Raw genomic sequence first — 116,779 nt, forward strand, 5'->3', positions numbered from 1 at the left:
AAACTACAGCCCGCAGACTGTGACATGGTGTCACCGTTCACACGACAACAAATGAACCAGGCCCAGCAAATATTAACATAATGCAAGGTTCTAATTGTGGAAGCATGTGTTTTTCATGAAATAGTTGTTTTAGGGTTTTATTCAGTTCAGCTGTCAAACAATTCAGCCGTGTTTTGAAATATAACTGTAGAGGCCAAAAGAGATTCAAAACCAAACCAAAACATTGCAGCAATCCTGGTTTCTAATGTTTCTAATTTGTTAAAATATGCTGAGTGAATGACAAAAGCAGGCGTCCGACTGGCCAAGAAAAACACATCGGAGGCATGGCCATGTGGAAATACAGTCTTTTTAGCAACATGATCAATGTAACCTTTGTTACAGGAAGGTTAGGGGGGCGGGGGGAAGGACAGTGGGAGGCAAGGAGGCTACATGCAGGGACAGTAGTTTCATATTTGTGCACATGTACTAAAAAAGCAGAGGAATTCAAATAGACAGTCTCAGTGTACTCTTGTATGCTCCATAAACTGTTGTACATTGTTAGTTGAGATATTCTGATGTGGTGGGAATAAGTTACATATGTACATATGTTATTTTTGCACACACCCATAAAACGCCGTAAGAAGAAGAGAGATTTAATCATTTGCAGATGAAGTGTATTTCTTTCCAGTTTTCCTTTATGCTCCTGCTCTGGCCAGAAGAGCGTGTAAAACCTCCACCACCCCATCACACACGTTTCTAACCCAAAACTAACAGACAGTGGGCTGATGAAGGGATGTGTGTGGATGTGTTTTTGGTGCTGGGGAGAACTAAATTCATATAGTTGCAGAGTGCTTTCCCCTCTGCTGCACTGTGCTGCCTCTCTTTCCCCCCACCACATCCCTCCTCACATATCTGTTTCTCCAAAAAATAACATACAAACCCTCTGTGAAAGGATTCATGGTTTATTAAACCGGAGGTCCTTTTCCTGTTTCAACACCAAAGAGAAAAAATAAATACCACTGACTGTTTTCTCTCCCTCGAACTTAGTACTCCATCTATCACTTCATCTGTTTTCATTAAATATCCCCCTCAAACCATTTTGTAATCATGCAGCTTTTTAAAAAAAAAAATCTGTCAATCTTTAAATTTCAATATTTCCTCCACTTTCCGTGCTCACACAGTCTGTCTGCTTCACCATCATTATAATCACAACACCAATCAACTCCACAGCCCATTAAAATAGTGTGTGACTGCCGAATGGGCCCCGCTACTTTGTGTGAGTGCGTATATGTTAGGAAGAGGGCAGACTGGGATAACTCATGGTAATGTATCGTCCTGGGCGCTCACCCTGACAGTTCCCCCTGCTGGTGCCTGGTCATTCATTACTGCTAATTTGACATGTTTACGGACCCCCCTCCTAACATTACATACTTAAGGCGATCGACTGACCTTAAATGGAAACACCTTCAGAGGTGCAGGGTGTCAATACCAGATGAGGGTTGTTGTGTCTGTGTGTATGTGTGTGCGATGTGCGCAGTTACCTGTGAAGCATCAATACTGAGTTAGTGGTTAATCTGGAGAAGCAGGTGAGTTATGCCTGTGGACACGCTTAGCAGCATTATTTGGCAAAGTGCGGCTAAGAGGTGACCAACATGCATGTGTATGTGTGTGTGTGTGTGTGTGTGTGCATGTTTGAGAGAGAGATAAGACCCCTAAGAGCCCATATCTGTTCAGATTTTGATCACAACCTCTTTAATTTCCATCTCCTATCTCTGTTTGTATTTTTACAGATTCAGCACTTAAATACAGCGTTGTGTCATTAAACGGCCAATCTTGCATTGTCCCGCGCTGACACACAACATTAATCACCAATTAGCTTGTCCTGCGACTGGCCACCTCTCTCATTAGAATATGATAGAATCTAATGGTACTTAATGATGCTTAGGAAACATAATTAAATGAGCGAGCTGTAGAACATGTGGAAGAACCATGCTGCATCAATCAAAGGGGACCCTGTCAATCCAGCGCTCGTCAAGTGCACGCAAAGTGAAAAGAGTAAAAAGCAGGGTGTGTGTGTAAGTGTATGTGTGTGTCGAAAATCATTGGCCTCTATCGTGACCTCATTAGGGAGAAATGAAGGGTGGACGTGTCCGCATCACCAGATACCATAGGCGCTTCAAAGTGTGAATGACATTAATATGTCTCTGCCTCTGTATAAATGTCTGTCGGACTATCTGGCTGCGATGGAACAGATGAGGGGTGAAAAAAAGCCATCCCTCTGAAGTATCTCCTTCCATCTCTAATTAGCATTTGAATAAATTGAATAAATAAGCTATATATTATTTATGGAATTACTTTTTTTTCATGAATCAACATAACAAAAAGCCTGTCTCATATGCTCAGTGCAGCGGCCATTGTACTGTCAGCTGAACTAGTGTGTGTGTGGACAAATAGCTTATCTTTCCCCCCCCCCCATTTAAGTAGAACAATAAGGATAAGTGTTGAACATGCTTGTTTAACACACAGAGTTCACTTGCCTCCTCCACTTCACTTTTTTCCTTGCCGGCAGTGGTGAAATCCATCTTTCTCTCGCTATCTCACTAACATCCATTACACACCTCAGCCCCTCACCTCCCTACTCATTAGGGCAACACACTGTAAATTAGCAGCAGCAATTACAGGAAATATAAAGCACAGGCTCTGCCGGGCTCCCTGTGACAGGTACCACACAGATCACAGGCAGACAGCCGCAGTCATCGGGATAATTACTGTGGGAAACGACCGTGCGCTCTTGTAAGCACCAAATCCAAATGTGACAGTGCACTCATTCCGGGTTCGTCTGCGCTCAAATATGCTGTTTCTTACCCGTGCAGTCATTTAAAGAAGGCAGCTCATTTGCACCTGCAGAGACAGTACACAACTTCTTCCCATTGCCTCCCTTCTGTGATGTCCATTGTGACTATTTTCCAACATAGGATATTATTAATATTCATTCCTCCTCTCCTTGTCTTTGGCTCACAGTCTGCCTCCATCCTGAAAACCCTCCTCCTCTCCCCACACTTCCATCCTCTCTCCTTTCCATTTCTTTCCTTTCTTTATGCGGGATCCCCATGGGGACCCCTGTTTTTCTTTCAAATACGCCTCTCCGCTTTCTCCCTTCATGTGTCCAGGCAGGGAGGAGAATGGGAACGAAGAGGAGGAGGAGAGCGCGGCGTGGAGGAATATGTGCATTAATATATTTCATTAAGACACTGGTAGCACAGGGGCTCATGAACCGCACCTGTCTTGATGTGTGAAGGCTCCGCCGGTGGGTTTCCGAGGAGCAGTTCTCCAGAAATAGCGTCCTTTAATATTCCATCTCTGGAGGTCTGCTGGCTGCCCTATTGTCCTCCTCCCACACTGACCACTCTTTTTGGGCCTTAATGGCTGCTGAAAATAAAGAGCAAAATGCTTCACCTATTGTATGCGTGTATTCATGATTTATGAGTGTTCGAATGTGTATGTGCGTGCAGGGAAAGCGGTATCCCTGGAGCCACGGTGTGCAACGTGGCATCAGTGCTTGGATTGCTAATCAAAACTCATTCTCATTTTCTTTAGCACTGAGTGTGTAACCTCCATAATTCAATATCCCACCTCTTACCGCTGCATCGTGCGCCGCACAACCCACTTTAGTGCTTGTCAGCAAAGTATCAACTCTGTTATTAGATGTATCGGAGAAAAAGCCCTGCGTAGTTGCAACACCCCGAGCAATTAGGGAGGCAAACATACAGAAAAGGCACGCTGTGTTTATGAGTGCTTAATTCAACAGTACTTCCAGATCATCTGCTGTTCCCCCTTGGCATTACGGAAGCCTTCATTTACCGTCGAGACCCTTGGACACGTTGAGGTCAGCAGAATCTTAGGATCCGCTGTTTTTACAAGCTAATCCAATCGTAGCCACCTAAATTAGATATGCAAAAATAAAAAAGAAATTCATTTTCTGCTGATGACCGGGTATGCAAATGATGACTCAATTATGGTGGGCTGGTGCGCTTGCAATTAATAACCTTGGAATCATCATTAACTAATATGTTTAGGAGGAAACTTGTCAGGCTAACCATGTTCACCATACCATCAGTAATGCATTAATGAATTAGATTCATTAGAGAATGGGAAAGGGAGCGGAGGAGGGGGGTTGCAGGCCTGTTCCTGACCTGTGGAATTAGCAGCGTGTTCTAATTCTTACTGCCAGTCAGCTATTTGGTGATATTTCTCATACAAAATGAGACATCTCAATAAAGCATGTTAGTCCATAATGGCTTCTGAGTTATATGAAAGGGAGCACATGTTTAAAAATGACAAATGACCGACATCACAGACAGGAGGTAACTTTAATTTAACATTGTGAGAGTCCAAAAATTATCTTACAGCTCAGTTTTCATCAAAAACAATAACAATCTATACAGTAGATGTTTTTTTTCTTCTCTTATATCATGGAGCTGTTCAGTGTATTTGCAGTCAGAGACAAAACAGAGGAAAAATAGACACCAGCTATTTGGTTTGCATCTTTTTTTTGTTTGTTACCTAAATACAAAACTTTGTCACCCTTTATCAATATTCATAGTCAGGATGGGACTTACAAAGAAGCCATTGTATGACAACAGACCTCTGTAGCTCATTTGAAACAGATATGGTGCAGCCCCTCCCAACCCCCCGGCCCGACCAGCACAGGCACACATGTGCCTGAAAAATACTCGTCTGTCAGCAGGCACCTCTGCTAAAATGTCCTTTCTACCCACTTAACAAAACCAGACTCTAGAAAAGAAAAGTGGAGAGAAAAGCCCTATTCTCTGTCCAGCAACAGTTTGAAGACACACGGCAGACACAAAGGAAAGACTACAGAAATGGTCTGAGAGGCCAAGAGGCTCCGCTTCATGCTTCCTCCCTGGTTCCTGCTCTATTTTGCCTGTATTGACGCTGTATTGTTCGAATGTGAGGAGGGAAGAACTCGGGGGCGGGTGGATTGTGACTTCATGTGTGAGATTAGAATTGTGCTGTGACTTGTCTTTACTGTGCACACCTTGTACTACAATTACAGCTCCTTGTTGTGATCCTGTGACCGAGAGGCATTACTGTCATGCGGATGAAGTGATTTCATTCACTGGAATAAAAACAAAGCTACATAATCGCTACAAAAAAGTGTTTCTCCTGACACTAAAGTGCTATGAGCACAGTTAAGACAGGCCTGTCAGCGTCGACTGTCCCTCAGAGTGTGCCGCTGCTGCAGTATTATAGTACATCGCATTGTGTGTTATGTTGTTGACATATGGCTCTTTTTTATTCTAGTCTGTCTTCACCATGAAACAAAGTGGGATTGTGCTTTGTCCCCAAGTTCCCATGAATTCCTCTGTGGCAGCGGACAATTGCGGTGAGGCTAAAAAACTGTACATGTGATTGAATGAAGAATGGGTTTGCATTGTTAAGGCATTTAGACTGCTGGTAAAGATTACAGTGACGGAAAAACAAAAAGAGTATATAGATACAGTATGTAAGCAGGCAATAAAAAAAGACATAGGAAAGAAAGAACGGAGGGGGAAAGAGAAACACAAAGAAAGAAAATTACAGAGCAGTTTCTTGGTTCTCTTGATGTTCCACGCACAAAAAAAAGAAAAAAGTGTCACTCAAGAGAAGAACCCATGCATATTATCATTCAAGAACAGTTTCAATCTGAAAGCCTCAAAGAGTTCAAACAAAAGGATATAGATTTACAGTATATATTAATGTGTGTATATATTCTTAAAAAAATCTACCTCAACCAAATACTCTGAATAAGTTGCTACTTTTTTGCCATACAATAAACATTTTCATAAGGAAAAAAAAAGTTTTTTTATTAACTTACAAATAATAGAAAAATAGACAATGGCATGTTTCTGGTTCAACAAATGAAAGCATGGTTTACCAATGCAAACAGTCAACATACAAAACAAACATTAAAGATAAAAAAGTTACATTTAAATAGTGAGAGACGACAGTAAATAACGAAACGAACACTGTAAAATATGTTCACTTACTGTATTAAACTTACACAATACAACTAAACAGGTGAGAGGCAATGTACAAATACAATGGATAAATACATTATTTATAGGATATTTTACAGGAATCCCCATTTGTATCCAAATCCATGTTTCTCATGTTTATAGGAAGAGATATTGACAACACACAGTAAATCTATATCGTGTACTGAGAAGCTGCCTTAAGACATTTAATGTTTACATTTCAAACTATAGCTATCGCCAAAAGAAAGGTAACGCCAAATGAAAAAGTCAACAACGTTTTTTTTTATGTACAAAAATATATCACACGTATCACACATTTATTCTAATTTGATATCCGCTAGGCTCCGTCATTACAGTGCTGAGTGAACACGCACGTCTTCTGGCTTTTTCAAGTCAATTTTGGCTGCGTCATCGCCTTTTTCTTCACGTGACAAGCAGAAAAGCATATTGCAAACAGCTCAATCCTCACAGTTTTCTTCAAAATTCAAAGAAGCAAACAAACCAAAATGACAGAAAGCAAAAAAAGGCATATTTTCTCATGTTTATAGATGGTTGTTTTGTTATACCACATTTGGGTTTATCTGATAATTAGCAGCAAAACTGGTGAATTTCATTTTGTTCTGTAATTCCTTGTTCTTTGATTTGTTGACCTTACTTCCACTTGGCGAGTGTGTTGTTATGTGGTTTTAGTGAGCAGGCAGAGCGAGGGAAAGCATCTCCTATTGTGTCCAAGGTCACGTAAACCTTCGCGGCCACACTGACACTTCACTGTTGTTTGTGCAAGTTGCGGCATGGGGCCTCCAGTAATCAAACCCAAACCTTACAGGCATAAACATAAAGATAAATAAATGCTCTTTTCATGAGGTCAGTGTCACACTCTGGGTAAACTATCAATCTCTATACACTCCATCATTGAATGTGGTGTCAGAGAAGCTACACTAATTCAACCAAGAGGGAAATAACATCAGAAAGGTTCATATTTTCACGTTCCTTCCTTCGCCCCATCCCTTCAGATGAAATCCCATTGGAAAGGCCTGAGTTTAACAGAGTCAGGTGTCTTATCTTGACCATAACGTAGACTTGCCAGACTCTGCTACTGTGTCTTTTCCTCTCAACATTCTCCGATCGGCAGCTACCCCGGATCCTCTACATGGGTGGAACGATCATCCCGGGAATCGCTGCTTTGTGGGAAAAGTGGGGGAGGAGGATGGGGGTGGGTAAAGATAGAGAGAGGGAGAGAGGTCAGTGATGTGATTGCTGGGTTTCATCTGTCATCACAACAGTCACATAACAGAAATGTGCTCCAGCATCTGGTGAACAAAGCGTACTCTCTCATTATCTGCTCATTCTGAGGCCCCAAAATCAAAACATTTCTCTCCGTTGTGCTGCTAACTCAGCACACGCCAACATTGCCCAAAGTTTTTTCCCTTCTTCTTTTAGCAGTCCTGTTAAATAACTGACTATTGCTGTTAATTGCTAACATTAACAATATGTAAGCATAAGTGAGGTGTGGTAGAGTAAGATGACAGAGGCAATGATTTTATGCATGACACATGAACATATAAATGGAGTCCATGGGGTTTTACACACATTTTTAACTACTTAAATCATACTCTGCCGTCCCCCTCACTCCCAACCCCCTCGCCATATCTTTTTATGGCCATCACTTGGAGGAATTTTTCATGTAACATATTGGCTCCCCATTGATTCTCTTTTCTTTTCAATTCGCTAATTCCCTAGTTATTTCCTAAGTGTCTCCTGCTCTGTGTGTGTGTGTGTGTGTGTGTGTGTGTGTGTGTGAGCATGATCATTGCACAGTGGCCAATGGCATCTAGGTCACCATGGTCAGTACTCATCAACGCCGCCGGAGGAAGTGAGGAAGTGCTTAGCTCGGGGCTCTGATAAAGTTTCTCATCCATCATTTCTCTCTCTCAGGATCTCAACACCATGCAACATCCTGCCTAGACGATCCGACCCTACCCAGGACTGGATGGAAACGGGAGGACAGAATGACCTGTGGTGACATAACATCCCCTCCCACCATCACCACCACCAACCAGCACAGAGAACAGACAGGAAGCAGGAGGTGGAAACAGGAAATGGAACACATATGGTGTGACACACTGTCTCTGACAAGTCAGCAGTGACATATAAAAACAGAAACAAAAAATCAGAAGGAAGGGTACTGCAGGATGAGCTGAGGGTGCACATGAGCCGTGTGGGATAAAATGAAAAATGGTGAAAAAGAAACTGAAAGAAGCATTAACATACTTCAGGAGAAGGCCAGGCCCTGCAGTGCGTTGGCCGATGAGTACTTGCTAGAGTCCACAAAAGACTGATCTATAGTGAGGAAGTAGTTTGGAGGGGTTCAAAAGGGAGTGAGGAGAAGGAAAAGTAAATTGGAGAAAGAAGTGGGAGTAAAAGTGAAAAACTGTTATCATAAGAGGAGCAGGATTAAAGCTTGATGAAGACCTTGTATTACCGTTTAAACAAATAAACCAAAAAAGAACATGGGCTTCAATTTACTATCTCTATCTGAGGTCTTTCACATTGTATTATGACTCCCCCTCCCCCCCGCTTACCTTGCAGGCTGTTAGTATTAGTGCTGGTGCAGGTGGGCGGAGGGGAGTTCTGGGGTCGCACAACGGGGGCAAAGGCGCTCTTCTGCTTGACGGCCGCAGACACCATGTTAGCTGGAGAGAAGGAGAAGATGCCGGAGGAGCTGCTGCAGTTGGAGGGCAAGCTGGTCGATGAGGCCATGGTGGGGCTCGATGGAACAACTGAGAGGAGAGAGATGGGCAGGAAATAGGCAGGAGGGTTTAAGGGAGTTGTGGGGGGATGTCAGGGTTGAATGACAGGGAGGAAAGATGAAGATGGAAAGGGGAGAGCCGAGGTTAGAGAGAAGGCCGAGGACAGAGGACGGGCAGACGGGACGAACAGAAAGGGACTGGTCAATGGGCGATGACAGGAGGGATAATATTTTGGACTCAGATTTCTTTCGGTGCTTTTCACAATGTTTTTAGTAACAAACTAAAAATTGCAAAAGGAAACATTTCTATGGAAACATTACAACTTCAAGCGTTTCTTCTGTGCTTATTCATCAATAAATCAAATGATTCTTTTGTGTCCAAGACTGCTGAAAATTTCTATATGTTAACAAGGAAGAACAACATAAAATAAGAAACAAAATCTGATACCATTATTTATTACCGGCTGATTGTCATTGCACTGCTTGCTGTACTATTTTATAAGCTTTTTTGTATATTTATAGCTTGCACTGTCTATTTTTACATATTGTATTGTTTTTATTCCATTTTACTTTTTTTAATCTCATTTTATTGAGCACATTTTAAATGCTGTACTGTCTTTTAAAACATGTCTTTGAAGATGAGAAACAGTAACTGGTTTATGTATTTCCATAAAAAAGACAATAAATCTACTCTGATTCAGGATGTCATCTTCATTCCAGCTCTGGATTCATCTTGAATTTGCACAAAAGGCATTACTTTGTATTCTTTGATAAAACTCCAAAGTGCTTGATGCAAATAACTATTAAATTGAAAAGTGGTCACCTGCTGTAAACTCTGAGACACAAAAGCGTAAAATAAGTCATGTCCCTCCACCATTCTCTCCAGCCACCTCTGCTGGGTTATTCTTTTGTCTGTTAATACACTAAGAGCATTTTCCTCCTCAGTGATTTTACAATCAACCAAGTCGTATTTCACCTGCCCTCTGATATCTGCTCCTGCCTTTATTGTTGTTATTATCCAACACTTAGCTTTTATGGGTCTTCCTGACAAATCCTTGCAATAAAGTCATAATCCATTTATGAAGGGGACTAACTAATCAATTAATGAAAATTGGACCTACAAAGGGAAGCCGAGGGGCCATTGATTGAAAGTGTCTGTGTGGGGCCGATGAGCCTGTTAAAATACTTGTTAACACCCAGGAATCAAAGCGCTGAAATGGAATTGCTTCTCTAGCAATTAGTTTATTGATTTAATCAAGGGTCTTTAATGTAGAAGCAGAGGTGGTGGGGTGTATGCATCGAGGTGGGGGTGGCAAGGTGATCTGCTCCTCTGACCAATAAAGTGGGGATTTGCTTTTGACTCTTTTAAAAAAAAAGAGATGAGCTAGCTGAACTGCATGACTTTTTCCATGTGTGCCACTCTTTATTTCCACCTCTTGCCCTCAGTTAAAAGACTCGGTGAGTCACTCATCAGTTTTCATTTTGCATGCTCTGATTACTGACACTGATACTCACTAGCATAGGGCGAATTGCCTGCAGATCCATTGAGGAAATTGGGCGATGTGCCCAAGGTTGCCATGCCAGAGTTAGCGTAGCCATTCATGCTAGTGGAGACAGAGCTGTAGCTACTCTGTTGGGGTGTGGAGCTGGGGACATAACCGTGAGGTGACACACTGCTTGTGCTCCTACTGAAACCTAAGGACAGGGAAACAGAGGGAGACAGGGCAAAAGAATAAGTGTTAGGGGTATAGCAGATGCAGACAAAAACCAACACAGAAAGCCTACATGCAGTGAAATCCAGTGCTCTTATCCTTACTCAACTAATGAGCTAAGAAACAGAAGCCAAAAGTATTACTTTTTAAAATCCATATAGCATATGGCAGGGCAAGAAAGAAAAAATAATGTTAGAAAGAGTTTTCTGCAATTCATCCAGTAAAACAAGAGCCCTTTAACCTTGCTGGTTCCTCTCCAAATTTAGAGGCATTGATGAGGCAATTAGTACGGCAGCTCTGCCGCTCTCCTGTAATTTATAAAGGATGAAACCAGTGTTTCAGACAAGGTTTTTCTCTCCTTTAGGAGGCATAAAGGATGAAAAGATTAACTATACATTTCGGGTTCAACATCTTTAAAAAAGGGAAAAAGAACAACAGCTGGATGTGAACGTCAGGAATTTCAAATCTCTAGGTGAGAGAACTCGGGCTCTGCAGGAGCCTCCTCTCTGATAATTAGGTACCACCAATCCCCCATGCTCATCTGTTATGGGCTGGAAACTGCAGGCCAGGAGTCACTCTGCTGGTATCTGTTGTTTTCCTCACATCTGAACATGTTTCCAGATGAAGATGAAGGAGAGAGGCAATGGCAAAAGGAAGCTCGCTGGAAGTATTGAGACGTATCTAAAGGCCGGTCCATCCACTTCCTGCAGCTTCCCCTGATAGAGGTGATGGATCACCACCAAGCGAGCCCACATCTCTCTCTGTCAGACAAGGGCTGACCCCAGTCTAATATACACACCCCTAGGACCCACTCATATTTCTCCATCCCACTCCATCCACGGCTCCCTTTTTTCCCCATTCTTCACTCTCATGTCTTGAGACCTCGTCTCAAGTTTTTTCTGCTTCCCATTGCCACCTTTACTCCACCTCTTCATCCTGTTCTCTTTTTGTATCGCATCGATTTAAGAGTTGATATTTATTCCTTGTCCTTCATGTCTTGTACATCTTTCCTTCCATTGAGTGTATGTGTGTGTGTGTGTATGTGTGTGTGTGTGTGTGTGCGTGCGTGTGTGTGTGTGTGTGTGTGTGTGTGTGTGTGTTTGTTTGCTCACCCTGATTGGCCGATTGTGCCACCTCTGACCCAGCGAATGAGTTTACAGCCATCATGCCAGCATGGACGGATCCACTGCCAAGACTGGCGAGCTGATTGTGCCCTCGTGGCACTGTCGTGTAGAGGGCCTCTGCGATGTCTGCCGCTCTTTTCAGAATCATTTCCTAGAAATAGAAATAAGACAATAAGAGAACAGAATTTATGAAGGTCACAGAGAAATTGTATTCCAGTTTTACTGTTTTATTGGTTGATTAGCTTTTATTCATACATATGTTCAGAAATTGATTTATTTCTCTCGCTGTGTCTCAATATAGTTTGTCTTATATCTCTCAATACAGACTGCACTGTGGTAGATTATTCAGATATTGATTGTATTCTTTTTATATCCATAGAAGTCTTAATGAATTGATAGCTTTTTGCTGTGTTTGCTCTACGTAACCTAACAGAGACTTTTTCTCCTGCACTACAACAAGAGGCCAATTAAAGCTTTAAATCCTGAATGTAAATGCACACTTTGTTGCATTCCATCACTGGCCCCACTCCAGACGTGTAAATGTAGTTGGCTACTGCAGCAGTAGAAGGAGGAATGCCTTATTAACAGGCTCATCAAATCATCCTTCCAGCTTCTTTGGTCCATTACTATTCCAGTGGTCCAAACTCCAACTCTGCTTTAACTTTATGTAAGACTGTATCAAACAATTGCAAAGGAAATTAAAAGCTAGGTCTAAATCCTAGTCATATATTGCAAATTACGCATATATGAGCAAGGGCAACAATCACAAAATGCATAAAAAAAAGGAAAAAAAGGATCTTTATTAATAACCCGTTTGCTTCTAAAGTTATTTGACACATGCTCTGCCATCGGTGTACCCTGTGGTTGTAGTACATTCTGGGATTTAAAGTTTCACTATGTGACCCAATGTTGTCGTAACTGTCATTATGTATCTGCACATGCCCTAATCCCCCAGCCATCTTGTTGGTGAGTGGCTGAGACATGGTTTGCCGTGTGTTGGTGCATCCCCTGTCCTCCATAGTGTTTTTTGATGTTTATGACCCCTGTGTTGTGTCCAGAGACCAGGCTTTTTCGAGACAAAAATGCAATTGTGACGAACCCATTTCAGGCCAGTGAAGATCAAAATATATTTTCAGCTCCAGCTCCAGCTCACCCCCACCCCCCACATTGTTTATTGATGAAATTGTTATGTAGTAAATTTTCACGACATGCACGGTCTGAGTGAAGAAATGCCTGTCTGTGTAATTCCTTACCTGGTTATTATGAGGCATCCCGTACAAAGCCTCTACCAAGTCTGCTGCTCTTTTTAGGATCACCTCCTACAATCACACACAGAAACAAGAAAAAAGGGCTTGATCATGAGCGTGACGGTTGGAAGACTTCAGTCACTTTTATTACATTTCACGTCTTGCATTATGCTGTGAATGCAGAACAGTGAGTGCAAAAGGATGTGAGCGGAAGAGAAATGGGCCTGTCCCGGCACTTTGTTACTAGCCAGGCAGTTTGGGAGTAGCTGAAGTAAGATACTGTTATCTGTGAATAAAACATGAGCCTATATCTCTTTTATCAGTCAACCATCATCTACGTCTTCTCTCCAATGTCGGCGCCGGATCATGAATCTACAGCACGTGATCGTGCATCAATCTCATTTAACACAACATATCATCAGGTTGGCGGCTACACAACTGCACTCCTCAGCTGGGATGCACCTGTCTCCCTGTCTGCATTAACCCTGGTAATGATCCAAGTGAATAGCCACTGCATCCACTTTGTGTGATAAATGTAGGACATCATTGCTCAGGTGAAAACTGCCGGGTGGAATTTCCCACATCAAACATTTATCCTTCCTTAGTGTTGCCATTTTTCCTCGCTCATTTTCCCCCCGCTTACCCTCCTTTCTCTTCTTACTCGTCTCTATTCTTTCCCCTTCCCGAGTGTATGAGTGTGTGACTCCAGGCAGTCTTTATATGTGTGTGAGCGTGTTGTGATGTAGACACCTACAGCCCTACGAAACCCTTTTTAAAAGTTAATGTGCCGGGGCCAGGATATATGCTGGAGGCGCGACAACCAGAAAATTGCAGCCCCCCCTGCTCCTCCTTCCCACTTCGTTTCTTTCTCTCCCTCCTTCTCTTCACATGCTGTGTGCTATACCATCCTGAGTGTATCCCTCGCTGTGAACAAGCCCTGGAGCATGTGTGCTCTCTGTTCCGTGACACACCGCCTTTCAATCAGACCTCATATCACACACACACGCTTGCCAAAGCAAAAAACGCACACACAGCCATGTGCATGTGGAGGCTGTCGATCACGCCCAGGACATGACGAGAGGGTCAGCAAAGCAATAAAGATTGTAGAGCGCTGTCCATGGTGCTAAATTCACTCAATAATGGGAGTGCTGCCTCTGTGTTAACCTCCCATTACTACCACTATCGGGGGGAAGCGGAGAGGGAGGTTGGGAGGAAACGGGAAAGAGGGGAGACCAGAGAGGAGACCTGCTGTAGGTGATTGAGAGATGTAAAGGCCCTGGGAAGGTAAGTGGTTCTTTAGTATGTATGTGCCGCTCCTCGCTTTCCTCTCGCTGCTTTTCCTCGACTCCCCTGTGCCTCCCAGGGATTGCGAGATAGATAGATGGATGGATGACGGGAGGGAGGAGGGGAAATGAGGGAAGTGCAAGGTATTAGGATGCAAAGAGATCAGCAGCTGGGGTGTGACGGTGTTCAGAGAGGACACATGAAACCTCATTCATACTGTCTGATGTCCACCTGTGTCTCCAAAATAGTTTCTCTTGTCTCCCTTCTCTCCTTCTTATTAATCACTCGCTCATGGTTCTGTGCCCTGTCTGTACCTATCAGGCTCTCGTTAGCAAAGGGCTGTGTCCAGAAGCTAAACACGATTAGGCGCTCCAGAGTCGTTCTGATAAACAGATAAATGTGGTTAGCGCTGTGCTGCCTCCCCAGCTCTGCTCCTGTAAGGGGAGACCATTTCCTGGGCGCAGGGTCTCTTCCCGTAAAACTCAAACCAGCAGAGACGTCAACAGGAAGGGGAACCTGATCCAGAACAGAGCCTGGCCCCCGCCTGGCAGGGTGGTCACTCATTAGCTGGATACAGAACCCCCCCCCCCCACCTAGTTCTAGCTAAACACTCTGCACTTTGACTGTGCAGGTGCTATCAGCTCTATGGCCGCGCTGTTTGTGGCTGGACTTTGAATCATTACAATGAAAACATGGAACATTCATTAGCAGATGTCGTAAAAATCTCATACGTGTCATATTTATGGACTACATTATATTCTCAAACCCCGATCATAACAATGCCAAACAATTAAATACCAAATACCACACATGGCTGTTTGCTCCATTGGAAGCAAGGTGTAAGTGTACCATATGCCACTTTATGGTTAAACAAATACACGCAGTGGAGTTCACATGAAATCGTTAAAAAAAATATGTAAATAGTTGTGGTTTTCCTCTCATGAATTGCAGGTGCTGAAAGAGTTGAGGGCAGAAAGAGTTTTTCAAAGCTTTACATAGAGATACATTTTATGTTTTGAAGGAGAGCAGGGCCTCCACACTCCATCCTGTTTTTTTTAACTGAACCTTATAAATGAGGGGTTCTCTTAAATTTTAACGTCATTTTGAAAAATGCACTCATTTCCAAACAAAAGTCCAAAACTATAGTAATCAATTTTCTATTTAGTTTTTTGTAGGACACGCAACAGCAGAGGGGCATATGTTCCCAATCTGTCACATTAAACACTAAATAATGAAGACCTGCCAAGGTAGGTTTCATGAATGAACATACTGAAGCCCAAGAAGTTACTCCTCTCCTTCTTGATTGAGGCCAACAGTCGAGATAAGTGTGGTCAACAAACTGTTATTACCTCAATAAAGGCACAAATCAATAGAGCTGAAATGAACAACTGGGTCTGCCAGCTTCTGCTGTTCATTTAGAAGAGGAGACACCAAAGAGTCGGTGAAGAAGAAGAAGAGAGGTGAGGAATGGATATAAAGATATTTAGAGCGATACGGGGGGTTGATGGGGTAAAGACCAAGACTCACTGGGACAAGTCTTGTAACCTGCAGACATGACATGCGGTGAGGACAAGTGATTTCTCTGTCTTCCTTCTACATCTACCTGCACTCTCCATCTTTGCCTGATGGTGACGTATCTGTGTGTGTGTGTGTGTGTGTGTGTGTGTGTGTGTGTGTGTGTGTGTGTCTGTGTGTGAGTGCTGGAAGTAATAAAGTCCACCCGGGGTTGACTTCGATCCACTGACCCAGCAGGAGGTAAGACTGGACAGCTATGATGGATCACCTAACCTGCCTCTGCTTTTCTCCTCCCCTCAACCTTCTCGCCTTTTCCTCCTCTCTCCCATTCTTTCTTTTGCTCCCTTCCTCCATCCATCCCTCTCTTCTCCCCCACTGCCAGGCTAAACGAGTACAGCTGTTTATCTGCCATGCAAATAATATTTGGGGCAGAGAATGAGCCTGAATAATAAAATGGTTATGTGCGCAATGTGTGGTATCAAGTGTGGCAACTAGCAACCATTATTGTGAGGTCATGTTGCCCTTGTGCCTTGTATATCCATATATGCTATGAAACACAAGACTTTGTCAATATCTCGCTGTAGCCGTGTTACAGAAACATATTCGGACTACATGATTGCATGTGGCAACAGTTATGAGCACAGAAACTTGAGATGAGTGGAGGCTCTTTACCTTGGGTAATCTCTCTTGGTCTCCGGGATGTCTGGGGATGACCTTCTGTAACCTCTGGAAGCCGTAATCTATGGTTGGTTCATTCAGGGCTGAAGGTAGGAAAAAAAAGGAAAAAGTTTTGTGACTGATAATTAAAACACCTCCTGTTCAACAGCATCTCAGAGTGGGAGAAGGGAGCGATACTCCACTACAGTAAAAATGACTGAATTAAGCAGTTTTACATGAATATTTCAACATTTAACTAAACAGGCAGCTGAAAATGTGGGTGTTCTCTATTAGGTCTGGTGTGTGTCTTTGTTTGCCTGTGATGCTATGAATCTCTGCCTGTCTCCTGCTTTGGTGTTAATAAAAAGACTGTCAGGAATCAGGCAATGTGCATATTGCCTGTGTGCGTGCGTGTGTGTATGTGTGTGTGTATGTGTGTGTTGGGCGGATTTGTGCACGTGTGTATCCTGTGGTCTTGCGTTGATCAGCGACTAATATAAGCAATTACAGAGCCTGGTTCCAATATAACAAAGGCTTGATCGCTCCGGGGAACAAGCTAAACACACACACGCACACACACACACAGAAGGACAGAGAGCGAGAGAGAGAGAGACAGAGTTACATACACTCACTTGCACAGACAAACACACACATTGAGTCAGATCATGCAGGCAGCAGGGAGAGAGTACTTTCTCGGTATGCTGTGGTTGTGCTACGGTAATTGAATATGAGAAGATTTACCATGAATATTTAAACATTAGAATAAATACAATGAAGATCTGAGGCTTAAAGTACAAACACTTCAGAGCAGGGTTGTTGGATAAGTGCTCTCTCTCCACATAATTCATTCCTAATGTACTGTCTCTCTCTTTCACCTCTCTGTCTTTTAGTCTCCTCCTCCACGTGTCTCTTTGACTACTTTTCTGGCCTGTTAGTAGATGTTTCTGAGCTGAATTTGTGTCAAGCTCACATTTTCCTTGCAACACGCGTGTCATTGTATTTGTGTTTGTGTTTAAAATGAATGAGAGGGCGTTGTATGCATTTGGGCCCTCCGTCTGTTTCCCCCATGGGTCACAGCTTGGACGTTTCCTGGGGGCTGATACCCTGCTCTCCTCACATCTGAGCAGCCAGGCTGACTAGGCGGCCCCCAGAAAAAAAAAGGCCCCTAGAGGCTATGGGTACAAGCTGTCCTGCTGGACCTCTAGTAACTTTGGCTCCTGGTGAGACGAGCAAACCAAAAGTATGCAACAGCGATGCTCTGTTTTGGCACCACAAACGTATTTGGACAGCGTTCCCAAAGGACTGTTCCAGTAATCCATAAGAGTGAAAGAAAGGAAAGGTGAATAGCTGGAAGCAATGACACAGTGAGGGGGGGTGGGGGGTTGAAAGAGAGAGCAAAAGTACGCGCTGGAGGTGCCAAAGGCAGGCTCAACTTCTGAAGAATGACACACATTCAGGCCAGCTGGTTCACTGATAATATAAGCCAAAACAATGAGATGATCACATGCAACAAATAAACTATGAATTATTTCTGAGGACAAATATTTGACATTACTTCTCAATTCTCTGATCTCTCTCTAAAGCCTTAAGGAGGATTTGCCCCGGATTAGGCCTGCAGTCTGAGGATGGGGATTGCTCCAACAACATCCTCTCTTTCGTCTCAAAGGCTTTTGTTTTTATGATGAATTTTTTATCAGCACTCCACAATGTGCCAAATGAGCCTCGAGTGAACAATAGAATAAAAACCCCAAGACATACAAAGACAGCCCCTATTACAAATAAAGAGACAATTTTGGTAATTGGGAGAGGAAGTGATATTGTCTCTGATCGTTTTCAAGGACCATAAAGCAAAAGAGGAATATGTATGGGGACAAAACACACCGCTGACTACCTGCCTGTGTCTCTTTGGGGATTATTTGGGTGTTTTATTCTCTCATATTTAGGCTCAATATCTAAGGAATTAGGAGGAATCAACCTAGACAGTAAACTGATGCATCGTTACACTCCGAGATTCAAAGCACACTCTCGAATGCAGGTATATTTATAATCCCTGGCTGTCGCTCTCCAGAAGAGCAAATCAACGCCAGTAAAACATAACTGCCATAAATAAATGAATAGATGAGCAACAGCCCAGGACTGGTGGGATTCACCTAGCAATCACCCACATCAGATCAGATCAATGCTCATGGAAATTTCATGAAGCCTAGAATCCACATCGCTTCATATTTCACTATAATAACCCACAGAGCCGCAGGGGGAGGGTGTATGAAGGGGTGACGAGGTAAAAGAGGAGTGGAGGGGTGCTGGGGGCTGGAGCTTTAGGGGAGGAATATGAAAGGGGGAGGTGGTTGGGCCCCAAAGTGGAGGTGGTGGTGGAGGGAGTGAGGGATAATTGAGAGGTCAGCACAGTGGAGTTGTCTACAAGGGGAGGAGGGGAAACTACAGTAAGTGTCCAGAAGCTACAGCACACTGCATCTGTGTGTGTGTGCATGTATGTGTGTGTTGTAGGTGCAAGGTTAGATAATTGGCTCCGAGGCTTGATGTTAACACCTTAACAGGCCCTCAGACAGTAGACAAGGAGCTGATCATATCTATTTCTCTCGCTACTCCTCTGTCTCCCCCTTCACCTCCAAACACCCCTCCCTGATTCTTTTTCTCCTCCTTTCCCTCTGTTCCTCCCCTCCGCAGTCTCCAGTGCTCAGGTGTGATCTCATAAGCGCTGCCTGGCGATCGATGCCACCAGTGGCAGGGGGTTCAATAGCCCTGAATTACGGCTTCATTTCTCCCCCTCACACAGATGAGAGCTGTAACCCCCCCCCACCAACACACCCTTCCACACACACCCACACACACACGCACAATAATACCCCCACTGACTACTCGCGATTCAGATCAATACCTTACAATCTAATTTTTATCCATTTTTCCATAAACCCAGAGATTGCGTTTATTTGCAGAATCCGACAAGCTAAATAAAGCATCGCTTGAACATGTCAGGGAGACTAATGCATCCCTGGCTGGAAATTCATACACAGAAAACACATGAGTAGAGCTTTTTGCTCCTGGGGGGATGTGAGGAGGAACTTGGGCAGAGGGCTGAGAGATTCTGCAAATCAATGGAGGTGTGGATGCTACAACAAGCTAAGCTCTAATTATGTGTTGCTAAAAAAAAAGCGACAGTTAACAATTCCTGACAGCACAACTCCTCACCGGGCAAAAATGCAAATCATGAAAAACGCGGAGGAAAAGTATGTGTTTGAATTAAGATATAAGTAAACAACAAAAATCATTCCCTAGGCGAGCAGCGTTCATTTCAGTGGGCCATAAAATAATCTACGTTCAAAATTCATTTACATCATCATCATGGACCAGATGCTCCTGGAATGAGAGCGGAGCATGCTAAAGAGGGAAGACAAGCCACATGGTGCAGAAAATTAATCTCAATCTCAAATCGAGGTGTGAATTTCCTCGCTGTTAAGGCTGTGTGTGGTAAATGCGAGTGTGTGCAGCTATCTCAGCTGGCCCTGATTCCAGCTGGAGACCAGCCGTTTTAATCAACAGCAGGCCTGCACCCAAGCTCAATAAAAGACGGCATTCACAAATAGCAGCGAGTCAAGTAATTGACCAGCTCATGGTCACGCCCCACTTTTATTGCCAGATGACTACATGCTGAATCGGTGTATCTGCAATCAGTAAATGGGCTGAGGATGTTCCATATGAAGAATACACCTGTATGTGTAAAAAATGAGATTTTCTTGCTGCAAATAGTCTTCACGTCATGATGTCAAGATTACCATCAGGTGGGGTGATCTAGTGTCATATTGATGAGCATGGTGGAGTGAACATTTTGGAAATCACATTATCTAATTACTATAAGTGTTGTCCTTTACTGGTTTTAAAGGTTGAGGCACAATTACTGTTGATGACTTGTTACAAAGTCTGCCTTCATCACGTTCACTTATTTATTCATGGATTCATTAAACCCATACCTATTATGAAAAATCTACATGTGGCAAAGCACTCATGTCAAAGAATAGGGTCCAAAATATTGTGCTATTTGATTTTATTGCGCAGTCCTTGCATTTATGAAGAGCTTCATCATAATAAGGCCTGAAATAAATTGTGATATTAATTTAAGCCCATATTGCCCAGCCCCAGCCGCAGCTATATTATTACTTTGAAGTGCTTCTGTGCAAAGCTTAATTAGAAGTTAATAAATAAAATATTCATGGACTGATTCATGCTTGGAACAGTTTCCATGTCTCCTTCCTGTGTCTGCTGTGCGTAAAATGACAGACAACCTCCAGTCTTCCTTCCACTCCTGAAACTCATTTGAAGCACAGAAAAAGGCAAGGACACACAGGGAGAAATGTCACCCCCCCTCCCCCAGCGGTTTAAATTCTCTTCTTGACTTTTGTCTTTTCCTTTGCCATTCACTTCAACTGAGTAATGCTTCCTACACACCTAATCTGCACCCAGTGCTGAAAAACTACCCCTAATGTTTGTGTGTATGTGCATAGATGTGTACCAGCGCGCCTGGTGCCGGCCTTAATGTGAGCCAGCAGAGCCTTTTAATATCAGCAGAAGATGTAGAGGAAGCACTAAGCAGACAGGGCTGCATACTGAGGAGGGAGGGATTGCCTTTTGAACGACAAGGATAATTCATCAACGCTGCCAATCTATGACCATCAACCCCATGTCAACCGCGCACACAACAACACGGTTGGGGTTCCTCCAGGCAGAAAATTATCACTCTATATTATGTGGAGAAAAGAAAAGGAGCAACATCTCTGATGAATGCTGGAAAGCCTGCAATCTGGTTAAAGGTGACACACAACCAAACAGGGAGACACATTGGTACAGGGGAAGGGGAGACAGGGGGTTGGTCATGACCTGATAATGTGAGACAGAGAAAGAGAGAAGTGCGAGATTAGGGAATGCTCTCTGCCCCAGAGGTGGGTAAGGCTGAGGGCATAGAGAGGAACATAAAGAGGATAAAGGGATGAAAAAAGACAGAGGGAAGAGCAAAGACTGAAGGGGGGGAAACATTCTTTTATTCTTATCTGTGGAGAGCTTAATTGCCTTTGATGAGTCTAATTGGAGCTTTCTCAAGTCTAATGGCAGAGGAGTCCTCAGAGACAACAGAGGACGTATTACAGTAATAGCATCTCTCTGAATCGCCTCAACACCAAAGGTCGCCTTCTTGTTCTGGCCATCCTCAAATAAGGTGGATATTTTTCCATTCTGCAGCAGGCAGTTGTGCAATGATCATGCGGAGATGGAGGGTGGGGGTAAACCTATAGAGAGGTTATGCGTATGTGCGGGTCTGCAAAGTAGCAGAAGCAGCAGTATTGGGTACACGGTGACTTAATTAGGTCTGGGAGTTGCTCGCTTTCCTCTCCTCCGCTGAAGTTGATTAGCAACGCCAGCTGTCCCCAATGTAATTCAACATGCACACATGTGCGTGCATGAGCAGTATATGAGTGCACGTCTGTGAGTGTGGTGCTGTGTTTATGTGTGCTAGTTGCCAGCTGCCACGCAGTGATGCCAATCCTCCATGATTAGTACCCACTGGCAACTGGGCTCAAACTGGTGCCAAACAGACCCAGGAGGGCAACATGGCCCATGGTAATCCTCTCTCTCTCTCCCTCTCTCTCTCTCTCTCTCTTTCTCTCTCTAGCCGTTATTCTCTCTTCCGTTTCTCATCTACAATTCTCGAGACATATTTTTGTTTTGCTCTAAATGGTCGGCTCACAGTCTCTCATTCAAGCAGGTTCCTCTTGCAGCCTGCTGACAGCGCTGTGAACTGTGAGAGGTATAAATTCCCACAGAGGGTGCAGAGCGGTGGCTGAATTCAAGAGCAGAGCTGGGATTTGTGCCTCTAAACTGTCGAACGTATCACACTGTGTATGTTCAGTTTCTACTGGATGACCCTGTGAAGCTCCCACCTGTTGAGACTCTTCTTTGAGCCCAAACAGAAGCCACAGTGGAAGAGGCAGAGGATGAGTTCATCCAGAAAAACCCAGTTTTGAATTAGTGAAAGTGACAAGGTGAAGCTGCAGGACTTGAGAAGGATAGTGTGTTTATGCAGACAGCCGCGGAGCATTAAATGGCTGCACACACCTACACACAATTACGAGCACACCGCTCTATGGTCTTGGCAGAGTTTGAGCGGTTGGACAGCTTTGGCATGGCAAAGGCTACCCACCCATCTGCCCTCTGTCTTAGTAATGTAGTTACTCCTCAATGTGCATGTGCATGCTTGGAGAACATTCACACATAGGTATAAAACACAGGCTGGCCTTTTTATGTGCACACAAACACAGAATCATAATTACGACCCCCGGAGATGGATTCTGTCCATGCACAGTAATTAGGACACACATGAGATACACTGAATACACAACGGTGACCTGACAAACTCTCTCTCTCTCTCTCTCTCTCTCTCTCTTTCTGTCTGTCACTCACTCTCTGTTGTGATTTTGTCAAATACTGGCAATTCTAGCCAAAGCTTATGGCCCAAGTCTATCAGTGGTTGAGATTATGGACAGATTTATGTGATTCACAATCTCTCTTGGGACTCATGGCATCACATTGGTTAATCACAGCTTCAGCTTCACTTTCTCTGCTTTTTCATAGAGTACATGGTTATAACTGGGCAACAATATGCAGAGTGTTAACACAGACACTATTTAAAAACCTCTCCTCACAGCTCTTTGTGAATCACACCTTTGACAGGGTCAAATCTCAGAAATCCCACTAATCAAAAGGTTAAACCTCCCCCGTGACCTTCACTTGCTTTATAAAGAAGGGCAACCACATTTCCTCTTCGCATCATGAGGCTTTTTTCAAGGATTTATTGAGTGGTGTTATTGGATTTTTAAATTGTTGACCATGCACATTCTTTAGTCAGAAATTGCGCAGACAAAATAACACAAGCGTTTAAACTGGCAGATTTATATACATTCCGAATAACATTTAAATCCTTTATAAAACCAATTGTAACTGCAATTATCAGAATGAGAAAGTTGGTGTGCGTGTGTGAACTGCATAATAACTGAAAACTAATTAAAGTGGTTCTAGTCTAGGTATTATAATACCTGTGTAGATGAAGCGTCCAGGTGTTCCTTTGCAAAACTGTTTGGATTTGTAGGACAGCGTGACCTCCACCACGCCAGGGATGTGTCTGGGGGGTGTTTGGACCCGAATGGCATGGGGGGTGATGAGCTACGGAGAACCAGAGAAAGCTAGAAGATCAGTGCAATGAAACATCAAATCCAAGCTGCAACAGACAGTGTTTCCTCTGCTTTTCTCTCCTTCTTTGCATCATCGGCCAAATAATACCGGCAGTAAAGCTTTCAGGTGGCCTGAGGCAACGTTACTGCCAGGTTCAGGATTTATATCGGTGTGACATCTCTTAGATGAGTTCAAACACAGTTTTGTGTTCATGAATAAAACTCCACCCTCTGCATATATCTATACAGAATAAGTAAATGCATAAAACCCTTGTCTGGGATGCCCTCGTCTCTGTCTGTCAGCTGAGCACATCTTGCCGCTGTTTGCCACATTAAAGCATTGCTGTGTCTTAAACAGGCGCACTTAGCGTGGTTGATGAGACTATTCACCACATATGCCTATGTTTGCACGCTGAAGGGTCTTTGAAACAAGACAAAACACAGATGAGACCTCACCGAGTGCTCATTGTTCTCTATGCTATAGTCAACTACAGTAGCTCTCAAAGCTAGCAGTGCTCAAAAGCTATCAGTGCTGCTGCCAGTGTGTGTGTGCACGTGTGTTGTTTTAACTGTCCCTTTCATTGCTCACTTAGCTGCGCTTTTATTCTACCACTGTCTGGCCTCACTCACCTCGCAGCGAGATAATATAAGAGCTTTTTATAGAATTATTCCTTTACTAAAGAGAAAGCTGTTTAGCCGAGGTGCTCAGTGACCTTCAATTTCACACGTGCACACTACATTTACATTTTAGTCAGCTGGCAGATGCTTCTTACAAAGAGATTTATACTGTACGGTGTGCAAATATTCTAAGAAGACGTAAACTAATAGACAGTAAAACAGATGTGAGGAAAATGAAACCTGCTACAGTGAGATGGAAAAAACAGACTGTTAAGGTGGAAACGAGGAGAGCAGGAATTATTGAATGTAATAATCAATTATATGGGCATTTAAATTTCTTAAAGATCATCAACATTTTTACTTTCTGGTTGAAAAAACAAGGCAATGATGCAAAATAAATCCAGTGGTTCCCAAACTGTGGCAGCTATACGTTATTTTTTCTGGTACTTTAACTGCTAAAATTACACTCCATGCTGGATTTAAAGTTCACAATCTGTTTATTTCACAATTTAAATAAATCTTGGGCTTAGACATATAGAGTAATGTGGTTATATGCAAGATGGTTTTATTTCTTTTGTTTGCTTTTGGAAAAATTGCTTTTTGCGTGTTGGGGCTGCTCCCAGGGGACAAATAAAATGTTTTTGAATTGGATCAGAAGTGGAAACTTTTGGACTAATTGGTTCTGGGTATATTCCACACATGACTTTCACTTTTAGCACAACAGATGTGAACTCACCTCGCTCCACACCAGCATGGTTCCAAAGATAACCTGCAGGCCGTCAAAGAAGTTGTCCCCGATGATGATGACAGTGGCACCCCCTGTGGTCCAGCCTTCACTGGGGCTGATGGCTTTGATGCTGGGGGTGGCTACACACACACACACACACACACACACACAAGATAAGAATAATGAAAAAATAAATCAGAATGTGACTAACCTAATGAAAGCTCAGCAAAGGTCTTTGCTCTGCTGGCATTGCTGTACTGTCCTCTCCTCTCCCTCTCTTGTCTTTCTCTCACACATCACCTCTTTTCACCCTCCCAAGGGTCGGGGGTAAGCGAGGAATACTAATCAGAGTGATTATACGCTCTCTGTTATTAAACATCACCCCTGCCTTGTGTGTGAGGGCAGCGGTGGTGCGCTTGTTTTATGACACGTGGCAAAGCGTGCAAGCGTGTAAATGTCAGGTGTGCTGAGTGTCTGATCAAAGGCCATGTAACCGGGGAGCAGAGCCAAGCCAACAGTGGTTCTGCCTCCTGAATACGTCGCCCTCATTAGCCGAACCCTTAGCCACTACACAATGTCCGTTATCACCCACCTTAGCGCCTGGCCAGTAACTACTGTACATGATCACCCAGGGTCATTGCAGCTTTAACTTGGATATTTGTAATATGTTCTGTAAGCTCTCAGGGTTTTCTTTCAAAGCATATTCTCCACATTTAATGTACAAAGCAGATGGAATAACAATAAACTCTGTTTCCAATAACTGGAATGCAGTGGTCTTTTTGACCTTCTGCTGTCGTTATGGACTTGGAGATTACTGGTTGTGATTGAAGAAAAGAACAGCATTGGAACATCAGGAAAATACATGTTTATACAAGCTAAATCTCTTCTCCTTAACAGATATGCAGCTTGTCAGACATGCTGTAATTCTGTAAAGCGGCATAATCCACTTTAGACTGGGCTGACTTTTTCCCCGAAGCCTAGCCTTTGCTCTTTGCCTGACTCCCTGTTCTGTTGATCCTCCCCAACAAGCTGGAATGATATTTAGCCCCCCGATACGCCTGCAGAGATCAACATTCACCAAGCAGCAATCTGTGGCTATAATCATGGCCTAAGATGCCTCCTTTTCACAGCCGCTGATATTATGTGCGCTCCATGTGCATGTGTGTGTGTGTGTGTGTGTGTGTGTGTGTGTGTGTGTGTGGATTAACCAGATGGTGGAACGTGAATCCATGTGATAGGATTATACTTTGGGGTGTTCCTCTATGCCATCTGTTCAACTCTGTGCACTGCTCATCTATTACCACACTGAAATGCCCCCTCCCCAAAGTTGTGCACACAAAGTAGAAACAAAAAGAGAAAAACTCTGTCGTCTGTGTTACCACATTGTCTTTTCTTTACACTATCAGAGACTGTTACTCCTTGCCAGGCCTGCACACAAAAATGTCTGGGCCCCTGAAAGGGTCCAGGAAACAGGTCCTTAAATCTGCTTTGTTCATTCCAAGACACTGAACGTCTCATGGATACATACTGAAGGTTAAGATTACTAAAAAGGCAATTTTAATGGCGAAAAAAACAAAAACATTTTTAATAGCAGTTTAACTTCAATTACTGTTTTACATAGTTCTTTTTTAAAAATAAATAAAAATAAGGAAATATAAAAACAGCAAAGTTGATGTATTGAATATTGTTTCAAATCCACATTTGGCTATCATTATTTATTATAATTAATCCTGCCCACCAAAAAGCTTTTCCTCTTTTCCTCCATTATGTTTGGGCCTGCCCACGTTTCTCCACCCCCGTGTGGTTTGTTCTTTCACTTCCCCCCCTCCAACAACAGTCATCAGGAGAATAGAAAATCAGAGGCGAGGAAATTCCCAAACAAATCTCTCCGACACAGAGAACATCTGCTGGCGTGCTCCGTGCACTCTTCTTTTGGTGTGAGATCCAAGTGTCGCTGACGTCTCCAATATGTCTCATCTTTGGAAACTTTTCTAATTGTCCATGAGATGAGTTGCAGAGACAAACGGACCAGGTTACCTCTGGAGAATAGTCATTAGATAGACAACCAGAGCATTCAATCTTAATGCAATCTACTAGAGGCCGTCATGTAAATCCCCTCTTAGTTTTTTTTATCATTATCATCCCTGAGGTTGCCTTTCCTCAACAAAAAAATATGTTTCTCTTATTCAATGTCTGGGAAATCGAAATGAGAAAATAACTGGATTAGGGACTTGGGAATCAGTGCGGGCTCCTAAATCATGTGCACATGTCATTATGAAGTATTAAAGGTTTGTGTCTGACTGTGCATGCGGGGGTGTGCATGCATGTGCTTTTGTGTGTGTATGGGTGTGTTTGAAAACCTGAGGGATGGGGAGTGATGGAAGGCTGGAGGATAAAAGCCAGTCTCTGAGGAAATAAAGCCAGTGTTGGCTTTAAGCAGAACAGACCTCATAAGACACATAGTGCTTATGCGAGGCAGAGTAGAAGGCCCAGAGGCAGAGACCTGAGGGGAGCAAGCCACCAGGGAGAGACTAGAGACTCTCTAGCTACCACTCTCTCCTCTTTTAGCTCGACTTGGAAACCATACAAGTACAGAAAGTAAGAATGTGGAAGGAAGCAGGAGATGGATAAGGGAGCAGGCAAGAGAACAGGTTTGAGTGGGATAAAGAGGAGGGGTTGAGTGCTGAGCCAGACAGCGGGGGAAGGGGGCAAGGCAGGGAGGAAGGGGAGGGAAGTTTGAACAGACAGAAAGAAAGTGGGGAAGACAAAGACAGAAGAGTCAGGTTGCACGTGGTCCGTACCATGTTCCAGATATGACGGTGTTCCTTCCGAAGGATCCAGTCTCCGAGCGCGGCGCCCATGTTTGGAGTTGTTGTGGACAAACATGTTGTCGGAGACAGCTAGGACGTGACCCTCCACACTCACAGTGGTCGATACCACAACCTTAAAATAAAAACACAAAACTCTAATCAGCCTTTAATTTAAAACACAATGAGCAATCTGGGTTCCCTAAAATATACAATATGAACACAAACTTTTGTTAAATTAAACTCTGGTTGTTAATTGATCACTACAGCAAAAGTATGATGCTTTCAAAAACATCACACATACAGTATATAAACATGTAGTAAGCAAAGCTATAAAATGTTAATTTATAGCAGTTCTTCTAGTCTTTTAGTCATGTTAATAACTCTCCTGGCTGTATCAAGCTATGCCCATGTAAACAAAGGCAGCGTTTATGTGAGCAATACCCTGTATATGCTTTGTTTGTCTTCAATTACAGGATGCTCTTACATGTCTGGGGCTTTGCAAAACAACCTTGAAACACAGTTCAAGGAAGTGCGGGTGGCCCTTACTGTAAAGCACGCTCACCTGAAAACGCCTCATGTCTCGAGGGTTCCCTGCATTCTTCAGGCAGTTCTGGTTACACTTTAGGAAGAACTTCAGGAAGAACCTGTTCATGTGACAGAGATAAACAAATAAGTCCGTGCCAGCTACTGGAAGTCACAATATTACCCACTTCAGAGTACAAATCAAACAACAAATAAAACATCGCTCGCTCATCCTTCACTGTTTTATGACAAAGGTTCTGTGTAAAAATACATCCAAGGTATTGAGAAGGATGCCACCTTGTATATCCTTCTATGAGCTACTGTCACAGCTTGCCATAAACTTACCAGAGCAAATTCAACCCCCCCCCCCCCCCCCCCCCCCTTCCCCAGCTGCAGAGCGTGACGGAGGTTGCGCTGTAGCTACTATGAAGCACAGTGTTGCCATTCCTGCCTCTCTCAATCTCAGTGTGAGAGACCACATCAACAGCACCTGCCATGCATTATTAAGAGGCTGAGATGGCAAGTATGGCTACCCGCATCAATAGTTGATGAGGGAGGGAGGGAGGAGTAAGGGTCGGCGGAGTAAAGAGGGGAGTGTAGAGGTGTTAGCGCTGGTGTAGGGGGAGTGGGTGGCCACCGGAGACCTGAAAAGCTGAAAAAGGGGCGGCTGATAATTTATTCCCTTTAGTCGCACCCTGGGGCTCGATGTCGGACAACTTCTCTAACAGAGACCACAACAATGCTCGGTACTGTCTTTAAAAACAAAAATCAAATAATACGATAAAGGTAAACAGGGTTGTGTGCAAATAAACAGCAGCCCACAAAAGGGGAAAAATAAACTACAACATCCCACCCTCCTCCTCCTCCTCCCTTTGAGGCGGCTTAAAGAAGTGCTGACAGCTGAAACTGCTTACAATACACATCTCTACTAGCCAGAGAGAATCGCTCCTTTGCTCAGCTTTTCTTTCATATGTCTTATTTTCTACCCTCTGTTCATTTGTTGTGGCGAGGATTCTGCACTGGGCAGCGCGTTTGGAGCCAACTGCTTTAGATACAATCATGCACGAGTAAACGTGTCTCACATAGACACACTACAGAGAGAGATGTCAGGAGAGAGACACTATGCGGCAACGTGCCTTGGACCAAGACTTCATAGAGGGGGAGAAAAGCAAGCAAAGAAGATAAATGGATGGTCCAGACTTCCGTCTCATTTCAAGGGCCAACCTATTGCTGCGCACATGATGTAACTCAAGCGATGCAGATTTTTGTCCTGACACCTTCTGAATGCATGACAGCTGGTTAGTGGGAGCCACTTTTTATCGAGTTAAGGAAGAAAAGCCTCAAATGGTCTCAAAAACAAACTGTCTCGCTCTTGTGCTCTGTTTACGTTTTGATCTACAATCTTGTTGGGAGAGGCTAAATCAGACAAAAAAGATGCAGAGAGGGTTGAAGTAGGAGGAGAAAATGACAGGAAGGAGGATAAGGCGGACTATATGGAAAACCAAAAGCAGACACAGACCACCTTCTGTATATTTTAGAGGCTGTAGGCCAATATTTTCATTATTCATGAAGCAGAGAGATGGATTTTTCTCTTATTTTTAACATTACAGGACCCCAAAGGCTGAGGGTCTCCCAACTTTTTTATATACTCCAGGTCAGAGAGCAGCTGTGAACTACATCCACTTGCCAACGTGCTCCACCTTCCTCTCAGCACCTGCTGTTTAATTCATCCATTCCCCAATGCACTGTTCTTCCCCTGCCCCAAAGTATTAGTGATGGACACATGATGGATAACTGGATACTGGAAAGGCAGGGTCACCCCAGTCAGAAGTGACCAAATTGGGAGGTTAAATAGTAGCTTTTTGGTTAGGAGGCGGTGGTGGGGAGGATGTGGCGGAGAGGGAAAAAAGAAAAGAGTGAATATCTCGAGGTGTTGAGTGTGGACTCGGTGCGCTACCATATGTCAGCGTGTCTCCTCGATCCCCTGCACGTGGGGATCGTCTGATTCATTATTTACATGACTAAAGTCTGAAGTCAGCCGCAGGGAAACATTACAAAACAGTAGCATGTTGATTCCGCATTCACACAGATCAGCAAAGAGTGAGTGAGTGCTGATGGATAAACAGCAGCGCATGCTAGCACGCACTGGATTCATGGACAATGTGATCAACAGCTGACCAATAAATATGGAAAGATAACTGATGATGCATGTTTGTTCACTTTATTCAATGAGAAAATAATTTCCAGCTGTGCTTCTATTTAGCCAATGAGCACAAGAACTCAGTGACATGTGACATTCAGCTAATGTCTGTGGTGTTTGGATGACATCATAATGTTTAGACAATCATAGTTTCATGGCACAGAATATTATAGTGGTAGAATATAACAGTATAATGAACTTTAACTAATATAGTAGTGCAGATCCATATATTAAATATATAGAGAGTATAGCATTATAATTGCTATTTGAATGTGTTGGACATTTATCTGTTTTTCAAAAGAACTCTAGAAAGGATTGATTTTATTTGCAGTCAACAAAGAACAAGTTATTTTATCCTGATATATAATCAGCTTGTTTTTGTTATTGAAACAGGTAGATCATTTCACATAATAGACTACAATACCCAGAAGCCAAAGATGTTGTAAGAACAGTGCGGGATGTTTTATCGTTTCTTCTTTAAGTTTAAGACATTTTAGTTACATATTCAGCTTCAATGTAGAGAAATTCATAAAATCTCATGAACCAAAATATGTCTGCAAATCTATCATGTCACCACAAGCATTTCCAATTAATCTGCAGACAGTATTGTCTCTCAAATGCCTTGTTTTGACCATTATCCCCTCAGCCTCTTGCTGCTTTCAAGCTGCACAGACTCCACAAATACAAATATTAACAGTGCAAATTGTTGTAGAGGATTAAATGAAATAAAACCACTTTGCTCTCACGTAATTACCCCCCCAAATCCAGGAATGGCTGTGGAAGTGAATTTGTGTAAATAACTGCATGGCCTTTCGAAGCCTCGTGGCGTAAATTTGCAACACTGAAAAAAAAGGGGAACAAATAAACACATGCAGCTGGTCGCCATTGTAATTTAATGATCTCACACTTTCATCATATCATAACGGGCATTATTTGTCACTTTGGAGCAATTAAACACAAAATCACCCTCTGCCCATAAAAAACAAAACACGGAAAGCAATTACGAGCAAACTTTTAAGTAATCCCTGTAGCATCTAAATATTATTACTGTGGTGATAAAGACTGTATAAGTGATTAGCTAACAGCAAGAAAGCCTCGGAGGGACAGTTCTGTTATGTTTTCTAATAATTTTCCTACATTAGCAACCAATCAGATAAAGAGCTGTTCTCCTTGTCAAATATAACATGGATAAGTTTGGAACTGTGCAGTTTTTATCTCCCTGGGCTCCTTTTGTCATCTTTTCATCCTTTTGTTACATTCTGTTCTGTACATCTTTGTGTCTCATTTCTTTATTCTTCACCCCTTCTTTGTCTGCTGCTTCTGTTTTGTTCCGATGCCGGTGTGCTGTAAAAATGGCCCTGGGTGATGCCATAACTCAGCCCTCTCCTCTACCACCATCCATTTCTGCCCTACAGATCATCTCCAGAAGAAAAGCAGTGTGTCTGCCTCCTAATATGCTTCATGAGGTGTGTAATTCACTGTGCTCTGGAGGGGAGCCATTTGTCTCTGAGGTTAACTAAGTGACACAACGGCACTTCCCCGTGCCTGTTACCACCGTGGGACATGTTGAACTAATCTAGGCAGGTAGAAGAATGGATGATCCAGTACCTCAGCAATTAAGCATAAGGAATTGTTCAGGAAATCGATCCTAATGAAGTCAAAGGGGACTTCAAATTAAATGTAAAATTTAAAACCAATCTTAATGTTAACATATGGGGGGATAAAATAAAAGTAAAGTCTGGGGCTGTCAGAGACCCAGACATCTTCCTCTGCTACTGTTTTATGTTTTTCTTTTCCTCTTCATGTGTTTCTTTCTCTGCAACTCTTTCTTTCACCCTTTCCGCCATGCATCACTGACACTTCAGCCAAGAGCCTGACTGGCTTGTTTTCATGGCGACCTGTCTCCCCGCCTGAAGTATATGTTTAAGACACACACACACACACACACACACACACACACACACACACACACACACACACACACACACACACACACACACACATACACTAATTTAGGGAGATTTATGAGGGAGGCCTTGCACCAGGAGCCATGCAGGCTGACCCCATGGGTGTAAGGGGGGCAATGGATGGGGAGGGGGCATGGTCTACGGGGGGGACATTAATAATCCAGAACCAGGTCTGTCTCCGGGTCTGGCCCTGAGCCTCGGACACCAGCGCAATGGCCCACTTTCCTGGTAGAGACACATCCAGTTCATGCTATACTGGTATCTGGCAAACAGAGAGCAGCTTCCACCAAGTAAGAAGAACAGAACCAAAAAGAAATCATGTAGGATCACAGATGTAAGGGGTCATCTGACAATAAAGAGTCTGTGTCTGATCTGGAATACATACAAGCGCGGGGGCAGAAACAGACCCACATGCATACTGTATACCCACTCTGCTCCATTCCTTTGGAGCACTACTTCTTAAAGTAGCAGCGAGCACCTCTATATTGCCCTCATGTCTATCTTAAGTGTCATGATTTATTCAAATAGAACATCTCACTATGTTGAAAAATTCATTCCCAGCTCACTCGGTGCTTCGTCCCATCCACCTCCTTATCTGTAACTATATGTGCATGTCATGTCAGGTGAATTTGCCCCGCTGTTAAATATTTCTTAGAACAAATGGACCCTGGAGGAAGGAGACGGTGGGTCAGGGACGACTGGTTTAATGCTGCAACTGCCGCTGCCGCTTGGGGAGAAGCCCCACTTGGGATAGATCGGTCCTTGCTTCCCTTTGGAGCTGGAGTTGCAGTCACAGCTTGGGGACAGAAGTCCCAGAGACACTTAACCAATTGTGTTTCATCCATTTCATCCAAAAAGGATCATTCAAAATTCAACTGAGAAATCTTGCACAGTGAGCACTGAAAGACAGGCAAGGAGAACTCTCTTACATGGCAAAAGGAAGTAGTGCGAGATTCAACAACTTGTAGCCCCAGAGCTGTGGCATGGGTTCACCCCAGAGCACCAACAGAAAATACAACCAAATAAACATCTGCATTTGTGTATGTGTGTGTGTGTGTGCGTGTGCATATCAAAGCCATGATGAATAAGACGCTGTCTCAATGATGGACAAGCTTGGCAGGCGGTGCTGATTGAAACACTTCCTCTGTCGGGGCCTGGCCCATTAATCTGATGGAGACAGAGACAAAGACAAAGAGCGGGAGAGGTTGGGGGGTTGGCAGGGTGGTGGTAGTGGTGTTGGGGTGCTCCAGGTCCCCAGACCACAGGAGTAATGAAGGGTCCTGGTCCCTCTCACCTCAGTTCTGTCCCGCCATGCTGGGACGCTCTGCTACCCTGTCCGACTCAAACCCCTACCCTCGTGGGACTGACCAGTGAATAATGGCCCTGTCATCAGCCTGTGTAGACACCACTGCACAGCCCAAGGGTGTGTGTGACCTAGTGTGTATGTAACAGAGTGTTTATGTCTGACTATGTGCCTCTCCATGCAGTCATTTACCCTAACTGTTCTCCTCTATAACTTAGCTGAGGACTGATGTATTCATATTGAATAGTGTTGATTTAAGCACACGTTAAACTTAATGCATAATGCATCAACTATATATAGCTTGATAAAGAGCATTGTGCCAGCCCAGGACGAGCCCCATAGATTGTGGGGATGAATGTGCCGCTTGCAAAAACTCTTTCTTTTTGTTCCAGTTAAGCACTGTATTAAATCATAGCTATAACTGCGACTGTACGCAGGCTCAAGGTTATGTTTCTAAATGCAGCAGGATCAGAAATCAGAACCTTAATTAGTGTGCCACATTTGTTCTCGGGTGAAAAGTTGTTCTCCGTCAATGGGTCTTGAGGGAGGAATATGGAAGCAGCGAGTGGGAGAGACTGAGAAAATATGAGGCAGAGAGAGTGTGTGTGACAGGGCAAAGGAAGAGGAAGATTGATATAGACCATAGACTTATGGCTTCCTACAGCGCGTGTATGCATGTGTGCAAATGTGTGTTTTGGGCCTCGGCATCCTTCTGTGTTTATCAAACATATTACGGCTCCTTCTAGATTCTTCACCTGCACACCCCCATCCTGCTACATATGGCCCACCAATCACAAAATAAGGAATCATGCATACATTAGCATAGCTAATGGCATACCCTCTCCATTTAATATGCAAATTTCCTGAAACATTACTGAATGCCGTCTGTTCTAAATGAATAAATTTGAATTGCAATTAGAATAATCCTTTATAATTAATGAAAACTGTCAATTTTGGTTCATAAGTAATTTGATTAAAGTGGTGATGGGACACTTATGAAGTTCATCGGGCTGTGAGGAGTGTGAACACACACTGACTCGCATGCATGCAAACACACAAGCTGCATGACAACCAACAGCAGGACCTGGGTTGTATTATTGATGAGAATGATTAATAAAGTTGTGAAACTGGTTGTCACACATGCCACCATCTTCTTCTTTGTCTTCTTTGGCTTTTTGAGTGAAACATAACTTCTTTCTGCTCCTTTACTGCCGTGGGAAAACAGAAGATCAATCATGGCTTTCTGCCACCTGACAGAAAGGGAAATGTAAGGGAGTGATTGAAAAGGTTTCCTGGCCTTGTGGTGCTGTGTCAGTGGCCTGTCTGTCTGGTGGGGGACACTGATGGACTGTCGAAGGAGAGAGCCTCGCACATGCTCTCATACAGACGCATGCCAAGTCATTACAGGAGACTGAAGCCTTCCCCTGTTTCTTTTTTCCCCTCTCCTCCACAGAGGAACAGGCAGCGCTGCAGTTTGCTGGCCTTTATCAGTATATAATAACATGTTATGAGGAGCACATACTGTAGTTAAAGAAGAGGGCAGTCACTCTGCAACTGATCATCAGCATTAGCCTCTTCACCATTAGCTCTCCCATGCTGTGCTATGCTGCCACTGAAGCCTATAATGGTGTCACTTAAATTAGGGTCACTCAACTGTGGGAAATTGTTGCAATGTGCACTGCATGCATATATCTTCCCCTTGTACCATATGAACACAAGCATGCTGGTGTTTATATGGCTTCAGCCCAATAATAATGGTCTAGATAGTGTAGAGCCACGCAGACTAATTAGCCATATCACTGAGGAAATAGCAGCCAGCTAATTAATGGGTATTATGGCATTTCAGAAGTCACTGCTCTAATTGGGAGGGAACTGAGCCTCACATTTCCATACTGCAGTAATATCGGCTTTATCCACCTATCTGTTTGTCTGTCCTTTTACTTGCCATGCTTTTAAATATAATCCTCCACAGTTCGACTCTGAAAATAATTATCCTAAACACATTTTTGGAGGAAAAAAAGCCCCAAAATAATGATAATGCCCTGGGTGTGTACCTTTATACCCCAATAGTGGTTTATGTTCACAAAATAAAGCTACATCAACCCAGTCAAATGTATATATATTTTTCTAACCTTTGACTGATAATCTAATATATTTATTCTGATGAAATATTTTTTTATTGCTCTTAGAGGAAAAAAGGCCTAATGCAAGTGAATTGGCGAGTAATATAATACATCTGAATAATTCTTTGTGTCTTTTTGTGTCTCTGAGCCAGCTCTTTCTGAAATACACGCACACAAATCCCCTATAGATTCTTCGTAAACCAAGCAGACGGTGGGACAATCAAAATAGATTTGCATTCAAATGCCACATGCTCAGTATCAAATATCAAATCAAGCCCGAGACGCTGAGACAGACAGTGATCTCGCTCCTGCACCTCCTCCACACCCTCCTCCTTTCCCCTCTCAGGGTCCATGGGACTCCCGTTTTACCCTCTTTCGAGGACTGACAGGCATTGGTCAGGGCTTGATTGACAGCCTGTTGATGCTTCTCTTCCTACCACACACATGCACACACAAACACACACATTCTCCACACCGTGCACTGGTCTGGGTGTCAGTGATAGCCCCTGGGTTAGTGCACTGCAAGCTGCACAGCACCATACATACAAATCACAGCCCTGTGAATGAGCCCATTTTGAGTTTGTCCTTGTAAAGTCATTCCCCCCGAAGCTGGTTGGACTTGCCATCATTTAATAAAAAAAATCCACTTATCCTTATGCACACATTACATAGCCAATGATGCCCGGATCAAAACTTCCCACTAAGAAAGACAGGGAGTATACAGCCATGTACACAGAATGGGAACTTTAAATACCGTGCTAATGGGCATCACCTCACTACTGGTAGTGCATAAATACATCAGCAACCAGATACAGATATCCAATCCACACACTGAAACAACCAAGACCTGAGGCCTAATCTCACACACTCAGCTAGTACACCTGGTTAATGTTAAGAGGGCAGTTATAGTCAATTACATTCCCATATAACGCATAAACCTCCACCCTGCCTGTTCGAGGAGAGTAATTGAAAACAGGCCCCAACTGTACTGAGTTCCAGACAAAAAAATCAACTTCCTGCCCTTGACTTTCCCACTCAATCAATGTGCTGCCTTCCCAGTGGCATGTTTCTAAGGTCAGGTTATACTGAATCAGTAATAGGACTGAAAAAGTCATAGTGGTGTGTGATGGTTTGCCATTTGGATATAAAGCAGTCAAAGAAGCGAAGGATATAGAGTCACATGAGGTGGACGGAAGGAAGACAAAAGGTGTGGGACGGGGGAGACGGCAAGGTCCAGAGGAGCAAAAGTGAGGGTGAGTGGGTGGTGGACGGGTTGTGCAGGGTACGGTGGGGCGGGGATTTGAGGAGGACAGGCGTTGTAAGTAGGAGTTTCAAGACTGACAGGTGACATTACCCTGCGTCATGGCTGGAGGGACAGAGGGACAGAGGGCGCGATGGTTATCGAAGCAGAGAAATGTCAACGTCCAGACATCGTTCTGTGACACACACGCTCACACAAATGGAGAAGGCTCACAGTCACACAAATACACAAAGATTCAGGACAAAGGAGTCTGGAGTCTTTGAGAGTGAAAAAGGTAGAGATGAAGAGATTACATCCTGTCCATTAAAAATAAAAAAGCAGCGGAGGAAAAAAGGAGACAAAGCAGAATAAAAGGCAAAGAGTCACTGACTATGACAACAACCTTGCATTTATTCATATGGTCTGCTTTACTGAACAGAAGCTTCCGTGCTGTCGTCAAGTTGCTTCGCTCTTCATATTTTCTCCTTTTCAATCTGCTGTTTTCATTAAAGCATAACCTCATTTTGGCAAAGCTTATAAAATGTCCATATTGCTGCTCATTCGACCCCATTGATTTAGTGTTTGGTTAAAAATTCACGACTGTGGATGCAATTAACATGCTGTTAATGAATAATTGATCGCATCTTAAGCGGCCCTAAAACTCATGCATATTAATTATTGAAACACAAAATATGAAAAAAAAAACAAAAACAAAACACCACCCCTCCTTGTTTTGTCCCAAACAACATTTCCTTTTATTCCTTATGTCCTTCAGTCAGGAAGTATGCGTTTGTGTGTGCTTGTGCCTGCGTGTATCAGGAGATGTCAGAAGGCCGAAAGTGCTATGCAAATGTCTCCCATAAACACCTCTCTAACAGCTCTCATATGCATTTATGCTGCCTTCAAGAACACCCATTTAACGTGCACATACTGCTCACCTCCATGCGTGTGTGTCGTTCACCTCTGTGCTGTGAAGTCGCGGTGCATTGGAACGGTGGGCTGACAGTGTGACTGTGGTATTTGGTGCTTTGAGAGACACATGTTTACCCGGGGCGCAACACAACAAAAAAAAGAAAAACAAACCAAGTGAACATGGGAGGCTTGTCAGTACCAGACTGGAGATCAGTCAGCTAACAATGAGATTTCCTCTCCTACTGCCTACTAGTGTACTCTTATAGATTAATGTCACCCCTGCTGCCTCTCTCACGAGTAGAGAACAACAGAGCAGCGATGGAGATTTCCGACGATGCTGTGAAGCACCTGTGGTCGTGTTCTTTCACCCTTTCATTTGTATGAAATGCGTGTCAAATTTGTGTTTTGTACACGTGAAGGTTAAATTCATCACGCATTTATAAACACATAAAATATCTCGACAACTCTCAGAAAACACCAGTTTACATCATTGCTTGTTTTTTTTATTTATCAGTCAAATATATCTTGTGTTTGTGTGTGGCGCACATGTGTTGTGTGTTATATCTGTGTTACCCTCTGTGTCTTCCTCTCCTCCACCTGACTAACTACTCTACAATGTTGGTGCCTGGAAGCTAAAATGTGACAACCCGTCAATTGTGTTCCAATATTAACCCCCCCCCTCTCCACGTCTGCATGCCCATCTCCTTTCCTGTGATGTTGCCTTGATCAAAGCAGCACTTTGGCAAAAATAACCAAGGAGAGTGAGATGGAGTACACCATGCTGCTCGCAGACTGACGAGCGATGGCCAGTCGCTCAGCAAAACTCCTCCTGTTTCTTCTCTTTGTCTCTCCTCCTCACTCTGTCTCATTATCTCCTCTCTTGGAGGCACATGAGGCGTTGGCTGAGCATGATTCCGTTTGTGAAACCAGGCAGGAAATAGATGTTTAGGGTGTTTAGGGAGTGGAGCTTATGATTACTGTTGAGATAAACATACATTCTATATGGCTAATTTTTTTTTTTGGCATACTAACCCAATGATGAACAGTCTGCATGTTGGGAGCTGTTGCTCAAGGTCACCTTGCTGAGTCACTAAGAGGACCTGTAAGCTTTGGTGGACTTCTATCTGACTGTTGTCTGACTGTTTTACTGGCATGCTTTGCTGAGCTTATTGAACCAGCACATGACTAGAGTGACAAAACTGTGTAATCTGTGTAATGGACATATACCACAAACTCTACAGATGTAGACCCTAATTACAGGAACTTTCCAGCTTTGATGGATTGTTATTTGGACAGAGATACTGGAGTTTGATGAGCTGGCACAAGGCAAAAATGTTAGAAAATTGTGTGACTTCATTGTGTTCCAGAAGATGGAAACAAACTCACAGTTGCTCAACTGAAATCAGGCTGGCGTACAAAGGACTTTACTGTGGATTTGAGTAAAAGGCACTCAGGCACTGCTTGTCGTAATTGACAGTAAGTCACATGATGCCCAGAGAATAAATAACAGACTTAAATCCTTATTGAGCGTGTGTATCCAAGAATCTGGTCTGGAAATACAGAAACAAATCTTATAACGAAAGAAATGCACAATGTCTTGTCTTTACAACCGATCCAGACCCATTCCACAACTAGATTTGGTTTTAATGAGATGCAAAAACATACATTTTTACTGTTAATAACACTGATTTTAATCAGTTACATTAAAACACTCCCAGAATTATTTCTCAGTGAACTTGGAGAAGATGGCCAACATATGCCCACTCCATTTCTTTCTCATTCTCTATTCTGAAAACACAAAGAGGGCTGGGCGGGGGATAAAAGAGACAGAAGACCACCACAGAAGCAGAATATGATAGGAAGATGCCCCGTGTCTATGTTTCGTCTGATCTTCGCAGGTTCACCGAGCGGTAAGATTTCCCAAACATACTGCCAGTCCTTAGCAGGGAGGAATGACAGGGAAGGTTGGTAGAAAGAGATGGCAGAAGGTAAGCACACCTCGCACAGTGTCACACACATGCACATACACACATATCTAAAAGGAAGGGATGGCTAATTCTCTGGGTGTGGGAAAGCAGAGCACCTAACACAGGTTGGCCTGGTTTCCATAATGAGTTTGATTCTTCTCACTGCCTTCTCAATCTCACTGGGGACCAAGACTGCATAATAACATCCTTAACACACACACACACACACACACACACACACACACACACACACACACACACACACACACACACACGCGCGTGCACACACACACACACACACACACACACACACACACACACACACACACACACAAACAGGTCTATGGGGAGCTAATTATTCTCACCTGTGTTAATTATTGCTGTAAGCCAATCAGCAGACTCTGTGCTAATTAGGCAGTGTTAGGTCTGATTAGTGTTTTGCAGCAGGCCCACTCAAACTGTTATCTACCATACTAGTCCCCTCAGGCAAAAGACGAGAGAGGAGAACAGGTGGAGGCTTGCCCCGTGTGCATGTGTGTGTGTAAGTGTTGTTGTTGTGTGTTCACTCCCGCCTAATATAAAAATACATAAAAAAAAATACCCAAAAACTGGAGGACAGCTGAATTCCTTGTAATTAAAAGTCCAATTTATTTCTCTAAACTTCCAGAAAACATTGTATGCCATCAACCAGTCCAGTCTCTGCCCTCTGAGTTAATTGGCCCTGGTTTGGGGTCACTTCTTTTATCTGGCCAAACAGCCCTTGTGCCCTTTAAGTTAATGAGGGCTGATCCAGGATCAGTTCTGTTGCTAATGGATCCTGCTTTTCAGGATAACCCCTCAGATTGATTCAAGCATCACACATGCAACCCCTGTCCTGACCCAGGCAGACTGTCTGACAGGCCAAGCAAAAAGGCTCAAATAAAAGGAGAGGAGGAGGAGATGTAAACATATAAATTAAAGGTTCTGTGGATGATCTGAAAGAAACCAAAGGAAAAAATTAGAGAAGGAGGGAAAAGGGGAGAGGATAAAAGGAGGAGTGGGCAGAATGGGGGGTGGAGGAAACCTTCCTCTTATGACACGATTGATTTTCTTTCAGAGGCTTGAGCCTGTCACTACTGAACACTTGGTCCCCCGCTCCTACTCACACACACACACACACACACACACACACACACACACACACGCACACACACGCACACACACACAAACACGCACAAAACTCCCTGCCCTGACCTCCATGTGTGCCTGCTGGTCCATACTGGGTCTAATGACACCAGGGCCTCCCACCGATCAATACTGAACTGTCACTCAGTTGGTAAGCGTGCACATAGATGCACACGTTCACACAAGTGCACACACGCAAAGGCAGTGGTACAGATGTGGACACACACATGCGCACATCTGAGAGAGGGTTTGCGTTTGCACATTTGTACGCTGCCTTGAAGCCATGTTTTCTACAACCTCAGCAGATGCCCTGCCTCTGCTCCCTTCTCCACCCCCTCACAACACACACACACTCACACACACACACACAAGCCATATTCTCTCCCCTCAGCCGTTTTCTCACCGTCCTGATCTTTTTGAAAGTTTAGGTCATTGGTGTAAAACTAGTGATTGAAGATGGAGGACCTACAAGCAATGATCAGCTCCTCCAATGTAAAATCCTAATTGACTTTTATCATTTATTTTAACCCTTATCCCTCTTCAAGCATGCAAAAACAGACACACCACTACTGTGTTGGAGAGGCAGCTGGAGAACCCTTCTCCCTTCTCCTCTTAACTAACTTATTTTATGTCATTCAATGTTGCCTTTCTTCTCGCCAGCCCCCCTCCCTCCTTCATCATAAGCGCTCGTCTGCCTCTCGCCACACACATCTCAAGTGCCACTTAGGAAACCAGACTGCAGCCAAAATCTCCTCCCTCTCTCTTTCTCTCGCTGCTCCTCACCTTCTACGACTTTTTGAGTCAAGATCACGGAAGAAAATTCCCATAAATTGCTGTGGCTTCTCTTTTACTTCTGGATTCGTCCAATAATTTATATCTAACTGAAAATCTGTTAGCTCTGGCTAAAAACCCTTTGTTTGTCTCTGTTAAATCACTAATTATTGCCTGGCAGAACATAGGGCAGATGCAGGCTAATTCACCATTAGGACGTTTGGTGTTTATTAAACTTTTATAATGTGATCACTCTGATAACGGCACAATTGTTTCCCTGGGCGGGTGTGATTATACTATTGTACCCCTCTGTCCCCTTGTAATGGCTCCCGTCGAGTGTGTGTGTGTGTGTGTGTGTGTGTGTGTGTGTGTGTCTTGGAGTTGGCGGAGCTGTGTTTTCCATTTCTCATTAGAGTGGCACAGACTCATGCTGCAGGGTCAATGGTGGGGGGAGAGGGTGCGTGAATATGTGCACGAGTGTGTATCTGTTTGAAGGGGAGTGGGGTGGTAATGAGCACAGGAACATAATACTACGGCGTCCATTAATGCTCTGAGGCAGTGACATTAGGCATACTTAACTAATAGAGCCAGTCGCTGCAATTACGCACTGTTATCTCTGCAGCTTTAGAGGGGAACCGGCTTTAATAAATGTTTGTAGTGATGTGATAAATGCCAGGTTTGCTCATTTGTAATCTACACTGCGGGACAAGGGGAAGTGAGTGGATTTAATTGTTTTCCTCCAGACTGGAGAACGTGGTGGAGTTTAGGGGTGGGGTGGGGGGGGTGTCTCTCTCTCTCTCTCTCCTCCAGGTATGTTTCTCTCCCTCCTGGTCTGTTTCTCTGCCTCACTCTCTTGGCTCTCAGTGGGATACTATTGCAACTGTCCTCCTGTCAAAATCAGAAAAGCCGTCTGCACCCGGCGCTCGCCATCACGTCTCTGCCTCCGCGTCTTCCTCTCCTCTCATCTCTTTCATCTCAGCTCACATCAGACGCTCGGCCATGATTGTGTGTGTAAACATCTTGTCATGCTAACATGGGTGTCATGACAGAAGAGAGGCAAGCTTCATTAGGTTCTAAGTTTGTTTTCATGTTTGAACGCACATGTTGGATACTGGTGTGAAACGGTGTGTTTATTGGGTATTTAGGGGTAGGTGGTATAAAACACAGAGGAGCTGTATAAAGTGGCTCTGTTTATTGCATAAATGTGTCATTGTTAAATAGTTGTGCTTGAAAATTCCAGGATTCCCATGTAATTATGGTGTCGATGAGCTTGTAGAAAATTACAGACAATTTCTAAGGTTAGCTACACACAACTAAAGTAAAGATTAAGCACAGATAATCTTTACTACAGATAATGTGCCATGATAAAACTTCCTGGTATGTTTGCCAGCTTTGGCTGTTGTGAGTATCCCATTTGTATTAAAAATCAAGCATATCTGATTTACAAATTAAAGCATTTACAAAGATGAAATCTACATTTGTATTATTTCAGCTGCTGACAATAAATAGCATGAATTGTATTATTTCCTTAGTATTTTAATCACATCATACATGTGCAAAAAGCAATATATTGAATATTTTAATTGATGATTATAGATTTACCATGGAAAGAAACCCCAAGTTTTAAGGTGTAAAAGGAAGTTTCTGACTATTGATGTAACTGATAGTCACCGTGCTCAGCTTTGAGGGAGAATCTGCTTTCAGGATTCAAACAATTTTATATCATTTATATATTTTGACCCCTGAATGACCCCCTCATCACTCAGCTTCTAACCCAGACCCGTAATATCTACCCACTAGAGTAACCGTCAATAAGCAGGTTATCACTTCAAAAATTGAATTTAAAAAAAATAGCAACAATTTCACCTCCGTGCACATGCCTCACTCTTTTGGCTGTAAATTTTCTCTGTTTGTGTGGAGACAATAGCCAGAGGAAGTGAGAGAGGGAGTGGTGTAGCGCAAAAAAAGAGACGCAGAGGAAAGAGCAGCACTGTTAATTGTTTTCCAGAAAAAAAAGGTTGCAAAGGTCTGCATGTTTGAACTGAATGTCACCTCATGTAAATCACAGCCTGGGAGTCAGAGAAGCCAATAATTCAGATAATTAGGATGACTCTCTCCTGCTTGGTGTAGCAGAGGAAGGTGCGTTCAAAGACGCGAAAGAATTCACGTGTGATTAACCAAAAAAAAACAAACCAAAAAAAAAAAAAAGATCTTCAGTGTTTTGAGTGGGAGGACCAAAGAAAAAGAGACATAGACAGAGGGGCCGATAGAGAGAAAGAGAGAGAGAGACATGGATGGTGAAAATCACAGAACACCGAAGGAGATCTGGAAGAGAAGGAAACAAGTGAACATTCCTCCCAGCGAGGTCAAGACACTTGGTAAACAAACAACGTTAGCAGCACACACACACACAGAGGGGGTGAGGTGGTGTAAAACAACAAAGTGTCTCAGTCGATTGCCTACGCCTTACTTTGTCTCCCTTTTTCAGTTACATAAACACAAACAAAGGCCTTTAAATTCAGCTCAGCTTTTTGAAGTGGAACAGTGACATGTGCTTGGGTCTCATTTGTTGGCGATTAATGCGAAGAAAAAATAATATATTAGGAACCTAAGAGTATATGATTCCTTTGATCGAACAATGCTGTTGACCATAATTGTCTGCGTGTTGACGTCGCTGCTTTACATTTAATTCTAGCCGAGACACTCCCTTGAAGATTTCCTTTTGCCTTTTTAATATTACAGCTCAAATTAGTTGCATTCAATGTCATCAAAATCTTCCTGTAGGAGCAGACATGAAAAGGATGAACTTGGAAATAGATATGCTTATTAAATAGCCCATATTGGTGAAAATTAAAACTCATCCTGCAATGCAGAGAAGAAAATCGAAAATAGAATAATGAGAGTATATTAAGAATGTTGCACAGTCCCGCCACCTCTAGCACTCCCTCATATCGCTCCCTCCCTGTCTCCCCCCATGCCGCGCAGGCTTTCCTTCCATTGTGGCGTGCAAAATTGAGAGTGCCGCTCGCACCGTCTGGCCAGCGATCCATTCTTCCTGGACAGGTTGATGGAAAACAATCAACAGACTATACATCTCGCTCAAGCGCGGCGGGTCACCAACACTCATCCTGGACACCTGGACCTACATCCTGGGCTATGGGCACTGATGTAACGTACTAGAGAAGGAGACTGGGTGGGGAGTTACCGATGGGAAGTGAGACGCCAGTTTGGAAGGCATATGGAGCTGGCATTAAGTGCACGGTCTGTGTTCTCACTCAGCTGATATTGTCCTTAAACAATTAACTCCTGGATGATCAGGGAAGTGAAGTGCTGGACCTCAGGCTGCATCCTAGTTGAAATTTTTCTGAACATTTGTTTACATATACCACAATGTGGTCACAGCTATTTTCATTACATTTTAATTTGCTCATTAAAAAGTTACTTTTTGTTGGTAGCTTGATTTTTTTTTGCAGCTCACTTTAGATGGATTGGAGATGTATTAGTGTGTGTGGAGAGGTGTGTGTGTGACCTGTGGTACATGTCCATAGTCTATTCCTGCATCTTGCCCAGTTGGCCACTGGTATAGGCCCCAGCACCCACCATCACCCTAGTTGTGGACAGCAAAGCTGCACTTAACATAATTCAATTAATTCCTTCAGTCCAACAGTGCGCTGATTTCCAATAAATTTATCTCCAGATGAAGAGCAAAGCTTAGAAGCTGGTGTTGTCATGGAGCAAAGAAAAACATGTCAGAATGTGTAAAAAGGCTAGGCTACATCTTTTTTAAACAGATTTTTTTCATTCCCTTTTATTTTTTCCCCCGCTTTTATCCTGATTTTTGTTTTTACTATTGGGCCCTATGTGAATGCTCCTACTGTCACGCTTGCTGAGCATGCTGGGAAAACTAAGCATCCTTCACTGAGCGGAGCTGGTGTGTCTATTCAATTACAGGCAGCATCTTGCGCAGCCAAGTAACACATTGGCTGCGAGAGAGCACTTAGTGGGCCACGTGCTAGACTGTCCAAACATATCAGCGCATTAAGAAAACAAAGCATTGCTCTTGTCGCACACACATAGCCACACACGTCCAAATGTATAGCATCACTCCGAGAGGTGCGCTTTCGCGCTCTTCACGCCTCATTTGAAAAGCAAATTGAGCGCATCTTTTAGGGAGCGTCACAGACTGAATCCTGGAAAACGCTACTCTTTCCTCACTCGCAGCATGGTGCACACGCAGACACGCACCAACTCTCGCATATGGTAAATATATCTTCATCCTATTTCAGTCGCTTACTATCTCTATCTCTCTGGCCTGCAATTTCCAATGCCAAAAATGTCTTTCATTGCTCTCAGAGAAATAGGACGCTGCTCATTTGGGTCAGATCTGGCAGGCCAAAGCCCTTCATTCCGGGAGAGAGCAAACATGGACTCAGAAAGCATGAGGGAACATCTGAGAAAGGTCAAGAATCAGGAAAAGTCACACAACAATGACACAGCAGCCTGGAGAGATAAGAGAGACTTTAAACAGTAGCTCTCTCAGAACAAATGTGCATGTTGTGAAAAGCTTTCACTGCAAAGTTATTTGTAAATTGCACTTTATATAACCTAATAAACTGTTTGTTACCTGTACTCAGCTGGGAAGCATTAACTTAACTACCAATAAATTGCAATAGCAGCTCTGTTCAGTTTATTGGGGAAAGAATTAAAGCCCAACAATGCAACTGACATGAACCTCGCCATTAGAAATATATTCCCAGTGTGTTTCTTAGTTTTTCATTACCATAAAAACATTTTTTTCTATTCAAAATTTCCTATTTTGCAAATAAACCCGTGTGCACCCCAAGAGTGATGTGTTAATTTTTCTCAAGGTATTTGCAACTGAAAGTGAGCCCATCACTGGAGCCGAGAGTGCTGACGGTCTGGATGAGAGAGGAAGTAGCAGCGCTGTTTTAAAGGCTCCTCGACCTCCAAACTCCCTGCTGTCAATCAGCGCACCCGCTCTGTCCCTTGGGGCTGCGCTATCCTCCAACCCTGAGAGGGAAACCATTGCAGGGGAAAAAAGAACACAGCTAAACAGATGCAGGGAGCTGCAGGTCAATGCGTGTGTATATGTGTGTCTCACTTTTGCATGCCTGTGGATTTTTAAGAAACCGCGCATGCGTGCTTCTGCATACACATTTACCTAGCATGTGTTACTTTATCTGGGAGGGGGCAGCTGTATGTGTGTCTGTGTGTGTTCCTATACTGTCTGTAAGTGTGTGGGGCAGATTTGTGAAGCAGCCAACACCTGAGGGAGGGGAGTTCTGCCTGCATATTGATGAGCCAGCATTGCGGCCTCTTGCCCCTGAGCCCTGCACAAACACAGCAGCCAACCAGGGCCAATCCTGTTCAAAGCCTCTCCTAACGTTTAATATGGCTGTCCACCCAAGGGCGAAAAAAATCAGATTATAATCACAAAAAAAGGCAGATGTTTGCTGCTGCCTTTTGAACTACAAGAAACAATAAAAGTTTTAACTTTTGTAATGAATCTGTAATGAAACTAATGTTGTCTTTTTGTTTCTGTTTGTTTTTATAAAGAGAATTATAGCTTGCCTGAAAAGTGAGGAAAAATTAGGCTTCATGCTGGTAAAAATACAACAGACACATTAAATAAAAAAGGTAGGGAAAATATTAATGAAGACCTCAACATGCAGTTGTCAGGCTCCACAGCATATACATCCATGGCTACGCAGAATAGATATACTCTAAGTGCGTTTCCACCTTATGAAATTGAAACTGAGCTGAGGCGCTGCCAGTAAACCAGATTAGCATCAAATGCAAATGAGAAGGGGGCTAATGGCTGGACAGGTGCAGACTGGGCCTCTAAATCACACACACACACACACACACACACACACACACACACACACACACACACACACACACACACACACACATGCACAAATGAAAAGAATGAATTAAACATGGGTGGGCTCGGCTTGGGGGGCTGGCAGAGCTGACATAAAGTCAATGACATACATTATTCACTAGCACACGTTAGCCCAGCCAAGGCAACACATGACCTCTCACCCCAGGAAGTGCATCCAAACATAACAACCAAAACAATGAAGGGGGTTCCCCATGACAGTCATTGACAAGGAGGGGCTGAAGGAGGCATGAGTCGCGCAGCAAAACATTGAATTCGGTCCTCAAACTCGACGAGCTCTGAAGTTAGACTGATGTAAAACTGAACCAGGTTTCCAGTTAAAGCAGGCCAGAGGTGAGCCCAAGCCAGATGCAGCAGTGATAGCTGCCCACCGTTGGACCATTCCACTGGCTCGCAGAACAGGAAACCATTGGCTATGACATCATCCTCCCCGGGAGGAGTGCTTCCTGCCTGACATTCTTCACTCAAGCGACGCACACAACACACATTCGACAGGAAATGGCCTCTATCAACACACACACACTTGCAAGGAAATAACCAACATGGATGCTGGTACACAAGCACCGACACACATGCAAGGAAATGGTCAACATCAACGGCAGGCTGCAGGAGTGTGTGCAAAACACAAACATACTCGGGGGCACACACTCCAAAAGGGCTATAAACCTGAAATAACACTGAGTGCGCATGTAAACTTGACACCACATATTTCCCTCCCTGCACTGCCACTGCGGAATCACAGAGATGTGCAGGGATATCCAGTGGACGCTTATCTCTGGTCCCAGAGAGTTGCAATCCCTCCCTCATGAGAGGTTCCCCCTGCCTGGGAGACACCCTGTGGCAGGCCTGGGGGAACTGGGACACAGGTGGTGGGAAGCGAATGGGTGCGAGAGGAGACAGTCATTCTGAACAGAGCAGGGGTGGGATCATTCAAAATTTTTTATAAATAATGGGGCAAAGAGAGGGGAGGTGAAAATAAGAAAAGCAACGGTGCTCTCTGAAAATGTGCTTCTGATTTGAGGCCTATCAAGGCACATGATTGACTGACAAGCGTTGGTTGCATCTGATTAACCCCATGTTAAGCAGGAGTGATGAAGAAAGGTGGAAGTGGAGGTGAGGGGGAGGTTAAGGGCTGCTCTCATGTTATCTTGAATTGTTAAGAGGTCTTTTCCCTGCCCCTTTTGAAGCACAGACGCAGACAACATGCCAAGTTCTCCCTAAATTTCACACCCATTAGAGCAAAAGCACATATTAAATACGGCAGGAGTTGTCTGCAGCACCCACTGATGTTGGAGACGGACTTTGAAAAGCGATCTGAGTCAGTCACAGATAATAATTCCACTTGTAAAACGGAATGGCATGAAAAGCGGACAGACAGTGTGAGATGTTTTGTTTGACTGGGAAAATGTTCAAGCTTCTTTTGCTATCATAGCACAAACAGGCATAATCATTTAGGAAAAAAAAGGTACGATATAAGTCTCCTTGTAAATGTTTTAAATCCCAAACAAACTGTCTTTTTCAAAAGGCGTGGAAAAAATAGAAAGGGGTGAGAGACTGAGCGAGTACAGTACCCAGAGCACTGCAGATCCACACTGTACCAGATTTGTTCTCCTAACAGTCAAATAAGTTTCTCATTAGCTGACTTTATTTTCCTCATTCCTGCGGTTTTGCTGCAGTGGCCTGTTTCTCCCATCTTAACGAGAGAGAGCTAATTAGGCAATCAGACCCATTACTCTTCCAGAAGAGTTAGAGCTAGACCAGCTAATTAGGGCTGTAAAATCTAATCATCTCTGCGAAAACAGCAGAGGGCTAACGAGCCCTTATTTAACGAACTAAATAACTTCAAGGATGGAGAGGGGCTGCTGATGGCATTTCTTTATGAATTTGAAGGAGGAGAACTCATAGTAATTGAGTCAGTTTCACCCTCGCACTTGTTTGTTTGTTTATCATTCCCTGATTATTACAACTGCCAAGAATATATTGGTACTAAATGAGCAAGCGCAAAAACCCTCCTTCCTTATTTATTACAGCCCATCTTTAAAACAACCCCCCCCCCCCCCCCCCAATTGCTCTGCTCTCACCTGACCTATTTTCCTGTCCAGAAGGAGCGTTTGCTGGAGAGAAAAGTGAGATATTGCTGTTGTTTACCCTCCCCCTGTTCTAATTTGTTGTTCGTTAATGCTGCCCTCACACCTGAGCCATCGGGCGCTCAGGGAATACCGCCAACGAGCGGCTGCAACACATGCTCAGTGTGGGAAAGTTGCTCGCAGCTTAGCTCAAAAACGTTTGGTCAGGCTAGCTCTGCCATGACTGTGGCAAAGCGAAGATGAAAATTGTGGCGCGGTGCGTCGGGACAGCGTCGGAGAAAAGACGCTGACAGAGTTCAGCGGCGAGAGACTCAACAAGTACACCCGTGTGAGAACAAACATCAGAAATACGGCACGGAGTGATGGCCAGGCGCGTTGTCTGAGGCCACGTGGTGGGGTGCAGCTGGCTCAGGGAGCGCTGAGGTGAGGCCTTCCGCTTCACTGGAGCGGAATGAGGGTGCCGCACGCACCCTCGCACGCACCCACACTCCTGCACCACACTTTACACAGGTAAAGAGTTGCTTTTGACAGAGCAGCAGCAAGAGCAGGACAGCTGTGTTCATCGGATAACACAGGTCAATGCCTCATTAACTCACACAAACACACTCAAATGTGACAAATCCAAATTAGACATCAAACCCAAATAACCTACTTATTTTTATATGGTAAGCTTAATGTACAAAAAAAACCATAATAACAAAGCAGCAAAATGTTCCTTGTCATAATATCTGGCACCATTAAGTGCACGCACACCAGCAATTGTACATGTATAAACAAATAATTTTATTCACACCGCATGTCTGCAAGAGTGCCACACACCCGGTGGACTGTAAATCTTCAATGGTTTTCTTGATTCCGAGTGACCGTAAATCATGCGAGCTGCTGCACAAACGGTCACAGGCGGTTCGAGCTCGCGAGGAAGAAAGTGCACGGTCAAAAGAAAAGTCTGCGCGTGTTCGGAGGAGTGTTTGCGGGTGTCACAATCCGCAGCCTCGGTGCCAGAATGCGATTTATCCACGGTGACACACACGCCGGGCTGTAGCTGTAACCCCAACTGTTCATCAGCGACGTCGTGAACCCAAACCACCCTTTGACCACACTTGCAGCGCAGCTCCGCAGCTCTGTGATTGCTCCACCACTTCACTCACATTCCACTGGATTTTGTGTACTGCTGTTTCACACATTTTGCCTACACAATCAATTATGGTTACAGAGATTTAAACAACCTGCAGGCAGCAGGTTTCCTTTTCCTGGCCAAATTGCATGTCAATAATAGCATTCATCAGCTATTACAGCTTGACTTGTTGTTTTTATTTTTAATTTCATCGACTATGTTTGTGCAATGTTTGCCGCTTGTGCATTCTGTGAACAATTCCTGTTCACACACGCTGTCACGTCAGCAAGGTGTTGCATTGGATTGATGCGAAAGGGCAAAGTTCTCTTACCTGTCGATGATGACAGGGTCTGATGGGGTCTCGTTCCTGTTGCCACAACTCTTTTTATCACAGCATCGACTACAGAGAGGTGAGAGGAGACACAAAAACGTGTTAGTCTCAGATACGTGAACAGGAGAGCAGAACCGAAGCGCGCCGAGACAGAGGAAGTCAGAGGAGCATTATAGGAAAGAAAGGGAGGATTATGAGGGCGTGAGACTTTTGATTTGGATTTCTGTTGGGTCTCAACAGGTAAGACTAGGGCTCAAGTGCTACAGTAAGTCAGATCAGGGACTTGGTTTTGGGAGAACAAAAAAAAAGAAGAGAACGAGAAGTGCAAAAGTGGGGACTTGGGGCTGGATCCGAACTTGAGTTAGCCTCCAAGGCTCTGGTTAGCTCCATTTCTGTCAGACATCACACAACCAGACATCTTATGTTCTCTGTTTTTCCTCAATGTTCGTCCCCTAGCTTTATCCGGTGTCTCTCTCTCTTTCTCTCTCTCTCTCTCTCGCTCAGAAGTGGGTCACAGAGTGGTCCCACTGGACCTTGAGAGTAGTGCATGCTGGGTAGAAGGAGGTTGCATACTGATGTGACGAGTCCTCTCTGAATCTTTTGACTGCACTACAATGTAGCAGTGTGTTGTGTACCCCACCCCACCCCAGCCCTCCCAAAAAAAGGTATCATCAGCCACCTTTCCTTCTGTCGGCCTGTCTGGGCATACAACACAGGTTTGTGTATATCTGTGTGCATCCACTCTATGCGAGCATGTGTGGCGGGAGGTGTACAAAGACACAAAAGCGAGTGAAGGAAAAGGGGTGAGACTGACCCTCCCCCCTTACTTTCTTGGGTCCCCCAGGACATGAGGCTTGGAGAGCCAGATCAGATTTCTGATCTCGCCTGTTTCCTGCAGCATATAAAAACAAGTGGTCTAAATTGCCCAGAGTGATAACCAGGAAGTGGCTACACTTAGCCACTAGCCATTTTTCCACACATAACACAGCATGTATTTCTAAATGGCAATCACACGCTGTGTGATGCATTTATTGATTGTAAATGCATGCAGCAGAGTATGAGATCTAGGCCTGCTTTATTATATTTGACTGTGTGTGTGCATGCGCAAATGTGTGTATATTAAGTGTCATTTGAGTCTGTCCCCCTCTGCACATAGCTCACTGTCAGGACACAGCAAATGCATGTATTACACAGACTAAGGAGGATGGGTTTGAGTAATGAGCTTTTCCTTGTCCTAATTAGCTGTACATGAGAGGGAGGCATATACACACACAATTTACTCAGACATACACACATTCTATGAACAGAAATAGGCCAGGGCCCATCGCACCAACCCACTTTGAGGAAACTGATAAGATTTCTATTATAATTTAGCAGCGCTCCTCATGTCTTCACCAGCAGAGACGCCACCAAGGTGAGAGGAACATTCGTCTTCATCTCGCACTGACTGGACCGACGCGAGACAACTGCGCCTTCGGGCTTACCTGCACATGATCTCGTGGGTCAACAGGACTCGACACATCTCCGGGTTTTTATCTTGGCCTTCATAAATAATCGCCTGAAATGATAGAAGAAGGGGAAAAAAAAATCACCGGCCATAAACAGCTATGATGTTGTTTTTTAAAAATAAGAAAAAAGTGATATTCTGACAAAAGTGTGAGCTTTTGGCAGGGGCATAAAAAAAGCTGGAAAAATGTGTGTCTTTTATCTGGGACTATGTTGTCTGTCTGGCAAATGTGTGTATCGTGGGAATCCAGTCCTCCAGAGCAGGAACGCTCTGTTCTGACAGAGAGAGTAAGAGGGAAAACATTTCACTCCGCGCGCGTGTGTGTGAGTGTCTTTCTGCATGTGCAAATGTGCATGTATGTTTATATGCTGCGTACAGTGAGCAGTTGGACTGCCAGACTGGAGTATAGTGCACCATCTGGTTCATACAGAATAGCGTCCAAATATCTAGTCTGGTTACCCCTCCAACCCCTCTCAACGCGCACTCCAGGGCTGTGATAACCCCGCGCGCGCACACACACACACACACACACACACACACACACACACACACACACACAATGATAAACATGCAACCACACATGCACTTGCATAAACAACATCGCCTCCTACTCTTTTTCTTTCTAATTCTCTTCAAGCCTAATGGCACTAGAGACAGAATTGGCAAAACAAAAGACCTGGTATCAAAACCGCATGGAAGCAGCTTATTTCTGCAGTTATCTAATATAGCTAAAAGAATTCCCTCTGTCAATGCCATGCAGCTGACATGCGCCGCTCTGCATTTCTTTCTGTGTGATCGCATTGACCGTCTCACACACACTCGGGGAAAGTTTGCTCTGTTCCAGATTGAGGAAATGAGGGTCAAGGTTTTCAAAAAGTGAGCTGGCATGTATCACTGTCTTTCTCTCTCAAACACCCGCTTCGGCGCCCCAGCAGGATGTTCACACACTGCTTGTGTACGTCTCATGGATCCCCACTTAGAGGATCCTGTGCAGGGGTAGGACTGTAAGGGCACATGTCCTCTAGGTTTCAGGGCCTGTAAATGTATTCCACAGGTAAGACAGGTCATTTATCAAACCAGCTGTGGTGTGCTGAAGTTGAGGGTCTCACACAGGCAGGAGGGGAGGGGGTGTAGCATCGTTAGAACCAGGGACAGGAGTGATATTTAGACTACAACTCATGTCCAGAGTAAGTTTGAAGCAGTTTGATGCAATGAAGTCACCTGTTTAGTCATGGAGTCAATGAGACGAACATATAAGTCCTGCTCCGTCCTGATGCCTGCAGACAGAGACAGAAAGCAAGAGTTCGAGCCCATCTGCATATTTCACATTCTGAGTTTTATTCATACAGGTTCGCCCCCCCCTGCTGCTCTTTATGCAACAAATGAGTCCAAACTCTCACTGGTGACTTTCATTATTTGTTGCAGCATTTTACTTGTTTTGCTCAAAGGTCTGCATGTTTATTGAATGCTTATTGATTTTGTCATTGTATCATTTATTAATAGCTGCTTTGTGTGTAAAATGGTCTGCAGGAGCCCCTCAATCCCAATCAATATCAATAAAAATGCATTCAATGCTTCAAGACAGAAATAATAATAACAGTAATGAAATAAAAAGAGGATGAGAAGACTCGGCTGAGAAGGCAATAATAATAATAATAATAATAATAATAATAATAATAATAATAATAATAATAATAATAATAATAATGCGGTATTTAATTTAACAAAAAAACGCATTTATTATTAAGATAATTGCTTGATCTCTCACGGTGGAAAATATAAAATTAAAATGAAGAACTGCCGTCTATTTGTTTCCTCACGTTGGTTTATCATTTCATTCACCAACTGTTTTTTTTTGTGTTTCGCTCCAGACAAATTATTGTTAAATAAAAAAGGACTCACCATTACTGTAGAGGAGCTGAAGCCTATAATGGATCCCATTGTTGGTCTTTTCCCCCATCGTTTCCTATGGAAATTAAACCAAACAGAACAGGTCAGAGCGAACAAACCATCTCCTCCTGGGACTTTTAACTGCGCGTCCACAGCTCGATATTTTTAGACATTCTCTCAAACTGCAATCAAATTTCAGTCTTTTATACTTGCAGAACTTTCCCGTCTCTCCTTTCAAAAAATGCAGTTGTGTGTTGCACAAACTCAGCTTCAGTGGTGTTATCAGTCCGACACAGATCATTTGTGTTTTTTATCATAAAGACGTTCAACGTTAACATTTAAACGAAAGCACTGTTCAGATTTTTAACAGTTAACAAACATTTCTGACAACGTAACTAGAATATGTAGCCTCAATTATTGTAAATTAACAGCAGGGCTTAGGTTTGATAAATAGTAGATCACGCGCTAAAAACCCTAAAACAAATATTTGAAAATTCCCATTTTGTACACGCAAAACATTAAAACTGCTTTTTGAATTTTTGGTTTTATTATCCCTGGTCTGACGGCACCTGCGGGAATAAAGGCGTCGTGCTGGTGCTGCACTGACATAAAAATGTGAATTATTATTGATGCTGGAACCATGAAAATTGATCGGTTAGTGAGTAAGACCAAGACTAAAGGTGATTTAGAAGATTTTGGATTTGTAATTGACGCGTCCAGTCAGCCTTTTATAGAGCTCATGTAAAAACATCAGCTCTGGACGTGCTTGTCCACACTGTCTTATTTACCAGCTTTGAAAGATTTTTAAATGCACATCTGAAACTGTTGACCGTGTCTTTGGTGAAAGGAGCAGACTCACTTTTTCCTTCTCCACAAAGTCCACGTAGGTGGTTCTCTCTATTTCCACCGGTTGACCCTGTCTGTCGTATAAGGCCAGCACGAAGTGGAAAAAGTTGGACTTGCGGAGGTTGGAGGGCGGCTGTTTCTCGAAGTGCGCGCGGGCAAGCCCCACACCGCTGCGGGTACAAGCACAAAAACCAGCACCGTCCACAAAAAACAGCCAGTTAAAATTAATGTTTTTACCACGAATGCAACACAGTTCACATCCTTTACTACAGTCGCGCAAAGTTCGGTGATTAATCGTCAACTATTAAATTAAATTAAAAGCGGGCTGACTTTGATTTAATCGCGCACACATGCAAAAATCCACAATAAATACAGAAGAACGAAAAGTACGAATTGAATAAAATAATCACGAGTCTGGAATGTCCATAACTAAAACCAGAAGGCAATTTAACTTTCAGAACCATATTAGCAAAACGCTGAAATTTTGGTTCAAACTTGAGCAAATCGTTACTTCTAAACATTATACATATTTTAAATAAGCTGAAATAGAAAGAAGAAAAGGAAACTGTTTTATCAATACCAATTTTCTATAAGCGTGCAGCCCATTTTCCGGACACCAAAGTTAGTCTAAGTGTAACCCTAAACCTCCTCTTTAGCCGTGCTCCCTGCCTAGATTCAGACTCAGACACTTGCAGCCACGTGCTGCATTTAATCGTGTTAGATTTAGTGCTCTAAACTTCGAAAGCCAGCAGGAACGTGTGGTGATCCAACTACTGCGTCCGGTGGGATCGCACGCTGCCCCGAGTGACAGGGACGCTCCGTCTTTTCGGCGCACATCTCAACACATCTCCCCCCGCAGTCCGCGCCGCACCGAGGCCGCCTCGGGCTCACCTCTGGGCGGCTGTGTTGGCGTCCAGCACTCCGGCACCCTGCATCCATGTCCGAACCGCGTTCATCCCGGCCACCATGGGCTCTTCTTTCATACTACTCCCACTCCTCTGGATGCTGTCGTGGATTCCAAACATCAAAGCGCACCTTTACGCTGCCGCTATCTCTCTCTCGCATACACTCTCTCTCCTCTCTCACTCTCTCTCCTCCTCTCCTCGGCTCCCTGCTTTTTCTCCCTGGCTCCCCTCCTCTTGCGTCTGTTTGATCGCGCTGTCAGAGGAGCAAAGTGGCGTGGTCTGTTTCACTTGGCGTTTAGTTGCCGCGCGTGTTTCTCAAAGTAAACAAAAGATGCGACACGCGGAAGGAAAAAGGGGAGCTGTCAACATCCAGGGTTAACTGCGCCTCATGTCACCGACTCCAGAAGGAAGGGAAAAAAAAAACAAAATAAAAGGGGGAATCAGCAGCTGTGGAGATGAACAACGCGATCCGCAGGATTAGAGGCTGCGCTGAGTTGGCGACAGTCCCGCGGATCAAGGCGCAGCTGACAAAAACACGAGTAAAATATCACTTTGTGCAACAAAGAGTCCAGTGAGACAGAAAACCAAAGAGAACAAACAGGTTCCCCTTATTTACAAAGTCTGCTCCTCTGCTCAGAAGAATGAAACGGAAGATTAGGCGCAATCAAGAGGCAGTCCTGTGCATCAGCGGCTCCGCTCCAAGTCAGCCTTTACCCGGGTGATTTGCGCTCCTCTCTTCCCTGAGGAATCACTTTGGACCATCTCTGGGATGCCGAACAGCAGAGAACTACTAGGTGGGGGAGGCGTGTACTACACGGCGAGCGGAGACGCCCCCAAAACACAGTAAATAACGCGGACAATCAGCTGGTCCACCAACCCGACCAGCACGCTTTCCGCCCGCCCGCCTGCTGTCCCCGCCTCGTCCCACACGGTGTCCCGCCCCAGCCACTTAACTTACCGTGTGCGTGTTCGGATTTGTCAATTAATATATTCCCAACCATCAAACACCAGCACAGGGGAGGACATTAACAGTTTGCCCAGACTAAGGCGCGTAGAGGTTGCAACATATGCGCCGCAGTAAATCAGCATCTGTCCGCATATGAAAAGGAAACGCGATCACAATTTTAACGCGAGCGTCAGATTAAACAAACATTTGACCCAGTATTAAGTGACATCAATCCACAGCAGCACAGGAAGGAAACGATCCACGGAATGCGTGTGCACATATCATTTGCGTCAAATGGAATCAGCACAAGAAACGCTCGCCCGGTTTTTTTTGTTTATTTCCCAGAAGTGGGATTATCGAGAATTTGTACATTTTCTGGTGAAACCGTGCTTTGGAAATGAGCCGTGTGAGTCAATTCTGGCAGCTACTGATCCTAAAAAAGTTTCAGCGCGCTGCGGACTGACCTCCGATGAAATGGGTTTCATAAATCTTGCGAAACTAAACGCTGAATCCAACATGAAATATGAGGATTACAGCACAGCCGTGCCGGGGTCGGCGGTTCACAACCACGGAAGTAGCATAACACAACTGCTAAGAGGCAATAACACGTAAATCTAAAAAAAAAAAAAAGTGAAGTAAAATATTTTGCATAATTGTGCACAGGAGCGTGAAACGGTACCATGAACGTATCACATGCACAGCGAAAGATCATACATGTCTCCTTCCCCACCAGCCCCCCCTCCATCATTACACAGTCATTTCTAATTGGTCAAATTGAATTGTCCCGGGGCCATCTGTTCGGTGGTAATATTCGAATTCATCTTCGAAGATCCAGATTTTTATCAAGAGTTGCTGAAATAAATCTGAGGCGTCGAGTCGATGTCGCGATTTCGTATCGTTGACGTGCAAAAGGCAGAATGCAATTCGCCCTTTTAGGTTTTAAGAACTAAAGAGATTTTGCATGAACTTGATAAATGATGCAATGGTGTTATTTTTTTTCCCCAAAGGCCTACAGGCGTGCACGCGCACACCCATTTTAAAGTGCAATAAATTTCAAAAACGGTCAAGGTTTGACACGACACTCCCGCAATCTTCTCATCATTGTCTAGAGCTGTTTATTTATGTCCCCCTACTGTGGGAGGAGAAAATGTGAGGGCTCACACACACACACACACACACACACGTTCAAAGCTATCCTTCAGCACATTTCTTTGATTGTGGCTGGCCCTCTCGCCACGATCTGTTTGCCTTGGTCGGCATGCGGGCCAGCGCGACCGACACTCCAGGCCCCTTAGGTGGCGTGTATTTATAACCCCCCCTCCCCAGCACCAACACACGGCAATAACCCAAATATCACTCTCTCGGTATCCAAAAACAGAGTTGTCAGTCAGGTCTGGCACATCCAGCCATGTCAATACTGTGATTCACTAACTCCATGGCACCCAACATGAAAGCTTTGTTAAATATCTCTGTCCATTACGCACAGACCGGAATGCGCGCCCCACCGAAATGATCTGAAGGACGCGCTCGTTCGCGCGCGCCACTCCTGTTCAAGTGTTCACATATGGGGAAGTTATTAAAAATCCGCCGCTATAACTCTATCAGACATTTTGAGGCATAACGATCAGAAATGAACACGCAATTCCGCCATATGTTGTCGTAAATCAAAAGGTTGAGTCAATGATAATAATGGCCTGATTGAAATTAAGACTCGTAAAAATGACTATTGTTTTCTCTCTCTGATTTTTTAAAATGCGGACATATGCTTGTGAAAATGGGCCTTATGTCTGACAATATGCTCTCTGGTAGACATAAAAGAAGACAAATAGCGAGCCTCCGTGTTAAATATGGAAACAAGACCGGCAGAATGTGATGTCCTTGATAGACCCATAAATACACTGTAAATCAATGTCAAATCGAGCTAGTTATTTCTAACGCCCGCAAAAAAAACCACACTAAAAACAAATACATAAAAGAAAGACAAAAATCATTGCTGTTGAAAAGTAAACAACGTTCCTGTTCTAAATAAATACAGCTACGTGCACACTTTTTTGCAGGAAATTGGAAGTAATTATTGATCGAACCACTTGACCCGCATTAAGGAAAGCGTTTGAGTGTGTTTAAATGCTGCCATCTAGCGGCCGTAATGTCACATCACAAGAGTAAATGTACATAGTTAAGCTTCAGTGTTCCTATTAGCGAGCCAAGAAAATCTAAATAAATGCCCAGATTACAAACCCTATGTAAAATATTGTAGAATATGTAAAAAAAATACATAAATAATTTTCTATAAATATGACCTTTTATATAAAAGCATTAGGTATTGATTATTTAGGGTTAACCCCCCCTTTTTTCAAAGAATATTATAGCAATATCTTAAATTTCCTTTATTCATGCAAGAATCTCATTATATTAAAATATGGAGACCATAATTTACATTTAGTAACATAATCATGACTTTCACTCACTCTATTAGGTATGTCACACAAATAAAATGTTGAAATCAAGGTTGAAATTGAAGTAACGCTGAATTCAATGCCTTCTGAAAATTATTTACTGTGGCGTGGTGTCCTGAATATCTTTGAGTTATAAACTACAAATACTTAAAAAATAAATATTATAATGAGATTTATGCCACCGATGTCTCTCATTGCAGGACTCACCAGTAGATGATGTCTTTCGCGTCTGACATTCTACATTGAAGGAAGTGGAAGAACAAATGCGGAGACCATCCATCCATCCATCCATTCTCTACCGTTTATCCGGGTCGGGTCGCGGGGGCAGCAGCCTAAGGAGAGAAGCCCAGACTTCCCTCTCCCCAGCTACCTCCTCCAGCTCATCCGGAGGGATCCCCAGGCGTTCCCAGGCCAGCCGAGAGACATAGTCTCTCCAACGTGTCCTGGGTCTCCCCGGGGGTCTCCTACCGGAGGGACATGCCCTGAACACCTCACCAGGGAGGCGTCCAGGGGGCATCCTGACTAGATGCCCAAGCCACCCCATCTGGCTCCTCTCAACGCGGAGAAGCAGCGACTCTACTCCGAGCTCCTCCCGGATGGCAGAGCTTCTCACCCTATCTCTAAGGGAGAGCCCAGCCACCCTACGGAGGAAGCTCATTTCAGCCGCTTGTACCCGTGATCTTCTTTCTTTCTTCTTTCGGTCATTACCCAAAGCTCATGACCATAGGTGAGGGTAGGAACGAAGATCGACCGGTAAATCGAGAGCTTCGCCTTTCGGCTCAGCTCTCTCTTCACCACTACAGACCGGTGCAGAGTCCACATTACTGTGGACGCCGCACCGATCCGCCTGTCGATCTCCCGCTCCATTCTTCCCTCACTCGTGAACAAGACCCCGAGGTACTTAAACTCCTCCACTTGGGGCAGGATCTCCTCCTTTACCCAGAGAAGGCACTCCGCCTTTTTCCGGTCGAGAACCATGGCCTCGGATTTGGAGGTGCTGATTCTCATCCCAGCCGCTTCACATGCGGCGGCGAACCGATCCAGTGATAGTTGGAGGTCACGGGCCGATGAAGCCAACAGGACCACATCATCCGCAAAAAGCAGAGACGCGATCCTGAGGTCACCAAACCGGATCCCCTCAACACCATGACTGCACCTAGAAATTCTGTCCATAAAAATTATGAACAGAATCGGTGACAAAGGGCAGCCCTGGCGGAGGCCAACCCTCACCGGAAACGAGTTCGACTTACTGCCAGCAATTCGGACCAAACTCTGGCACCGATCGTACAGGGAGCGGACAGCCCGTATCAGCGGGCCCGACACCCCATACTCTCGGAGGACCCCCCACAGGACCCCCCGAGGGACACGGTCGAATGCCTTCTCCAAGTCCACAAAACACATGTGGACTGGTTGGGCAAACTCCCATGCACCCTCGAAGACCCTGCGGAGGGTGTAGAGCTGGTCCACTGTTCCACGCCCAGGACGAAAACCACATTGCTCCTCCTGAATCCGAGGTTCGACTATCTGGCGGACCCTCCTCTCCAGTACCCCTGAATAGACCTTACCAGGGAGGCTGAGGAGTGTGATCCCCCTATAGTTGGAACACACCCTCCGGTCCCCCTTCTTAAAAAGAGGGACTACCACCCCGGTCTGCCAATCCAGCGGCACTGCCCCCGATGTCCACGCGATGTTGCAGAGTCGAGTCAACCACGACAGCCCTACAACATCCAGAGCCTTAAGGGACTCTGGGCGGATCTCATCCACCCCCGGGGCCTTGCCACCGAGGAGTTTTTTAACTACCTCGGCAACTTCAGCCCCGGAGATACGAGAGCCCATCCCCAGGTCCCCAGGCCCTACTTCCTCACTGGAAGGCGTGTTGGTGGGATTGAGGAGGTCCTCGAAGTATTCCTTCCACCGATCCACAACATCCCGAGTTGAGGTCAGCAGCACACCATCACCACTATACACAGTGTTGACAGTGCACTGCTTCCCCCTCCTCAGACGCCGGATGGTGGTCCAGAACCTTTTCGAGGCCGTCCGAAAGTCGTTCTCCATGGCCTCACCGAACTCTTCCCATGCCCGAGTCTTTGCCTCGGCAACCGCTGTAGCTGCACTCCGCTTGGCACGCCGGTACCCATCTGCTGCCTCAGGAGTCCCACAGGCCAGTAAGGCCCGATATGACTCCTTCTTCAGCTTGACGGCATCCCTCACCGCTGGTGTCCACCAGCGGGTTCGGGCATTGCCGCCACGACAGGCACCAACCACCTTGCGGCCACAGCACCGGTCAGCTGCCTCAACAATGGAGGCACGGAACACGGTCCACTCGGACTCAATGTCCCCCGCCTCCCCCGGGGCATGGTCAAAGCTCTCCCGGAGGCGTGAGTTGAAGCTCCTTCTGACAGGGGACTCTGCCAGGCGTTCCCAGCAGACCCTCACAACACGTTTGGGCCTGCCAGGTCTGTCCGGCATCCTTCCCCACCATCGGAGCCAACTCACCACCAGGTGGTGATCAGTTGACAGCTCCGCCCCTCTCTTCACCCGAGTGTCCAGAACATGCGGCCGCAAATCCGATGACACAACCACAAAGTCGATCATCGATCTGCGGCCTAAGGCGTCCTGGTGCCAAGTGCACATGTGGACGCCTTTATGTCTGAACAAGGTGTTCGTTATGGACAATCTGAGACGAGCACAGTAGTCCAATAACAAAACACCACTCGGATTCAGATCAGGGGGGCCGTTCTTCCCAATCACACCTCTCCAGGTCACACTGTCATTGCCAACGTGAGCATTGAAGTCACCCAGGAGGACGAGGGAGCCCCCAGAAGGGGCACTCTCCAGCACTCCCTCTAAGGACTCCAAAAAGGGTGGATACGCTGAACTGCTGTTTGGACCATAGGCACAAACAACAGTCAGGATCCGTCCCCCCACCCGAAGGCGAAGGGAGGCTACCCTCTCATCCACCGGGGTAAACTCCAATACACAGGCACTGAGCTGGGGAGCAACCAGAATTGCCACCCCTGCTCGTCGCCTCTCACCATCGGCAACTCCAGAGTGGTAGAGAGTCCAACCCCTCTCAAGAAGACTGGTTCCAGAGCCCTTGCCGTGCGTCGAGGTGAGGCCAACTATATCTAGTCGGAACTTCTCAACCTCGCGCACCAACTCAGGCTCCTTTCCCACCAGAGAGGTGACACTCCATGTCCCTAGAGCCAGTTTGTGCAGCCGGGAATCAGACCGCCAAGGTCCCTGCCTCCGGCTGCTACCCAAAACACAATGCACCCGACCCCCTTGGCCCCATGTTGCCTCTTCGGGCTGCGCCCGGCCGGACTCCATGGGCAGAGGTCCGGCCACCAGGCGCTCGCCAACGTGCCCCACCCCCAGGCCTGGCTCCAGGAGGGGGCCCCGGTGACCCGCATCCGGGCAAGGGAAACTTGGCACCAATGTTGTTCAGCATCATTAGGGGGTCCTGGGCTACGCTTTGTCTGGTCCCTCACCTAGGACCTGTTTGCCATGGGTGGCCCTACCAGGGGCATATAGCCCCAGACAACGGAGCTCCTAGGATCATTGGGACACGCAAACCCCTCCACCACGATAAGGTGGCACCCCAGGGAGGGGAAATGCGGAGACAAATCCCATAATTTTGTCATATTCAACAGTAAAAATAATCAAATGTCAGAGGTCTCAGAGCTGATAATGTGCCACATGTTAGCCTCTGAAAGTGATTAAATCCCTTTAAGCTCTTCTGCATTTCAACAGGGAAGTGAAGGTTCACCACAATCTTGTGACCATGGTATAGATCAATGCTGGAAATATCATCTGTAGATCTATTGTTGTCTGTCAGGGCTTTTACATTTGGATTTTCAGTAATTAAACAAGCGATGGAGATAAACTGTCATTAAATGTGATTCAAAAAAGTGGTTATTTACCCCACATTGGGAATTTTGTCTTGTCACAGCAGAAGAGAACATTTCAGATGGCATGTATCAATACTGCAAAGAACAAAAAATGTAGAACTGACACCACAAAAAAAGCCTATAATACAAAATAAACAATACAATAGAGCATGCTTCATGTTTTAATTCAAACACAAACTCTGGTTGCTAATTTTACAGTTACAGGACATGATAATGATTAAAATAAGGTTTGCTGTGAAGGAGGTCAGCAGTTGTCTTTGACAAATTAAAGACCCAATCAAGGGAATATGGCTGGGATGCCCTTATTTCAAGCACTGGACTTACACATCCAGGGAGGGAAAGGAGACACTTCCTGTCAGGTGAAAAGGTTACTGGCACCCATGGAGGATCAGATCAGCGTGCACCACGCAAGAGTAGGAGAGCAGAGCAACATCAGCCTAAAACAGTGTGTGTTAATTAGCATGGAAGGAAATACCACACATGCCTGATCGATTACGTCTATGACTGGATACAAGAAGGGCTGAGTAGTTTGTGACTAGGAATTTCCACCAAAGAGACACAATGTCACCTAACTGGTTTGGGAAAAGCAGATGACATTTAATTTGTTTGTTGAACAAACAGAACTGACTGCTGAGGTTTCCCTTCTCCGAGGAGCGAACGTGATTGTAGCAGATAATGGGAAAATGTGGTTTGGGAGAAACTTTTGTACAAAATTTCCATTAAGGGCCTGTTCCTGTTCCCATTTCTAATTATGACTGGGTAAAGGACGCAGCTGCTGAATGTGAAAGGAAAGAGAATCTGAAGTCACATGTTTGTGTTAGTGATGAGGCAACATCACTTGTGAGAAATTCGCTTCTCTGTTAAATCAGGATTTAAAAGAAAACAAACAAGGAACATAAAGAAAGAGAACAGGTTCTAAAATGAGAGTTGAGCTGTTGGAGTCTTCTGAATCATGCTTTAGTTGTTTTTCTGCTCCTTTTTCCACTCCTCAATCTGCAACGGTAAGAAGGCAGAAAGACGGATTATTCTGGAACACTGCACATCTCACCCATTTATTCCAAGACACTCTGTCAAAACTTAGACAGAACATTTCTGACACCCTGAAGCAATCAGAAAAGGACTTTACATCAAATGTGTTCAAATTAAGTAATTCTACCAAGAAAAACCCTGATAGAGATTCCATTCACAACCTATTAGACAGTCAGAAGAAACTAAAAACATATAGGTTTCAATCCTCCATCATGTTTAGGGTGCAGAACATTTAAAAACAAAAGTGAAAGTAAATGTCATCAAATAGCACTACTGACCTGAGGAAGCTCCACTCTCCCCACTGGGAGATGCAGAGGGCATCCTTGGCTCGAACACAAACGACCATGATCCTCCGCTTCACTTGGTGCTGGTAGATTTCTGGAGAGCTGACTGTCAACGTCTAAGATGAAAAACAAGACCTCAGTTCAGTTCTGCGTCCTTTATCCACCGTCCCTCAAATTCTGGTGACTTTTTGCCATTTGTCCAGTCTTTCTATTGCTGTTAGGCCCACCTTTGTGACCCTGGTCTGAGTGCAGGGGTGATCACATGTTCTGCAGGATTTCCTCAGCTGTCTAATCTGGAAAGTAAGCGGGAAGTAGGAGAACGGTGTGTTCCAGGAGCTCGGGTAGCTCCACGCCACCATCGTAGCGTTGACTTTTCTGATGATGACCTTGTCGGGTTTTACTGTGAAACGGCAGCAGGGTCAACATGGGCGTAAAGAAAACCATAGAAAGAGAACACCTGGTCCCAGAAATCTCCCACCTATGTCGGATAGGAAGAAACGGCTGGAATAAGTCTGCATCAGGAAGTGCTTGGAGCTCACGTGGACGTCGATGTGGATCGGCTGGCTCTCCTCAGCGTAAGGGCAGTGCTGCTCATCCTTGCACCACATCCCACCATCGCCGTCGTCCACTGAGCAGGTGACCTTCCTCTGACCCGAGGAGCAGGACCAGTGCCTCCCACTGGCGTCCACTGAGCAGGCCGGGAGGCTGCCGTCAGCGGCACTGCAGAAGATGGAAATCATTGGAGAATCCTGACTGTGATTGTGTGTGAAGTACTAAGAGAGCCATTGTAAGAGGGTTGAAGATAAATAGTCCACCTACCGCTGAGCTGTGATAAATGCAACTTTGCCAACAAGAATTGCGTGCCAGGACCAAGAGCAGCGAAAGTCACCGTTGAAATTATTTGCAGAGCAGCTTAAATATTGACCTGGTAACACATAACCAATCACTGGAGTTTTGACAAGCTGAAATTTGAGTTTTTATCTTTGTGAGCCTTATCCACTGCGGCTGTGACGCGGATATCAGCCTACCTTGGTCGTTTTTTAGAAGAATCTTTTTTCTAGTGTCATTGTCCTCTTTGATGAGGACCACAGTGTAATTAAGGAGCGACCCGGTCTGGCTGTGGCAGGTGTAGTTGCCCCCTCCCAAGCTTTCCTCCAGATCCACCACATACAAGTTGCCTCTCTGTGTTTCCATCACTCCATTATTCTTCCAAAAAATATCCACGTCCTCTGGGCTCCCTCCCACATGCTCCTCCTCTGGGGTGGACGTGAGGCAGCTCAGCAGCAGTTGGCCACTGCTCCCGTCCGTCTGCACCACCAAAACTGGCAAGAGGACCCACCGCAATGAAAAAGTGTTTAGAAGCTGTTTTCTTGCACCCGCAGCCTAGAATGTGTTTGAAAATCTGACGTACTGTGTGGCAGCAAAGTCCAGGCATCTATAGAGTTTTGGTTAGTGCCTCTTAGGAATATGCAGATTATGGTGAATATAAGTAACTAGTCAACACACAACACAGGAGGGACAAATATTAGCTACTATTAACAGCAGTGCTGGATATAAAGATAGAGAGCAGCTCGCAGTCTGTTGTAACCTACCTTGTTGTGATTCCCCATGACTGCCGGAGGTTCTGAGGTTGTTTGTCTTTTATGCAAGTGACAAAGAGAGGGATGAAAAAACCCTTCAGCTATCTTTGAGGAAGTTCACTGAAGCCCTTCACCTCCAGGCCACACTGTGATGTGACTGTCATTGTCTTCAGGATCCTTAAAGGTCAAATGTGTCGCCAAAAGTCATCTAAATGTTAAACGTCGAGGTCAAATGTGGCTATTTCTTTTTAAATAGATCAATGAAAGGTTGTATTACTCGTTGACTTTCACAGTTTTAGGAATATTTTCAGTACCTGTTCAAAGCCGTGTCTGTGGAAATTTGCAAACCTCTGGGTATTTCCCATCATGACATGATTATGATTGTTTTGTTTACAGTTTTAAAACAATATCAACTCACACAAATGTACAGAGAATGTAAAAGCTTTACAGGCTGATTTACACAGCATTCAAACTGAACAACTTTCAAATGTTGAGGTTATTACAGTAAAATGATTAGAATATTTTATGCAATTATGTCTTTACTTTACCTTTAAAGAATACATATTTTGTATTTTATTTTCCATTTTCCCCACTGGTGCCCTCTTATGTATAATAAAATGATACTTTAATTTTATAGCTGTGTTATTGTGGAACTGTTTTACAGATGCAAGAAAGTGCTGTGTTTGTCCATAACCACAGAACTTTCTAATTAGAGGGTCTGTAATGGACCGAAGCGGGATTGATGGATGGATGGAAGGATGGAGCCTGACGCTTGACGGTGCAATAATAAAAATAGACAATAGGTGGCAGAAAATCCATTCAAACCGAAAAAATGTTGCTCTGACCACATCCCTACCTATATATATATATATATATATATATATATATATATATATTATATTATTTATCTCACCTTGATTTTAACAGGAAGATCACGAGAGAAAAGACAACACTGAATTAAAAAAAACATAAACAACTATTAGTATAGATAGAGAGAAAGGAAATCAAAATGTACAACAGTGATCTGGAGACTTGCAGTTTGTCTTTAAACAGATCTCTTCCATCACTTGGATGGGGGTTAGGGTTAGGGTTAGGGTTAGGGTTAAGGTTGCAGGTCATTTTATAGCGGGGTCAGCAGCAAGTCTTGAACTCTGACTACAAATCTGAAAGGATATAATTGGAGTCAATAAAATGTGTCAACTTTGTGAACTAATCTCTCTAAGACATTGGCCAGGCAAGACTGGATATACCGGTATGCTTTGTTCCATTTGTACTCAGAAATCGGAATTCCCAAGTCAGAAGTTTCAGCTGGAATACGCCAAGAGGGAAAAAAAGGCAACGTTTGTGTTTCCTCCTCACCCACCATGTTTAAAAGTTGCAGGACTGCTTGTCCGGAATTCATTTATATTTGGACAAGGTAAGCGTGCAAATTGCTTTCGTGGAGATTGTCATCTTGTTTTCCGACTTTGTAACCGAAAAGTTGGCTCTGATGTCATTCCCAGGTCCGATTTCCGTGGTAAATGGAAGGCAGCAATAAGCCTGTAGGACTGGAGTTAGAATGGGAGCCACCTTTGAAAAGAGGGAAGATCAGCTAATTGTGTTGCAAGATGAGCTCACAATGAATACCCGTGAATGTAGTATTTTTAAACAATTTAAGGAGCATTTACATGAATGCGACATGCGCAATAATGCAGTGCAATTTATCATCTCACAGCAGCCTAATAATTATGCGGTCAAGGTTTGCAGCCTTGGCCATAACAGACATAATATACGTACCATTATGAAAGGAAATAAACTCATATGCATGCATGTGATTCTCTCCATATTTACAATTGTGTACACAAAATGAATCCACTAGATGTCTTTAGAGGGTAATAAATACTGAAATATGATGAAAATTGTCAGAAGCTAAAACAAATTCTTCCATTTCTCAGATTCTCCTGGCACGATCAGCTCAGATACATGTGTTGATGTGGATTCCTTGGATTGAAGACAGTGTAAAATTATGGCTGGTGTCCTTGCTGGAGCATCAACTTTGACGGTCCGCAGCTGTTGAAACTCGCAGGGCTTTGAACAAGATCTGAGGATTTGTTCTGGAATGTCTTCCAGATGCCCCTTAAACAGCTGGAATGAAATCAGTGCCATGATCTCATCTGCGTGAGGAAACATGCAGGCAGACAAAGGGGACACAGAGAAGGCAGCGATGATGTAAATGTGGGTGAAATGTAGGGAGACGAGGAGGAAATCTGAGGGTAGAGATATGCTGAAGTCCTGGATCCTGCACCCTGAGCCACAGCTGTCAGAACACACTGTGAGCAGCACCAGATTTAAGAGAAATCTTTGGCCTCTTGCTTGCTTTGGGAGGCTTTTTATTTATATCTGTGTCAGTGTTCATCTCATCTCTCCTTAAATCTGCATGTATTCACAGGGGCTTCGAGGGAGCTTTCTGCGACTGTGATTTCAATAAAATCACACACAGCAATAAAGACTGGAAGGTGATTGTGAACATTAGAATACGCACAGCGATTATTCTTTGATTATTCTGGGCTTCAACTTGCCAAAACGGGGGAGAGAACTTAAACCAGAAGTTCGGTGAGTTCAGTAAGTTTTAATGAGACTGTCTCGGCAGACGGAGACGTGTTAATGAAGCCAGGATCCTGCGCTCTCTATCGGTCTCCCCCAGGAAAATGCAAGCCGCCGCCACTCTGTTTATCGTCCGCTCTCAGGAAAAACAGGGCCAGTGAGGGGTAGCCTGCTGCAACGGGAGACGAGGTGGGGTGAGGAGGTATTCTCTCAGTGCCTCAAAGAGTTTGACTCTGACTTGATACAAACAGAAAAAGCCACTAAAAAATGATAATACTGGAAAAGAGGCATGGAACTTCCTCAAAGATCAATGCTAGATGGGCTTATGTGGCGTCACAAAGGAGGGTTTTGAGTGTGCCAGGATCCTAAAGTAGAAGTGATGATTTTCTGAATCGAAAGGTAGAAGGGAACAATCGCTCGAGTAACACCAGAAAGTGTTTAGGTCATTGATTTTCCTATTGTACACTGAGAATGAGGGCGTTATTGAGAAGACTGAGACCCTTTTGGTACAAAGCTGCTGGGCGAAGTTATTCAGGCGGATCGATCTTCGATAATAATCTTTTTTTGATTCATTTGGGTTGGAGGAGGAGGCATGAGGGGAAGTTTCATCGCACGTCGGTGTTTTAATGCGCCTGCATTTCGATTTGAAATAGTGAGTAGAGTCGAGCAGGCATCGGTCCGTGGGTGGCTCTCTAATATAAATCCAGTCTGTTGTTGTTTCAGTCTGATGTTTTCAGACAGTCTCGCGAGGTCAGATCTGTTTGTGTGGGTGCCTGAAGAGAACTCTAAAACTAATAGAGGACAAATATGCACAGCGCCTCACCGGTTGTTTCCCTCGCTGTGTTATTTTCAGCATCAGCGTGTAACAATGGCTTCAGCTGCCCGAACACAGTCTGAATTTGCCTTGAGTGATTTCACCTTTGAACTCACTCTTATCTCTGAGAGTTTGGCACAGTGCCGAGCGCCGCATTAAGTGTCACACCCACTTTCCCCTCCACTAACTAATTTGTGTCTTACCATACTGATGTCCTCAGACTGGCACAGGGTGAAAGACTGGGTTCTTTAAGGGCATCCAGCCAGGAGGCCTTTTTCTATGGGAACAAAGCCAAATCCCATCAAATCCACTTCAGTGTGGTATACATTAGTGGTAGCAGGTTACTTTATACATGTGCAGGCTGGGTAATGAAAGAGTGTGTCCTGTCCTTTACACCGGACACAGCCTTTTAACCTCCTACACAGCTGATTTAAATCTACGAAAATCACACACAGAGACCCACACTTGCACACACTCATAAATATATTAACTTTAAATAGACAGAACTAATGAAATCACTACCCATCCTTCACACTGTTGTACGGAAATATTGCAATTAATCTGGGAATGAAGTGGACCACAGAAAAGAAAAGGGCAGACTCAGAGATTACCTGCTACACATGGTTTATACTAAGACAAGACGCAGAAGCTCCTTTTCCACATTTTTTCAGTAAGTGCTTCGGTGTGCACGTCAGTTATGTCCACATTAATACTTTCACCATGGTAACGCTAATCCAGATTTGATCGGTTGATAGGCGTTATCTGTAAAAAATGTTTAAATAAATAAATAAAAGAAATCATGAATTGGGAATTTTAGAAGTGTTGATAACATGAATAAGTACAAACATTTCCTGTCAGTCTTGTCTGTTAGTTTTGCTGTCGACACTAGATTTGCATTTAATTAAAGCGTGCTGGATCGGAGAAGCATTTCAGGGTAATCTGGGTGGTGCTGAACGACACGACCAAGGTAATGGATCGTTTCAGTCCGGTTCTGTCAGAGAGGCTTATGGGTAGAGAGGCATATCTGTGATGCTGTGCCACTAGTATGTTAGATGACTGCCCCATCAAAAGCAGGATCTGCATTTTTTGCCCCTGTTTATACAGCTTGTCCAAAGGTACATATAAAAGTCACTCGTTCTACAACACAAATAACAGGGATGAAAAAAGAACAACAGTACTGGGGCCTGCAGGAAACATTGTTTACATCAATGTTCTCTGTTGAGACAAAAGAAAATTAACCTTCCTTTGATTAAATAAATCTGATCCAACTTATATGAACTCCACCACCGCAAAACAGCGATGCGCTAGAATGTGTGCTCTCCTTTAAACGATGAATGTGAAACCAGCTGCTCCGTGTCAAAATCTATCATGCATCGCTGTGTTATAACACATCTGCCAAGTGCCGAGCGAATCCACACAGTGTTCACTGACCTGATGACTGAATCATCCAACTATTCAAGGTTTGCGGTCTGTTTTGTAGCATAGCAGCTTCAGAAAGCTTAGATGCGTTGCTGGATATGGGTAGAAAATTATTTTTTAAACAAAGACTTCCTACAAACATGCCTCTACTGGTCCTGGGCACTGAGCTGTGCAGATCTTGCAAATGGTCACGGTCAGCAGAGGGAGAAATCACGCGATCGTATGTCATGACAGAATCAGCTCCTTCGTGAATTTCCACACTGGTATGGGGGACAAAAGTATTTTAAAGAAAGGATGGCTTTTATTTTGAAAAAGTTAGATTGTATTTTCCACAATTAGAATGCTGAAGTCAACACCACAAAAATGTTCCCATGGTCATAACTCATCAAGGGCTCTATGATTCGTAGTGAAATTAGTTTATTGTTTGAAACATTTTTTAAAATATTTATTTACAAGGTTTTTTTCAACCTTCCTTCCCTACAATTTCATTGCCCCCCGTTCAATGTCTTCAAAAGTTGAATTCAAATGAATATGTATTTTCAATTGTACGGAGTTCCAGGTTCTACTTTCTGGAGGTCAGCACTTGACCCCAACATCCATTCTTTTGTCCAACCCATCAAGCTAAAGCTGCTGTGTACCTCAGTCACATCTGTAAAATGCATTTTTAGCCTATAAGCTAACACTTACATAGCGCAGAACCAATCCACTATTGGTTTTTGCAACTGATGGGTTAAACCTGATTGTCTGACTTTGTGCGTAGAGATTTTTGAGTCTATGCCCAAGTTCAAAACCCAGTGTCACGGTTTACGTATAAGGAACATCGGGTTTGCTTTAGGACATTACCAGTGACACGTTCTCTGAACTGGAACGTAAACTCTGGTCTCCTGGGTTAGCCGTGGCTTCCATCACCAGGAATATTGCTGACGTAACAGCCTTGGCCGGTTCTGTTCGGCGTCCCGTTTAAGACAGGATGTGAAATATTGTTTGGTTTTCATCTAAGACCTGTGTTTGCACATTCTTCGAGCCTGACTGGGAATGTTTAAGAAGATCTTTGGTGTCGCTCCAAGGCCATGCATGACACATAGAGTATCAGGTGACCCAGCACTTCACCATCATCACGACCTGCTTCCAGACTGGAGCACCTGCAATTACAAGCTCATAGATGCGATGCACATTATATAAAATCTCTTATTTAAATACAGTTGGTAACACTTAAATGTAAAGTGATTTCGATTCCCCCCCCTTCCTTTTTACAGTGACATTTGACCTACTTGTCTTCCTGCGATATTGCTGCTGTCACGGCTGACATCAGGGAGAGGCTTCCTGTTTAATCTGTGCTATTTATTTAGCACCATCTTTGAGGAATCCTCCACCCAAAACACATTTAATCACTTGTCTCCAGCAGTTTATGGTCACCATTATAGAATATTGCTTAAGCATTCAAAAAATAAAACTGTTTAAAATGGAAATTGCCTCAGCATTGGTGGGATGTGAATGCTGATGATTAGGGCTGATGATTAGGGAAGGCAGGGAAAATGAAATGTGCGGGGGCAAAAGTAAAAGGCCTTGAACGTTCAATCTCTTTATTATCACTCCCACTCGCAGAGGGATTTGGTTTTGTCTAAATATTCCCATTAATATGCAGGTGAGCGCGCAGGTGGGTGGTAGTCAATTATCCCTTTGATTTGCATTTTGTAAACAATACGTCAGAGATGGCAGCAAAGATGGTGAGCAATCAGATTTTCTAATTATATCGACTGTCTTCCAGAACACAGTGCTTATAGAAGAGAGTCTGCGAATGCATCTTTCAGTTAAAGGCAGAATATTTGAAGCTGCATTATTCATCACTCCACATCTTCGCACACAGCTGAGGAAATGGATTTCCATCACTTGCTGCTTGAAAAAGGAGCCATTTGTAGACGGAGTGGGTTTGAAACTTCGTCTGGATGTATGTGTTACACTTTAAAAAAGAAAATTCCAACTGGATAGGGATACTACTGACATGCCAAGTTTTGTCAGGATTTTGGTCAGTTTAACTGTCACCATAGCGATTGTTCTGTTGAGGAATTTTTCATGGTTCTTTTGAGTCCTGTACCCTCTGCTTGTCTTGCTTCCTCGTGCTCTTTTGGGCTAGAACGTCTGGCTAAAATGTCAGCATTATCCGACATTGTTTCCTTGTTTCTGTTCCGCGTTCTCTCCCTCTATGCTGTTGGTTCTCTTTGTGAGCTTTGATTTAGAGTTTGTATTTGATAAGTTGGTTAACATGAATTAAAACACATATAAACAACATAAAAAAGACATTTATTTATGATATATAATTTTTTGTTGAGCTGATTAAAATTAGAGGCCTTGTGTTTGAAGCCCTGGGTTTTTCATTTTGCTTCCATTCCAAAACTTTTCATCTTTTTATGACCATGTTTCCTATCTAAGATGGTTCCAGTTTAACTGAATTCCAGAGAGAGGGAGAAGGAACACAGTGAGGAGTGAGAATGAATGAGTCTGACTGACTGTTTTAATACCAGAGAAGTTATACAGTCGGACAAATATGAAGACGAGAGCCAGATGCAGAGCATGTGACGACGTTCCTGACTGGAGGAGAGCCTTCGTCAAAGAATGATGACCTGCTGACGGATGGAGTTATCCAGATTCTATTTGGTTGTCCATGTCAGACAGTCATCCCAAACCCTCCTGTTTAACTCCAAAACTGCCTCTTTAGAGAGATTGATCAATAGTTATGGTCTGATGGAACAAAATTCATCTCTGGATTGAAGTTAAAAGTTGAATTACTTCAATGAATCAATATAAATATCCAATTCTCAGCACTATTAGTGAAACACCTGGTTAATGATCTTCTTTGAGAGCAGCTAGGTGCCACAGAAATTTAAAGGAAACCAAAATGAATTAAAAAAATATGCAAATTCTCAAAATATGTGAAAAGGCACAGGTGGAAAACAAACTACAGAAAAAATAGTAGACCACTGTAAACAAACCTGTAAACAAACAGCAGGCAAAAAAGTTGCAAACTCTGTCACAACAATGTCCCAACAGTGGAACGTGTTTTCTCGTGTAGCTCTATTTGTGTATGTATGAAAAAACTATATCAACTACTGAGAAGCAAAGCATGGAGCAAACATCCTGAAGATAAGCCGGAAAAACCATTGAGAAAAACAATGTATGCAAAAGTGTCAAAAGAGAGAAGAGTTGTGAAATGGAGGAAAAGGGAGCCGTTGTTAATGTAAGAAGTATTTGGAGGAGTGTTTTGTTGGCAGTGGCTCCTTTGTTCTGGTGATGTGATTTTAGTCATTATATCGTGAGACAGTGTAATATACAATACATAAATCTAAGTTTAAAAGCTTTTGGTATGGTGTTATGGAAATGGTTGGATAGTCTTACACCTTTATTTCTCTATATCTGAGTATTTTAAATGAAATATGTGGAGCCTTGTGGTTCTGCTGTCACTTGAAGCCCATTAACACCAGCTCACACATTGTGGAGATCATCACAAAAGCAGCGTGACTAATGGCGCATCCGTAATGCCAGCTCTCATAATTTGACCTTTCTTTTGGAAGAAGCCACTCTTGTCTTCTTTAATCGTCGCTGTGCCTTTTAAGACATCCTGTAATCAACAGGGCCGGTGCACGTCTTCGCCTTAGCCTCTGCTCTCTGTGTGCATCCAGGTGGGCATGGCAACCGAGCAGAACAGTGATGCAGGAGAGCATCACAGAAAAGACTGAGTCATTCTCATCCGCAGCCCAATGTGCAAGTCAATTTAAGGAAAAGAAAAGCTCGGAGAAGACTTTGTCTCTCCCTCCAGAAAAGCCACTTTTGATCAAATCACATTTAGGAGCATTTATGGAAAGACAACTTCAATGTAGACGTAAAGTAATAAAGCAATAATGGTGAATCAGTATAAGACACAAATATTTGTTTCCTGCATAGTAACAAGAGTATGAACAGCAAAAATAAGTTCTGAACAAGACTGTGAAAAAAGGTATCAGATCTATAATTACATGGTAGGTAGGACATGATGTAGCCCAAAACCACAATAGCACATGGTGTAATGTCATAAGAGTATCTGCATAACTGACACAAATGGATCTCTACATGATGAAAGTCACAGAATTTCATATGGGACAAACTACAGAAAAGAGCAGTTTGCAGAACTCAAATTGGAGCTCAGATGTAGGTTTGATCCTGGGTTTTATCTCTTGATTTACTTTCCTCTCCTTTGATCTAGACTATTTTACCCTGCAGCGTTTATCACAGATCGGAACCCACACACTGAGGGTTCACAGTGGGGACAACGTGCACAGTGATGGATGGACCTTTAGGAGGAATGTGCATTTGTCTTCTTTATGGCATTCATGTGAGAGGAGTGTGGTTCTGAGGTGTAGGCTGGCATCTACTGTAATTCACAAAAGAGTCTGTGAAGATGGGCGGTCGATCTGATAAACTTTGCGCTAGACAAAACCAGATCCACGCCTAGGCTCACCGCCTGTTCAAACTCGCGCAAAAGCTGACAGTCCTGTCGGCACCTCCCCAGCGAGATTCTCCCACACCGTTTCAAAAGACAACACACAAGATTCAAAAGAGATGTGACTGTGTTTTCAACAGATTTGTCCACAGGCCTTCACACACCATCAACACATGGTTATCTTTACAAAGCCCATGACAACAGCAGCCATTCCTTCTACTGCCTTAGCAACAGCTAACAGGTACGTGAACCAAACAGCCCCATCACAAGGCAGCTGTGCCCAAAATGGTATTTTCTGCCAGTACACACTAATGCTGACCACACTAAAGAGGGATATTTATTTTGATATTGTTGATCACATTAACAGCACAGAATTCCTTAAAGTGGGCAAAACAAATGAAAGACTTTGCAGTTCTGTTCTCTTACTCCTTTTTATTTGAGTCACCTCAAAATAGTCTGTCTTTTCAGTCATTACTGTGGTTAACTGTACCACTAAATTTATGCAGAAAACAGCAGGACTGAGGCTGATTCCCATCATTAAAGATCCCTTTGAAACACTGGCGAGCGTTAGAAAATACAACACGCCACCCACAGGCACCCAACTTTCCTTTAAAAATCAAGTCTAAAGCATCTATAATGATCAACCTTCTCCCACAAAGTTTAGAGGATTTCAAAAGTTTGCCTTGCTGCAAATGTCTGGACTTTGCTCGTTACAGACAGAAAGAAATATGAAATAGGAATGTGAGTCATCTCTGGCTGCCTTTGCTCAACACCTGCAGGAAGTGAGATAGCATGTGGCTGAAGAGCATCTCCAAATGTAATTACCGGAGCACTGAATGGGGACGTCACTCATGCATACATATTTTTAATTTGGCATTTAAAAAGTTTGACTGTAAAAAGTACAGGTGAGGGTGCAGCTTTGTTTAAACAGTCCTCATTACTACAGTGTACACACAGCCCTGTACCCCTGCTGCCCCCAAGCATTGTTGGCTCTTCACAGTTCGTTGTCACACAACAGGAACTCCAGCCAACTAGCGAGACCTGTTCATGTCTTTGTATTCCTGCCCACTGGCTTTTCACATAGCGTTCTTGGTCGTCATTAAACCTCGAGTGGTGCTCTCAGGTGGTGCTGGTGACTGACGCATATATTTCGGTCAACATGACACTGTTGTGAAAATGCTCCGGAACGGCAGTTGGGAGAGAAGATTTTAAAGCAAAGTGTCCTCGAATCTGCTGCTGCAGACGGGGAGGTGTCAGGAAAACAAGCTGCAGGGTTTGTGTTTAATTTAGACCCTGGGTGAGGCGGTAAAATGCACAACTCCAAAGATGACTACAATCCCTTCTTTAGATGGCACCCCAGTTTGATACAAAATGTAGAATCAGTGATATATATAATACCCGGCATGTAGAGTACACGTGTGTACAACAGAGCCACATTTTAACACAGTGTGATTACTGCTATCATGTGGTAAAAGGGGAAGTTGACTATATTTATAGTCCTAGGGTAATTTTGACTCATGCTCTGCCAGTGTAACTGGCAAATACCCAGAGCACCCAGAGGTACAAGGTCACGTACATACATTCATGTCTGCTAGTGATAACGTGGCCTCACATGCTAAATGCACGAGACAACCATGGCCCCAGTGTCTGCTGAATTTTCCTATTGTTGACTGTAGTCTTGATCCTCAAGCTATTCTGATCACCACCATGTGTTCACTGTGTAAGATGAACAAATACTTGATTGTTGCGTTACTTGAAAGCATCAGTAAATAATGTTGCCATGATACGTCATATGGTATCAGTGGTTAACTCAGACCTGTATGGTACGAGAGCAATAGAATGGACAAAATTCTCCAAAAAGCAGCCAAATAAAGAAACAAATACTTTAAAAAAATGAAGTAACATTAACATGCTGTATTGTTTCAGGGAGCAGCAAATGAAATACTACTGTCTGTAAGTGTGTATTTCACACTTGTCTCCTATCCTTTTATAACTTTGTCATTTCTTTCCCCTCAAAGACAAACAATTGTGATTCATGCACCCCCACATAAAACAAGCAAAAGATGGTGATTCACCAAAACACTGTAGAGTGGCAGCCGCTGTACGCTTGTGGTCATGCAGATGAGCCATGACAGCCCCCAGTTTTTTGGCGCAGGCTCAGTAGGTACGTTAGAGGAAGCCATATATCTTTTTTCTACAAGGTCTTTATGTCCTGCTGATGATGCACAGCCACGAGGAACTGGCGTCATGGAGGGACCAGGTGAGGAATTCAAGGGCCGGCCGTGCACTTCTACTGCCAGGACTGTTGTGATAATTATATCACCAGCTGGGACAATCTGGAAACGTCATTTCCATCTGCTTTAAAGCTTGTAGCCGTATTTCCTTTTTGGTCTTTGGGGAAAGAAAGGATAGGAGTGGAAAGCAATGGGGGTGGGGCGGAACACACTATCATGTACTGGTATGCTGCTGGTACCAGTAAACCATTCCTGAAAGTCCCTACTGTCACTGCCTCCTCAACAGAGGCGACTTGCAGGCATTTATATAAATATATAACTATACACTAAACAGAATGTGTGACACAGATATTTTGCCTGATTTTTTGCCTGATGCCATAAAGGTTAAACATTATCACAACCATTTACAAAACTCAATTGCTATATCACAATGTCTGGACTTGGATGTTTTCCTATTTCATCTTATATGTCCACCAATTATGGTATATAAGAATTTTAGATTGAATGGTGATTTTGGTATGTTTTAATTCGTTTACTTTGCTTTTAATTCAAAATAATTTCAGCTACCATTAAGTTGCTGTTGCTCTTCACAGGTATCGATCGAGCGTTTCTTGCGTCCTTGTCAATCACCAAGCTGTGACATTTGCCGTGAACCTTATGAAAAGGTTAACGATATGCCGAAAAAATTGCGCTCTACCTGGAGGCTCATCAGAGTGCAGAATCTCATATTACTTTATTATAGTGGTTAATTTGAGCTATAATTTAGTTTAATTTAATGCATTCTTCTGCACTTCTTCTCAAGTATATCCATTAGAACAGCATCATTCGGCATATCTTTTACAGCAAATGGTTCATTTATTATACAGCTGTAGCTATAAGATCATTTATGTGTCCGTGACAGATTGCACAAATTATTTATTTAAATAAAAGTCAACAAAAACTTCTTTCCTGCTTCCTCTGGGCCAGTAAATTTGCCTCTGTGTCAGTCTAACACATCCACACATTTTCAATGGACCCGTGGCTCATCAGGGACTCGTTTGCCTGCGGGAAAATGGTTGCATTTGCCTTGAATTAACTAATCCTTTTGCCTTGAAACCCAGCATTACAAAAACATTGGTTCATTTAGAGGAGATTTTTTTGTGCACTTGTGGGTCTTTTGCAACATGAAATAATTGTGATGAAGACTCATATGTGTCACTCTCACCCCCTCTCACCAAATGAATGTACCTCATAAAGACATGTTTGACCAAAATATACATTTACAGTACATAACAGTTTATGCATTTTTATGTAAAAGTTTCTTCAAAGTAAAGCTAGTTAACTAATGTGGAATGCAAACTCTCCTGCGTTTTATCTGTGTAAATTTGCTCTACACTCACAGTACTGAGTACTGAGCACTTGGTCACATTTGCATGTGCACCTCTGACCATCTGGTTATTTTGAAACCTTGTCTCTACAGTTCTCCCTGTATGTTTCAGATCTTTGTCCTGCTGGAAAACAGTGAGATCAGGTGCAGCCGAGTGAGCCTGATATTGGAAACCTGAGGTGATAGAGAGTCATTATCTGCTGCTGTTGGTGTTATGATGTGACTTGGTGTTTCTGAGGTTCAAGATCAATGCTCTGAAGTCCAAACTCCATGTATCCTTAATGAGAAAAGATGAGTTTTGTAACAGGATAGGAGAGAGTGAAAGGCCACAGTATCTGATCCGTGGACAGGAGTTGTATTATGCCTACTTCATGGCTTATTGATCAGAAAAATAATGATTAGAGACTGAGAAAAAATAATGACAAGCTTAAAATTTCCCTTCAAGTCAAAGTTGGAAGATGGACCAAATGCAGGACCTGAACTGTCAGATCTGACCACTAAGGTTATCTTTGTGTAAATTGCCTTATTTCTTATTAATAAAAAAAACCAAACCCATATTAAATATCTATGTAACCCTGATTTCATTAACATAGTACAATTTCACTGAAATCACTCGACTCGTGATCAGCAAACATATGTGACCACATTCATATGACATAAAAACATCGACTCCCTTCTCTGTAAAGACACTTTTCTTCTATAGTACTAAGTTTTGCAATATCAGGGGGAAAAAAACAAAACAGACCTTTAACAATAAACAGATATGAATGACATGCTTGTGTATAAACGATAAAAGCACGAGTTCCATGTGCATCGTGTATCTGTTTCCCCTTAATTTGTGAATCTGGACTTTTCTGGACATGCCAGTGTTCATGTTCGACACATCATGTGGGTATGACCTTTACATCCAGGCAGCAGCCAATCTTTACGATTCAAATGACTGCGGCACAACACGCGACATAACCCCCAGAACCTTTTGAGAGGACATTGCTTAGTAAAAACTTAAAGTGCAGCAGACATTATTGTAATGATGAGAGATTTCTATAAGATGCAGCTCATCCATAGGAGCATTTTATCCCAGCGGGAGGGTTTATAGCTCGCGTGTGCATTGGCAGACGCATGCTCATGCGTGAAGACTCCTGATTCTTGGTGGACCACAGTTGTATTTTACTGCCCTCCTAAATGAGGTCTCCAATTACCCTGGCTGTTGGATACAGAATTCTGTAGCTCAGGCTAAACCCAGCCTGACTCCAAACAAGGAAAACAATCATTGCTGCAGGCGATGTGCAAGACAGAAACTAGAAGGACGTAGGAATGCAGAAAAAGTACAGTAGTAAAGTGAAGGGTGAACTTTTAACAATGTTTACTAAGCCGTGACTGAAAAATGGCTGCTATTCACAACTCCCTTTTCATGGTGCACTTTTGTCTGCAGTAATAGGCTACATAAATATGGACAAGGCACATGTCAAATTAACCTTGTTCATTTTCTCTAAATAAAGTGATGTTTTTAAAAGTTTTAAAGCATTGTGATGTCCTTGGTGATCACTGCTGATGGCACCAGTATGATATGGATGAATAGATGATCAGTTCTTCTTCAGAAGACATTTATACATACAAAAATCAATCATGCCCTTGTAAAGTTATTTTTACATTCAGTAAAAGCAGCAGAAGATGCCAAAGTGCTGTAGATTAGAATCATCCAGTTGGAAGATAGATGAGACGGAAGCTGCACACAAGCACTAGAGCACGAGCTGAACTCAACACCAGGCTTTTCACACACATTCCTTTCACCTTTAAGAGCTCTTGAGAAACATGACGCGTCGCCTGCTATAAGAACACTGCCTTCTATTTAAACTTGGACTTAAAGGAAGTCACACTCTTGTGATCAGGTTTTTGAACATAGTTCCTCATCTCATAGCAACACCTCTCTGAGCTCCAGGGTGAAGTACTTAAATCAACTGCATGGATTTAAATGCATTTTATCGTGATGTTTGTGACTCATTTTAATTGGATACATAAGCAAGTCGTGCACATAAGAAATAAATTGAAATAAATAACTCATTCTATTACTTATGTTAATTCTGCTCTTTAATTTATGGGAGTATAGATTTTCTTTGGTGATGATGGCTTTGTTTTGGCATGCTATCATTTATTCTTTATAGAGCAGCAACTTAACAGTGAGTTGGGGTGTTTAGTTTGGCTCCAAGTCTACAGATTGTGAATGTCAGACTTCAAATATTTATATTATTGTCCAGTCTATTTGACAGTGTGTAGTCCTAATATGTCTCTGACCTGTATTTTTTATGACAAATTGTTCCATGCAAGCCCTGGATCTACAATGTTCAACAAAAGATGGGGTTACTGGCAAAAGCCAAGCAAAAGCAGCAAGTCACTGACCTCATTTATGGTTCCTAAGCGGTGATGTAACCTCAATTTTCTTTTCCCCTCCATGTGGCATCAGATAAGTGCTGAACAGTGTGTCTTTTGGCAGAGGAAAAGAGGAACGAGAAACACGGGTGAAGCAAAATTATATTAGCTCTTCCATTCAAACAGTTTAGCAGCATGAGATTAGCGATCATCACTTCCCTAGTGTGTTTTAGAGGAAGAGAGGGAAATCTCTATTTCCAAGTCTCGCATGTGGTGACTGAGGAAAGCTTCTTACACCGCCCTTTAAGAAAATCAATAAAATGGATGAGTAAAAACAGGTTAGCAGAAAATAAACCAGCTTTCTTTAAATGCAGTAAAAGTATCATTGCCTCTGCCGTGTGTTTATATTTGCCCTGTGAATGACCTGTGACCCCCTCCTTGACCTGCAAGACAAATAACAAAAAATGTTTGTATATGATTTATATTTGAATATATACTATTATTTAATGAGTTATATATTATTTGTTATAGCTTAAAATTACATGTTGATGATTAATATTTTCGCTGAATTGATATGAAGTTCTTCCATTTCTGTCTTTCTCCATTAAGCAATGACTGGAGGTTTAGCTTCCTTGTTTTGATTTAGCCTCTTTAAAAAGTTTGCACCACCGCTGACCTGGGTTCAGCCAGAATATAGTCGGGAAGATTTACCCATTTGTAATCCTTCGCCATACTTACAAAACCGCGGTTTGATTCGATTTAGGCCTAATCAGACCTAATCTACTGGGCGACTGTGACGCGGCATCTTTTATAACCTCTCTCTGTGGCTCATATTTGCTAATTTTCTCAAATATTACAGACACATTTCCCTCTCTTTGTCCCTCCGTGTTTGCATGCTGCTGTTTGTTTTTATCTTCAAAAGTGGGTCAAAGATTGATTGATAGTGTCTGAGAGAGAATACAAAGAGCTTCTCTTTTACCTGGCAAGGAAATGAGAGGCAGATGAAACTGCTCCTGTTCTCAACAGGAATATGGTTTCATAAATAAATGAAAAAAACAAAACAAAAAAAGAGATACTATTATATCCTAACTAGTGCAATAATGACTTATAATTGCCAAAATTTAGCATCAACCTGTGTCAAACTTGTGTTGAGCCTCCACTGCCCCAACAATAGTGGTAGCAGCAGATCGCTGTGTTGCACTTTATAGAGTTTACTGCCGTACATGCGCTGTTGTTGCTGACTGCAAATGAGGGTCAGGAGGTGTTTGAGTCTCCCAGCAGACACTGGGTGAGAGACAGGGTTACACCCTGGACAGTTCCCTGGTCCATCACAGGGCACACACATAATATTCACGTCACCCTTAAGTTCAGGCTCCACGTAGAAAGACCCGAGCTGGAATCAAACTTCCACTGTGCTCACAGTTGGCTCCATTTAGAGTGGGAGTATGTTTGTGCCATCAGATTCTACAGGCAGATGTCTTTCACGAAATGCACAAAAGGATCGCCAGACATTCAGAGAGCTCTCTCACACACACAAAAATCAAAATAAAACAACAAAAATCCTCACCTAAAACCTAGACATAACAATACCAGAGGAGACCATGTTTTAGTATTCTATTCTGGCAACTCTCATCGCCCTGAGCAAGTTGTGAGATTCTATTGGTATTATACATTAACGGCAAATTTAAGATTCAGGTTTGGGATCACCTAAGGCTTTGTTGCACGTGTCCACAGAGAAGCCGACACATTTATTTGATTGTTGTCCACGGTTCTCTAACATTTAAAGAATATTTGTGCATAAACATTACCATTTGTTTTCATCAGAATGCAGGGATGGAGCGCGACTCACTGGCAGCAGTGCCCTCATTATGGTTAAGACAGAGTGGAAACAGTCGCCTAATGGCGAAATTGCCAGTAATGGGTACTGATCAACCTTGTTTTCCTCCCAGGACTCTGTGACACGATTTCTCTGGACATTCACCTCCATATGTGTGTCCCCACGACACGATTGATACAATTTTACAATTGTGCAGACATCTGCACATACTGCTCACATGTCCCCGTTTAATGTGTGAGTCAGGCTTTAAGGTCTCAGCTGCTCGTCCTTCGTATTTTTTGTTTCTCATTTACAACCTTCTTTTAAAGAAGAATGACCGGCCAAGTATTTTGTTTGATTATTCAACCGCTTAAAATGTAACTGTTGAACTTGCTGTCATGGAATCCATTTTTTTTTTTTTTTAATGTAATTAATGTCTCCCATTTGGAGGATTAACTTCTCTGGAATCCAATTTGAAGGCTATAAATAGTTTATTTTGGCTTTAAATGCAGATAAAGTAAGTAGCATCAAAATGGACTGAGGCTTGAGACAATATTCACAATGTCAGAGATCCAAGACGCCGAATGTAACCATCCGTTATGACAGCGACTGTATTCCCATTTCATTTGATGCGTTACACAGATGATAAGCGCATTAATTTTAGTTCCACTCGTTTCACTCTTCAGAGGACAAAGCTGTTTCTGATTCATGGGACAGATGAAATGACTTTGGTGAAAAAGGAATTATTGGACTGCATTTGCATATGAGGAGCAGATAATATAAAACATTTAAATGTAGTTTTTATACAGAAAAAAAAGATCGCTTTTGACACTAACTGTAAATAGCAGCTTCAAATCAACACAAAGACCTTAAAGATGAACGTGTACAATTTATTAAAGCCAGTATGGAATGTTGTACATGCAATAATACCTACAATACCTTCTAGTGTTTCCCGCCTGGCTTTGGTGGACTGTGCTACTCTTCTAGAAATCATTTGCACACCAACCTGAAGTTTGGCCATCTGGCCAGATTGGGAACCATTGAGCCGAGTCAGCTCTGTGCGTGTTGTACTGGTCAAGCGTCTGCAATGGAGTTTGTCAGCATGAGCGAGGGAGCACCCACTGGATCGCAGTTGAGCTGTTGGGAGCAAAAAAAAAAAGATTGAGATTCATCAAGATTAAAAGTGAAGATATAAAGTAACATTTTAGAATGTTAAAGGAATCCATTACAAAACAAACCTAAATCTTTTCTGTTTTACAACTAGATGTTTTTCCTCATATACATTATACATATGAGACAAAACCAGGATAATTCTTGCACATTTGTATAACATAAATCAATTGAACATAACAAGAGACTCCCTTTACAGAAAAAAATCTGAAAGATGTCATGTCATGGCGTCACTCACTGACACTTTCATTAACACTAACATTAACCCTTCACATAAGATATATGTTCAATTTGAATCCAGAGATACTCACTACAAACCTGGTTCTCATGTGGCTTTAAAGTTTCCCCCTTGTGCTCTGCAGTTTATCACTGTAACACCGGTTCAAAACTGACAGAGTGGGCCTGCAGTTGTGCAGAGTTGCTTCCTTAAGTGGTCAAGAGAAAGCAATCAGCCCACGCCTTATCCATTCATCACTCTGGAGGGAGCAGAAGAAAGGCCTAATTTTTCCCCTCAGTTATCTCTGTTCCCTAATCACCTCCTGGGAATTGCTAAATTCCTCTGAAACTTGTAATTTATTCAAACACAAATTTAAAGTCGAAATGCTTGAGGAAGTATTCGTGTCTTTTCTCTGGGATCAAAGGTAGGGAATGTGTCGACATGGCTTTAGAAAGTGCTTTCTTTATAGCTCAATTTATTTTACAGCTTAATTTACTTTACTCAGTGGGACTGTTTAAATCCACTAAACCACAACATAAATGCAAAAAAAGAACCTGTTGGTGGGTCTTCCGTCCCTCACTGACTAAAGCAGAGCCACCCGATGCATAACGCATGGTTGTTTCTAGTGTGGCATTATATGTGTACACAAAAAACAGAGATTCCACCCCCGGCTAATGGTATTAATTTATCTGGCGTGCAGTGTATGAGCTCAGTCAGCAGGCCACACCCGAGATGATGAATAATTCAATAAAGTGTTTTACAACCTCTTCCTCTTGGATCAGGACCAACTGCTCAAGTTTATGTACTGTTTGACCTGATCTATTCCTGGGAAACAAGGTTGCCTTAATGTTTCTGTTTATCTGATCCACACATTAGCTACTCCCATTCCACAGAAACACACTCAGTTCCTGTAGTTGTGCTGTGGCTCAGGCATGGAAGGACTTTTGGTCCTTGACAGCCATGAATCCATTTGGTTTGGGAGGACCTCGCCCTCGGTCCCCTGAGAGCCTTTAACCTAGAAGCAATTAGTGGTTTAAGCATTAGATTCATTCTTAGGAGGGATGTCATTGTTCCTTTCAATAAAGTAAGGGTATGATTGGCCCACACAATTAATCCTTAAATCAGTGCATGGATGGATTAGGAATGGGAACAACACATGGGTGAATATTGTTGTTGCTGCTTCTGCTCAGACATGATAAAATGCTGTGTTATGAAGCACTCACAGGATGTAATAACACGACCGGGAGCACATCTGCTAATGTTTTCAGGCCAATTTTTGACAAAATTATTTGATTTCTGTATTAAACCAGGGAGCCCTTCTGTGAAGCTGTTAGTCACATGCAGCTCAAGCTTGATCTTTCCTCAGGCCCCCGCTTAATATCCTTTTTTCTTTCTAATTTAAAATAACATCAGACTTATGAACTTCAATCACTAAATTGGTCACATTTGTGCATTAGCATTGCACATGAGGGGTGAGGCCTCTGTTTTCGACTTTTCTGTGTGGATATTATTGAATATGTGCATTTTGTCCATTACCTTGATTGTTTCCACACAAACAGGTCATATTATAGAATTATTAGATCCCAAACTATTTGAGCCTGGATGTTAATTTTTGTCACACTGGTTAGCATTTACTGATGTCATGATTGGCCACCATGTGGATTATATTGGGATTTTGTTCATGGCGACACCTTGGCTTGTCCCCCCCTCCTTGAATTAGGTTTCATGGATGCAATGTTTACCTTGTTTAGATGTATATGAAAGAAACTAATGATATCTCTAATATATTATTGTTTTAACTAATGTGTTGTACAGGGCAGGAAAAAGAAGATGACTTGGAATTTAACAGATCACGGGGCATAGGGAGAGATTTATGGTTATTATTACAGTTCTGGATGAACCGGCATTAAGTTTCAAGTAGAGTCATGAGTGCGAATGTGAACTGGCTCTGCTCTGGGAGTGACAGGATACAGGAAGACAGATGCCACAGTGTGAGGAAACCAGTCGTGATTAATTGAACATACAATCTCCCACTTTCCAAAACAATGTCATGAGCAAAAATTACACTTGCAGCGTCGTTGGAGTAGAAGCTAAAGTGTGAAGACAAACAAATGCGGTACAGGTTTCTATGTGTGTGTAAATCAATAGGAAATAGATACATACAGTAAGTAAATGGTTCGTCCACAAAGTCCTTCTCTTAGGTAAATGAAAAATCCAAATTTACTTATTTTCTTTAATATGTCTTTAATACATTACATACTAAATAATAAAATAAAACTGGGTTTGCCCTACAGTTTAAGGGTATGCAAACAACACTGTGGCTCATCTGCAGTGAGACTAAACAGAAGAACTTTGTCTTGTACAAAAGCTCATGGCTACGGGAGTCTCATGAGTCAATTCAACTGGGAACTGCCCTCAGCAGATCTCATGTTCAGCTTAGGTGCGGTGTTGACATTAATTCCCTGGAGAGCACAAATGTGTTATCTCAATCTCAGTACAATATGTACGTAAGGTTTTGACATTCCGCTGGCTCACAAGTGCAAATTCCAAACCAGTGGTAATGCTGCAAGAGAGGTCAAGCCATCAAAACATTTGCATTCATTCTGAGATCTGCCAGCATTGCAATGGAACACCATGTTTGACTGGGTCCAGACCGTCATGTGACACCTTCAGTCAAGAATCATGGATGTCAAGATTACATTTTACACTAATGATAAGGAGTTAAATCACTTTAAAAGACCATCTGGTAAAATGAAATAACGCATTCTATTTATCCTTATTCTTTTGGATCCACATTAGCAGATTCACTAAGATGCCAGCACGTGGATTTGGCTGAGTCAAATGATGAAACATGGACTTCGATGAAAAAAAAGCTTCTTGGCAGGGATACGCTGCATTGGTCGTAGTGTCATTGAGTCAGGGCTGCATGAACATGTCATCACTCACTGCCTCCCTTGGTAAATTTAAACACACATTTTTTCGAAACACAAAATATGAATAAATGAACAAATAAAATAAAAATGGCAAAACCAAAAAACAGCATGATTATAATTTGAACCTCACTGCAATACTGATCTTATGCACCAACTGTGTGACCTCTTGCTGCGTGTACTTCAACTGAATGGCCCTATGACTGTCTCAAAACCCCCCAAAGCAAACTTCCTCCAGTTATTGACATGCTGTTTTTTTTTGCTATTGAAGGCAGATGTGTGAGAGAACATTGATCCTTTTTGTTGCAGTAATCTCAGCTAATTGAGACAAGGGATTAAATCTTGGATTGGTTTGTCCAAACACTGGTGCTAGCACATGGGACAAATATGTAAATAAGCATTACACACTGAATAATAATAATAATAATAATAATAATAATAATAATAATAATAATAATAATAATACTTTTAAAAAAAACATGCAACACAGACCTTCAATGCATCTTCGTGTAACTTTAAAGCACAGATTCACTAAATACCTTTATTTGTCCCCCTTCTGAAGGACTTCTCCGTATCTAAAACATGCTTCCTCTTCCTTTAAAAACAATTAACTTTTGATTTAAAGGAAACTTTCCTTTACTTGACCCAGGATATCGGTCTCTAAGTGTTACGGTGTTCTGCTGTGTCATTACAGCCAAGGCTGAGTCACAAGCCAGAGCAGAGATAAAAACCTCTCTACCCCACTTTAGGTCATAAATTCCCCTTCTTTGACTGTGCAGAGCTCCATGTGAGCATAGCTGTTAATGTTGAGATAAAAAAAAGAAATTGGATCCATTAATACAGTAGATCATGGCACTATTTTATTTTATTTTTTTTATAATTGTAACATTACATAAATGTTGCACTTAACTGATAGTCTTTGGTTGCCATTTTTTAATGCACAAAGGTCTGAGAAGAGCTAAAACAAAGCTACTTAATCACAGAATAAATGTCACATAAGTTTGCAAAAAAGGGTGGATGCATTTAAAAGTCTTTCAAAAGAATTAATTCCTTTTTTTCATGTGCTAAACTTCCAACTGATACCTTTTTTTCTCTCCCTCTGATTTTTGCAGCTTTAGTCTTATGCAGCTGTGTTGCAGGGACGGTGAGTTTAAATTCTCCGAAGCTGATTGGCTGAGCACTGACCATGATGTCATCACTGCACGGTATAAGGGCTCTTACAAATAGCCTGGGAGACACATTAGGAGAAAACAGAGCTCAAGTGAGTGAGACAGAACAACAGAGAGTAGAAAAAAAGGACTCGCGGTGACTTCTTTGCAGGAAATACCTAAAAAGAAATAATAAAAGCAACAACAACAAACACATTTTTGATTTGTATGGGAGCCAGGACACGAGACAGCCACCTGTGGAGGTTTGTGCTATACTTAATTTTTTTGTTTGTCTTCTAAAAGGTGTTGTGCTGTACTTTTTGAAGCCTGAACAGGGGTTAAATGTGCTTCCCCTTTTCAACGAAAGCAAATATCCTAATGCTTTCATCATACATTCCTCTGTCTGTTAGACCTATAGTGTGATAGCTTATTGCTGTGTGTTCATTTCTGTTTTTAAGTGCTGTTTCATGTGTTCTCCATGTTTGGTGCCTTCAGATGGGAAGTACAGCCCCCACAGGGTACCTCAATGCAAGCACAGAGAAGATCCCCACATCAGACCCGACCAAGCAAGAGGAGGGCTACAGTGAGGTAACGATGATCCTGCTGGGCATGGTCATGTCCTTCTTGGTTTTGTGCATCGTCTTCGGCAACATCCTCGTCATCACGGCGATCGCCCGCTTTCAGCGTCTCCAAAATGTCACCAACTGTTTCATCACATCCCTGGCTTGTGCCGACCTGGTCATGGGTCTCATTGTGATTCCCTTTGGTGCCTGTTACATCATATTTAAGACTTGGCACTTTGGCAGTTTCTGGTGTGAGTTCTGGACGGCGACCGACGTGCTCTGTGTGACCGCAAGCATCGAGACACTGTGCGTGATTGCTATAGACCGTTACTTGGCCATTACTTCTCCCTTCCGCTATCAGTCCATGCTGACCAAGTGCCGAGCTCGCATTGTGGTCGTGCTGGTGTGGGTGATCGCTGCTTTGATATCGTTCCTGCCCATCCACATGAAGTGGTGGATATCAGATGATGAGGAAGCCAAGAGATGCATCGAGGACAGCAGCTGCTGCGAGTTCTACACCAACATGGCCTACGCCATCACCTCCTCCATCATCTCCTTCTACATCCCTTTGGTCATCATGGTTTTTGTCTACAGCCGTGTTTTCCAAGAGGCCAAGCAGCAGTTGAAGAAGATCGACCAAAGCGTCGGACGGTTCCACAATAACGATGACAGCAACCTCAGATCTCTGGACGCCAACAGCACTCGTAGCCAAAAGAAGGCCAAATTTTGTCTAAGGGAGCACAAGGCGCTAAAGACTCTGGGCATCATCATGGGGATCTTCACTCTTTGTTGGCTGCCCTTCTTCTTGCTCAACGTGGTGGTGGCCATATGGAAGGAGCAGCACAATGATCTTGCCTTCAGGATACTCAACTGGATAGGTTACGCTAACTCTGCCTTCAACCCCCTCATTTACTGCCGGAGCCCCGAGTTCAGGTACGCCTTCAAGGAAATCCTCTGCATGAAGAGGAATCGTCTGACCAACCCTGGACCCGTGAACGGATACATCTACAGCAGGCACAGTTGGCAGAGCGAACAGCAAGGGAGGAGTAAAGTCAGCCTAGAAGACAGTGAAGCTAATGAGAGCTGTCTTGGAAAGGGGATGGAGGTCTGCACTGTGATAGACAAGACAGTGGACCCCAATGGGAATTGCAACAAAGGCCTGACAACTGTAACGACTGTGTTGTAAAAAAAAAAAAAAAAAAAGGCTGTTCCACACATGTTTACAGTGATATAAACTTTTTTTGTTGTTTTAAATGAAAGTAGGATCAGTTGCGGGACTGGGTGCGACTACTCAAAAAATTACTACAAAATTACAGCTGAGGAAAGTATTCCTCTTATTTTTTAGCACAGTGAATTAATTCTGTAGCTACATTTGTTATGTTTATCAAGCTTAATTTCTATCTACCTCATTGCCTTTTCATAAATGTGCTTTTTGACTATCAAAGAACAATCGTCCACATGAGCTATGTTGGTGTCTCCACTGTTTATTTAAATGACTGTGCACTGCTGTTTATCCCGCTCAAAACTTTCAAGCAAAACTCTCACAACCAGAAAACACTAGTGTGTAGAGGATCAAGTCAGGTGCCTCTTTTCCTGCTTTTGTGTCTTTTTTTTTTTCTTTTTAAATGCATTCCAAATCATACAAAATTATAATTCAGCTCCCTTTTGGTTGCCATTTTTTTAGGGTTTTTTGAGTGTGGATGGCTCACCTGGTGTGATACAAACCAAACTTCTCCCGCTGCTGAGCTCTGTTCAGTTTTATGACCCGCTGCACGAGAGTTCCTGGTCTCAGCAGATAACGCAGCAGATAAGAAGTTATCTGCATGTCACTGTATTGAGCTGAGAAATGCCTGGGGCCATCCTGTGTCAGTTATAGGCTTAAAACTGCCAGTTTGTACACTTGCACATTTTATTAGCCGCCTTGAAAAGTGTGCAACGTAAGCATCATTACTACTAATGCAATGCAGGTCTTTATTAGGATATGTTTAAACTCAACGCTGTGATGCTGCGTAAACTACCACCCGTGTTGGCGCATGATTATGTAACTCGTATAGCGAACCGTCACTACTATGTAGCAGAAGCAGCAACAGTTGTTTTTTATTTTTATAAATTGTTGCACAAACCAAATTTGCTCGTCACACATGATTCCTGTGTGAATATACATCCAGTGAAAGTGGAGAAGCCTATTCTATAAGTTTACGAGGCACCTGCAATATTAAACACAGAACCAAGACAGATGACTAGAACGTTCTGGAGAGGGGATGTGGTGATGAGAAATCAGTCCTGTGCACCTTCACTGTGCCTCCCTGACATGTCCCCTCACTGTAAACACATCGTTATAAATGCAGTCGATTTGGATAAGAGACTCGCCCTTAACAGTCCCTCCTCTGTCACGCTCCTGTCAGTCCGTCTGCTTTGGTCGCCTCTTGTTGTGCATTCCTCAGGAAACCCAGTCTAGCCCAGCCCAATAAACACATGTAAATCCATCATCTCCACTGTTTAGCTGGAGGGTCCACTTAAATTGCTCCCAAAAAACCCACTGAAAAATCGATCAGGTCCTATTAAAATTGTACATGTGGCGAGAAACAAAAAGTCGAGCTGAAATATGAATCTCCCTAATCAGTTGAGTTTTTATAGCGATTTCCAACCTTATTTTTGCACTTTCACATTTGAGCATGATGGATTTGAGGGTTGTGAGTCCCTCATCAAACACTAGGAACTAAAACCAGGATGGCTTCTGTATTGGTGACCTGTGTTTTAGTGTAAAGAGCGAAGCCTCAGGTCAGCTGACACTGTCCAGACTGTGAACCTTGGTCCTGCAGAGGAACCTCATATGTACTGTATCGTTAGGTTTGATCACTGTTGTCAGTGACCTTAGGAACTGCCGTAACCCCGCTGTTATCATACGCCAGTGTTTGTCATGTGAAAAAAACAAGCTTTCCAAGTTGTGTTGATCCTGTTCTCTGTTTTTCTTTTTCCTGGATTTACAGAAGAGTAAATGTGAAGGTTGAATGTCAAGAAAATGTTCTCCAGGGATATTTATTTCCACTCCAGCATTAAAAATACAAGACGAGCGCTCTGCGTCTATTCACTATTAATATGTTAGGATGAATGCTGTTTTTTATTTTAAAGGTTTGTTACACATCTGACATTTTTATAAGCACTTTCCAAGTGAGGTTTTTTGCATGCCTGATGTAATAATGTGGTATTGTGGTGGAGGAGGTTGTGAGCTGTATATCCACACTGCTCCCTCCTGGCAGCAATGTCTCCTCACACCTCAATCGTCTCAGTTATTGGTTCATCCTCAGCTGTCTTGTATATATAAGGTAGTTCTGTTGAAAAAGGTCTGAGGATGGAATAAGGGTCCGAAACAGAAAACATTCCAGGTACCGCTGTCAGCTCAGACCCGTGAAGTCAATATACAGAACCGTCAGTCCTACCCACTGACATATATTTAGCATTTTTGTGGACCGTAAAGTCTTACAGAAGAATTTCCACATTAATTCACATGTTACCATTTCAGTACAATTTTCCTCCATAAGGACACTTTCATAATACGGATGTAGGTTTTTTTTGGTCACGTCTATTATCTCCAGTAAAAATAATCAATGATGAGAGGGTTTTTCCTTCTCTTTTTGTTGGCAATTCCGCTTCTTGTTGGAGTGGTTGTGTAAATTTCACGAGGAAGTGGTGAAGACGGATGGATGGAGTGTTGCACAATCTCAGCACAGACAGGCTTTGGATGTTAATTGGTGTTTGTAAATGTAAATTCTACATTTAAAAAGTAAAAAGTCAGATTTACCTGCGGTATGAATAGGCGACATGTTACATACAAGCGTCTCTTTGTCGTCCGAGTGATGAAGAAGATGTCGCTTGTGCGATTGTTTACTATAAATGTCAGTGAGTAGTTTTTGTGAAACTTGTTAACACACGTGTTGTCCTGTGGTATTTATAAAACAAAAAAAGCAAGTGTATGTGCTGTGAGATTTGTATTTGAAATAAATTATGAACATGTTGCATTTAATGTCTCCTGTGTTGCGTCTTTATTGATAATATCCTATGTTGTGAAACCATTCGGAAGGAGCTGCACTACAAATTTTGATGATGACAATGATGATGCATAAACACTGACAGTAGGATGTTTTATTCTCTTTTTGTTTGATTACCTAAAAAACAATCATTCTGCAGATAAGCCTAAAAAACAATCATTCTGCACATAACCCCTTGGTGTTTTCATTTCACCTCAGAGTTCATGTAGTCGAAGGAAAAGCAAAAAAAGACACCCGGAGCTCGTAAAAATGACTTAATGTCTGGCTCGAAGCTGGAATCTCTTTTATAAGCCACCTTTCAAAGACAAAAATCATCTGTATAATTCTAAAAACCTTAAATAGATGTCATACATTTTAAAAACAGATCTGGTTGTCTTCATGCGACGAGGGTGCAGAAAAAGGTCATACTAGCGATATAAATATTATGACATGTGATTTAAATGGCATTGTGGAACATCTGTTATATAACAGAGGTTGGCTGCTGAATTTTTAGACGTCTTCTCTTGCTGCTCTCTGGTTTTGTTTAGCAGGGCTCCTGCTTGCAGATGTGTGGATGCATAACGGTGACATAAAGCAGTCGTCAGTGAGGTGCACTAACATACTGGCCTGTCTTTTAAAGATGATGTCCTTGTAGAAGTTTCCTTCGAGCCTTATACAGTATGTAGACATCAGAGCACCCGCACGTAGTTCGTTAAAGATGTAGAACATTATAGGGACTAAGAACATAGGTTTCAGTGACAGAAGAATCCCGCTGTCGCATCGGTTACATTTATACTGAAATATAGTCCTTGTGGTGGCTCAGAAAAAAGGAAATGGTCTTTGGAGGCACCACACATGAAGAAGATTTTCTTATAAAAAGTTTATGAAACAGTTTTTCTTTTAAATAAATAGGATTTACTGCGTACATGCAACCACAGGTAACACTGCAAATCACTTTGCTTCCCAAAAATACTTATTTCTGGCTACACTGAAGGTAGCAAAAGGCGGCCGCACCTTACAGCCATGTCGGAGTAACTGGCATGTTTGCTTCTGTCTTCCTGCTGTGACACAAATGTAGTTTGTCAGCAGATTTCTCTGCTTCACTCCGAATGTCAGCCTGATCTTATTTTTTCATCTTCCCATGGAAAGAAAGCAGTCCTCTATCCAAGGCCTCAAAGAGCCCCATACAATTATTTTCATACCACCATGTTTATCAACCATCAAGCTCTCACTAGACCGAGCCTTCATGGGCTTTCATAGGCTTTCATGGGCTTCACGCAAGTGTCTGAAGTAGCCTAAAATATGTTAAATTCTATGTTAATTGTGTTTTAGTTGTTTTGATGTGTAATAAACTATCCTGTCAAAACCCTTTTGAAACCTTGGGGGGAAAAAACGCCAAGCATTGGTCTGACGTGCACAAGTCCATCCATGGGAATGTCTATCATAAGAGAAAGTTATATAAAAAGGCAATTTTCCCATAACCTGACCAAGCACAACTGAGTCAGAGCTTGCTGAAAAGAGGGAGGGAAACTTTTTTTCTGTTTGACTGTTTTCTCAGATATGTTAATCATGGCGGTGACATACCGCACACAGAGCGTGTCCTCCATAGATCGATAAGTCCCCTGGCTCCTCCGGGAGAGCAGTGACTGTGGCACCACCATGTCTGCTGAGCCCTCTCTCCCAAGGGTCTGAGCAGCCTGTGTGTGTTTCTGGCTGTGTTTGAGTGTGGAGGTACATCTCCAAACCAGCTTGAAGTTAAAAAAGCAAATATGAACCCAAAATGTGCTTTATCACATTTTGGACTCCAGAGAAAACACACTGCAGACCAAAATATTTCATCTCATGCGTGCCACATTCTGTGAACATGTTCCTCTGCTCATTTCACACATCTCATGTAAATGTACTCATTTGTCACTCCATCATTCTGTCAGCTTAAAATGTATTAGAGCATTTCCTTTGACAGGTGATTTATGTGCCGCTCTGCAGGGGGACGGAGGATCTGGATTCTGCCACGTCAGCGCTTTTCTCCCTGCCGACAGCGACATACATCATAGTTAAAAACACAAATTCATGCTTATATGACTTGCAGTGCAGATCAGTTTCCCCCTAAAAATCCAACCATGAATGTATGAGGCAAGACCACGATGAGAACCTAATAAGGTCAGATTAATTTTGTATTAAATGATAATTCAACAGCTCGTAAATGTTACGACCACATGTGTTATTGAGCCATAAAGTAATCCTAGAGTCCACTCTAAGTGAAGCAACAGGAATTGCACAACAAAGTAAAAGGCAGCATTACATAAGTCATAACACTCAACATTTATACGATATATTAATATTAGAACTGCATTTTGCAATTGAACATGTCACAAACAAAACAAATTATATATTTTCATACTAATTAACACAGCTGCAGTTGTGGAAGCTAACAGATAATGGATATTAATCAAAGTTCAGATGTGAATGGCGTGACTGCTAACATCACTGTCATTTGTGCCTGTCTGGAATCGTGTTGTTCATGTGGATTATTTCATTCAATTGTTATTGATCTCTCGGCAAACTGACGTCAGTGCTGCGTCACAGCGATACAGCCAGGGGCACAAAAGAAATCCCAAATCACAAAGCCCCATATCACTGATACTGATGATAGACAAATAAAAAGGAAAATCCTGTTTGTCTTCTGTCTGCTCTCTGCCTATCTCATTTTATATGGAGCTCAAACTGAAATAAGACACTGTGCTAATCTTAATGGGCTCCCGCCTCTCATTTGTCAGCTGTCGTTCATTAAGATTTCTCTATCAGTTATTTATAGAAAATTCGAGTAAAGCAACCCTGCAGTGGCATTATAATAATTGGGATCCTTTTTCTGTCAGAGTCTATATTGCAAACTATTTTCATTGATAAATTCCAACAGAAACAGCAATTCTAGTATGATTTTTTATAATTACTATTGCTCTTATATTATTGTCCCTGTTGCTGAAAAGGTTTTATTGCTTGGGTTAGCTTACCAATCAGGGTTAAATGTGTATTGTTTTTTAATTTTGGTGCAAATGCACTGTGATTTTGCTTGACAGGAAGTGAGCAACATCTTTTCTTTAATCATAGCACAGAATTGCACCTAATTTGTAGCAATCATTTATAATTGCTTTTCTACAATCACTCACATATTCGATTTGACTTCATGGCAGGGAAATGTGGCCTTTTCTCCCCAAATGGCCCAATTATCTCTGAGAAACTAACAGTTCTAATTTGCTTCTTTCAATTGCTCAGCTAGTTCTACTAAATTGCATTCTACATGGGGACCAATTGGATTTGACTTGCATTTTTAACACACCATGTGCCCATGACTACAATGCTGCTGTAGCCATCTATCAAACACACTAATAGTGTTTTATGCAGCAACGTTTAGTTGGTTGTGACAGGACGGGTGAATCGGGTTCCACTCACTGGTATGTTACCATCTTCTTGCCCAATAACTGCAAATGTTGCAGGTTTCTAATCAAGGAAAAAATCCAGACCCAAACAAAGTTTTGTTTGTGTTTTTGTGCATCTCCAATCAGGAGTGGAAATCCCACTTTGACCTGTCGTGACTGAGCATGTCCGGCCGACTCACGATCTTGATCCTGCAGCACAACGATCTCCTCCAGCATTTCCTGAGCAGCTCACACTGTTTACCAAATGAGAGACAGAGATACTAGTCATTTAATGAACTGATGCCTAATAGGGATCTACAGATGAGATACCAGCGAAGGGGAAATGAGCCAGACTGTTTGTATGCACAGACATGGGAATGTGCTTGTTTTGGGTAATGTCTTCTGGCAAAAGCATATTAAAGGTAAACTTGGACTCTGTAGATGAGCAACATGCCGACTTGTGAAGTAGAAGTTGTATTTACTTTCATAAAAGCTGTTGTGTGAGCTGAAAACTGGACCGGGCAGTAAAACAACTTGGCCACCATAGCAACAGTTCAGATGCACAGTTATTCCACCAGACTACGAGCAGGTTCTCTCAGCAGAAAGACTTGTCTCTTCATCCATCACAGTCCCTAAAACTGAAATCCAGGTTCAGCTATTTTTCCTGACATGGAGAGGTGCTGTAACACGGTGACTGGCCTTTTGAAAAGTATTCACACATTCACCTTTTAGGTGGATCCGTACATTGCTGCTGTGGTGTTGCTGAGGGGCTCTGGAAACCCTGTTTGGACTCCTGACTGAAGGTTTTTTGGGTTTTTCAGACAGGGTGACACCTGTGTTTGATGCCTCTCTTTGATCCTTCCTTCCTTCCTTCCTTCCTTCCTTCCTTCCTTCCATCCTGCCTGCCTGCCTGCCTGCCTGCCTGCCTGCCTGCCTGCCTGCCTGCCTGCCTGCCTGCCTGCCTGCCTGCCTGCCTGCCAGCCAGCCAGCCATCCGGGTTGATTCCTCTCCCACTTCCATCCTGCTTTGCCTTTATATATGATGAGCAGGCTAGAATATATACAAGTTTTGTATGTAAGTTTTGTGATCTTGACAAGTCTCCGGAAAACATACTATATATTTTGTGGGTCGAATCTATTAAAAAAAAAGCTTGGCATTCAAAACCCTTTAAGAGATACATTTATACTCTGTTAGCTTTTGCTGCAATAATCTATTATTATGTATTATCTAATAGAATTTTTTTTTTTTTTTAATATTCAAAGGTCAGGGTTTTGCGTGATGTATTGGTAGATTTTTAACATGAGGGATTAACTTTGTGTTTTTCTGATGTTTGGATTAATTCACTTACATGTAGTGGCCTGTCTGTATTAAATTCAACAAAGTGTGTGAATTAATTATGCAGAAGTCCCCAAAGTTCATTTGAAGTATCCCTGGTAATACTTAAAAAGGAAGAACAATTCAGTGCTTATTTTGGCACACTGTTGAACTGCTAAACTCATGCCTGTGGGGGAAGGAAGTGAAAGGAAGTCCTGCAGCACTTTTCACGATGCAGACCATGTATGCAAACGTTCTTTGGCTCATTGCTTCGCATCATTCTGCTGCCATTGCTGTTTCATTAATTTGGATTTGCCTCGATGCCAACACAATTTCATAGTGGCTTTTTTTCATTTCAAGCATAAATAATATAAAATACACTGGAAAAACCACTCTTGAGTTTCATTAAATAGCACATATGCAGAAAATGACCATGTGTTTTGCTCAATATCTAGAGGTTTTAAAGAAATGTCACAACTGCTTTTAGCAAAAATAAGTCTTCACTAGCGAATGCCAGACAAATATGATGAATGACACACTTTCCCTCAGTAATATACAACTATCCAAATGCATAAAAGATTCTTTACCTCAATTTTTTTTAATTGCCCCGAGGGAACGTTGCAGTTGGATATTGTCTTTCACTTCCCACTTGTGGTGAATCTGGGTACAACGTTATCATGTACATGATAGTGGGGAATGTGTATATGACTCCATCTAGTGGTCATTTAAAATATTACAGTGCATAAATAAGTTGCTGTTTGGCGTCTCTGAGGTTTAAAGCACAAAAATACAAAGCGAATCACAAACTGAGAAGCATCTAGAAAAAAAATCAAAATAATATTAAATAAAAACCACCCTCTCTGCATTTTTGCCTTAGTAGAACATAATATGAGAATTTCAATATTCTAATAATAATTTAGATATGAACAAGTCACTCATCTGTCGTTGTTACATGTAGGGTGGATAGAGGTCAGTAAAGGTCAATAAGACTACGTAATAAACAAAAACAAAAAATAGATTTCTTTATATTTGAATCACATCTTCCAGAGACATTAACAGACATTTAGAAACTTCATATAATGAGCAAAATATACAATTGTAAACACAATGTTCAATGTTGCCATCTCATATTACAATACGTCCTGGAACGCGGGAGTGTTCAACATGACTGAGTAATGGGAAACATTAGGAGTGTGTTAAAATCAGTCCATGCATTGATCCTCCTCAATGAGAGCTACAGTTTTACGTCAAAGGTCTCCGTGTTGTCGGCATCGACTTGAGTGGTATGAGCCTCTGTGTTTTTGGTCAGGGTCTTTTGATCCTTCTGAACTGTTTTTGGACTGTATGCATCACCAGGAATATGAACTGTGTGACCTCGGCCATTTCCAAAGTCTTTTTCATCTGCATGACTGCGATCAGTTTGTAAAGTGTCTGAGGAGCTGCAGGAGTCTGAGATCTGCTCTTTTGCTGTATCAAAGGACTCTGTTAAAATGCTGTCGCTGTGAGACCGACTTCCAGTTGTATCTGTTTCGGACACATAGGCTTCACATTGACCATCTGATGTTTCATCTACATTATTAGTGTTTGAGAAAGTATCTTCTGTGCTTTTCTGCACTTCACAAGTTCTTGGAATTGAGGCACTCCTCAATTCATTCAAAGATGGGAAGGGGATGTTGGTACATTCCACATCAGGACTGGAGGTATCGCTCTCTGCACCAAACATGTTTTCCTCTCCAGCAGCAACACTTTCCTCTCCAGCCAGAACTCTCTTCAGACTCTGAGCCCTGGCCCTGTAAATTTGGCACAGCTGAGCATCGGGCATGTGGTTAGCGTGGACCTCGGCCAGCTTCATGTACACCACATAGAGACCCTCGGGGTTTGCTCGGTCCTCCATGGCTGCTGCCAGAGCCAGATGGAAGTAACCTACTGCATCAAAAGCATCCTGAGGGGGACAAGGTCAGATCACATTTCATCTGAATTAAATACTTAATAATTTTGATCTTCTCTCCTTGGCATCAGACTGCTGTATCTTAAACATAATCTAAAGCTTTTTCTAAAGCCAATTTGTAGTGAGAGGAAATATTACAAATATTACAAACTTTTCAACTGGCGCACAAAATCTCAACATTAATGACTTATGTTCCTACCTTTAGGTTATGTAGGGTTAGATTGCCCAGTCTACCGTAGACCTTGGTGTAGTAGCGCGCTTCCACAGGGTGCTGCAGAACAGGCGGACAGAGGGACAGAGCCTTGAGGTAGTAGTTTTCTGCCATCTCGTACTGTTGCAGGATGTAGTAGATGGTAGCCAGCCGATGGTAGGCTGTCCTCTCATTCACCTGCACTCCTGCAGTGGAGACAAAAAAGCCTTAACCTGTGTGTTTAATGTAACAGCAGACAGAAAACAGGGGTTCCCCTGTAGGTCATTCAGGCAGGCACCTGTCTTTCCTGCGATCTGAACAGCCAGAGTTGCATACTGCAGAGCCTCCTCCTTTTCTCCGTGGTTCTTTAGAAGCTCCGTCAGTTTGCTCAACAAACGGAACTCTGAAGGGATGTCCTTGATGCTCCTTGCAAATGGCAGACTGCCATCCTGGAAGAGCGCAGCAGACAGCGCAAAATCAGTGGTGCTAACGGGAGGGGAAATGTTCGATTGGACTTGCTGCTTCTCAAATGGGTAATTCTGATATATCATAAAAGCATAAATAAGAAAGTGAGAGTTTTCAATTGCTACCCTGTAGAAAGGAAGTGAGGCCATCTGGTTCCTGTGGCCTTTGAAGTACACGTCACCTGCCTCCTCATAGATGCTCATGGCGAAGTGAGGATCATTCATCCTCAGGGCTGTCTTCACTGCTGCCTGTCAGTTCAAATAAAACCTCGATTAAGATTACAGGGATGAGGAATGAAGCATGTCGAGAAATGTTCGTTAGCGCAAAGAGACAAAGAAGAGGTTTCCACTCTCTCCCACACCTGCAGATACATGTCAGCCAGCTCGTCTTCCTGGATCAGGTAATAGATGCGTCCCACCTGTAGCCAGGTCTCTGACTCTTCTTCCCTTTTGCCCAGATCAATAGAAATCCTCAAACTCTGCTTAGTGTAATCCAGCGATTTACGAGATGATCTGCAATTTAAATTTTTGATATATATATATATATGTATATACACACAACTATTTTCTTACTTAATAAAAAATAATTGGCGGAAGAAAAAGAAATCAATTTACTTCTCAGTGTTGAGACAGAGATAGAGGTTACTAAGGATTTCGAGATACTCTCCCTCCAGCCTCTTGTCCTTCAGCTCTCTGGACACTGACACACAGTGCTCATGGTAAACAATACTCTGTCCATACAGCATCATGTCTGCGTAATGCCGACTTAGCGCCTTGGCCACCACCATCTGACCTACAGTAGAAAAACACAAAAAAATATGCAAAGATGTATGGATGTTGAATGTTAGCCAACAAAGTTTAGAAGCTCACATATATCCAATGACATGTGCTGGCTTCAAAATATGAGCTTCAGTGCATAAAAAGTAGATAATATTGTGATTTAAACTGATTTTTTTTTATATTTTCAGGGTTTGGCAAGTTTGTCTCACTGTGTAAATTGCGAGCATGTAGTGCAATTAGCAGCCCCATTTCATAGCAGGCCCTGATCTCAGGTCTTCGTCCCCTTTGTTTGTAGCTACGTCCGAGCCAGAGGTAGGTCTGAACGTGTTCCTCATCCGTGGGACTTTCCCACAGCTCCAGGAAAAGCTTCAAGGCCCTGGTAATGCAATTAGCAGAACAATAAAAACACCTTCAAGTGGGACGATCTTCTGTGAGAAAAACTTTTAATACTGAGTCTCTGACCTGACTAGGAATCGTTCTGCAACCCAGGATGCACCCACATCCAGGGCCAAGCAGCCCAGGTTGGCCAATGCAAGGGCCTGGTTCCTTTGGTTCCCACTTTCACTGGAGATCATCAAGGCAGACTGGAGATGCCTGCCTGCCTCTGAGATGCGACCCTGCTGCCTCAGGCACAATGCCAACAGGTTGTGGATCACCCCTCGCTGAGTGGGACTGTCTGTACCCTAAAGAAAGAGAGGTGTGTGCAATGGTTACCCATACATAACATAAAAAAAAATGTTTAAATCTATTGCGACTACATCAGTAAGTACTCTTTTTTTCAGTAAAAAACATTTTACCACTGTGCTAACTGGTGCTTTGTTCTGTGTGGTATTTCAAAAATGTCCTAGTTTTACCCAGTGATGTAATTAGCTTTTTAATTATCATGGCTCCGTTATGCATCCAAGTGAATATCCCTGTTACCTGGAGTGATGTGAGCAGTGGTTGCAGGATACCCTGGGCCCTCTCAGCCTGGCCTGACAACACCAGCAGCCATCCAAGCAGCACTGAGGCCTCGAAGCTCTCCTCTTCGCTGATGTGGCCTCCAGTCTCCACAGCCTGTTGTGCACAGGACACGGCTTTGTCTAAAGCTCCGTACTGCTGGTAGAGCGAGGCCAGGCCCTGGCATAGGTCGCGCTGGGTCCTCAGGTCCTCCCCACACTTAGCTATAGCCAAAGCCTGCTGAAGGTAAACCACAATCTGAGCAGGAAGAAGGGACGTTCCTTCCCTCCAGCACGGGTTCAATCGAACAGAATTCCTGATGAATAACTCAATTCTTTTGAACGCATCATGAAGGCAGTGATCATGTCTCGAGTCCAGACTCAGAGAAGCCAGGGCTAAGTAAGGCATGTATTTACGATGATAGAGCCAGCTCAAGAGCCAGTTGAGGTCCACGGGAGCTATGGGACAGCCCTCGGCAGCTTTGCTGAGAGTTGCTGAGAGGAACTGGAGCCGTTCAACGAAGGGCAGGGCGTCATCCATCTTGCTGAGATGCAGGAAGAGGCTGGAGATAAGATAGCAGACCCGAGCTTCCAGGTATTTGTCTGCCATCACCACCGATCTCCTCAGGAGCAGCCGCAGAAGTTCAAATTCATCGGTGGAGGTGAAACTGTGGCAGGGTAGACAGAGGAGCAGGGCGCTAGCTTTCTCAAGAGTCTGGGGAAGCTTGTCCATCATACGTTGCTTTAGGTAGATGGCGGTGAGATTTGTGAAGAGCGCGACGAGGAGCGGCGTGTCAGAGAAACTGTCCACGCAGACATTGAGAGCTTCCTCGTAGTAGACGCGAGCCTGAGGAGAGGAGCAAAAAAAAATCTAGGATTCAACAAGGAAAGCTAAAAGAAAATGAGCAGAATTTTAAACCATGAAGTAATCATTATAACCATGAAGGATTAAATGTGCAGACACAATCTCAGATCAAATTCGGGTGCAATAAAATGTCCAAACCTGGGAGAACTTTAACTTTTTGGCGCAGAGTCTTCCCAGGAGGAAGCATGCCCGTCGATGTGCCCAGTGCATACCCATGCGCTTGGCACTCTCTCTGATGTTTTCTAGCAGCCCTGATAGCTCATCCTCGGTTTTCCCACAGAAGGTCACCCACATGAAGGAATACTGCAGATCGTACAGGGGCAAGAAGTTCTCCTGGACAAACCACATTTACTTTAATTATTACTTATATTACTTATTTATTACTTAAATCCCACTACAGCCTGGGTCTGGGGTCCAAATATGTCAGTTGGTTGGACTGTTCATTGACTGGGTTTTTTTTGGGTTTTTTTATTAACAGCAGGAAAATAACATCACTGAGGGTAGCCATGCCACATTTGTTGATTTTAGATTGTCCAGAAGACTTATCGAAGCCACAATGTTGACTGAAACAAGAGGGTTGGTGCTCCTAGAGAGCTGTTGTAAATACACACACGGGAATACTGATTTACTATTGCCGCATAATCACTACTCATCTGAGGATAAAGAAAATATATCTGCGAGTCTTTTTTTTACCCCATATTGGCCATTTGTTTAAAAGGAAGCCTTTTTTTTAAAGTCAGCCGCTTTTACTTTTTCAGTATTACTTCTGAAGAAATAAATCACTGACCTGAAAGTGGGTGCAGTTCAGCAGGGTGAGCGTGGGGTCACTGTGTTCAGAGTCCTCCCTCTCCCAGCTGTTCTCCTCCAAGAAAAGCGGAGGGTCTTCCTGGAACTCGTCCAATTCTCTGAATGTGTCATCCAGGCTGAAAGACAGGCGCTCCCCTTCATGCGGCAAGGTATTGTAGGAGTGATAGTGTGACAGACGAGGATGGGACTGAGACAGAGAGGGGCGAGGAGAGGAGTGATATGGAGGCGTCCCCCCACTTCTCTCTGACATCACGCTCTGACGGGCGCTCGAAGGCACATTTTGCTCTGACAAGAAAGCGAGGGTCACAGATTTCTACAGGCATATCAACTCCAACAATCTGGTTTGCTACTAAAGCTCTTTACCATGTTTAGGCCGATTCCTGATGTACATGAAGTCAGTCTCATCAAGTCTGTCTGGAGACACACAAGTGAAAACAATTCGAGCATTCATTTTCCTTTTAGCATGTTGCATTTTCCACTTAAACCATGAACATTCCTGTTGCAACATGGCTCCTTATGACTGCTTGTCTCTTACCCATCCTGTACACTGAGCTGATGTTGGTAGAGAAGAGCCTGTCCAGCAGGCTGCTGTCACTTGGCTCTGAGCTACATGGATTAACTTGAGCCAGGCTGGCTCTCTCCTGCTCTGTCAGAAAGACCAATTGTCCATCGCTGCGAGAGAGAAACAAAGACAGTATTTTCTGTTTTGCTGTCCCCACACAAACCAACCATTTGACTGCAGACAGACTGAAAAGAATTTCATACCAATGCCAACATGTTTTTGTAACTTCACTAAGATGGACTTACAGGGGTAAAGCATCCAAAGGCCTGACATGGGCCTTGTGTACAAATCCAGTGAGACCTGTAGAACTGTGGGCTCCTATAAAGACACCCAGGCCCCGGATCAGGAGGCCCTGGATCTCCACAACATCACCACGGCTGAGCTGGAGCTCGTCGAGGCCCACAGGGCTGTAGTCGACCACTGCTACACACGAACCTGTCACTGAGCAGTGTGAGGACAAAGGTGCACTCTATCACTGAAACACACTGAAGAAGACTCAAATGGACCTGACCGTTATTAAAGGGATCTACGTCAAACCTTTTGTAAAAATGATAGATTCACTTTTTTGTACTTTTTAAATAAAAACCATATATTCTTACCAATTGCATGTTCGAATGCTTCCTTTTCCATTTGTAAACATCCAGTATTGCATGGGTACTTCCTCAGGAACCACCTGAGCAAACAGAATGCATGGTTTAGTGACAGATATATCATTTGGTAAAAGAACCATTCAGATTTGTTTCAACATCATGTCAGTCATGGGGTTGCTTAAGGTCTAGTAGGAAGGTTGACTCACTGATAGAATGGGTAAGGCAAGGGCTGCATGGCACTGACTGGAACCAGGCCGTGGTTTCCCGAAGCGAGCATGGTGCCCTCCCGCGTCTCGCCCTGTCCGGTGTCCCGTACCATCAGCAAGTCATTCTTTTTAAACAACAGCTGCTCTTCATCTTCCTCATCCTGCTCATTTCTTGTGAACAGGGCCTTGGCAAAGAAGGATCCTGTGAAGCGAATGTGCATTTAATCCGAATTCTGTTAGTCAGCATTTTACCTCCACATTAGCTACAAGACTTAAATTAAAGCTCGGCGAGTGTGCTCTACCTTGGAAACACGTGAAAGCAGGCACACACACACAGACACAGACACACACAGACACACACACACACACACACACAGACACACATATTAAGCTAATGGATTTCTCGTAAATTTTTCCCTGTCTGGCAGTCTGCGAACCTTTCTGCTATATAGAAATATTACAGAGAACTCTCTGTGTAGACCAGGAAATCAATATGCATTCCTGAATGGATGTATTATCAGAGTTTTGCTTTAGTCGAGCACTCACTTGTGAAATGCACAGGAAATTGCAATATTTTCCCATATAAAAGCCTGCTAAAGTTAAAACTTTGACAGAGCCAAGTAGCATACAAGGATGTTCTGATGCTAATGATGCATAATTTATCAAAATCCACATATGTTAGAATCCCCTTTCATTTTATATAGTGTTAATTGGGGTCAGTGAAGCAATTTGAAATAATAGCATTAAACAGCTGAAAGTTCACTAAATGACTTTGGTGTAATCAGGTTACTGACCCTCCTGGAGTAAAAGTCCCAGGTAGAGAGTGGCCAGATGTTCCTCATTCACAGTTACATTAATCTCCAGGTCACTGAGCAGCTCTGGGTCCAGCCAGAAGGACTGATCGCATAGAAAGTTCTCCAAACACCGGGCAACATAACCTAGAACCAAACAGGCGTAACCATGTAAGTTCTTGTTTCATTAACTGTAGCAGCAGGCAGGAGAAAACTCAGGGACTAAGAATACAACAGACCGTATCTCTCACCTAATGCCAGATAAGTTGAAAACTTCCAGATCTCCTCCACAGTCTTGAATGTGAGCACAAAGCTATCCTTCTCAGCGTGGACAGAGACCAGACGGGCAGACAAGTCCTGCTCCCACAACAGTTCATCCGTTAATCACAAATTAAGCTGATGACGTGCTCAGAGAAAAACCCCGTGCGCTGTCACCTTAAACAGCTGGATGACATCCTGGCTGTTGCTCTCCACCACTCGGAGTCGGGTGCGCAGCGCCTCCTGTAGGGCCCGGTCGGGACCCACGCTCGAACGCCTCCGCCCAATGAACAGCAGCACAATTTCTGTGTTTAAAAACAAACAAACACAAGAGCGCCAAAGAAAACCCTTAAAATTCCATAAACTTGGCAACATCCTTGGACATAAACAAACCAAATGCAAATATGAAGGAAATCATTTTAAAGCCTTTTATTTGTGTTAATTCACCACAGCAATATAAATATGTGGTGTATTGCTGGTTTTAGCCTCTGACTACAAAAACAGAAATGTCTGTTGTTGAAAGTAGGACAGACGAGAGTTGGAAGAGTTCATTAAAGATTTCCTGTAGGAGTTCATATTTCAGCGCTTGTGCTTTGTGCGCACAATGTTGGTCCCACAGGAATGCCAAAGCTATTAAGGCCTCTTATTGGACACTCAGTGAAGCCATCTGAGTCCATGTCAGCAGTAGAACTTCAGGAGACATGACGAGGCAACAGAACTGCTGATTGGCTAAAACATTAGTAGACGGGAAACATGTCCTGTCAGTACGCATAAAGAGAACATATGGGAAACACACTCAGAGGCAGAGAAATGCTAATGAGGGAGCTAATATTTTCAGGAAGGCACAACAAGTCTGGGAAAGCATTGTTAACTCTACCTGAGGAGATTTTCTCTCCCAGAGACACAGTGCTTCCTCTGAGGAAGGTCTCTTTTTTCTTCCAGAAGCTGTCGGTCTCCACCTCGCCTTCTCCAGATTCCACTGTCGGACCATCCTCTTCCTCGCCTTCAAAGGAAAGAGAGAGGGAGAGTCTGCCGGATCAGGTTTAAAGCGTCATTTTTCTGAGTGACTGCCAATACAAGAGCGAACGTGAGCAGTCTGGGAAACTGCACGCTCATGTTTCATTTACTCTGGCAGGGATCTTCTCCCACTCAGACAGATTTTACATTTTTCCATCCTGGTTTGTGACAGGCCAGTCGCAACTGTTTATTTAATCACAAACCACACACTTTGCTTCTCTCATTGGCTGCAGGTCTATTAATCTGGGTCCAGTCTGTTGCTCTGTCCAGGCTTCCAAGATGCACATCAATTCAGAAATATTCCTCAGCACTGTTAATTTCTTAGTCTGTAATTGTCCCACTGGAATTTGTTTGAATGTCAGGTCAAATAAGATGAGAGTGTTGCATAATTGATCAGACACTGTCAGAATGACACATTCATTTAGGTCACGATGAAGGTCAAACGCCACCGCACAGCAAGGAATAACTTGCATTGTCAAAACAGTTTCATCAGGATATTTATCAAAGTATCTGTTTCATCAAATCTGTTGTTGCAACGCAAACCCAAGACTGTTGTCTGGATTTCACTGGAAATGTTTCCAGTAGACACAAGATGGCTATCACCACTTTATGGTTTATGGTACAGACCTTAGGCTGAACTTTTGAACTTTAGAACATGAACAGTCAGGTGAGTACTGCAACTCATTCAGTCAAGCCTAACATTTATAACCAGGATTCAATTACTGTACTTAGTTACTTTGCTGCAAATGGAAATATTTAGGGTTAACTGTTGATATGTGGTTTTCCCTAAGTGTGATACTCAAATCCCAGTCACCTTGCATCAGATCTACCATTCAAATCTGTATACTCTGAGTGGTTTTTCCCGGGATTCCCCTGGTTTGTTCCATTGTGCACGGAGGATGTCCAAAAACTCTTCAGGTCTGACCACAAGGACAGTTACAGTTTCAAACACACACACACACCCAGGACTTCAATTTAAGCAACACATCTTTATTAAAACGCTATTATTTACCTTGAGTCATGATGTCATTTCTTGAGAAATGTTCATTTGTGCCCCCAAAAGTGTACGGTGGCTCCCTCCAAAGAGCATCCAGCTCAGCTGGAGAGATGTCTGGAAAAAACAAAGAAATTGCTCATGCATCTAATAAGGGACAGAGTGATTAACATTCATGGAATGCTCACACCTTGACAGTAAATATGTAGCTGGAGGCTCACTGGTGGTGAGTATAAAAATGAAAGCAAGCTACGTATGTGGGCTTTGCTTTGGCCAAAAGGAATGAATCTGCCCACCAGGAAATGAAACTCATAAATAAGGGTTTCTTATCATAAAAGTGTTTACACAACTATTCATTAGTTGCTGGGATTATTACGTGCCACACTTATTGTGAGTTTAAACCAGTTGGGAGAATCCTGATAAAGCTATAAATAAATCAACAGTTCATGTGAGGACCCAGGCAGTTCATTATTTAAAATATATTTAACTATTTTCAAGTGCATTATCCTCAAAAAACAAAATAAGACAAGGATTTTTGTCAAAGGATTGAAACTGGATAGGGGTGATAAGCTAAGTGGTGTCGCTGGATGAATGAAAAGCATGGGTTAGTCTGGGGGGTTAACTTTGGGGGGCTTCTGATGACAGCAAACACACGTAGACAGCGCATCTCTTGTCGGGAAAACATTGAAAATGAAAGTGTTAAACCCAAACAACTAGAAGACTCTCGCTTGTTACGATACCATCGTTTCAATTTAACAACACAACAACAAAATGAGGCACAGCAAGACAGTGAAACATGACATTAGGCTGAAAGGGACAAAAGCCTATTATTTACCAGCACAGAGCTCAGTTAGCACCAGTGGGACTGCTGGAGTTGACACAAGCACAGTCATGCTGCTACAGTACACAAAAGACACCATGCTGCAGTTACCTTCTTGGCTAAGTGTGTTACCCATGTTGTGTATAGCCCTATCTGCTGCTGTCTACCTGAATACCGCGATCATGACGGCACAGAGCGCGGAGGGCAGGAACAGACCTGTGAAGGTGGAGAGGCACACTTTGATGAACGCTCTGCAGCAGGATGAGTTGAGCAGCGGTCTGCAGCAACAAGACGCCATCTGGCTCAAGAGCCGGCAGCTCCCAGTGATCAATTCCATTCCATCAGTTTTCCCCCAAGCCTTTCTAACTCACTCTCTTCCTCTGTGCTGGACAAAAGCCCTGCTTCCTATTTCTGTGTCCACTTTCCTGTTTTGCTGTCACCCACTTTCCTCTCGTTCTACGGTCACACTTTAATGGAAGTGGCTGGTGTATCCTACTACTATCTTTGTAATCCTCTGTCTTTTACAGTCCCCATCTCTCTCTGTGTCTCTCTCTCTCCTCCCACCAGTCCCCCCCCCCCCCCCCTTCCCCCCCAGTAGCTGCCCAATCAATGCACAATACACCCTCTAGGATTGGTATGTATATGAGTGTGTGCGGGTATGTGTGTGTGTTGGAGGAGCCATGATGTGTGTCTAAGCCACTGAAAATATGCACAGAATGTATGTTTCAAAGACAATGTGTGTGTGTGTTGTGTGTGTGTGTGTGTGTGCGTGCATGTGTGTATTGCTGAGCCATTGTAAGGCAAAGCCACCCAGGGACAGGCAGCAAGGTCAGGGTGTGGGGGAGAGGGCGTGTTACCTACTGGCATGGCTCAAGGATCACTTTATACATCTCATTCTGCTGTCAGATCCGATGACAGACAGGTGATCTAACATGAGTTCATCTGGGAAAGGTCTCCTTATGTGGAAGGGCAGCATTATAAGGGTACGGGGATATCACCCATAGGTGTCAACTGCCTATGGTCCCTGAGTTTCATTGTAAAATTTGAGAGATTTCACGTAGTTTCCTTGTTTTTAAAGTGCACAAGATAAAGTGATGGTCACCTGGGGCTGTTCCATTGAGGTCAGCCTCCCATTGCCACAACTGCTCTAGCTTTAGATTATTCACTTAATTTTGGTGTCAATAAAAAAGAAGTCATTTTGGTCAATGTAGAAATATGAAAAAAAATGAACAGAAAATATCTAAATAGCTTTTTGTTGCTTGTTTTGTTATTTTAGCTCCAGCTTCTTGTGACAAATATTATTACATTAGTCATGCTAGCCATAATCATATCTTTGTGCTTCAGAAGGACCCAGCACTCATATTTACCAGCCTTCGAACTTTGTGAACTTTTTACTTTGGTCCAATCGGGTTCTCTCAGGACATATGCTCCCCAGCAATAACAGGAGATTTGATTATACCTCAATTAGAAGGCGTGGTGCTCCTCAAGTGGATCATCCCCCTCATTATCATTGTACCTCTTTCAATGCTGCTAAGTGGCAAACCAAATCCAGCAGTGAGGGGCTGCCTGGGTGTCACTCCTAGCTCATAATCTCTTTCCATCCACGCGATTTAACCTGTAAATCTCAAGCCTGAGCGTGGCTGCATCGGCTCTCTTAAATTCTCCTTTTCCGATTAACTCAAAAGAGAGCTGAGTATAACTGACTTGAAATGGATCTGGACTACGGTGCTGCAGAGTGAAAGACTTATCCAAGAAAGTGCTCTAAAATATGAATAGTGAGGATTTCTTGATCAAAAAAGGTTTAAACTCCCTGATGTGTAGAAACAAATGTGTTACTACAAAAGGGAGACTATGTAACAACATGACAATGCAATGAAAATGGCATTATTCAATCATTTAAGACAAAATATATTTTACAACTGCTGTAGAAAAATAGGTTAAGAATAAAAGTAAATGAACAAACCACTTGTGCAATAAACTGATTTTATAACCATTTGTGGGAAAAAAGTGGTGCGACGCCTTGAAAAATTCTGATTTCCTCATTTCCCATGATGCAACTTGATGGAATACAAACCCAAACTGCACATCATAGCACTATTCTCTCGCATGAGGCCACAGAGGAGAATGTCCTCATTTGTGAAATGTGGGGGGTAAAAGTACTTCTGAATTCATGGATCCAACTTTTAATCCTCCCTCTTCACTGATGTTTTGAACTTTGCGCTTTATTATTCCGCAGATCACAAGGAGGAAAACTCAACCGCTGTGGTGTGGGAAACATTTAAACGAGCCCGCTGTGGATTAATTATTTGCTGCTGCACGTCCACACTCAAAGACAAATGTCTCCTCCTGCCCATCATTCTTCTGCTTTAGATGCTCTCCTTTACATGTTATCTCCTTCTTTATCTCTTTTCTGTCTGTGTCCCTGCCTCAGGAGGAGCAGAAATTCAGTCTAATCTAATAAAACCTTCAGAGTTTTGGTCAAATAGAAGGCCTTTGTAGGCAAAAGAGTGCTTGAAAGGACATCTGATGTCTCCGGCTTATATAATACAGAAACTTTTTAAAAAAAACAGCGTCATATTTACGAAAACAGCCGGCGCGTTGTGCACCTTCTGAGTCTCTGGAATCTCAGCAGTGTGTTTGATTAAAGACACGTCACATGCGCACACGGCGCATGTGTTTCCTGTGAGGAACCATATGGTCTTAGTACGGTCGGCAAGCAAATGCTGGGCTAGGGTTGTGACACTCGGGGGGGTCTGTGACAATAGCAGTGGACCTAATCAGCAGCATGTGCCCGACTGGGTTCAAACCTATAACCAAGGCTTGTTTGGACTCTTCCTGACCGCGTATCTGAAATCTGGGTTTGTAGAGTTGGAAAAATGCTGCGCGGGAGTTTGTGGACAGTAATATGAGACAGGAGTTATACGGTCTCCAACTTTAGACTAAGCCCCGTTTGCTCACTCACATGCCTGCGTGTCTGCGACAGAACGCCCTGCAGGGAGATTTCCTCACAAATATAAGTTCTTCTCCCACCTTCTGACATTCTTTCTGTTATTAAAAAGGTGAGTTCAACTTTAGCGTGGAGGTTTGCTCTCTTTCAGGGACATTCAAGTGTCCAGAATGAGGCTAACCCTCACGGCAATCACTGCTGCCCACTTAAAGTCCGACAGTGCAGAGGTTTTATGGTTCTGTGAAGTACAAAGTACAGCAGCTTGAAACCCGCTTAACCTAACAAAGTTAGAGCCTTAAACACATAAACAAAAGGAAATTCTTACCTCTGTGTTGCTGCCAGCTCTCAATTCATTCTTCATCTATGTGCCAGAATGTCTGTATCCATGTATGTCTCTTTCTCTCTCTCTCCCTCTGTGTGTGTGTGTGTGTGTGTGTGTGTAAGATTTCACCATTTAACGGGTGATTTGCATCTCATGACAGCTGTTCGGGCTGTCAGTCTAAGAAGACAAGGAAAGGCAAATGTAGAGAAAGATAGCATGAGTGTGTGAAGTTAGCAAGTGTGTGAGAATGTGTGTGTTAGCCTCTGAGTGCAGCTGAGGCTAACCCAGTCAGCATGTCACTGAGCGAGGGCTCTTTTCCTTTTTTTATGTTATTACTGTTAACTCCTCCCATCACTTGTTTTGGAACACACGCACACGCACACACACACACACACACACACACACACGCAGACACACACACACACATATACACACATATTTTTCGAAGCAATATTCACAGAATATTTAACTAGAGAAAAGAGGTCATGCTGTGATTGTTTTGCAGTCGTCAAAGCTATTAAACGCCGCTGACTCGGTGACAGCTCATCCCATTTGCACAACGCTCTCGGTGGCATTTATTTCCTCATTCTATAGCACCAGTCACACCAGTTTGGTCTGACGCGCCCACAGTCATATTAAACAGCTGATTGTAAATGTTCATACCTGGCCCAGTGCCTGTCCCCATTCACACACACCTGCACATGCGGTGTGATGTCATTCCTCAGTATTTGCCATCGTGCGGCATGACAATGCAGAACGTGACCTATTGCTAGTGGCACTTTTCCCAATTTTTGCTTGTTGCACTAATAGAGATAAACACAGACCTGGTTTCTTGTCACTTTTCCCCCTGATTTGGTTAAATATAAACCCATGGAATGACTGTGCCCCCTCCCCAGTGCACTGTGACAAAGTCACCCTGGACACAGAATATAAGCTCAGTCTGCAATGCTCATGTGATCGTACAATTGGCTGCGCAAGGCTGCCGGACACAGACCATTTATTCTGCTCTGTTTGCGAAATTTTCACATTGTGGTTGAGTGTGTCTGTGTGTGTGTGAGAGAGAGAGAGAGAGAAAGAGAGAGAGCCTACTGGTGTATCCACAAAGGAGGGAATGCATGAGTAGTGAATGACAACAAATTAAAGGGGGGCCGGAATGGGATAGCATAGTGCCGTAACATAGGGTAGATGCTTGCTTGAGTGTAAATGAGCTCATGCGTGTGTGTGTGTGTGTTTGTGTAAGTGTGTGTGTCTGCTTCCGCCCAGGTCATGTGGCTTGGACAAAAGACAAGGATTGTGAGGGTTAGTGGAGAATGTGACATATTGCTGATCATTGCCACTGATAATGATGATGGAGCCAGAGCCAGGGTGGGACAGATAACAAACAACAGGCACTCTACCTTTAATTAAAAAAAGGATTTTGGCATGATTCAGTGAATCTAATTAAATTTGAATCATTTTACTGGAACTTTATTTATTCGCTCCTGTTACATTCAGCAGTGTCTCTGGGTGCTTTGCAGAAACCCAGAGGCTGAGCCCTAAACAAGCAACAGTGGCAGATTAAAAAAACCTCCCTTTTAACAGGAAAGAACCTTGAGGAGGGCCAGGGAGGACCCTCCTGCTCATGGCTAACCAGACTGCAACAAAAGTGCAACTATATCTCCATCATGTCTTCACCAGCTCATTAAAATCATAATCTGTCCTCAGTCTAGCGGTTTCTGAATCTACGGTGACATATTTTCCAACATGTAATCTGTTTGCTTTCATAGTTGATTAGTGTTACTGGAACCTCTGCAGACAGTGACAGCAGCGTGTTGACTTGATGTCCTCTGACCTGCTGTCTTCAGTGAACAGGAAAGGCCACTTCCTGTTTTTCTGGCCTATCAGTTTGGAGAACAAAAACACAAATGCAGCCTCGACACAGCCGCACAATCTGCACCCAAAGCACGCCACACACCCCAAACACCCCGCTGCTGTGTTTAAGGAAATCATTAGGTGCAGATTATCAATTAAATTGCTCAACATTTCCTCGTAATCCACCTTTCAGGAAATATTCAAATACTGAGGCTAAACAGGAGTTGTGTGAGGAGGCAAAGTATAGGTGATAAAGGACAAAGTTAAGATGAACCACAGAGTTCCAGAATTACAGTAATAACATTATAATAGGGAGAGAGGCGCCACTTACATCCCGCCATTGTCCAGCTTCCTCAGGACATGGCACAATAAGACGGCACACATGCGCGGGTCTCCATGGCTTCCTCGGGTTGAACTTTGTAAGGCCAAGCAGTCCTAGCCAGAGGTAGTGCGGTCCTAGAAGATGTCAATGGAGAACAAAACAAAGTCTATCTTGCTAACCGGAAGATCTGACGGCTGAGAGTGGGTTCACATCCTCAAAAAGGCCCACCTCTTATAACGGGAGTCATGGGCATCACTGCTCTCTCTTTGCCTTTTTCATCATAGTGTTCTCTTCATTTTCTTAACTGCTTCTGTACAGTCTCTACTGCTTCCTATTGAAGGTCATTCGATTTGCTGATGGTGCCCGAAAATCTGCTTAATGCTAACACCCTTGTGTCTGTTGTTAATCATACTCCGTCTGGGCTGCACCACTTTAGGCATGAACCATTATGACAGACCTAAATTAACTCTGCAGCGTGTCTGATTGGCGAGCCAAACACGCTCAGCGTCCGTGTCAACGCTCTCTAAATCAACCTTTCCTCGGCATCGTAAATAATCCAATTAACTAATTTGCTTACGTAGACTTTCCAGAAGAGGGCGGTGTTATAACAGTTTTAGCAATAATCCCTGCCCAACGCTGCAAAACAATCGCTTCCAGAGAGATCCTGCTGCCTTGGAGCAATTTCGATCAACTGTTCTTTCTAATTTTCTCAATACAACAAACTGATTAAATAATTCTAATTGCTGCGCTGATCAAATATCTCAGCGATTTCACTACATTTGGATGGACTTCTTTGATTGAATAAAGAATGAGAAAGCAAATTGCATTTGTTCTCACTTCTGAGCCTTTTTACTGCGTGATGGAGGCTTCGGTCCCCGGAGCATTCACAGCAGCACAGAGTGACGTCGCTTCACCCACGATGAGCCGAGAAGACGGTCAAGTTACCCAAAGGCAGGATGAGCCAGACCGGAAAAACGACATCCGTTATTTCACGATAAAATCAGTTTTCAATGCGATAACGGGATTTGGGGAATTGATTAATGTGTAACAGAATACATCCGGCGGGTTTTCAATTCCCAGCAGTTTCTTTCAACTAGTAATTTCTCCAGAGGTGTGTTTATTTATTATACATTTTGGACAGTTGTCATTGGTATAATGATAAATATTTACTACAAAAATTGATTTAGGTATGTATGCGTATCTAACAATTTTTGGAATATATGAACTGCTTAACTTAGTGGAAACATATTTTTGAAAACACTTTTCTAGTGCATCATCATTATTATTTTTAGATCAAACTGACTTAAAAAAGCAAAACAAAAGGCTGTGTTTTAGCAAAATACATGGTTTGATCAGATTGTCAATTAATCCACTTTCAAAGTATATTGGAAAAATCAATAAAATAAAACAGACTATCAAAGACCAAAAATGTGTCTACATCAACACATCTAGGCAGTGCTGAACAGCCTGTGTCTGAGGTGAACTTTCAGAAAGCAACAAATCGGTTATTTTCTGAACACTCCCAGATATGGAGGGTTTTATAAACTGTGAACCAGTACTGCAAAAAATCTA

The 116,779-nt window shown here is 43.2% G+C and overlaps 4 protein-coding genes and 3 long non-coding RNA genes across 13 annotated transcripts; 2 read left to right on the plus strand and 5 right to left on the minus strand.

Moving 5' to 3' along the window:
- Positions 1-4,330: 4,330 nt before the first annotated feature.
- On the minus strand, positions 4,331-57,248 carry ebf1a (EBF transcription factor 1a). Of its 6 annotated transcripts, none has more exons than XM_029847174.1 (17): positions 56,457-57,247; positions 55,579-55,735; positions 54,732-54,795; positions 54,051-54,106; positions 52,807-52,880; positions 51,323-51,391; positions 28,258-28,339; positions 27,687-27,828; positions 24,895-25,025; positions 23,406-23,532; positions 16,321-16,409; positions 12,856-12,921; positions 11,591-11,753; positions 10,282-10,461; positions 8,600-8,797; positions 8,289-8,357; positions 4,331-7,195 (listed from the first exon to the last, which is right to left on the minus strand). In XM_029847174.1, the coding sequence occupies exons 1-16, from the start codon at positions 56,588-56,590 to the stop codon at positions 8,290-8,292; spliced, it is 1,800 nt and encodes a 599-aa protein (XP_029703034.1). In that variant the 5' UTR covers positions 56,591-57,247; the 3' UTR covers positions 4,331-7,195; position 8,289. The 6 variants fall into 6 exon arrangements, with proteins under 6 accessions (XP_029703034.1, XP_011609113.1, XP_011609115.1 ...); XM_011610811.2 differs by having other exon boundaries at positions 4,331-7,198; XM_011610813.2 differs by lacking the exon at positions 8,289-8,357.
- Positions 57,249-63,929: 6,681 nt separating this feature from the next.
- Positions 63,930-66,979, minus strand: il12ba (interleukin 12Ba). Its single transcript, NM_001100604.1, is given in 8 exon segments — positions 63,930-64,776; positions 65,091-65,212; positions 65,324-65,496; positions 65,575-65,816; positions 65,916-66,021; positions 66,125-66,418; positions 66,508-66,589; positions 66,689-66,979. Coding segments are annotated over 8 exon segments (1,080 nt in total). The 5' UTR covers positions 66,707-66,979; the 3' UTR covers positions 63,930-64,733.
- A 1,000-nt stretch (positions 66,980-67,979) lies between these two features.
- Positions 67,980-70,243, plus strand: LOC115252317 (uncharacterized). The gene is made up of 3 exons (XR_003890729.1): positions 67,980-68,093; positions 68,179-68,987; positions 69,105-70,243. It is a non-coding gene; the product is annotated as an uncharacterized lncRNA (long non-coding RNA).
- Positions 68,089-82,230, minus strand: LOC115252318 (uncharacterized). The gene is made up of 4 exons (XR_003890732.1): positions 81,964-82,230; positions 70,685-70,835; positions 70,277-70,350; positions 68,089-68,245 (listed from the first exon to the last, which is right to left on the minus strand). It is a non-coding gene; the product is annotated as an uncharacterized lncRNA (long non-coding RNA).
- Positions 82,231-82,321: 91 nt separating this feature from the next.
- Positions 82,322-85,370, minus strand: LOC105417387 (uncharacterized). 2 transcript variants are annotated; one of them, XR_003890731.1, is made up of 3 exons: positions 85,238-85,370; positions 84,756-84,886; positions 82,322-82,376 (listed from the first exon to the last, which is right to left on the minus strand). It is a non-coding gene; the product is annotated as an uncharacterized lncRNA (long non-coding RNA). The 2 variants fall into 2 exon arrangements; XR_003890730.1 differs by having other exon boundaries at positions 85,231-85,370.
- Positions 85,371-88,803: 3,433 nt separating this feature from the next.
- adrb2a (adrenoceptor beta 2, surface a) lies at positions 88,804-93,801 on the plus strand. Its single transcript, XM_011610810.2, has 2 exons — positions 88,804-89,477; positions 89,710-93,801. Exon 2 carries the CDS (start codon positions 89,710-89,712, stop codon positions 90,961-90,963), a length of 1,254 nt encoding a protein of 417 aa, XP_011609112.2. The 5' UTR covers positions 88,804-89,477; the 3' UTR covers positions 90,964-93,801.
- A 5,731-nt stretch (positions 93,802-99,532) lies between these two features.
- On the minus strand, positions 99,533-110,318 carry sh3tc2 (SH3 domain and tetratricopeptide repeats 2). Its single transcript, XM_029847717.1, has 22 exons — positions 109,982-110,318; positions 108,964-109,062; positions 107,812-107,937; positions 107,112-107,239; positions 106,928-107,033; positions 106,680-106,823; positions 105,886-106,087; positions 105,689-105,762; positions 105,335-105,530; positions 105,063-105,199; positions 104,891-104,941; positions 104,508-104,812; positions 103,859-104,053; positions 102,839-103,702; positions 102,380-102,600; positions 102,054-102,293; positions 101,753-102,004; positions 101,500-101,650; positions 101,264-101,386; positions 100,972-101,122; positions 100,683-100,879; positions 99,533-100,477 (listed from the first exon to the last, which is right to left on the minus strand). Exons 1-22 carry the CDS (start codon positions 110,061-110,063, stop codon positions 99,770-99,772), a joined length of 4,752 nt encoding a protein of 1,583 aa, XP_029703577.1. The 5' UTR covers positions 110,064-110,318; the 3' UTR covers positions 99,533-99,769.
- Between the last annotated feature and the right edge of the window lie 6,461 nt (positions 110,319-116,779).

This window comes from Takifugu rubripes, chromosome 14 (assembly GCF_901000725.2).
Source record: "Takifugu rubripes chromosome 14, fTakRub1.2, whole genome shotgun sequence".
In the NCBI taxonomy this organism is placed as follows: Eukaryota; Metazoa; Chordata; class Actinopteri; order Tetraodontiformes; family Tetraodontidae; genus Takifugu; species Takifugu rubripes.

Excerpts from the sequence above, each read along its gene's own strand:
- ebf1a (XM_029847174.1), bottom strand. The coding sequence starts at position 56,590 with ATGTTTGGAATCCACGACAGCATCCAGAGGAGTGGGAGTAGTATGAAA. Across the intron at positions 55,736-56,456 it reads GCCAACACAGCCGCCCAGAG|CGGTGTGGGGCTTGCCCGCG; the intron begins GTGAGCCCGAGG and ends TTGTACCCGCAG. Across the intron at positions 23,533-24,894 it reads CCATGCTGGTGTGGAGCGAG|CTCATCACCCCCCATGCCAT; the intron begins GTGAGTTCACAT and ends GGTTCTCCGTAG.
- adrb2a (XM_011610810.2), top strand. The coding sequence starts at position 89,710 with ATGGGAAGTACAGCCCCCACAGGGTACCTCAATGCAAGCACAGAGAAG.
- sh3tc2 (XM_029847717.1), bottom strand. The coding sequence starts at position 110,063 with ATGGCGTCTTGTTGCTGCAGACCGCTGCTCAACTCATCCTGCTGCAGA. Across the intron at positions 105,200-105,334 it reads CCTTTGGATGCTTTACCCCT|CGATGGACAATTGGTCTTTC; the intron begins GTAAGTCCATCT and ends TCTCTCTCGCAG. Across the intron at positions 103,703-103,858 it reads AAAAGTTAAAGTTCTCCCAG|GCTCGCGTCTACTACGAGGA; the intron begins GTTTGGACATTT and ends TCCTCTCCTCAG.